The sequence below is a fragment of the Dryobates pubescens genome, chromosome 13, assembly GCF_014839835.1.
Source record: "Dryobates pubescens isolate bDryPub1 chromosome 13, bDryPub1.pri, whole genome shotgun sequence".
Classification (NCBI taxonomy): Eukaryota; Metazoa; Chordata; class Aves; order Piciformes; family Picidae; genus Dryobates; species Dryobates pubescens.
In genome coordinates, this window is record NC_071624.1 from 7,130,390 (window position 1) to 7,271,976 (window position 141,587).

The 141,587-nt window shown below is 40.0% G+C and overlaps 2 protein-coding genes across 9 annotated transcripts; both read right to left on the bottom strand.

Moving 5' to 3' along the window:
• Positions 1-894: 894 nt before the first annotated feature.
• On the bottom strand, positions 895-75,696 carry TRIP12 (thyroid hormone receptor interactor 12). 6 transcript variants are annotated; one of them, XM_054166897.1, is made up of 42 exons: positions 75,570-75,694; positions 49,949-50,095; positions 42,753-42,878; positions 40,981-41,801; positions 33,811-33,916; positions 31,988-32,124; positions 31,259-31,342; positions 29,818-29,913; positions 28,694-28,842; positions 28,326-28,361; positions 28,144-28,239; positions 27,687-27,779; positions 27,400-27,561; positions 24,369-24,437; positions 24,082-24,247; positions 23,323-23,440; positions 23,023-23,179; positions 22,573-22,726; positions 21,814-22,042; positions 21,023-21,141; positions 20,201-20,408; positions 19,031-19,131; positions 18,739-18,913; positions 18,213-18,354; positions 17,047-17,238; positions 16,193-16,344; positions 14,298-14,455; positions 13,983-14,056; positions 13,689-13,888; positions 12,747-12,874; positions 12,282-12,433; positions 11,786-11,928; positions 10,504-10,660; positions 9,221-9,319; positions 8,596-8,710; positions 8,137-8,291; positions 7,548-7,712; positions 6,246-6,410; positions 4,358-4,471; positions 4,031-4,125; positions 3,739-3,842; positions 895-3,316 (listed from the first exon to the last, which is right to left on the bottom strand). In XM_054166897.1, the coding sequence occupies exons 2-42, from the start codon at positions 50,044-50,046 to the stop codon at positions 3,120-3,122; spliced, it is 6,207 nt and encodes a 2,068-aa protein (XP_054022872.1). In that variant the 5' UTR covers positions 50,047-50,095; positions 75,570-75,694; the 3' UTR covers positions 895-3,119. The 6 variants fall into 6 exon arrangements, with proteins under 6 accessions (XP_054022872.1, XP_054022868.1, XP_054022867.1 ...); XM_054166893.1 differs by lacking the exons at positions 895-3,316; positions 3,739-3,842; positions 4,031-4,125; positions 4,358-4,471 and having other exon boundaries at positions 6,120-6,410; positions 75,570-75,696; XM_054166892.1 differs by lacking the exons at positions 895-3,316; positions 3,739-3,842; positions 4,031-4,125; positions 4,358-4,471 and having other exon boundaries at positions 6,120-6,410; positions 14,298-14,470; positions 75,570-75,696.
• A 22,166-nt stretch (positions 75,697-97,862) lies between these two features.
• SLC16A14 (solute carrier family 16 member 14) lies at positions 97,863-113,431 on the bottom strand. Of its 3 annotated transcripts, none has more exons than XM_054166521.1 (6): positions 113,104-113,430; positions 107,743-107,888; positions 107,189-107,465; positions 105,776-105,919; positions 100,358-101,350; positions 97,863-98,781 (listed from the first exon to the last, which is right to left on the bottom strand). In XM_054166521.1, the coding sequence occupies exons 3-6, from the start codon at positions 107,448-107,450 to the stop codon at positions 98,633-98,635; spliced, it is 1,548 nt and encodes a 515-aa protein (XP_054022496.1). In that variant the 5' UTR covers positions 107,451-107,465; positions 107,743-107,888; positions 113,104-113,430; the 3' UTR covers positions 97,863-98,632. The 3 variants fall into 3 exon arrangements, 2 of the variants coding, with proteins under 2 accessions (XP_054022496.1, XP_054022495.1); XR_008462518.1 differs by having other exon boundaries at positions 98,751-98,781; positions 99,804-101,350; positions 113,104-113,431; XM_054166520.1 differs by having other exon boundaries at positions 98,671-101,350; positions 113,104-113,431.
• Between the last annotated feature and the right edge of the window lie 28,156 nt (positions 113,432-141,587).

Here is a 141,587-nt window from a genome sequence, read left to right on the forward strand (position 1 = left end):
TGGAATTGCATGAGTCTCTGCCCCTGGAGACCACCTTCTTAGAGGGCAGCTCAGTAAGGGAAAAGAAGATACAAAACAAAGGTTGAAAGAAGAAAGAATCCAGGCAATTCAGTTAAGGAAGCAGTCTGCATGTGAAAATTGTGGAGTATCTGATGAAGTTCGGCAATGGGCATAGGGATTTTACACATACTTGGAATTAATTCTTGTACATCTTCTTACAGAGTATGAAGCAGCAGCACAGTTCAGTAATTCGTGTCAGATATGACACTAAATGCTCCCTACACAAACGAAGACTTCTGTATGAAGCAAACGTCTACCACCACCAAAATAAATCAATAACCCCCAAACCACTGCACAAGTTCAGCAGCAGCTGTCAAGGCCGGGATGCTCCTTTTTTCCACAAATAATTTTTTGCTGCTCCTGTTCATTTAAGACAAACCTCAACCAAAATAACAACTGATGGCTGGTGTTCTCAAAAAAAAAAAATCATTTGAGCTTATCATGTAAAAAAAAAACATCCTGTATTTTTCAAAAGTTAAACTTATTGTACCTATTATATTTTATAAAGATATGTAAAAGCAGTTCAGTACTAGGACAACTACACATTCTTCTGAGGGCTACACAGTCCTCAACATCTGCACAGACCTATGATTGATTTTAGTGAGCTTTTCCCTCAATCCAAAGTTCTTGAGAAGGAGGAATCCCTGACATCTTTTTCCCAGCCCTTTACTTGTCCTCAGCTGCTCTCAGATACATTTCTGTTTGTAGGAAAATACTGCACTCACGGGAACTTTGATTCTTCAGTTTATTCTTATAATTTCCTATCTTTACCTCTTAAGGCAGGCTGCTCTCTTCTAATACACTGCAAAGTGCCCTGGTAGGGAAAAAGTGTTACCCAAAAAGCTCATTTTTCAGGCCACCTACATCCTTCACCTGTGCTGAAGATAAACAGCCAGTACAATAAAAATTGTCACCACAGGTACTCATTTTCATCCCCTCGTTTTTAAAAAAGGCAACCAACAACTGATTTTCCCCACTGAAACAGTTACATAATAGCTGCAATATCAAATTTGAAAGCTCCTCAAAATTTCAAAGCCGAAAGCCAGATTCTAGAGGGAGACAACATGGGTAAAAAAAAAATATCAATACACGTTATTTTAATACAAAATATTAGCTTTTTTTTTTTTTTACAAGTCAGTTTTTTGAAAATATAGAACCTTAAAAAATGAACAAATTGCTATCCACACACTATAAACACTTTTTTTGTGCTGTTTGATCAAGTTATCAGAACAATTTAAACGCCAGTCCATAGTTTAAATACTGCCTCGAAGTTTTATGAAAACTATGCCGCACTGTGCACTACCATTATTGTATGTACAATGTGAAGCATCTTCTTTCAGTTCTAATACCGTAGTAGAAACTGTTCTGTTACCAAGTTCTTTGTGCAAGGATTTCACATTCTACTCATGCTCATGACAGATTTGCATTACATTCCAGTGGCACTGGTATGAGCAACCACATGTAATTCTGTGAATGTTCACTGGAAGAATGTCCATTACATATTCTGGAAGTACAAATTCTTCTGCTGGATAAAAGAAAACTTGTTAGTTGAGGGGAAATACTAGCCTGATTAGCCAGAATGTAACAATTTCTAAGCACTGAAATGAATTTTGATTTCTCAAAGTTGAATAAAAATAATGAACTATCGCATTTTCATAGAGATGAACTATATATCAGGAACATCTCAGGAGTATCTGTAATTGCCTGGTTTTTGAACCCATAGAAAGGACAAAAAAAAATTTCCCTCTGAGATGGAGGTCTTTAAAGGTCTTGTTTTGGTAGTAAATCATCCACAAGTTGCAGGCTGTTAGCCAAGTAGGTACAGGATGATTTACTTGCATTACAGATTTACACAATTGAACTTTATGCATACAGTACAAAACTATGAACAAAAAGGTGAAACAAAGTTTTTTATTTATATTCAGGTAAAAACATTAACCTGATGAAGTAAATTATTGCAGATTTGAGAAATCAGCACATGAAACAGTTGGACAGAGCATTGCTTACAGGTGCTTTTATCCGTGTCAAAAGACAAAGGGTGAACTGTTTTTTGTTGAAAGCTAGCACTAAGGGCAGGGAGGGAAGAAGAGAAAAACTACAAAAGTAACCAGGAACTGTTTACTTAAACAGGGAATGAAACAACTAATTTGTCTTTTAAAAAACTTTACATCGATTCAAAATGCTCTGGCCTTACCACAATACACAATGGCCAGCCCAAGCTGTTGGATTTAACTACATGAAAGAAAGAATTCTTCCTAGCCTCTAGCAAGAGGCTTTTTGCTGCCTGAATCACTGTGTAAACAGCTCTAGAGCGTCAACTGGTAGACTGTCGCCATTATATCCTATCACTACAGTAAAACTATGCTATAAGAAAGGTTCTATCTAGTTACAAAGGCTGAATTATATTGACAATATATATTTTATTTCAGTAAAATTTAAATTATCTTAATCAGATAAAGAGGCATGAAGCAGTTAAATGCCCATGCTAACCAAAACATAACAATTGTTGAATGTTGCACACAAAAAGAACCAAGTGAATTGCACATCAGACAATACATGAGGATGGGTAAAATTAGAGGCAGGTGAGAGTACACAGAACTAGTCTACTAAACTAGGTTTGTCAAATACATGGTGTATTTTAATTTCTGTACTTATGTACAAAAGTTGTCTTTGGAGGAAAAACTTCAGACTTAGCTAGATGGATACACACAGCCCAGTATTAAACTGCACAGCGACATTTATTGTTCCAGCCTGGAAAAACATCCCTTTTTAAATTTCACACAGCAAAGCAAGTTAAAAACTTCACTCATCAAATAAATGATAATTTAAACAAGAACTTGCTAAAGAAACCTTGTCACAACAACTTTTAGGGCCTGATCACTTTAAGTCCATAAGGGCCTTTAATGAATATCAACCAAGTGTCTTTGTTTATAATCTGCAAGCCATTTTTCTACAACAAGAAGGCGTAACACGTTTCCTTGACTCAGGTGATATATTTAGAAAAGAATCATGAGTTTCTCTTTTGCTGTAACAGGCAGACATTGCATTTTTCATTGTGATCAGGAAAGATGGAATGACTGCTGCCCTTCTCTTGCAGCTATCAAGAGTTTTTCACGCATTATCTCAATAGTTGAATAGTCCGGCAGTTTGAGATAGTTCACACAAGTCATGACTGAGGGTAAGAAATCGTCTGGGTTCTCTGTAGACTCAAATGTCTTGCGTACAATTGTCAGCGGAGGATTCAAACTTCGAAAGCCTGGCAGTGAAGAGTTAAAAAATATACAGAATAAGGTTGTTATCTTGAGAACCCAGTTAACACCTTAGACATCTAAGTGACAGAAGCATGTCTCCCAACTATCTCATCTTCATTTAAAAAAACCAACAACCAACCAACCACTTTAGAATATGACTGAGACCGTGTAGCAAGCCTACTTTTAATTCTGTGATCTGTACGTGTAAAAAAACCTATTCCACTGATAGTATTTTAAGAGTTTGTTGATTTCATACACAAGATACTCAGAAATTTTCTGACTGTCCCTAGCAAAGACAGCAAATTCCTCATTTTTCCTCACTGCATCTCCCCTAAAATCTTTTACTACATTAAAATAATTAATTTCTTCTGAAATGCATTAATAACATTGAACTCATATATAGCAATACGTAACAAACAAAACCTACCTCCTACAGGCAGTCTGGGGCTACCTGTCACAAACTGAAGAAACAGTCTTTGCTGCTCACTATCAAAGCTACTGAGGATCTCAAACAGATACTTCACCGCTCGACTAAGGAGGGAAAATAGAGGTTATTAGCATTTTCTTTCTAGTTAAAATAATTGCACCAGATTTGTATTCAGTGTAATGTATTTCCAGATAAATGTAATCTAATTCTTTTACCCCGAATAACAGTATATCAAAATATATATATTTTTCTAATGCTACCATTGCTATATTTTTAACAAGACCATCATTACCTGTCATGTGTATAACCGTGATCTGGCCTGCAACACTCCATTAAAGTCTTTGCATCCCAAGTGTCTGTTTTACTGCCACACAAGAGCTGCTCCAACTATAAAAGTGGAGGGGAAAAAAAAAAGGGGGGGGGGGCGGGAAGTTAGTTTTCCCTTTCAGCAATTGAGGCAGAACAAGTATTGCCCATGCTAGTGGCTATGACAGACTTCTGCTTGCTGGAATGCCTTGCTGCAGAACAACCTCAGCCACTCCAACAAATGCCCTCCACATTCACAAAGGACCATACAACATAAGGTCACAAAAGCATCAGCACAAACCCATTTACCAACCTCCTCAGGATAGAAGTACTGAAGATGACTGAGGGGGAACACTGATTCAAATCCATCTCTGAATGAGTCAAACTGTCTGGCAACACCTTCATTCAGTGCCCAGAAAATAACCAACTGCAAGAAAGAAAGAACAAAAGTCATGTGAACAAAAGGAAGCACAGAACGATCACTACCATACAAGAGACTACAGCTGCAGAAATAACCTTTCTAGAAGGCTAGCTGTGCACTTACTGTAGTTGTGTGTAGTTTTAATTGACTCACAGAGATGCTCTCTAGCCCTGCTTTAATTAATAAGCTCAGCCCACAGTACATAAGCGTAGTGCTGCTGCAATACAACAGAATTGGAATTCACTGTTCTTTTTCCTTAACTGCTTTCTCCTGTGGTCTGCTCAATGCATATTAGCAAAAGTAATCTGGAGTTCAAACAACCACAGATTTAGAACACCCTAAGTATAGAAACCATGCAGAATTTAAACAACTTACTTGCGCCCCCCCTTTATATTTAACCTTGTTCTCTTTAAAAAAAGAATTCAGAATATATGGTTAAAATAAACCTACTTAAAATATTTTTAAAACAAATCTTAGCTTCATTTCATGTCACTGAGACTTGGTCAAGAATTTTTGTGGGTAGGTCTTTTTTGGTTTTGTTTTGTTGTTGCTTTTTGTGGGGAGGGGGAGAGGATTGTTTCAGGGTTCTGCTTGTCTTTTCTTATTGTATTTTTGTGCGGTTTTGTTGGTTTGTTTTAATTTAATCTGCAAGTTTTCACCTTCCGAAGTGGAAAGCACACACCTGAAACAATCATCACTGTGGGGAGATGAAGGAGACATGACACAAATGACAAAAATTTCTTATACGTCTCCTGCAGCCATTATTTCTCCACTAAATTAAGAAATGTGTCATACATGGCAGACTGCCAAATTCAGCTGTAGTGTAGGATGAGGGAGAATGGATTGAAGCTGGAAGAGGGTAGATTAAAACTGGGTATTAGGGAGAAGTTCTTTACAGTAAGGTTGGTGAGACACTAGAACAGGTTGCCCTGGGAAGTTGTGGAACATACTCCCTGAAGCATTCAAGACCAGGCTGGACGAAGCCTTGAGCAACCCTGTGTAGTGGAAGGTGTCCCTGATCATGACAGAGGGGTTAGAACTAGATGAACTTTAAGGTCCCTTCCAGCCCAAACCACTCTATGAACTAAATCACTGAATCACCTCCCCATTGATAGTGCTGTATTCCTGAGGCAAATATTTAACCCTTTCCCAATAACCTGCTCTAGAAAGCTCTCAAAGTCTATTAGCATCTGCTGCTAAGCCTTCCTACAAGAGTCAGACACTGAACTTCAGGTAAGATACATACCCCTATACTTTCACACAACAGGTTGTAAAACTGAAAAAGGAAGCTATAGCAGCAGACATGCTTACTTAGAATTGTAACTCCAAAAAGTCACTGTTACTACAGCAGTCCAAAATTCACTGAAGTAGGGGAAGCAAGGGCCAAACCACTATTGCAAATAAATCCATTACTATCCCCAGGTATGGGAACTTAAGAGTCTGAAAGTCCACAGCTCAAATTACTCCTTTACATCTTCTATCCAAACCAACTCCAAAATACAAAACCAAAAAATCCCGCAAAGCACTTCTGAACTTCTGATGACTTCGTAACACATAAACCAAACTCTTTTGTACTATGAAAAATTTCCAGTCAGGTGTGCCGACTAGGATTCAAAGTTTTTCCTGGAGTAATACTAGTACATAAGAGAAGCAATCAGTAGGAAAATTATTGCTGTGCACCAGTTCACAGAAATGAAGCAAAATGTACACAGAAGCAAACTACTTGAGAACGAGGTGAGGAAGAAAAGATGCTTTTAGTCCTAACTTTGCTTTTACATACTCTGAGGTACTCCTCTAAGTTGTGGATGGTGACTGGTGTATCTTTTCCCCCTTTTTTCAGTTCTATATTAGGAAAACCAGGCAGTGTGAAGTCCAGCCCTAGATCTTCCACTGAGCAGCCATTCATAGTCAGAGCCTCCAATGCATACTGTAGACTTTCTTTGGTCTAAAAAAAATTGGAAGCAAAAACAATTCATTCACGTTAACTTGTCCAATAGTTACGACTTCTAAAGCAGTTTTGACCCAGAAAACATCTATAAGGATATTACTACTATTACAGTACTCCTTGCTTCCCTTCGTATTTTTCATACATAACAGTAAACCAAGACAAACCAAATTAACTTCTTGAAGGATAAACTTGCAAGACAGTAACAATGCACTACTTTTTTTTGTAGCAATTTTGGAATTACTTTTAACTTCTTGCATATTCAGAAAACACTACTGCAAGACAAGGAGATGCACATTACTCTAATACTCTTAGGCTACATTTTCCCTTAGAATACTTAATGGCATTGATATTTGCATGCATACTGACATTTTTCAGCTTTCATCCACCAGGTTTCACGTTTTTCAAACTCTTGTTGGAAAATTAAAAGCGGTGATCAAGAAGAGAGAGTGAGACAGTGAGGTGAAGAGGAACAAAGGTCCACAAGCTTGCAATAACTTGGCTAGTAACAAAGCAGATGTATTAAGAGTATAAATTAGGTTACTACCACCTACCATCTATTAACATTGGATGCTAGAAAGCATGCATGCCAAAGACCCTTTATCGCTACTCTGCAACAGCAAAGAGTAGACAGCCTTGAAAAGTTCAGACTTTTCTGTATCTCCTAAAGAACCTGTATGCTCAAATAAGAAGGCAGTTCATACCAGTTCTGCATACAGCTCATTAGTGCCCACTTAAGGCACTTCTATGAAAAACCTGAGTATTTGTTAAAACCAATTAGGTAAAAAGCAAAGTCCATCACATGTTCAGAAATCCAAGTCAGATTTCTTTTTCCTCTGATATTAAGCTTGATTAGTGTTTTCAAAGTGAACCAAAAAGAAAAGGCTAGTTCAGGCAAGCATCTGGCAGCTTTAGCCATCTTGTATTAAGTGTCTAAGACTAGAGTCTACACTACAAGACAATCATGTTATAATTACTAGCCACTGATTAAATAACTATTCCTTTTATTAGGATTAAGTCATCATTAAGTCATTACCATCCCTGTTAAGCATTATCAGACACACTCAATTACAGCTACTTCACAAAAATCCAACCGTGTGAAGATGCACTCTTCCGTTCTTAGGGTTACTTTCCCACCTGTGTTTTGTCCTGTTCAAGTCTTTTCTTTTGTCTTACAATATCTTCAAGGTGATATATTGATTTGGCTACTACTGGATCAATACTGAACAAGTCATGTGATGTCAAGGAAGTTTCCTGTCGTAGCATCCATTTATAAAAAGGAAGCCCAAGAGGAAGGTCCACCTGGAAATCAGAATGTTTAGTGTTAATTGTCTTCCAAAACTGTATCTTTTGCTATTTTAGCTCTTGATTAGATCTAGAATACTATTTACTAATTCATAGTTTTGGCACAAAGTACTGCATGTGACTGTTTTCACCCAAGAAATTCACCGCCAAGAACACATAACTGTCTATCTAATGCATATACATTGGAACGAGCAGCAGCTAGCAGATGGAATCATAGGTCCAAATTGATCTTGTGGAAAGACTGGACAGAGATTCCAACAGCTTTTCCTTTTTTCACTATGGTCTCAACAGCCACTGTAAAGATCTTCAATGTACACTCCCATGAAAAATTCTGCTGCTTTCTTCTCTCCCATCCTCACCCAAAAGCTAGAGCTGAAAATAATTCTGTGCAACTCAATCACATTTTCCAGTTTATTCTCACCAGTCTAAAATCCATGATTGCCTTGGCCATTAGTTTCCCCAGAAAGCGGAACTTCATTTTAACTTTTGCAATGTGAGCTGGCTTGGCTGTTCTACCAAAAGGAAGTGCAAAAAGGCCTTGAAGGTTATGGATGTACTTGGTACCTTCCTGGCTTCCTGTTGAAGAAAGGGAAAAAACACCACAAAAATAAAAATCGAAGCTCCATGTCCAACACACACACTGCTAATTTCACCACAGATGCAAGTTCATGCAAGGTTGAAAGCAGCTATCAGATAACTGTAACAAAGTTTCTTCTAACACTGGTAAACCCCATAAAGATAATTGCACGCTATCATGAGGCATATTACTTGCCCAAAGACTGAGGTGCTCTTTCAATCAAAGCCATTCATGTAATTCAAGTCAGCTTACATCGATTCAACAGGAGATCAATATTGACACTTTATGTAATAAAACATTTACCTTTTGGATTGGCTAAAGTCACTTCTTCTCCTCTCCAAAGGCCTAAGTCTGCTCTCTGTAGTTCCTGAGATACAAGTGCATAGAACTCTAGTGTGGGGCCTAGGCCTGTGCCAACCTTCAGGGGAAGGGAAAGTGTGGGGAGCGGAAAGGGAATGAGATAGATAAATAAATGAGTCCATTAGGTCTGTCCAAGTATCAACATTTTTACTTAGTCTGAGAAATACAGTATACTACAAAGACACATTGCAAAAAGCATCTAGAGAATCTAAATGCAACATTCAAAGCTGTCATGTAAAAGACCACACATTGAAGGGCATAATGGTGGAACAAAAGTATTAACCACCTAATGATATTATAGAGGAAATGCACAAAGCTGTTTGCTTGGACTTAGAAAAAAATGTGCTCTGCAAAACAAGACTGATTATGAAGTTTAGTAGACAGAAAGTTACTCCTAGAAACTAAACATCACAACCAAGTGGGTTAGGGATAATTAGTAGGCAAAATTTTGTGGTACCAGCAATGGGAAGGTCCAAGAGTCTGACAAGTCATTTTAGGAAATTCATAGCTTTCTTGTATTAATCTTCAGTAAAAAAGGGTTAAATTAGACTGCATTGTTATTACTTACTTCATTCTCATACTGGATTTCCAACATGGCTCTTGAACTGCCTAGATCCTGCATCACAGATTCTGCCTGTTTCAACAGCTCATCTCTGTTCACAGTGCGCTACACATTAGAGAAGTTTTAAGTAGTGAAATTATGTCTGTAAGTCCCAGCTCCCAAGGCAGTTACAACAGGAAAAAATAATAAGTTAAGCAAGTTTTTCCACCCCATGCTAGTAGTTCCACAGTTCAATAAATTGTAAAGTTTATACTTCAATAAAGCAATTCTTACCTCTATGTGAAAACTAACTAGCATTGAAGTGTTAGACATAAAATGAAAAAACAATGCCTTACTCTCAAAGCTTATACAATCAGAGTAACTAACAGGTACTACACTCTTGCCAAGAATACAGCAGAAGGACTATAACACAGCAAAGAAGTGTTGTCATGGGATGTTACATACCTTAAACTAACAGCAGAAGAAAACACAGAATAAAGATACCAAAATCCAGCAACCTAAAGGAATATTCTTAAACCCTGCCCCTGAGGATTCTCTGGCAGGGAAAGTTGCAGGTTTCAAAGAACAAAATAAATCAAACATGCAACCAAAAAACAAACCCAAGAAACAACACACCAAAAAAACCCCACAACAACACTGGGATTCCTGCACATTAGAAGCTATATTCTAGTTGAACTAGATTCTCTCATTTCTTCCCCACCCCGCTCCTTTCCCCAGAGGTGTTCAACACCTTACAATAGATTTACACTGTACAGCAAAACCTAATTAAAATAACAGCTCTACAATCTCAAGCCAGACACCTTAAAACAGTTGCATCTCATTTTTATCATGTTGTGAAAGGATGGTTAATACTTTCCCAAAACACAAGGACAACGTTTTTGTTCATCTGGGTAACGCTAAATCCTATTACTTGAATTCTTCTGAAATTCTACATAAAGAAAACTAGAAGTTTACAAGCTAATACATGGAAATATCACTAATGGAACTAAAACCAGAAGTTTATTCTGGAGTATTGTTTCAAAAATTATATAGAGATTCCAAAAATCAAGCAGGATTTGAGATAACAGTGGAGCATAACCTAGACCCGGCTGCCACCTACTGACAGACACCTAGAAGACAGTGCTTTTGACTCCAGGGCTTCTGAAGGAAAAAAAAATAAACCTCCCCTTCATAGGTATACTAGAAAAATCCTCAAGTTTTACAAATCAGTCTTGCTAACAGTAATATTCTTAAAGACAATATAAAGATTAAAAATGGAATAAACGATCCCTTAAACAAGATATACCTACTTTTTTCCTGTCCAGTCGTGGTGCCACTCTGCTATCCTGAGAATCTGACTGATTGATTTCTGGATTAGTATCCAGTAGTCTTTGCATGGCTCGATCACGATCAAAAGCAGTTACATAAAACAGCATTTGACGGGTATCAAACGGAAAGAAAAATGGGCTGTAAAGAGCATTGGATTAGTTAGCTGGGTTCCAATACTTCCCTTCTAGTTACTATACTTATGAGCAAGAGTCTGGAATTTAATGTAAGATGGAAACATAAAATTCCAGGAACTTCTAACATCTCTAGAAAAATGGCCTTGGCTATGCAAAGGCTATATCAGAAAATAGATTGAAGGTTTTAACAAGTAAAAGAATATTTAAGTTATATTTAGTAATGGTAACACAGGTGTGAAGACAGTGGCTCAGTACCATGTATTTGGGAGGCAAAAGAGAGCAGCTGCCCACAACAGCATCATCATTCCACCTTCCACTATTCTAAAACAAGTCTTTCACAGATTATTTAAAGCAATCAAAGAAAGTTCTTGCTCTCATTCATCAGCTCCACTATTCTGAAAAGCATATGGACAGTGACGGCGCAGTCCTCCTCCACTGGCATTTAAGCGAAAAGGCAAACTTGCAGAACAAATTCTGCTGCAGAGGCTTGTATAATATACATTCACACTCATCATTTGTTGCCTAGATGTTTACAAAGGAAATTTAAAGATCTTACTTTAAAAACCAAAACCCACAAATAGTTTTCCTAGAGTACCTATTTCAATTGCTTCCAATGTTGCTTCAATTAACATGCTTGAAAAAGAATATCAACTCTGACATCCTATTCTTTTAAGCATAACAGTTTTACAGCTTATACTCTGTAGCAAGATACTACAAAGTACTCTATATATAGCTATAAAAAATTGTAACATTTTTATAAATGAGAAAAGTATTTTCCTTTGTACCATACTGAATATGCCAAGATAAATGTAATGACAAAAATACCATTAAGCAGTTTAACAGGAGAAAAAATGACCTGAAAAAACACAAGTACTATTATTATTTCAATAAGAAAACTACATACATCAGTTTGACCTATTTGAATTGATCAAAGCTTTGCAGCCAGTCTGTTCCTCCATATCTTGTTTAAACTATGCAGAGGTATAAACACCTAAGTTTCACTAAACTAGCAAGACTTCTGTGATGACCTTTAACTCTCCACCAGCATTTCCAAATGCCTTCTAACATAGGATGCACCTGAGCTGCCTAGCCAAGCAATTAGAACAGCTATACAGTAAGTCATTCATACCATGTTTTTCCAAGTTCTGTCAACCAAGTTGGTATGTTTCCTGTCATAATCACCAAAGGATCCTGAAGCTGCCTGTTTGCTTTCGCTGTCAATTTACTGTTGATAAATTCCGAGGTTGGAATTATCTCCTTGCAGATTGCATTCTGTGTATTAAATAAAAACAATGGACTTCCAGTTAAAGAAATGCTGGAAGAAATACCAAGTCTTTGTTAAGGGAGCTTTTCTATGCTTCCAATTTGCCTACTGTAACAGGAAAACCCCCCAAACTTTCAGCATTTCTTTGGTCATACAGACTCTAAGCCATGAAGAAAGATCAAGAAGATTTTAACATTAATTTTCTTTTCAGGAATAGTATTTATCTTTGAATGTTAAGGGGAAGATGATAGTATTTGTATTTTTCTGTCTCAATGAGGGGTGGATGGGGGAAAAAAGGCTACTTTAAGGATAGAGTTGCCTGTATCAAGTATGAAAGTGACTTAAAAAGAGCACTACTTACATCATACAAGTAATACCAGTATCGACTGATAGCATGTAAAACCCTCAGAAGAAGAATAACATCTAATGAAGGATCTTCAAATGTTATGTTTTCAGGTGGAGTAGAGATGAGGTAAACTTCTAGAGGATTTAACACCGAAGGGCATACACCATCTAGTGGGGAAGTGGGGGGGGGAACAAAAAAAAAACAACCAAAAACACAACAGAGGAAGTTATCAAATGTAATTCCTCCCAAGAATTATTAGGAGCCTAGATAATATTAAGTTATAGCACTCACTTAACTACAACAGTTTAGACAATTCAGTAAGAAGCTTATTTTGAGTTTTAATACACACATTAACGTATGTTTACTTTTCTTATATATTGCTTGCTTTAAAAGAAACACTATGGTGTCTTTAAACACACTGTAAAATTTCTGAAAGGGTGGAGAGGCAAACATAACGTATTAGCAAGGAAACACACTCACCATGCCACAATTCATCATGCTTTTTAGAATTTCTAGGAGATGTTTTTGTAGGAGCAGTTTGTGCTCTTCCTCTTTTACCACCAACACAGTCCTTATTGCCATCTTCATCCTCTCTCACAGGTTTGTACCTAAAAAAGTAATTCAAAGTTAAAAACATGTTTGTGAAATACTAATTTACATGGAAACAAAAGTAGTTAATAGAATGGTCAGATTACCAGAATTTTACCAGAATAACTGTTTAAAGTAAAGAGAAGAAAAATGCATTTAGGTATGACCCAGCCTTTGATACTAGGCTATCAGAACCAAAATGTCATAGAAGGGAGAAAAAATGGGGACCCTCTGGCTCCATGAACTGGAAAAGAAGCAGAAGGTAAATAAACAAAAAACCTGAAGTGGTTTGAGGTTGTTTTTTATTTTGTTTGGGTTTTTCATATGGTTGGGTTTTGGGGTTTTTTTGCTTGAGTAACACACTTCAGCATTACAAAGAAAAAACACTGATGAATGTTAAAATATTTGATATAGTCATAGATCAATACTGCTCCTTGCAAAGTATGGCTAGAGAATACATACATCTGCACAGAAATTGTGGAAACCAGTATGAAGCTGACGATTATTTGTAGACTGCAGATACAATTCTATACTGTTTGTGGCTAGTTACCTAACAGTAAGAATCATTCCCCTCCTTTGAGCAGGCATCAAATATATAAGATTCCCCATTTCTTGTCCATCAGCTTCACTCATGAGCTAGAAAATGTCAGCAGCTAACAATGAATTCTTCTTAAGATGTACCTTCCTCAAGCAGATTTGGAAATGCAAAGCTTCACAGTTTTGGAGGAGAACAACACCCACAACCAGAGAAGAGCTGTTGTTGAATTTTCTTTATGCATACAGAACTAGAAAACTGGAAATACTGTCCTCCCCTGATTTCTCTAGCCAACTTACCAAATGGTATGTGTTTTTGTCCAAATCCCAGCTCTTCCTAGTGGGTTGCTTTCATCATCTGTAGATTCCCTCTCCTCCTCAGCTTGCAAACTGTACTGCCTAACTGCTTGATACACAGTCATATTGTATGGCAGCAAGTGATCTCCAATGTAAAATTGTAGTCTATGTCTCACATTCCCTGAATTTAAGAATTGAGCAGCCTGAACAACAACAAAAACACACCACCACACAAGTTAGGAAATTCGTTGCTTGCCCTTCTCTCTCCCTCCCCTTATATCCTGATCAAAAGCTTACCAAAGATTCATCTATTTCTTCATCTGACCCATCATCATCACTATCTTCATCATCTTCTCTAACTCTTCCATAGCCTGAGGCAAGAGAAAAGAAAGACACCCTCATTTGTTTTTACTCAAAACACAGCCACGCTTTTGTACTAACTTTTACAAACTCCGTTGTTTGAAATGGTTCCAAAATATATGTTATAAAAAGGTTCAGAAAAGGAAGGCTCTGCCCAGCCTCAGTCTCCTCCGCTGTGAACAAGACAATTTATAAGTACCTCCCATATGTCTTCAGTATAATCTTTACAAGTGACTATATATCTATACATACCTCTAACTACAAGGTATCTTTCAATGGCTTGTACCAAAGCCAGAGGATCAATCTTCACAGGACCACCTTTCCACTGCTTCACATTAGCGCAGTCTGGATGTCTTTGCAGCTGGCATTTCAACTGATGTGTATTGAAGAATTTTAATGCTTGGGATCCTCTGTTAAGAGAAAAACTCAAAATAATTTGTGAAAAAAGTTGCTACACAAAGAATCTAATATATGGTTACAATTAAAAAAAGGCATTTAAACAGGCCCATACACACATTTACAAATGCATGTGTTCTGAGTATCGTTTATCTGGAGGGAAAAAAAAGATACATAGATATAAAGGCTTGGATAAGATGTAAAATTTTATTTCACAAAAACATCAGAAACCAAGTTGGACAACATCTGCCTTCCAAGAGAAGTCTATTCTAAGGTCTGATTACAATATGTCCTATATTGACCATCTCTGAAGTCTGAAGTTCAAGGGCCAGTTGATGCCATGTGAGATTTAGAGCTGTGCTTACCTGCAGTGCATTAAGGATCAGAATCGGGGATGGAAAATACAAGTGTCCATTTGCTTATGCTTTATTAAAGACCTAAAGAGACAGCCTGAAAGCTGTTATTTTTTCCAGGCATAGTTTACACACATGCGCCATCTCACTATACTGTATTTTTATACACAAACTTGCTATACTGAGCTGCTTCAATTTCCAGTGCAAGACTATCAAATACTAATGCCTCAAAATCCTCACTGACAAAATCCACATTAAGATTAGCAGTCTGACTTCAATGTTCTGTTTTCTATCAAAAAGAATAGTACAATTTTGCTTCTATGATTAGCAGCTTTAGAACTTCTGTTATCTCACTTTTTACAGCTACAGCACATATGAGGAAGTGTTGTGAGATTACTGAGCATATACTATTTGCAAAAGCCAGTATCAAGACAATTAAGTCCTTCAAGTACTAGGAATCTGTGTTTGCATTCATTCCCGTGGATTTTAAGTTTCACAAAGTACTGAATTTCATCATAAGCTGGATTAATGCTATAGCGTAAGGCTCTAATACATCTACTGTAACAGATATTGTGTCACAATTAGTGACAAAAAAAATCCACACTATCTTACTACCTGAGAAACAGAAGACTTGGCATTTCAAACTTTAAAGAATAATTTTCAAAAATTTCTTTTCAGTGCCCCCCCCCCCCCCCGTCATGCCTACGTAGTCACAAGAATGTCTATAATCAAGTTGAACTTCTAGCGAGCACCACAAAATACTTCCAAAACCTATATGCAACTTATACTGAAACAGACTTAATAACTGCTGTATACCGAACAAAAAATGTTGATTTAAAGTACAGAAAAAATGTAGAAAGATATTCAGTCACTCATACTTGTTACTTACAGTAAGACAGATTACATTTGGAATCAAATTTATTAAGACAAAGACCAAGTCTACAGTTATTTTAAACTATGCTGATAGCCAACATATATCACTCAATCCATAACCATCCTAATGTACAGAACCCATCTGAAGAACAAAGTTAAGCACAGCAATACAAACTCTCAGCAGTTCAATTACCTTACTGAAAAAATAAAAATCAGTGTCTCAGCAATAATTATTTCTTCCCAGTGTTTACATAAGGATCCCAAATGAATTTTTTAAGCTTGGACTTCAGAGATTGCATTTCAAATTACATGTTCACCCTCAGCATAAGTGAGAGAAATTTCAAGATACTGAGCAAGTGTTTGGTTAAACAGTTGTATTTATTTATATACTGTTAAACTGTGTAGTTGCTTTTGTCTTTAATAGGGTCAAACGTTTCCATTACCTCCTGGAACCTTCAGCACTGAAAACATGTTTTGGAAAATAAAAACTTCCGATAAAATTGTTACCTGAGCATTAATCCTTACCTGCTCCCTGTTCCATTTCCACTAGGGAAGTCATGCACTTTGACAGGAAACTGTTCCATTTGACTGAGGCAATTGTTCATTTTATGGACTAATGCCAACAAAGGTGCATTTTCTAATGGCTCTAATCTTCCAAGTGGTTCTTCTCCAGGAAGCTGAAACACATTCCAGTCTATTAGTTACGTGTCTGAATGAATCCATTTTCTACAACTTATACCACAAGCTACTGTTTCTCGTTTGTTGAAACCAAAAACCAACACCACCACAACCCACAAAGTTTAAAGAAAAAGAAATTAAGCATCACTGCTCTTAGCAGTAATAGGATGACACACAGCAAGTTCACGAAAGGCTTCTCTCTACTGGTTTCAATTGAATAGCCCTACAGATTTTAAGAACTCATCCTTAAAAACAAGCAGTATGTATGTTTCATGGAAGATGCAACTATCTACCTTCCTCTCTTCCACTTGCAATTTCTTCCTTTAAGAACAGGACAGTCAAGTTTCTTGCAGTATTTCAGACTAAAGAGCAAGCGATAAATCTACTATCCAAACTCTTTCTACATCAACTTCTTAAAAGTCAGGAATAACTTTTAAGTCTCAAACAAATGGCCATTTTGGAATCTTTTTTCCATTGTTGTGTGGAATTTTCCACAATTATAGGACATTTTAAAGAATTTATGACCTGTGAAGATATAGAACAAAGCTAAAGGTGCAGTGTTATAGATCTTAGGCATAAAACCAACATTCCTTCCATACTCCACCTTTAAGTCAAGGTCACTGCTGAACCTGTCAGTCAAGTAAGTACAATCTGAGAGATATACAACTAAGAATGACAAAACAATAAACAAGAAAACTTACTGGAGAAGAAAAAAATACATGAAGAAATCTCTTCAATCTGATATCCCTGCTTACAGCATCTTTCTCACTTTTAGATGTCAAGTAAAGTAGCAGTTGTTTAACAAACCCACTATGCTGGATTTCAAATGACGAGACGTCAGACTCCGAGACAATGCTGCGGATTTCTACAAGGCACTCTGTTCCACCATCCACCTGAAAAATATGAAGGCTGTACTGTACTGTGCAGGTAATAAGGGTTTAAGAAATACTGGTTTTCCTCTCACTGCATGGAACAGCTCTAAAGAGGGAGGGGGTAGGCGCAAATAACCCAGAAAGCCTGGACTGTATAGTAACTCAATGCAAGCAATAACAGAGTGAATAATCTGAGGCTAAGAAATTTCTCTGTTCAAGGGGGAGGCATTACAGGCAACACCTATGTTTTCTCTGTTGTAAGAGAAATAGAAAGTTACACTTCTATTTCATGCAATGTAAAGATGAGCTCCAAAAGTAATATTTAGAATAAATACAAACCACCACACAAAAAATCCCACCCAACTCAGGTATCTATTTTGTGTGACATTCATGGGAAAGAAGAGAGAAAGTTTCATGTTTAATGATTGCTTAGATCAAAGCACAGAACAAAACTTGGTTCTCTAGCTACTTTTAAAATTTACAGCTTTAAACAATCTCTTAAGAATCCCAGCTGCCTTAGAAGCCAGTCTCAAGTTTTAAGATGCTGCAGATTTGTCCCATTCTGTAGTTCTTCTATTCTTTCAACAGAAGACTACTTCCCTCTTGTCCTCCCACCCTGAAAGCTCTTATTACAAACTGTATTCTTCTTTAGGTGTAAAGTCAACCCCTAACACTTAACTGTAGAATTCTTAAATTTTAAACAAAATGCTGCTAGTAATATGTTGCTAGGAATCAAAAATACCCTTGTTAATACTAGTCATTTATCATCAGCTGTGCCAGTTTACGTATAAATTCTTCAAAAACCCAAACCAAACAACACACCAAGCAAAGCACTGCAAGTTCAGAAACACTGTACCATCATTTGAGATAACAAAAACTGTGCTTTAAGTATTGGCCATGCTGTCTAAAATGTTCAGCTTTCCTCTAGCTTCCTTTTAAACACTTCTACTGCTTCCACTACCACCTAAGCCCCAAGAAAGCTTGCTATTTCAAACCTGGAGGTTGAGTTGTTCAGTTGCAGTGCAAAGTCTCTGTAATACATTTAGTGCTGGATTGCTTCCATCCATGTTTTCAGAACTAAAATAACGTTCTACAAATTTATGGGCTTGCTCCTTAATCCAGCCCTTAATTTTTTCTCTGTAAAGAAGCACACAAGACATTTGGCCATACTTAACATGTGCATACTCCAATATCACAAGTAAACACAGCCAGAGTATCATTTTCCCCTTACATAATAAGCAAAGACAAAACCCCTTCCCTCTTACTCCAACACTGCAAAGGTCTATTCTCTACAGATTTCCTGCATCTTTTTCCCCCCAATTCAGATTTTTCCCAAGCATGCTACTTTAAACTATTAAGAAGTTCTCTACCTTAATTTCCTGATTTTTCTTTTACAGTTATTTTAACAAGGGTTAAACTCCAACTGTTTTGATAGGTGCTACTGATGGCTTACCCTAAAAAGGCAGCTGCACCTCCATGTCATCACCATATTACAAGTATTTTGATTGTGTGTGTACGTACCTGTTATTGGAAATGGTATCCTTGGAAGCAGCCCTTGCAAGACCACTTACTCCTGCAGTTCGTGCTGGTTCAATGTTATTACTGTTGGACTGTGTGCTTAATCTTCCCCATGTTTTAGGATTTAAACTTGCCAAGAAAGAAGATTTAGGAGACTGAGTAGCTGTAGGGCTTTTAGCTGGTAGAAGTAATGACAAAATTAAGAGATCAGCAGGTTTATTTCAGCTAGCACTTCTCATTGATTATAAGCTTATTTTTAATAGGAGATGAGTATCATATTTTAAGAATTACTTACCTTGATTGTCTACTTTGTCATCATCTCTTGGAGGAGAGTACTTTGGTCTCCTTGGCCCTCGTTTTGGCAGTCTTTTTCTCTTTAGAACATCACTCAGTCGTCTGTCCAAATTTAAAAGCAACATGTTTCCATCTACCATATTCATATGCATACCCACCCCTCAGTTTAAGGTGCATCTGCCAGATACTTCCTTAAGAATTAAAACAGGTTTCATCCCCTGACGAGGTGGGCACAAAGGAAGAATTGTATTTTAATTGTAAAGACATGTGACTACTCCACCCAGAAAGAAGGGGTTTTCCTTGCTGACACCTTTGTAATATGGGCAAAGACAGCCAGAAGTGACACTGAATAAAGGTTTCTCATAATTTGCACTATTAAATTTGTGTAAACATCTGGTTATACTTTTATTTTAATACACTTAAAAGGAAAACAGAAACAACAAAAAAAGCCCAAAACAAATCCTAACTAAGTATCAAGAGGCACTGGATATTTGGACCTGCCTCCCCTATTAAGCCGCATAAAACACTTCTTCAGTAGTTCATGGAACTTCTACTCACCAAGCCCTGCACTTCAAGTTCACATTCCAGTTCTGGTTAAAATTAATTTCCTTACTAGGCCAATACATTAAACACATACATTTCACCTTTAAAATAAAGGCAAACTGCTTAAGCACTAAATTTATTCCTACGAGTGGTTTTAATTTTACAAGCATTAAAAATGGTTGTACTCCAACAAAATAACTTGACTTTTTCCCCCTCCAGGTCTTCAGCAGAAATGAACGATGCACCACAACTATTGTTTTGCTCAATCTCTGTCCTCAACAGCTACATGAGATGACAGCTGTTGCTCTTTGCATTCTCCAGTGTTCCCCCAAACAGCAGACTGTTTCATACTATTACATCATAACTATCAAGTCACTAGACTTCCATTTTAAATACTTAACATAAACCAAAACTACCCATTGGCAGCTTCAACACCACCCTCCATTTAGTACCCTTAGAGTGAAATACCACAGCAAAATACAGATGATGTGTAGCAGCCATATCAGCAAAGACTTTAGAAAATAACAAGCACCAAAACAACCCATGATACCAAAACCACACACAAAAAATTCACATGAAACAAAACCACCACCCTAACAGAAAGTTACACCACAGAAAGTGCACCTACCCCTGTGGGCTCAGATCCAAAGAATCCTCCCGGCTGTGCTGCAAGCTGGGAGAGCCCAAATCCGCAGCTGCGTTGCCAGCAGCAGTGGCAGTCCCAGTACTTATAGTTGTAGTGGTACCAAGCATTCCTGATCCATTAGTGCATACTTTTGGTGGGCTCGTCAGCAAAGCCTCAGACTCTGCTAAGTTCTTCACTTGGTGCATCACCCCTTTGCAAAAGAAGGAATCTTTTGTTTTGGTTGTGGGGAATTTTTGGTGGGAGCAGCAGGGACAAAGGCTTGAAAGTGTGTAATTTGAACCTCTGTTTTGATTACAGCAGTACTGGCTCATCCCACCCATCTATACTAAGTAAAAGTTCAATCTTTCTTCAAAGAAAGAATTAACCTACATAGTCGTTTGTTTTTAAAACTAATAAAAGGACAACAGCACTATCAGTACCTAAAGAAACCCCCAAAACCCCAGGGGATTAGAACAAACACTTTCTGCCAAAGGTTCACCAGTTTTGTCCAGTAAGACTACCCATGTGACTTCAGCAAGCAATCTTCAACCCAAATGTAAATTCACTAGCATCTAGCAAGCCTGTACAAACTTGTTTCATGTTCCAAATAAACAAATCTATCTCCTTCAGAGTGTGTCAGCTCTTCCTTAGTCATATGAAGATAGCTTGCATGGAATGGACTTTTTAGTATTCAAAAGCAATATTAACATTTTACAGCTTGGGGAAAGAAGGGGGGAGGAAATCAAACAGGGGGTAGAGGATATGCTTTTACAATACTAAGTATGGAGTTTGAGGGCAAAAAAAAAAGAAGGCAGCATGACTTACCTTCTCTTCTGAAGTAAACACTAAAAATGTCAGGCAATTTTTGCATTAAAATCTCTGCCATTTGCAGGGCTCCAACTACTATCTTAAGGTCTTGACTCGACAGCATGGAAGCAATATGACTAAAACAGAGAATGTATTGGAATTAGGTTTATCTTTCCATTTTTTGTATTAAAAATAAGCTAATTTATCTTGCACTCTTAAGTACTGGAGACAGAAAGAAAACTTATTTCAGTGTGCTTTTGTAAAATCTATAAATAAAAGGAATGGAAAAAAGACCTCTTCCCATTTAAATAACTTTTACAAAGTTTTAACAAATGACATAATCTTCCTCTGTATCACCATGTTCTTTAAAGGAACCAGATACTGCCTTTGAAAATGCAGTCAGTTTATACTGCAAACGCATCTTTTTCTCTAGATCCTAACTTTATGGTACAATAAGTGGGAGAGGTTTCACTAATAGAACTTACCACCTGAAGGTCATGCATCATTCACATTGTATTACCTCAAAAGTAATCTTGCCCTCAGAAAAGTTTACAGGCACATTTTAGAAATAAGGAAAACAGTAAGTGGCAATATTAGACATGACTAGCACGCAGTCACAGAGTTACACTCTCTAATATCTAAAATTGGCACTTAGTGCAAAAAAATTCCCAAGGAGATGACAGCCTCATCTTTTGAAAAATAAATTACTGAGAACTGAAAATTACAACTATCCCCTGAAAAAGAGGACTCAAAAATGTTTGAGTTGTAAGCTCAAAATGAGGCTCATTCATAAGGGTTAATGAACCCACCTTGAAACAGCATGGTTTTTCAGTACATCTTTCAGAAGTTCAGCATCAGCAAAATAAATTATCCTAAGAATTGCTCTAAGGCACTTGTGTCTAACTGCAGGTCCAGCTGAAGAACTATATACTTCATAAAGAACACCAAACAATGTTTTGATAAATGATTTTGCCAGTTCTGGGTCCTCTTTCATTAGTTGTGCTCGAGCATCATCCTTCTTCAATTCTGAATGTCCACCTGTGAGAAACATGCAACAAATCACTACACAGTACTTTGCATCTCTACTCTTCATTTAAGAAGCAGAAGTCAAACTGATGGCAAGAGTGTAGGCACAAATTCTCCTCAAGCAACAGAAGTTGGTTTCTTCAGTTTTCTTATATATTGCGGTAGAGTAACAAGTAGTCCTTACAGAGTCTTCATGAAATAAAGAGCTGTATTAACAAAACTCTTTCAGAAAATTCCAAGCCAGAAATGTTCCCATCTCGCTCACAATTTAATGCATTTTCTGTTCCCAGGAAAAAGAGTTCACGTATTAAAAACAACACACTTCAGCAGTTCGAGTTCTGTGGTAAAACTGTCTTCACTGACAGAAATCAGAATAGACAGATGCTCCACAGAAAACACACACAACAGAAAAAAAGAGAAAGGTAAGCTACAACTATTGCATAACCCAGAATTGGGTTGGAGTGGGCAACCTTGAAAAGGGCCCTTCCAACTCAAAATATTCTATGATACATCAGGCATAGCTGGAGCCAGCAGGTACTCACTAGTATTTGTATTGGCTAGAGGGTTTGGTTTTCGCTGAATGGCACGTGCTGTTCCAGTATCCTCATTGATTTGCTGCATAGAGTTAAAGTCTATAGTATAGACACGCCCAAGCGTAGACAGGCTGATCTCATCCTCACCAACCTGATGAGCTGCCTAGAAACAAGAGCAAGCCTGAAGTTAAATTCCCTAAAAACCAAGAAACTACATGAAAGGTGAGGAAAGGGGCAACAGTAGGAAAACCAAACAAGTGACAGACAGAAGAATAGTGTTTCGGCAGTTCACACCTAAGTGATACCAAAGTAGTGCAATACTACAGTAGGAGCATAGAGAAAACTCATGTGTTTTGCTCAGAAAGAGTAAGATTGATATCTTCAAAGCTGTAAAGCACTTGATTCCCTGTACAACCACATATATTTAAAGAACACCACACAAGGATGTGGCATTACTACCTCTATTATTCGACTGTCAATCCTGTTATAGGGATGCCAAAGACCCCTGTCATCTCGCCACTGCCATATTGCACCATCCGTGTTTTGTGCATTTCCTTTCTTCAGCATAGTATCAACAGCAAAGATTCCTTCTTTTGGCAGGCAAGGCATCAGTTCACTGTAAAGGACGTAAAACCACTATTTTACTACAAAATATAATATAGTCCCATCTAAACTGAAAACCATATGCCTTCATTCTACAGAAGTTAGGGATTTTAATATACCAAAACCAGACCTGTAACTTCAAGATGCATAACATACCAGATAAGAGAAGTAAGCTCATAAAGTTCTTGAGGACTCCGTGGAACGAGGTCAATTTGTTCCTGACAACTCCCATTTGAGGCTCCACAAAGGAGGAAATGAAGTGTTTCTGCAATGTCTATTAAAAAAACGTGAAATTGCCACTGTCAGACTATGGACTCCATTTTGTCTTGAATGCTGTGCAAGAAGATAGTTGTCCAAATCAAACAGACAGTAGACAGCAAGACAAAAGCCTTGTGGGTTTTTTTAATTTGGGGGTTTTTACCTGTAGGGGACATTCTATACAGGGCACAGCAGAACACAAGGGAGTATATAGGGCAGTTAAGATGAGAAGTCAAAATTAATTAAATGAAAAGAAGATGAGCAAGAACTAAGACAGCTGCACAGAAGTTACATTTCTTAAGGTCTTCTCTTAGAAAACCATGTTTCCCCCACCTGGCAAAGGCTACAAAAGAATTATTCAACTGGTGTTGGAATGAGAATAACTTGTGCCACTATGACAGACTCAAAATTAGGCAAGCACTCCAGTGACACCACCTACAGAAAGGACGGGGGGAAAATCCTCAGAAAAACAACCCCAAAATAACCCCCACACAACCAAAAGAACAGCAAAAAAACACACTAACTAAACTTTGTGTCCCAAAGGAAGCAATAGTAAGAAAGAAAAATTAACCCCACTATTTATAATCAAGTGCACAGAATTCCACACAGACCATAGGCACGAGTATGTCCCCCAGAACACGAAGAGTAAGAACTCACTTTGCTTCATTAGTTGGACTGCAAGAGTAGGGCAATTGGAGCACATTAAGGAAAACATGCGCACCACCATGATGAACATTCCTGAGCTCAGGATAGGAGGCGTCACTACCAAAAGTTGCTGGATATTTGTTAACAAGTCCTTAGAAGCGACCTGCTGAAGCAAGTTCTTCAGGAGGGAACAACAAAATTCAAAACATTAGTCTGACTTCAAAAGGTAAGCTCTTAGGAGAAACTGAAGGAGGGAAGAAGGAAACAAAAATTCACCCCCAAAAACCCCACACCCTTACCTCCTCATGCTGGAAGTTGTCTACTAGCCGTGCAAAACAGAGACAAGTGCTTTCAACAGACTTTTTGTCCTATTATAAAAAAACAATTTGTTTAAATTAAGGTATTTAAACTTGATTAGATTACCCTGTCATTTTGTACCTTTAGTAAAATTTCTCCAAAAAGGACAGTCAAATCACATTTTACAGATTATTACAGCTCTGAATGTTAAATGCATTGATACAGTCTAAACTGACCTCCTGATATGGCTGTGCTCCTGCATATTCCCTGGGAAACACCTCACACTTGCAACACAAATACCTCTATGGACTTTTAAAGGTGAATAAATGGATCTATAATATCCTTTTTGGATTCTACAAGGAGGAAACAAAAGGCAAGAGAGCTACAAAGCCAAAGCAACAGAAGATACAAATAATAAGCAGGAGTGAGGGCTACTGTTCTACAGACTACATTAAGTCTGATTTTTACTTTTTTTTTTAATATTATGCAGTGCAGCCAAGACAGCAAATCCAAAGACAACAAAACAGTAATGACTGTTCCAAAAACAGCTCCAGTTAAAAGTTCTTAGCAACACTTGATGTTCATCTAAATACAACACTGTCACAGTGGTTGAACACTAAAAGAGGTTGACCAGAGAGGTAAAGCGTTCATATGTGAAGATATAAAAAACACAAAACCCACCACATCACACACCGAAAACAAAACACACCACAATCACTACACAGAAGAGCCCAAATTACAATGAACCAGTTGGACATGATCCCAGACAATCTGCTCTAGCTGACCTTGCTTAAACTGTGGGTTAGGATTTACTTTTTTGCTACAAAAATTCAAAATTTCTTGAAATCTTACTTTTGTGAGCTTCTATTCAGAGTGCAGAAGTCAACATTTGTCCCTACTACTGCTGAGAATTGTGCTTCCTGTCTGAAAACCACCATCTAAGTAAGGCTGACATTTGACTTCTGTGAAGCTGCCTCAAAGATTCAAGTAGTCTCTCAGCAAGATGATGTTGGCAAAATTAACAATAGCTCAAGAATACACAGAAACATTACCTGGTAACTTTCGCTTAGTTGTGTTACAGAACAAATTTTCCCCCCCTTTTAACAGGCATCTGCCAACCAAGCAGTAAGTCAAAAAAATCACTTTCAGTGCAATAGTCATTGCAAGCACTCATTTATGACCATAGTAGCACCACAGGACAGGCAGATATTAGAAGCCCTACAATTTAAGTTTCATCACATTGAACAAGTGTGCAAGAGTAGAAATTCTCTTTTTAAAAAAAAAGTTGCAAGCCCTCCCAAAAAGTCAGATCAGGGGAAAAAAAGTCAATCATAAAAATTGAAGTTTTCTGACTTGAAGCAGGAAGAAACCTTGCAAAACATTCATCAGGAAAAAAGAACAGTAACGCTACCATATTTCCTCTTACTGATAGGCAACAAAGACTACAAAACCACTAACATGCATGCCTTAAACTTAAGGCCTTCAAGGAGGAAGTCCTAAAGCCTCAGGAACAGATTGTCTTCATGGGCCAAAAGTCAAGTTGATGGGGAAGAAGGGACCCAGCTGAACAGAGAGATCTTGTTGCTGCTTAGGGAGAAAAGGAGAGTTTGTGGTCCTTGGAAGAAGGGCTAGGCCATTCTAGAGGACTACACAGTTTCTATGAGACTGTACAGGGAGAAGGGCCAAAGCCCAACTGGAAACTAATTTGGCTTCAACTGTTCAAGAGAACTGGAAATGTTTCTACAAATAATCAGCAACTAAGGAGAATCTCCCAGGCAGCCAGTACCAGAACAAGAGGACACAGTCTCAGGCTGTGCCAGGGGAGGTTTAGGTTGGATGTTAGGAAGAAGTTCTATACAGAGAGAGTGATTGCCTATTGGAATGGGCGGCCCGGGGAGGTGGTGGAGTCACCATCATTGGAGGTGTTCGGGAGGAGACTTGATGGGGTACTTGGTGCCATGGTTTAGTTGATTAGGTGGGTTGGACGCGATGATCTTGAAGGTCTCTTCCAACCTGGTTTATTCTATGTATCTCTGTCCTTGGTTGGATGCAGAGGGAGCATGGTGGTCAGGATGAGGGAATTAGCACCTTCTTTGACAGAGTTTTTAACAGTCAGACCAGTTGTTTGCTGGATACCCAGCCCCCTGAGCTCAAAGGTAGGAATGGGGACCAAAATGAAGCTCCCACACTCCGAAAGATGATCGACACTTCCCTAGGTAAAAGAACTGACTGGATGGCCAAGCCCAAAGAACAGTGGTGAAATGAGTTATATCCAGCTGGTGACTATCACAAGTGGTGTTCCACAGGGGGCCATTTTTCTATAACATCTTTACCAATAATCTAGCTGCACAGATCTATGCACCCTCAGTAAGTCTGCAGATGGCACCAAAGTGGGTGGAAGTGTTGATCTGCTCAAGAATAGGAAGGCTCTACAGAGGGACCTGGACAGGCTCTTGAGAACAGGTCTTATGAGGAGCAGCTGAGGGAACAGAGGTTGTTTAGCCTGGAGTAAAGAAAAATAAGTGGAGACCTTATTGCTCTCTACAACTGCCTGAAAGGAGGTTGAAGTGAGGTGGGTGTTGGTATCTTCCCCCTAGTAAGAAATGATAGGACATGAGGAAATGGCATCCAGTTGCACCAGGGGAAGTTCACATTGGACATCAGAAGAAACTTATTCCCTGAAAAAGTTCTCTTAAGACTGGAATAGGCTGTCCAGGGTAGTGGTTGAATCCCCATCCCTGGAGATGTTCAAGAGACACAAAGATGTGGTGCTGCCAGTCATGGCTTAGCAAAGTTAGATAGTGGTTGGACTTGATGATCTTAAAAGGCTTTTTCCAACCAAAACCATTCAAAAAAATAAGACCATTACAAATCCTCAAGAATACTTACAAAACCTGAAAGCATAGAAACTTTAAGGCAATTATCACATGGCAAAGGCAAAAAAAAACATAGTAAGGAAATAGGTATCTGAAGGTATCTTTACACTACTTTCAGGCCAAAAATAAACCTTCTCATTTTATAATAGCTTCTTACCTGATGGGTCAACCTTTGTGTAAGCAGTGGCAAAGAGTCTGCCACAAAGTGAAACTCATCAGGTGTTATACTCTGGCAACAGTTGGCCGCAATAGCTAGCGCATTCCTCTGTGCATTTATACTGAAGAATTCCAGATACAGCAAGCAGTCTGCCAACCCACCCTATAATAAAAGAAACAAGTATTTTCGCACTCAAGCTCACTAAAATTCACAAACTTGTTCTCTTGTTTCACCGTGATGAAAGATCACAAAGATGTAGCACTGGCAGAGTGCCTTTATTCACTTACCGCTTGCAGAATGGCTTTACTATGCCTGCGTGATAACATTTCCAGGGCTGTAAGCGCCTGCTCTGCCACATCAATGCACTGAATAACTTGCAGCTACAAAAACACAAGAAAGCCTGCAGATAAATTTCTAAACCAATTTTTGAAAACAATCATCTTCATTAATACAGGCTAACTGTTCAAGTATTAAAACATGTGCCAATACAGCAGCACTGTAATGAAGCTAGGTCAGTGGCAGAGCTATCCCATTTTGTATAAATACACAGTATCTTCCCAACACCAGACAGCAAAGTTCCAGTGAATCAGACTTTTCAGGGTGAACAGGTGTAAATCTGATTTTAAAAGCTTCTCACACATTATGTATTATCTAGTAAGCTATGAAAGCAAGTCTATCTTCATGGCATAGCCTCAAGTTAAAATTTCCTCAGATTAGTTTAACATTGTTTTGATTCCATTTTACCTTTTCCAAGAAGACAGGAATTGCATCTACCACTACAGCAGATGATCTGGGAAGTGCTTCCATCATATATGTTAAAGCTCGACACGCATGGTTCATCTATAAAACCAAATATCTACTTATTTAAAGTTCAGAGGATACATTTATACTCTTTAAGAGAGATTTTAAATACAAAAATCACTTACAATGTCAAAGTTGTGCTCCATCTGCAGCAACGTTATCTGTTTTAAGAAAATAATTGTTAGTTTAGTAAAAAAAAAAAATCTAGGTATCAGCACTAAAGAGAACACATCAGTATGGTAGCTTTGACATGGGACTTTGAATTTTGGTAGAGGTTTCTGAAGAGCCACTACCTATCCCTAAGCTGTTCAAGATTTAACAAAACTATCAACATTTAGTAAAACATGCCCTCAAAAACAAATAGTGAGATGAACAAATACACATATGCACAGATGTAATTAAGAATATATCACTTGAATAAAGACTATTTAATTTAAGCAAGCTATTGGGTGAAATCATATCCTCCAATTGAAATACAAGATTTAATCTTTACCAAAGCTGGTACAACACTCTTGACTGGAAATCCTCCTAATGTTTCTTCATTTCCCATAACCAACAGCTGGCACATCTCTATCACTGCCTGCAGTTGCTGACTTTCATCAGTGGCTTGGAGACCTTGTAACAGCTGTTGGGCTTTAGAACCTAGATAACCAGAAAAAAAAAAAAATTAGGAAAGAAGGTATTAGAAAAGCTAAGTGTTAAAAGGAACAGTTATGCTATACTTCTGCCAGAGTGGAAGACCAGAGATAGCTTGTTTTCGTCTGCAATTGTAGTTTCACTTCCTTTCCCTGTCATAAAAAGGGGAGGATAGGAAAGGGAGACAAAGATCTCACTCGTGGCTACCTTTCCAGTGCACACTGGTCAGCACAGGGAATCCACCACACTGGTCGCCATAGCCTTCTTGCCAACCTACAGCAGGTGCCAAAGCCCACTCCACTCCGTCTTTATAAAGCAAGAGACTTTTCAACACACCCCAGATAGAGCACATGCAGTGTATCCATGAGACCCCATATCCTCCTCTTGGCAGACAGTGTAAGGGCTACCCTTGGCTCTCCTGGGAAGCCAAACAGACTCAGAATAGAAGGTACCCATCATGTTCAGCTGCATAATGCAGATGTGGTGAAACAAGACTAAGGACCCATGTTCTCACAGATACACTGTCTGAAGGAAATCTGTCTGAAATGTAAAATACCTTTGAAACTATAAAGAATATACCTTAGAACTAACATCTAATAGTTTTAAAGCTAGCTCAAGCATTTTTTAATGGTAGCAACAACCCCAAGGGAGAGGTCTTTTGTTAAGCAGCCCACCATGCAAAAGAAAAAGGAAGGGGTAAAAAGGCAAGAACCCTCCCTTCCCCATCTAGAAGGGAACATTAAGATACCCCCATAAAACAAAAAGGAAATATAGCTAAAGCAAATTTCTCTCCCATATAGGAAGGCAAGGAAATTAATATAGTTGACCAGTAGTCTTGCGCTACATGACGTACAAAGCTCCAACATGTAAAATAGTGTACTGAACTATGAAGCTAATACAAATAGTAGAATATACTAGTGGCTGAATTCTACTAGTCTGGAAGTGGAAAGAATTAAGTCAAATTAGACAAACTTTGCTTACTAGCTCCACTTCCAATTGTCCTGTGGAAGAGCTGCGACATCCGAGGACCAAGAGGGCCAAACAGGTGAGGAGGAAGACCCCTAGCCTCTAATAGAGCTAAAAGCAAACAGAGGATAACAGCCATTGTCAAAGCTTCTATGTATATTTTTAAAATCTTAAATTCCATGATGCTAAAAGTAAAGGCTACTAGAATTTCGATACTTTAAGAAAGAAGAGTTAAGATTAGATGACTGCAGCTACCTCAATTGTGGGGGAAAAAAACACCAAAAAAGCCCAAAAACCACACATGACCAAAACACCCAAATTACCCTAAGGGAACAAATTACTCATTTCTGTATGCATCAGAGCATTAAAACCCTTGGAAGTTCACCCACTAAGCTTCCAGAGTTATATTATACAGAAGAAATCCAGTCTACTAAGTTGTTTTAAACACAGATCCACAATAGCAGATACATCAGACTCTAATTTCAAATCTGAATTCAAACTATATAAAAATAGGTTAATCTTAACATTTATGGGAGCTGAATGTCACTGCCAAGCCAAAAAACGACACTGACCTTAATTTGCTGATGAGCAGAAGAGGGAAGAACTGTTAGATATTAGGATTCTTTTAGGCTTTGTTTTAAACACTTGATAGTAGTGTTACTTAAGCCAGACTAAGTGGGTGATTCTGATTTTTATGACAGCAACCATGACTACTGCTGATCAAAGCAGTAATGATTAACCGTAAAGCAATTTCTCAGCATTCTTAATGCTTATAGTAAGCTCAAGTATGCAGGTGAACTGGTAGTGACACGGTACTCATTCCCACAATAAATATCCACATTAACCAAAACCTATCATTTGCAGGGAAGACCCTGATCTCAGAACTGCTTGCAATGGAGTGGCAAAAACCATTAAAAAACAGTTGCAGGAGAGGCAAACAGTTTACAGCTGCCTGTACACTCAGAGACCTGAATCCCTCAGCCCAAGCACAAAAGCAAGCATTTTAAGAATATTCTACTTTCATTTGGTCAAAACTCACAGCAATGCGAGTATCAACAAGCAGCACGGAAAATAAAACGTTACCCAGAAGCAGGCAGAGTAACAGTAGACCTAACCTGGCCTATCAACTGAAGGCATTCTTGCAAAGACATTTTCATATTTGCACTTACAAAATTAATAGGACCAAGCTCTCAATTCTCACCCCCTCCTCCTGAAAAGTCAGTAGTACTTTATTATATACACCATGTAAATCAGTCCAGATGCTATGCCACCCCTCCAGACACTGCACCTTTAGCGCATTAAGGCCTGTAACTCCATACTTCAGAACTGAGCAAAGCAACACAGAGAAACAAAAGACAGCCTTCCCACTATGTATAATGTAGTATTCGGGTAAGGATGGCTATTTATATACTGGAAACAAACAAACAGAAGATGTAATTATTAACAACTTTTATACCTTGTAGTCTTCCCATCTCAGAGTCATCTGACTCACTTTCTCCAGAGGTTGTCATACCTACAGCCCCAGCAACAGAACTAGAAGCTAAAGAAATAAAAAGAGAGATTAACACAAATTACAATGCCTTTAAAGCCACAAAATTTCTATTGATTCCACTGTCGAGGAAAGTATTCACACTATCAGAAGAGTGCTCTAGATTTAACATTGCCACCATCATACTTCTGTGAAATTATAATCTTAGACTAGTCTACTTTCCAAAAGCTAAAGAGAGGCTGTATTAATACAAGATAATGAAAAAATACTTGAAAAAGCTAAATCAGCAAATTTCCTTTCAAATTTACCTGCACCCCCAGTAAATTTACACTTTTCTTTGAGTATTATGCTGCACTTAGTTTCTGTTAACTCTGACTTTCCAGGTGATATAATTAGCTTTAAGCAGAATGTCAAATGTTTAAGACCAGCACAATTGCTGGAAAGCTCCTTTGAACTCACTACTGATTAAGACCAGATGATAAAAATTTGCCTTTCAATAGGACTGTGCAAGTGAGAATATGTAACTTGCTTACAGATTTCTGCAGTACAAACAAATCTGCAATTTCAGAAAACTTGTCGAATTATTTATGAGCAGGTACAGAAGAGCTTTTAGACAGTAAATGCACGCCTTGTATATTCTGAGCAGTTTGGTATGTATACTAAAACCGCCTTGTTTGGAATTTCTTCTTACTTTACCTGCAGCTCCTTGGGGAGCCTCATCTGTACGTGCAGCTGAGGAGTTAACTCCATCCTGGTTGTTGTCAGGATCAGCCATCTTCTCCTGTCGGCGAGCTTCAGCTGCTCCTCTTTTGCCCAGGCCAGAGCCTCGCCGACTAAAGATGCAAAAACCAAAAGTGTCTTAGTTCATAAAGGTGAGTTTACTCACGAGACTACTCAAAACCACAACACATTTAAATAGATCACAGAATGGTCTAGGCCAGAAGGGACCTCCAATGGTCAACTAGTCTGACCTTCCCACAGTTGGACATCCTCAACTAGATCAGGTTGCCCAAGCTTTACCTTAAATATCTCCAGGGAAGGGGCCTCAACCACCTCTCTGGGCAACCTGTTCCAGGGTTCCACCACCCTCATAGTAAAAAGCTTGCTCCTGATATCCAATTTAAATCTGCCCTTCTCCAGTTTGAAGCCATTGCCCCTTGTCCTGTCACTACAGGCCTTTGTAGTCTCTCTCCATCCTTCCTGTAGACCTCCTTCAGGCTGCTATTAGGTGTCTCCAGAGCCTCCTCTTCTCCAGGCTGAACAACCACAGCTCCCCCAGCCTGTCCTTGTAGCATAGGTGCTCCAATCCCCAATCATTTCATGGCCTGCCTTTGGACCTGCTCCATCAGATTCATGTCCTTTCTATTTTGAGGGCTCAAGTCCTGTACACAGTCCTCCAGGTGAGGTCTCACTAGAGCAAAGCAGCGGAATCACCTCTCTGGATCTGCTGGCAATGCATCTTTTGATGCGGCCCAGGATGTGATTGGCCTTCTGGTCTGCAAGCACACACTGCCTGTTATGTCCAGCTTCCCATCCATCAGCACCCCCAGATCCTTTTCAACAGGGCTGCTTTCCTCATCCCCCACTCTGTATTGAGAGAAAGGACTGTTCTGGCCCTGGGTGCAGAACCTTGCACTTGCTCTCACTGAACCTCATGAGATTCACCTGGGCCCACCTCTGGGTCCCTCTGGATGACGTCCCCTCCCTCTAGTGTATCGACAATACCACACAGCTTGGTGTCATCTGCAAACTTGCTGATGGTGAACTCAATCGTGCTGTCTATGTCATTGAGAAAAATATTCAACAGTACAGGGTTCCAGGACAGACCCCTGTGGGACACCACTTGTCACTGCTCTCCATCTGGACTTTAACCCATTGAGCACCACCCCTCTGGATGCTACCATCCAGCCAGGTCCTTATCCATGGAACAGACTTAAAGCTTAAGTCTGGCTTCAGAATATAAGCAAGTACAAAAATTTTTTGCATCACAGGACATATTTACTCTTACCTCTCATTGAATCTAGCCACTGATTTCAATTACTAATTCAGTACTTCTCCCCTTCATCAGAAAGCATACCAAGTACTTAGATACTTGTGGTACTGCTCAGATGCAGATGATGGCCAGCTTCACAACTTACACTATTTAAACAGGCTCCTTTGGGGTTCCATGAAAGCTTATTTTTCAGAATAGTATTATAACAGATAGTAGTTTAGCATTCTCTTTGTGTTTAGTATCTTTTTAAATAACATCTCCTCTAAGAAAGGGATTACTTGAACTTGTGATGGTAAGCTTTGGATGTTCCTTTGCCCCCTCCACAGATGAGTGACTCAAAGATCTGATGGTTACAAACTATTTGCTATCCTTGATAACCATGCACAGAGTGACCCAGAAGGCCTGAAAAGTTACAGCTACTTCTACAATAGCAAACTAATAGATGGACATGGCCAGTTTTCATGCATGAAAATGATAGTAATATGAAGCCACTGCAGTAACTGTCTTTCATTATCTTACGTCTCACCTGGTGCTAGCACAGGAGCCCGTGGTCTTTTGCCGTGTGCTCCGCCGCAAACTGGGGAGCTCAGCAGGAGGTGATTCACTGCGCTTCTTTGTTGATTTTCTTAGACCTATGCAAAGAGTCAAGTGCAAATTAGTCTTTAAAGTTACACAGCAGCTCTACAAAGAAATGAAACCATGCACAGGAAACTTCCATCTAGAACAGCTTATACACAAAGATCACAATAATCCCACACCAACTTTTAGTTACCTGCTATGCCAGTAACAGAATAGTACAGGTATTTGCTTTTGAGTTAAGTAATACAAACCTCCGAGCTGTTACATAGACATCTTTTCCTAACCCACAAACTGTAGTTTTAGAAGCGTCTGCAAGTCTCTCATGCTAAACAGATATCACATTATGTGATACAGATTCATTATTTCCACATGTTGATGTCCAAAACACTTTCAAGAGAGAAAAATAAATTGTCTTTGGTGGGGAGGGCAGTGGTGATTTCCCCCCACATCTCAGTAAATCTGAGTGGCATGAATTTGACATTCTTCACTAGTTGAATCATTAATTCTTAGCCAATTTTATTCATATTACTATGGCTTAGGAATAACTGCCTTAAATCAAAACATGCAAGCACTGCCAGTGTCATGTGTATTATTAAACTTCCTATTTAGATCACTTTAACCCCTTTCACTGTCATTAAGGTCTTCCTTACAGCAAATAAGCAAGTATCTCTTCACAATTTTGGAACAGGACTTCAAGTTTTCAATTTAGAAGTGTTTATACTATTGATACTGATCCAAATGATATTCATTTGCTCTAGGTTACAAAGCCATTGTTCTGATGATACATCCCCCTGAGGAACCAGGTACATCTCAGACACAAAAGAACTCATCCAATACAACATTCTCAGATGACGATCAAGTTCACTATCCCAGGGTGAAGGATCTCATAACAGCTTCCAAACCCGAAGTCAGGTAATCCAAGTGTTGAAAGTTCAAAATACTTATGTGGCCCAGCTTTACACATTGGTACAGTCTGCCTGTACAATAAATACAGAACTCTAACATGCATCTCAAATATATTCTTACTAGAAGAAATGCGAACAATTTTGAGAAGATGAGAAAGTTAGATTACTACTCCCTCTTCTGGCAACAAAGCAGACATAAAACATGTTTAAGTGTGCTATGATTTTGAACACAGTACCTACCAAACTGGCATCTATCTCCTTAATGCCAAAACATCCCAGGAACACTGAATTAAGGTGCTAAGAGATTAAATTGTAACTATGCAGCTTCTAACTGTGTATTTAACAGAAAAACCAAAAATTATCTGGATCTGGGTGAACAGTCTGCTCTTTCAAGCACTGCATTTTATTAGACCCAGATACAATGCTGCATGCAGTTAAGTTCCATGTAGATGATGGTTAACCTGCATATTTACCACACACTTTGCTTACTAACTCAAGAAAACTTGGCAGCCTTAATAACGAGGTTCTTTAACAGCCACCAAGCACTGAACTGAAGCAGGCCAGCCATTTGAATTTTCAGATGGTCTATACATGTAGAACAAAAGTATTTGTTTTCTCAAATATTGAAAAACAGTGGCTTTTACTACATATGCTTTCAAACAAACAAAAATCTAAGTTGAAATTGCTAGAATTGAACTACACAATGACCTCCATCCTATTTACATGTCACTGGGGGGGTGGTGGTGTGGATGAGGAGAAGTGTGTTATACAGGTACAAGATAAAACTGGTTTAGAGTAGTTATAGCAGGACCCCATGCCATAGTTATCTAAGCTTCTCAAGTACTAGAAGTACACAGATGCAAAACTTCTCATAACTGCTTGTATTTTACAAGAGAAAATGCATGCTTTACCTGGCACTGTATTAATCCACAGATAAAATCTGTTTATCACTGTGAGTTCATATTACATATATGGAAAAGTAGGCTACTCAGTACCTCTAACAGTATGGTGACATTTTAAAGTGAGATGTCTTTCTGCTTTATATTTAGGAGAATAAATTTATCACCCTGTTACAGTAGAGTTCACTGGGGAAAATAAAGAATTGAAATGTGTATGTCAGCACACCACTTACTATTCCAAATTTATTTTCAAGTAGGTAGATCTAAGCATTAAGTAACTTTGTATCTGCTGAGTAAAGCAGCAACAAGCCATGACTGTTAAGTGAAGACTGACTTGCATCAAAGTATTTCTGCTAAGGGCATAGGTTACAGAAAAGAGCAGGACTAGCTTGACAGTTTACAGTTGTTTAACAGTATAGTACGCCCACTCATGTCTTGCTGTCCCCAAACCAATCCAAACACATACAGGGTGCATACCTTATACACACTCTTTTTCTGTTAGCATCCTGTCAGTTTGGAGAGTTGAGCTTACTAAACATGGGGTCAGATGGGCAGACACCATAAAGCAATAAGGTAATAAAGCTGTGAAATGGGTTGTCCTTTTCCATAAGGGGCATTAAATTAACTTAGCTATCTCTTTAAACTGAATTACCTCAGTAAGAGGATATTAGAGAATATGGAGTCACCCAGCTACTGCTCTGTAGATGAGCTGCATAACACATCATAGCCTGGGCACCCAGGACAGTTTAGCTCATTTTCTCCTGCCACTCAGCAAGAATACTCTACCTGTCAAATCTTTTTGCATGCTTCTCTTTTACCAAGTCTTTACTTTTCTACCTCTAATTTGTCTGCCAGGGCACATATGAGCTTCCACCTCCCTCTCATTTCAAAGACTAAAAAAGAAGCAAAGAAAAACTTCTCAGTGCTTGTTGCCTTCCTGCTGTTCAGTGTTACTTTCTGCCCTTAAAGTTTGCTCTTTAAGAAGACTTCTTAAGTCTATCTTATCACCACCTTTTGCAAATTCATTGAGCTTTCCAAATACCTTAAACTCAGGGCTGCTAATTTCTACAGCATAGGACTGAACCTTCTTCCTTTCATTCTCAGTGACACGAAAATGTGTTCCTCTCCCTTAACACACTGCCAGCACAGCCTCCTCAAAGCATTAGTTCTGTATCTGGAGGAGCTACAGGAAGCTAACAACCACAAGCCTTCACTGGTAAAGCAATCAGCATTCCACAAGATAGGATTAGTTGCCTTGTGACTGCCTGGTGAAGAAACACACCAGTCATATTGCTGCAGAGTGACTGGTTTGATCCTCATCTTGAGAAGTGTAACACACAGATCTATCATAAAGAGATCTCATTCAAATAGCTAACAGAAGTTACTAACAGAGATGACCTTTCAATAAACCAAAAGAAAAATTGGGTTTGAGCAGTTCATATTCAGTTCATAAACTTCAGTATTCAAGCAGAGGCACAGGTTTTCTTATAGCAAACATACATGCTCATGCTCTGACATCATCCTATTTACATGCTGAACACACATGTTAATGACTCAGAAGGACAATAAACCTAAACAGGCTAAACTTGAAACAGCACAGACTACCAGAAATTGGGGGGGGGGGGGGGGGGGGGACAGGAAAAACACACACACAAAAACAAACAAGAAGTCCTGCAAACAAACAAAAGAGAACACAAACACTTAAATTTGAAGACTAGTCAGCCTCTCTCTTTTAAAAGGCATTTTTTTTATTGTATGAAAGAAACATTCTGGATGTAGCTGTCTGGCATTCACTTACTTGAAGACTGTCTTAGCCATGTTGAAACAAAGCTAGTCAGACTTGTCCTTCATTTGCAGTACAGAAAGATAATCAGCAGAGAATTATTTGCTAGGACTGAAAGTTTAGACTTCAAGCTCGTCTCCTGTGTTGGGCTGCTCTCCATCTCATGCAATAAAGATAGGGTGAAAATAGCTGTGGCAGGGAAGGCAAAACAACCTCCTGTCATTCTAATACTCCCCCTCCCTCAGTACTAACCCAAGTAATTTCAGCTCTTGATTACAACCCCACCACCACAGTTAAACCCAGTATTTCCAAAGATACAGACAGTACTGTCACTCAATCCCAAATAAACTGAAGTCAGAGCCATTTTCAGGTTCTTTAGTCCCTCACCTCTCAAAACCACAAGTTAACACACCATTCAAGCTCTGTATTCACCTTTTATGGCTTTCCAGTATATCCTAATAATCTCTCCAGTCTCCAAAATCTTAAAAGCAATAGGTAGAGGCTTTTCAGCCAGGGACAGCTACCCTAGATGCCCTGTTGTTGGCACTGTCACAGCCAACACTGCCAGCGTCTTCCTACTTAAGGGCCATACAACATAAAAAGGGCAGTAGTGATTTTCAATAATAATGGAGACATAATTAAGCTTGCATTTATGTTGTTACATGATCAGTGAGACAATCTCCTTTGCAACATTTTAGAAATCCCTACAAAATATAGGGCTTGAAAGGGATACAAAAAAACAGTCAACAATACATTCACTTCCCCTCCCTGCTCCCAAAACAGAGCTACAAAAGTTGATCAAAAACTTTAGCCTAGCCTGGTTTTACTCTTCAAACAAATTCTCCTGCTGTTATTCTGTGATGTCACTGCTCAGTTACACAAACTTGTGTAGCTAAAGACTCTAAAAGTCATTTTGGTTTCAATTAGCACCTCTTAATTATTCAGTAAGGAATGGACAAGAAACCTTGGGGTATGGACCTCCAACATACGAAAAGCTTCTGCAAAGACTGTGACCATAGCTCTCCTCATTCTACTCCACTCTAAGAATGCCAGCTCAGCTTTTACGTTTTTTCCTTCTAGTACCCCGCAACTGCAGTACCCAGTAGCGAACAGCATTGCATTTATACAGACATGACTGACCATGTTAGCCAGCATAATTTACCCTCCCACTTTCTTCCTACAAACACTCCCAGGGCTGTTATTTCTGAAGTTTTGCAGCTCCTTACACAGTTATGTTTGCATGTTTCCTATTTATCTCCCATCAGTTCTACATGTGCTATTTCAAACTTCTAACATCTACTTCATATTACACCCTTATACAAGCCTACAGAGTTTTAGCTTTCTCTTTCTACACAAGATTACTGTAACTTCTAAGGAATGCTTCCAGGCTATGGTGTGTACATCTCCATACTTTAGATCACCATTTGCTTTACTGCTTCAGAAAGCATTAGAAAAGTCAGTATTTGTGTGGAAAATTGTCTGCTTCTGCTCCCGTATCCTCAAAGACTACTAGTGTGCAGCACACAAAATGTTCCCATTGTTCCTTAAAAACCTACCCTGACAGTTTCTTTCCTTAGTATTTTCTTGACACTTCTCAGCATTATCCAAAAATGTGTGTTTTATTAAAATATTTCAAGTTTTTCACAATATTTTCAAGTTAGCAAAGCTGTGACAGAAACTGCTGTTTTTAAAAAAAGGCTAAGCTACCAAGTTATTATTGATTACAAGTTCATTTCAATATGTTGTCCAAGAGCTCTAATGCTCTATTTGAGAGGCTGAGACTATTTGAAAATAATCACAGTTTAACACTTCAATATTGAGTTCTTGCTCTTAGTGACACTATATAATAAGCAATGGAGTAAGTTTTGCTGTAATGTACAGTAAATTAATAAGGCATTAGATGTTTAGACTTCTGAAATCACATATTAGTACTTGCTCCCCTCAAACTCAGATGTCATCTAGAAAAAGCAAGTGTAACTTCTATTAAGTATAGAAACATCTCTCATGCTGCTTTGTACCTCTTGCGAGTGACTTTATATATATATATATACACACGCCTATATTTCACACAACTTGGTTTTGTGACATGAACATCTTACATTGAACTAAGTTTCTCTTTTTGCAAAAGATGAATTTTTCAGATCATGGAAGAGCTAAAGCTAGTGAACCTGGCTTTCTCAGTACATTCTTTGTGGAGACAGTTTAGGTTCATTTTCTCAATGCTGTTTTTCAAACTACTCAATATATCCCTTATTGTGCTATCCCATTCTATCCTCATTCCTTACAGTTTTGCAACCTGGTATAAATTATTCTCTGCGTTCACATTCTCACTGTTCACTTGTGGAAGGTGGATTCTTTCTTCTTCTTGTTACTTTTCTTCATTGCTAAAAAGTTGCTGGTATTCAGGACAGACTTACCCAAGAACCCCTTGGCCAGTCCCATTTCTACCAGATTCCCATCCACTTCCCCTGGACTCCACACCTTGTGCAAATTCAGAGTTTTTACTCTGGAATTCATCACCCAGTAAGTTCTGAACCATACAGCAGGTAGGAAAAAAATGTTACTATAAAGAACATAACACCTCTTTACTTCCCCAATGCCACTCTTCATCCATTAAGTTCGGCCATTCCAGAATCAATATTCCAGTCATACAAGTTATCCAAAACAAGCCTGTTAAGTCAACTAAATCTATTTTGTTTACAAATTAAGACATCCCGTCCCTATTGTTTATTTCACACATCTCCTGCATTAGTATTAGTTACAGATATGTCCCAGTTGTGACAGACTACTCTGATCATGTCTAGATAAAGCAGTAACACTTAGCAAGCTTAGAAACCCAACTTCTAAATCAAGTTTCAGAGAGTACATTCTATAAGCAAATGACCGTACACAAAATCAGCATAGAGCTTTTCCAAAACATTTTGTTCAAGGCAACAAAGCTACAAGTATATCTGCACACTAGAAAGCAAGTGCTCTAATTGAAGACAGCCCACCTTTCTTAGTGACAATGTTCAAGGAACAGTACCTGCTATTCAAAAATCCAGCACCACAGAAAGAATTGGTTTTTTTAGGTACAGTTTAATAGAGAAGCAACTAACATCCTGGCTACTGAGTATACTAAGTTCAAAAGATTACTGTTCTCACAGTAAGGAAAAAAGTTAAAGTGAACTTTTTCAGTTTTCCAACATTTGTAATTCCTGCTTCAGGACAGAAAGGTTAAGAAAAATCTAACAGGAACAATATAATCAGGATAATTCTGTAGCACATACATCCCCATCACAACATTCAACTATTTCACACATTTTATTTTTTTAATTGATTTGCAAGACAGAGAAGCAACTTAAACTTCCAGAACACTGATTGTATCATTTGCTTTAGCTGTAGATAATTTCCACCAAAGCTTTACTTAAAAGCTCAGCAGAACACACTTAAAGCAATTTCTCTAAGCAGATCCCAAAAAGCTTGCAAACAATAGAAGTATTTGTTTAGAAGACCCAAAATGCTTATTTTTCCACAAAATAACAACTTACTTGCTAGCTTAGCCTGTAATCCTGAAGGTCCAGGTTTTGATGTCTCCGATTTGGAGGAGCCTGGCAGAGACAGTTTTGTTTTAGGGAGACTGACTTTTGGGCTGAATCGAGCAGCCCAGTCAAACTTCGAAGAGCCACCTGTTTTACTTGTTTCTTTGTCCCTGCTACTCCTCCTTGGACTGGGGCTGGATGCAGAACGGGAACGTCTAGCCTTATTCTGGTCCTTTCCCTGTTTCACTCTGGCACCCTGAGGAACAGCAGAAGAAGCAGAGGCAACAGCAGAAGAAGCAGAGGCAACAGCAGAAGATGAGGAAGATGTGGAAGCTGAAGAAGAAGAATCAGTGATGGTGCTACACCCAGCTTTGGCTGAGGTCACCGATTTTGAAGCCAGCTTGGAGAGTTTTGCTGACTTCTCTTCAGTGCCAGTTGATTCAACTACTGAACTACTCTTTATACAAGACAGATTCTCTGTCCTTTTCCTTTTCTGACTTCGGGAGCTACCAGCAGCTCCACCCTTTCTGGTGTGAGCCTTGCTTGTTGATGGCAACTGTGTAGACTTCGGCTGTTCTTGGTCTAAGTGTCTTCTTTTAGATTTAGTATGTGGCTTGTTAGTTTCCAAGGAAGTTTCAGTGTGTTGAAGTGCTTTGGGTTTTTTAGCAGAGCTAGGAGAATTGGTCCTCCTGTAATCTGGACTAGCACTGCGTTTAACTCCTCGGGAATTGTCTTTCTTAGGCACTTGCCCCGTTTTTTGCTTCTCTGAAGTACTGACTCTCTCTGGATCTTCTTGTTCTGGTATTGAAACAGCAGACGAACTACAGGCTCTGTAGAAGCAAGCAGAAACAGCATTAGTGTTGAACTCCGGAAATCTCACAGTTGCAACAGTTTTGGAAGATAAATGTTAGCATTGTCTGGAAAGGGCAGGTAGAAACACTGTTGACTAAGTTTATGTTAAGAGAGAAAAAAAAAAATAACATGCTTATATGAGAACAGTCACATCACAAATCTTTACCATGAAAAGTAAAATAAATTACAAAATTAAAGTTCAGTGCATTGCTTTGTGAGGAACAAGATATGAGGTAACTGGGATAGATTTTACTATCCCATTTCAGTAGACATGTCAAACTGTTTCAAAAAAATAAAAACTCAAGCCATGAATCTATTATTTGAATGTTTTAGATTATGAGTTCTACAAGAGTAAGGAGTGTTCAGTAATGCATAACTAGTCATAACTGGATTCTAGTTCAAGAAAGGCTCTTAATGAAAGGATAGTTTCTCATGAACCTTTTGAACAAAGTGAAGAATCACAAACATGGCAAAACTCTCTTCTACGTCATAGAAAACTGGTGTGTATATATAGCAGCAGTGTATGAAGAGCAGACATAACTCTGATGATTATTCTGAACAGGCATATTTTACATGTTTCTCTTAATATTGGATATTGCTCAGAACTGTTTGGGTAATGTTCTCCCAACACAAAGTGGAAGAAGGGAAGGACAACCTTGCAAGTATTCCAGGACTAGTTATGCAGAAATCATTTCCTCATCATCATTGATGGAATGTTCTTGATTGGTGAATTAGAAAAACAAAACACTATGCGAAACACTGAAATATATCCACTGAATGCAATGCCTGGATTAGAAAACAACAAAACAGAACAAACCCACACAACTCTAGACATGCATTCTTATAAGAACTCTATATAACTGGATATATTACACACAACTGTGAGCACAGATAACACCAGTTAATATATGGATATGAAGTGCCATTACCTTTTAGAAAAGTGTCCCTTGGACTGCTCAGAAGTAGTATTAGACTGCACTTTGGGTGTCTTTGAAATAGATTTTCTACTCTCAGGAGGGCTATGTGCCTTATGTTTTGCCTGCCCTAAATGTGACCTGTCAGCGAAAGTCAAAACAGAAAGCTATCAGGATTCCAAGATAAGGATATAGACCCGTAGGTGGAATTACTTTTATTTTTGGACCATTTACAGGTATTAGTTTACAGCTTCCAACTTCCCCATATCAACACACAACATTAGAGCATTCTTCAAAAGGACCACCTGTTGCAGCCACAAATCACTATCACTCTAACTTCTCTAAGGCATGCAAATACTTACTATATTTAATGAGTAACACATCATCTCACACCTGAGCTGTCCCAATGAATTCCTGTTTTTCTGCAGTGTGTGTGTGTCTGTGTTCACATAGATAAGACACAATAGGTCTTCCCAGCAGCTTTCAGATACACACAAGAAATGGGGATTTTTTTGAGCTCTGACTACAAGACAAAGATAATACTATAGATAAAATCTTAGAATCATAGAATTGTTTCAGTTGGAAAAGACATCTTGAGTCCAACACCACCATCGACAGAATATTTTATCTGTCTCTTCATCCTGATTGGGTGGTCTATAACACACTCCCACCCAGATGTCTGCCTTCTTGGCCCTCCCCCTGATTCTGACCTATAAAACTATCACCACCACCAGTAACCTCAATACAATCCAAATGCTCCTTGATATACCAGGCCACACCACACCACTACCGCTCCTTCCTTGCCTATACCTTCTAATGAGTTTGTAGCTGTTGACTGGGGCACTCAAGTCATACAAGATATTCCACCATATTTCTGTGCTAGCTACTACACCAGTTTTCCTGACACAAACTTTCAAATAACTCCTTCCAACCAAATGCCAGAAATCTCATACTAAAGGCAGAGCAAAGTCTGGTATTGACCAAAACATTTCACCAGACACTTCAGGATTTCAACAAAAACTTAAATATAAACCTTAGAAGAAATATGAAGTCTAATCACCTAAGTGATAACCACATGATAATTTGCTTACAGTCAGAATTGTAAAAGCAAGAAAAACGGTCGTACTACTGAGCTAACTTTCCTTTCTCCATATTCAAATTTAGTCACTCAAATAGACAAAAGCACTTAAGACATATTAAAAGTATCTTGTCTCATTTTGGAAGAGCACAGCAGGTTGAAAAGAATTTGACAGCATCTTCTCCATACTCCAATAATTTGATTTAATTTCTCATACTAGAAAAATTAAGTTCTACTATCAAAAGTAAGTAAAATGCAACTCTCTAGCTCACGATAGCAAACTTCATCAAGGTTAACTCAGGTTTGTTTTACCTAATCTTGAGTGTCTGGATTTTCCAAACAGATTAAGACATGACATATAATTTTCCCTTTGAAATGTTCTTATTATGGGAGTAACAGAAGTTATTACATAATGTATACTTGGCAGCAATCTCATTTATGTAAGCTAACTGATTAGGGTTCATTTATTTCAAAGTATATTTTAAAAAGTTGTTTCCCCTCTAATATTTTTGTTTTGCTTTCATTAGAACAGGATTCAACTTAGTGCTTTAGATATTCATAAAACACAAGTAATAAATCTTTTCAACTAAAATATGGCTGAAGCAATACATCACAACATCATCTACTTAAATCATGCACTCAAGCATTTTCACTTGCTCCAGGCTTCCTACCTTTCACCTTTAAACCCTTCAGGTTCTCAAGTTTAAAAGAACAATTTCTACCAATATCAAATTTATATGGACTAATACATCTAGAACTACATCCTGGGAATTGTGTATAGTGTATTATGCAGACTATTTATATTTGCTTTATTTTCTGTATTCATGAAATTATCAGTAGCAATAACACAGTGAGCAGAAAATTAACATTAGAAACAAACAAGGAGTCAAAACCAATGGGGATTTAACTTTTAAAGACCTACTGTGCTCTCACTTCTTATTGAGTTTAATCATTCTCCTTGCATGTGCTGCAAAGAGAAGGTACCTAAGACAATAGCAACTGTGCATGCAGTAGCATGTCAAAAAGGAGCATGACATTAACCCTCCTTCTCTAACTTACATGATGGCAAACAGACTGACAACGTGAGAGACTGCAGGATTGAGTTAAAAACTTTTAACCACACAACAACAAACACGAATTGTCCCAGTTCGTACGAGGTATGACAGTTTGCTTAAGGCCACAGTAAAAGTTAACTTACACACACAGACTAATAGAATAGACTGGTAAGCTAGAAGTGAATTGAGTGCTACAAAAGATACAAGGGCAGCTGGAAGATGCATTCTTATTCAAGGTTGTAAGCTATCTGGTACTTTTGGCCATGATTCAATGTTTTTAACTTGTAACTTGCCTAGTCACAAGCTCTTTATTGTATTTCATTAATGTATCATTCATTCAGAAGCTTCATTTTAAAAATATACTCTAAAAACAGGTATTTCTAGAGGCTAAGCTCCTCAACAATGAAAACCAATGAAGCTTAAGTATTTATGATCTTGTGTTTGTCCATTTCCATTCACAGGAGCAGATCTCAGAAAACAGCATTTGCTGCATCCTCAAGTGGGGTTGGGGGGGGGTTAATGTTTTGTGGAGTTTTCTTTTGTTTGGTGTTTTTTATTTAGTTGGTTGTTGGTGGTGATGACGATGAAAGGTTAAAATCTAACAACTTAAAAGCCGGTTTCATAACCCACTCCAAGGCTTCTCTCACTTGGCAAGGTTGTATGTTAACACATATTTAAATCTATAGCTTCAGTTTAGAGTAACACAAATAGAAGTGGACAAGTGGCCCACCATGTAGTTTACAGTATTTCTCAGAACAATCTCATGTACACTGCCAGCCCTTACACTTTCTTAGCAAAACCATAATAAAAAAAACAATTAAAACTTGTCCTCAAAGTTACACTATGCATATTTTAAAAATCCATATCTTTTTGTAGTTAATAAAAGAGTGTTTTGTCTAAATCATATAGCTCACTCAGCTGCTGAGGAATTAATCACTTCCAAACAAAGTTCACAAAACCAGACAGACTTTTTACTTCTGTCAAAAGTACAGAAGAATTGTGTAAATTAAAGGGGGGGGAGGGAAAGGAACATACACAACATCACACACAGACACCAGACAAGTTTCAGAAATGTTCTAAATATTCTACTTACTCAATTCTACACTAAACATAGTTTACAGGAATCTCAGGTAAGATGTTAACAGTTAATGTATTAACTGAATATATTAAACATGTGATTATTATTAATATTCAGGTGTTTAATAAAACAATTTTTAAAATTACAGTAATGTTAGTTTAATATTATTAAAATCAATAGCTAATATCACCAGATTATATAATATATAATGAGAATGCATCCTGTTCAGAACAAAAAGTAGTTTAACAACACTTAGGTTTTAGTATTCGGTAAAGGTCAGTCCAAAGGGTTTTCCCAATTGTGCTTGTACCAACATGCACCTAACAAAGATCTCTTATTTTTCACTTAGCCTTCAATGCCAAATGCTAATGTTAGAGTTAGAAAACTCACTTTTTTCTTCAATACCATGCTTTCATAAACAATTGCAACAGTAGTCATTTATATCAAAATGATACTGCTGTTCCTAAAGACTTCAGCAAAGGGACAACATGCAGATGATTGTGCACTACTGTCATGCCATGCCACTAGAAAAGAAAATTTTCCAGCAGTAGTAAATAGGTCTAGGGCCACTTCCATTACTCCACACTTATATGCTGAAACATTGCTCATAACTGAAAGAACTGTCAGCTGCACCTCTTTCAGAAAAGATCTTATTGTGTGCCTTCAGTATCACTTCCAAATTGCTCCCATTCCAAGCAAATAATACAGCACCACTGGGAGCTCAAGCCACAAGGACATGATTCTGCAACACTGATGGTAATGATATAGATACAGAGATAAAAAAGCAACAGTATCTTCCAACCCCTCCTGCCCCTATGAAAAGTGTGTTGTCATTAATACATCTGCTTCTCATTCCCCTTTGGTTCACTGCTGCAAAGGGAAGTTTTACATATTGTTGCTTCCTTACAAACCTGCAGAGTCAGCCTTCAATGGAAAAGTGATGGAAGAGATCAGACAGATTTACTTCCAAGATTGCCGCAACAATCTTTCCAGCTTTGAGCCTAGCATTAGTTTGTCTCTTTTTAACCAAAGGAAAAAAAAAGTAAATAAAACTTAAACAATCAAACTATCTATCAAGTTACTGTGAGTGCAAATTACGTAGTAAAACTCCAGCAGAACAGGCTCCCCTGGTCATTTTGACAAGTACTGATGGTTACTTAAGTGACATCAAACAAGCCCAGTTTAGAGGAAAATGGGTGGTTTGCATTGCTGCTTCCAGGTTAAGCCAAATCTGGCAGTATTAGATGTCATAGCAAGAGTCTGTGTTTGTTTTACATACTAGACCAGCAAGGCGTTGGGAATTTTCAAAGTCTTCATGCATGTGAACAGTAGAGGCTCACCAAATTAAGTGAAGGCTTAACAAAAGACTGTTAAGCTGCGAAGGGGTCAAAGACTATAGAAGGATGTTTATTAGCATTTCCTCCTGGATGTGGTATCATGCTCCAGCCCCTCTTTTCAACATCTTACTCAAGTGAAGCCTACAGTAGCATTCACTCCAATTAGAGTGTGAGACCAAGGCTATCACAGAGCTAGTACTACCAAAGGCTAGATGATCACTTGCTTACATTGGACTTCAAAAGCCTCATATTACAGGCTACAAAAACTCCAGAAGTTTAACTTAACTTTCACTTAATTTCTATTTTGAAAATGCAAGCACCCTGGCCACAAGAAAGTTTTAAGAATAAAGCTGTTGCATTTCTCTCATTCAGAAGGTATTTATAGAGAGCAGAAGCACAAGCACTCAAATTTTAACAGTATCAAAACTTGTTCTTGCTCAAAAAGTTATGATTGTATATCTATGACAAAAGTGAAGTAACCTTCTACAACAGTTAAGAAGGTGTGGTCCCTCAATTTGCTTACAAACTTCGTGGCTAAATTCAGCTGCAAATCCCCTACATACTCGCATTACTCCTTAAACTCCCTCGGCTGTTTGTGTACTGGCGCTGGTTTGTTTGAGTTCCTTTTAAAGAAACGTGCATCTAAAAGTGGCTCAAAAATCTCATACTGTCTGCAACAACTATCTCAAGTAGAGAAGATCAACAGAGGAAAAAAAAAAAAAAAAGGTGGGGAAAAAAAAAATCTCTAGACCAAGGCAGTTGAGGACCAACACCCATCATCTATGCCGTTCAATGATTTGTACTTCAAAGCAAATCAGATTACAACCGTAAGTGGCTTGGATGCATGAACTGCTCTTCTAGAGCACAACTTGAGTTGTTTCACCCAACAACAAAAAAATAAAATTCCAATTCTATTGCTCCAAGACCATTAGCAAAAGCACAGCAGGTGAGGACCACAAATGTACCTCAAAAGAACATTTCCAACTCCATATAAGATACTAACATACAACACACCCTAAGTTCAGGTATTTGTACAATGTGAGTGTTATTGAAACTGGTGTTTCCATAGTTTGTTCTATTGAAATGATTTTACAGCTGAAATTGAGGAGTTTGATTTTACAGACAAAAATGCAAAAGAGAGACTGGAAATAAATTAGTGTCTCAAGTGTCCCAAAAACACTCACGTCGGAAAAGGTTGTAAGCAATTAGTCTGCTTTTGTTTCCTATTTTGTTTAATTTCAGGGGTTTGTGTTGTTTGGGTTTTTTTCTATTGTAGCAGCCAAAGCAGCATGCATCACCACAGCATGGTATGGCATAACATAGAAGGTACATCAAGCTGTGAACTCTAGACCATCTTATGTACTGCTCAGCAGCAGAACTAGAGCATAATACCCCACTAGATGCATTGAAGGATGAGTCTTAAGACAGTCAAACAGAGAAAACATGAATTATCTGAGTCCCTGTCTCTATTTCACCTAACAAATTTTCAAGGACCTGGTAGATCTGTCTTACATCGTTCCTCTTCTCATTGATATTTCTGCCTAGCAGCTTACTGAAGACAAGATACAGGATACAAAAGGAAATACTGATTGTAAAGCTTATATTAACCAGGATGTTTCACCCAGACCTTTACGTATGCTTTGCCAGCTCAAAATGCTTATTCAGAGATAGAAAGGCAGGGCAGGTCTTGTTCCAAAGAGACCATGTTTTCAGATGCTGGTTAAGCTTCCATTAATTTTACTTAAGCAGAGACCTTTACTGTAACCAAAGCAAACATAGTTCAGGAGTGCAATAGACACTTGCTGCTCATGTAAGCAAGACTGACAGGTTTGGTGAGGGATAGAAGAACTCCTGTCAGTTAGGACAAGTTGCATTGTGAATCAGTGGGTGACAGCATAAGCAACGTAATTGCAATGCACCACAACACTGGACAAGTAACTTTCTTACAAGAAAATAGTGCTACCCCTAAAACTCTGACTCACTGTAGAGCTTCTTCCCAGCATTCTGCTGTAAAGCCTGAATAAGCAGCAGATTATCTGTAGAAGAATCCTCCACTCCGTGTCCTAACAGCTTGCCTATAATTCTTTATTCCAGGGACAGGGTTATTCACCCAGGTCAAGTTCAGTATAAAGGGAAAGAGCTGGTAGGGCAGTATCTAACTTCAACATCCATTCAGATAGAACACAGAATGGAAGAGTTCACCATGCACCAGTTAAAGAAGGAGTATTTTCCAAAATCAATTCCCATGGCAACATAACAGAGGTGCAAATTAACTCAAGCCTCTATAATGAGGAGATAGATTTTCCTGAGTTTCAAACATCAGTCTCCCTTATCACTGACACCTGCATTTTTTGTTATCAGGGAAGAAAGAGGGGAAGAAACCTGTTACACCCTGTGATTTCTGGAATATAACTGAATTACAATTACACTTCCCCCCCCCCCCCATAGATCTACTAGTGCTATTCCAGCTAAACATACATAATAGTAAATTGATCATTTTTTCATCCCATGCAGTAACAGTACAAATCACACTTCCGAAGCAAAAAAAATTATGCAGGTTTCAGTGCTGGAATTGCAGGGTAGAGAACTTTATTCTCTAATTGAATCACATCAGCTTTGCTTGCATACATTAAAAGACATTCATACATCTGTAACAGTCATACCTTCCTCCTACTGCGTCGTCTTGTGGCTGGGCCCCAGCAGTGTTCCTCTGTGAACGTCGCAGTGACCCCCCTGGATTGTTATTAGGCCGGTTGGACATTGGCACCTCTCTCCTGAAGGGACATACCCTTTCTAGACACTATCATTCACTGAAAGACAAAAGAGAGATAGTCATAAGACATTTGGCATGAAGACTCATAGCCATGCCTCAAGAAGCAAATGTGAAGTGCTAGTGTTTAAGCAAAAACTTGAGAAAAAAAACCTTTGCACAAATTTTAGTTAAAAGATACAGACCAGGATTCTTCAAGAACATTTAGATCCTGAACAGAAAGCAACCACTTTCAGTATATATAGCATACAGATGACCTATTGAACTACATGATCCCTCTCAGCTCTTAGCTATGATAGCACAGTTCTTTCCTGGGAGGCTTCTAAGATGTTAAGGAGACAGGACAAATGCAATTTAGGAGAATCTGTATTTGTCAACATCAAGGAAAAAAACACCCTAGTACAAGCCAGTACCTGAGAGGGAGCAAAAGCTTTTATGTATTTTAACTCTAATTGTGGGAGATAACAGTTTGAGGAATAAGCCACAGTATCTACAAGATTGCAGAAGAAGTGTAACTACTGTGCTGTCAAAACATCTTCTTTCTTCCTTCTCTCGTCTGATTTATACAACTTCAATTTGCATAAAAGAAGATACATAGTCAATCAGTAAAAAAGATCTAGCTATATAAGCAAGAAGTTCTTGCTCATGAAAACAGTGGACAAAAATTTGAGACAGAAAAATTAACATGTACACAATCATTAAAAAACCACACACAGAAGTAATGATGGATTTGTATTACTGCTTTTGGAGTTGCTTTGCGACTGTTAGTAGTTTACAAATATTCTTTTGGTAGTTACTTACAAGAGACTACCCATAACACCCAGCTGCAGTCCTGAGAAGCAAAGGTATTTCAAGAGCAAGTCTCACTTAGCTCCTCATTGAAGAGAAGTAACTTTTGTTTCCTGTGATGCACTGGTATTTCTATACAGAGAGCACAGCAACAGGACTGCAACCAGCAAATCCAGTTTCTCTGTTTCTGAGGGGAATTTGGTTTTAAAACAAAAACAAACCCACAAAACTATTTGCAGGTGAAAAAAAAATGCCACAAGAAAGAAAATAACCCAAGTTTAACAACACAATAGTCTGTATCTTGATTCAGTATCTATTGTATCTGTAGCACAGTACACATGAAGTATGCCAGGAAAAAAGTTTAAAGCTCAGTTAAAATTTGAATGCTTCCAATAAAGTAACTCTCAAGATATATGGTTGTCAGTAGAGCCAGACAATACTTGACTCTAAGTGTTTGTTACCATGAAGAGCCTAAAACACAAAGCGGGGGGAAACAACCAACGCAACACACCACACAGACACACAACATAACCAACCACAAACAATCACAAAACAAATCAGTCCTAAGTGATCCTGGTTTACTGCAGGCCTAAGAAACCAGGCTCATAAACTGATATTATGCAAACCACTCCCTTGCATGCCTAGTAAGACAAGGCTAAAATAAACATCTATATGATCAAGACACCTACACAGCACAAGAAATTAGTGATCAGGATTCTGCTACCAGAGATTTAGACCTTTGGCACTTTAATGTTACAACCTGGTACACCTTCCTGTTAGCATGCCAGAAATCTTTTAACTAAGTACCACCAATCAAGAATACAAGTTATGCAGAACACTTGCTCTCTATCCTAATCCCTGCATCAGAGGAGTCTGAAGCATCCTTTAGAAGTTTTTTGTTCTTCTCGCCTAGAGCTCCAAAACAGCAGCAGACAGCAAAAAGCAGAAAGTAGGCTTAAATAGTAAATCATTATTGTTACATGGTTTTACCTTATTCTTAGGAACTTGAAAAGATATAAAGAAAGCACAACATACACAATCACACAAAACACAATGAACCTTGTAGCTAGAAGTCTTGGTGACTGGGAAGTTGATGAAGCCATAAACATTACTCATCAGAAGCTGAGCATTCCCTCTTAATGGTTATTTCTCTTATCCTAACTCCTTAATCAGAGCAAATATTCCCACTAACAGAAAGGTTTAAAGGTTTCAAACAATACACACAACACCTTCAGTCTACAAATGCTTATACTTTAGAGCACAAAAGAAAGCAACCTACAATGCAACATAAAAAGCCTGCTTTAACTGGAAGTCGTGTCAGCTCACTGGTGCAGCTTATTAGTCAGATTGAGAAAAGCCTAAGTGGCAGCATTCTCTTCAGAGTACACTACACGGATGCAACACAAGTCTAGCACTGTCCAAAACCCAACTCTTCACCAACAACAGCAAGGAGGCACATTTTGTGCCTTTTCTGAAAGGAGGGTGTGGTGTCCCTGTCTCTACAGGGGTCAACTGAGGTTGAAACTGGTTACCAATCCCAAACTCTTGCCATACTATGAAATGGTTGCCACATATATTGTATGTCCTTCTAGTGACTGCGTGAAGGTGTATTCCAGTAGGTTTCATTCTGCAAGAAGCAGTGCTCACTCTAGAGCTCTGCTAGGCCAGTCATGTGCTTTTCCACCTAGGTCCCCCTCCACAAAACACCATAAGATTTAGCTGAATAAAACGTCACATATGCAATCCCAGTGTTCTCTAGCAAAACTGTAATATTCATTTCTCTGGGTCAGCCAGCCACTTCAAGTAGCTTGTGCTCAGAAGTTATGCAGCACAGTATGTTGTCATACATATATTTTCAGCTGTGTGGAAGAATGAAATGGCAGCTGTTTTACCCTGTAAGGTATCTGTCAAGTCAAAATAACATCCACAGCTACCTTCTATATTGAAACCTGTGAACTTAACTGTTTCTTATTATGTAGCGTGTTACCATACAACTCCCCGTTCTCCTTCAAATATAATGCTGCTTCATGATTCGTCTGACTGTCAACACCATTAACTTCAGTCTCACTGCAATTAACTGAAGACATGCATTACCATGTGCCCAGTTAGTTCAGTAGTGATCTTTCCAGAGGGTTGCAATTTTATCTTTCACATGCTAGAACAGAGCCCTGAGGTTTCTAAATCTGAACTCTTCTTATTCAGACTTGTCCCTTCACCTATTAGCCTCATTGCCAACACTTGGCTTCTTCCCCTTCTTTGGGTACCTCAAATTGAAGATGTGCAACCCAATAGATCAGTTGAATGTGCCAGGGCAGTCTTGTCATATTTTAAGACTTTTCTCAACTACACTGAACGTTCTCCACACCCACAATACAAAACAGCTACATCTGTACATCAGACCTCCACCCTTCAGTTGACAAGCTCTATAATTTGAGAATGTTAAGTTCAGGCCCTGTTCTACCAGAAAGTTCTCTGTAAACAAAGCATTTTAGCTAATGTTTCATGAGTCCATATTCCTAGCTTTAATGATGTAAAACCACTGGCCTGCAGATGCTTTCCTCACAAGCAGACTGAATTCTAAAAACCAGCATTTCAAATGAACCCACAATATATCTTCTGAAGTTATCTAACAGCATTAGCATCTAACTATTGGTCTCTTGCATGGTATTCTTGAGTTTTAGTGAATACTACTTCCATAGGCTCTAGGTCCACTAATAGTGTAGCAAACAGGTAATAACCCCTTTAAAAATGGCACCGAACCCTTTCTCAAGAAAAGTGCTTCCTTAATCTATTTGGATGAGCTCTAGAACTTGGCTGGTTGGTTTGGATTTTTTGTGGGTTTTTGCTTGTTTGGGGTTCAGTTTCTTTTTCTTTTTTTTAAGTTCTCGGCAAGAATCTTAGTACCAAAAGAATTTTTCAGGCTCTTGCATTCCAGTTTCCTGAATATTTAAGGATCTGCCTGGCACCTCTACCAATAATATCCTATTATAATAGTTCTTGCCTTCTTGAGGTTATTGTTTGGCATACTTTCTCTTCTGTACCTTGGCCCAAAAAAGGGTGCCTTACTCAATGCTGCTGCAGCAATTCAGTTTTTCAAAACTGCAAAGATATACTGCCCTGAAGTCAGTATTAGGGAAAAAGAGGAGGAGGAAGAGACTGGAGGATGTTTATATGCTTTGCAAGTTCAGAACATTTTCTTCCAGAAAGTTGCACATCTTGCCAGCCAGAACCCAGAGTTCAGCCTACTTATCAGAAAATGTTAAATCTTGTATTCTTTAAGGTAGAAGCAACAGTCTAAAAATAAAAGCATACAACACATCAAGGAATTGAGGTGTTAATTGCAACTAAAGTAGAGAACTTACTGCGCATGATTTAGTAACTGCTGAACTACATTACATGGTTTTAAACCCATCTCATAGTTGCACCTCATTTTTGCTCAAGGTACTCCTTGTTTACCTGCAAACACACACCTATTTTCTCACCTTACAAAGCAAGCACTCATTCCAGTACCTCTGCCTCACCAGCTGACTCTAAGATTTTTCAGTCTGGTTAGATGCTTTAAACTGAACTTTGTGCAGCTGATTTTGACACAGTATTTTTTTCCTCACTATACTCTCTAAAATCACTAGTAGTCCTCAATGACAAACAGTAATTTCATATCGAAGCCCCAAGCAGGCAGAAGGTTGAATTTTCAGTTTAGCAGCCTCTTGTCCCTTATGCTTGCAGAAGTAGTTCATAGAATAATTTAGGGAGTGGGAATAGCAACATACTGAACATTTCCTAGAATTCTTTCCTTTAACATCTCCCAAATAGCAAATTTCTATACAGAAACAAGGGAAAAAGATATTGCCCCACGAACTGCAAGATGCTGCAAGGGGCAGGGATCTTGGCTGCATTCGTGCGAACCCTGTGTTATGCAGCTACGTGAACGCATTGTGCCTTAAGGAATGGCAAGCTTTTCTTCTTACAGGGTAGGAAGAGTAAGCTATCACACATTTTCTCATCTGCATCCACTTGTATCTTCTCCCCATGAAGAGCCATAAACTAGCTATATGGTTGAAATATGCTAGCGTACACAAAGACTTACCTATTGCACTGCATGTAACAAAATCTACACAGTGACTTATCATATGAACTTATTTTGATATAGAAATTACACAAGGCTGTCCTGAATAGGGCTGGACTGTAATCTTCCTGTCTTCTACCCCTCCAATACTGAAGCGAAAAAGAAAAAGGGGGGGGGGGGGGAAATAACCACAAAACACAAACCACACACACTACCCCACACAAACAACCTAGGCACTCCAAAATAAATGCATGGAAGTTTCTTCTTAAAACAAGCAAATCAAGATGCACAGACTTTCTACAAACTTTGTTCCATCAATTTTGTCAGTTCTCCTGGAGACATTAGTAAGATATTGATGGGAAGACAAGTAGAGTTTAACAGCATACAGAGGCAGTCTCCTCTTCAGAACAGCTGCCTTTTTTGATGCAGAGTTCAAATGGAGTACAAGAGTTAAGTCAGAATCATTAAGAAAGTGTTGGCTGGAAAGGATGTCTTGAAATAATATGGTTCAACCTTCTGTTGAAAATAGGACCTTAGCTTACATTAGAAAATTCTCATTCTGCTGAGAGTTGACAATTTCCAACCATGATAAAATATATTCCGACTTTCCAGAAAGAGGCAAAAAGTGAATCATGAGAGATCCTGATCACAAATTAAGTAAGATATTAAAGTACTATGCCAATTATAAAGGCACAATGAGCAGACACTAACAGACTATCTGAAAATACTACTTTGAGCAAAAGCATATAATACAAAGGCATGCAACAGATGTCAGTTCAAGTAACTCAGTATCTCAGATCTGTGTAGATGTACAGGTGTGCAAGGACACATTCCCCATCCTTCCCAAGGGCCTCTCTGAGAGGTAAAGAAACAACTCTGGCTTTGTTCCTCACTGCAATTACATACAACTCAGTGTTCCCTTTCCTTCAGTTCCTCAAAAACACAATCCAGTAACCTGGACTAAGGTAAAGTAGTAAGCAAAATGGGCATGCAAGCCACAAGTATCAAAGCAGCCCAACCACTGAAGACTAGCCAGTGCTGGTTCACGTGTCCATTGTTACACTGGGTAACTTTAGACAACACTGTAGATTTTTTTTCCCAAACTTATGACAAAAAGAAAGCTTCAGTAAAAAACAAAAGCTTAATTAAACTATTCTGAAATCATTAGGATGGAAGCATTTCTTAAAACATATGAAAAATACTCTATATATTAAAAGATGTATTGCAGAAAACTTCTCAAATACCACTATGCCACAAATACATTCAATGCATGGACTCCAAAAGAGGTAAAAAAAAGGGAAGAAAAGAGTTATCCACGTCTCAACGACTTCACAATACAGTCAAAAGATTATGGAAACTTTTAGACTTTGCTACATTAGGAAAAAGTCAGCTTTCCCTAGTAGTCATTCAAGAGCTTAGACCCTGCTGAGCCTCCTAGCTGAGACAGTGGCAATGCAGAAGGCCACCTTCACAGTATCAGCAAAACTTGTTCTGAACTTTAAAAGATGTAACCAACTGTATCTAAGCAGTCATGTCTATAATGACCTATAGACAAAGGCCAGGAAGAGAAAGTCTTGGCATGGAAGAAGGGAAAAGAACTAAAAATATCTCAATTTGTGATCTCACAGTTTGGAATTAGGGGTAACTATACTGCTGTTTGGTGGTTAGAATATTCATTGCTTTAAATTGAAGGTTTAGAAGTTTCTGCAAGAGATAAGAATACTGAAAATACACTTCTGAAAGATACACAACACTGCTCACTAGAGCAATGCCCAGGCTGTTAGGACAGCGGGATCCATCCAAGCCAGTAAAGTAGCACCGTTACCTGCTGACTTAGGTCCAGTGAAAGGACTGGAAGCTATTTGTGCAAAAGATACCAAAAGCTTGAGAACAGAGTCTGAGGAAGTCAGAGGCCAATTATTGTTCAACAACAAACCAAAAAAAAAAAATAAGAAGGAGAGAGAAAGAGGAAAAAAAAAATAAACAAACACACACCAAACACCACAACCACCAAACTGAAAGTTTCTTCAGGGACCTTACAGAACAAGGTTTTAAGCCTCTTTTAAGATTACTGAGACCTGGCACATATCATTGGTTTGGAAATAATGGAATTGCCTGGTTGGAAAAGACCTTAAGGTCATCCAGTCCAAACATAAACCAACATCTGCCTGTATACAGGCCATGTTACTAAGCTCCCCATCCAAATGCCTCCAGGGTTGGTGACTTCACTTCCCTGGATAGCCTGTTTCAGTGCCCAGAGACCTTTTTGGTGAAGAAATTTTTTCCTAATATCCAACCTAAACCTCCCATGGTGCAACTTAAGGCCATTTCCTCTCATCTTCCAAGTAACAAGCAATAGGACAATGCTCACCTTACTATAACCTCCATTAAGGGAGTTATGGAGAATGAGGAGGTCTCCCCAAAGCCTCCTCTTCCCCTATACACCACAGCTAAAACCTTAGTAAAATCACTATGGACTGTGGAAAAGTCAAGCTGAAATAGCAAATGTGGTACTCTCGAAAACACCAAGAAGCACAGGTACTGCCAGCAGATGGCTTTATAACCAGTCAACAGTGCACTTGACTGTTCAAGAACTGAAATGGAACCAAGAGTAGGGGAGGGCCATGAATCAGCTAAAAAATAAGAAATTACACCTGCAGAAGTTCTAGTAGAATACTCTTGTTCACCTGACAACTCAAAAAGCTGCTCATGTTCTAGTCTGTATATGGCTGCACAGAATACAAAGGTGACCTCAGGTGTGTCAGGTCAGTGTCCCCAGTTAGTGGTACACAGAAATCCACAGGTTTATTTCACTACTGATGACAGAATCACCATACCAGCAAACTGGGAAATTAAACCAGGATTAAATCTCAACTGGATTCTTGTGAGCTCGTTAAGGGGTCTAGCTAATGTTAAGCCTGTAAATGCCTTTATCTTATATACTCCTTTCTTCTGTAATACCAGAAGCTGCAGTCTGAGGAGGAAAAGTAAAAGGAGTTGCACAGAATAAATGTAATGTTGTTCTGAGGGCATGCCTTTTCATTTCTGCCACCTCACTGTTTTGGGTCTCTTATACTGATCAAGGACAAGAGTATTACAAATTGTGTCACTCCTCTTTGGACTACATTTTGTGCCACAGAAGTACAAGATCATTCAAATCTTAGAACCTCATCCAAAAGAGGATTTAAGAAAAACAGAAAGCACTTCATTTTATTTTCTTGCTTCTCTACAGTCTAGCATTCTGCATCTCTGGAAATTAAAGAAGTGTTATCAACAGCAACTATACCCCTTGGTTTTAAGGGCATCAGCAATAGTTCATAACAGAAATCTCTTATGTACAAGAATAGATCATTACCTTAATTCAAAAAAATGCACCCTTGTAAAAACAAAAGTTAAAAATTCAAAATAATTAAGTTGTTCCCCAAATAAACCAAGTTTGTTACCTTTCTATGGCACCATTTATAGTAAGTCCAAAGTACTTCAATGTAAGTTTTCCAACAGTGAACTATTGGACTTTATTTCATTAATGAAGGAAGTGAATGCTCCATGGCAAAATGCCAGGACTCAACACTTCAAGAAAATATTTTCATGTTTACAACACCTCTAGTTTCTAGGTCTTCAGTGACCTATTTTGGCTTGTTTGGTTGGGTTTTTTTAACCAGCTAAAGTTCTGTGGTATAATTCAATCAATTCTGCAGCAGTTACATTTCTTTCTGCACACAAATTATCAGAAGCATAAGAACCCAGGCAGTTCTGATTAACCTGTATTTAGTGAAAAAAAAAAAAAGTCTCATCTAGACAGCTGCAAGTCAGCCACTGACAGCTCAGCTTAAGAAGCCCTAAGGAGATATTGACAAGTCTCAGTAACACAAAAGATCTGTTTTGCCACATGGAGAACAGAGATGTATAGAACAGGAAACCTTAGCTGCAGAATACTGAACCAGTTTTTGTCTCTTTGTTGACAGATCTTTCTCCCTCTTAGCAAAATAACAGGAAAGAAGGGTAAAGTGAGAAACAGGTGTGTTCAAAGTTTATTCTTCTGTACACTTATGTCATAGCAAAATTACTTTGCTGAATCAGATCTTGCAGTAGGAGCTTGACTTCTCCATTACACGAACTTGGAAATCACTGTTACTTACTGGCAAGCTACTAGACAGAGAACTTCATGCTACAGGAGTCTCAGTATGCAGTTTTGCTACCTGGTATCAATACAAGCAAAGCAAGTAAAATATTGTATCCTTCATTTTCAGGTTCTCTAAAAACCCTTGTGTAGTGTCATAATTCACTGTGCAGTAGCTCAAGCTTTCACTAATATTTAGAAAACAAAATAATAATAATAAAACACACACACTGCCTAGCAAGCCTGGAAGAGAACATTCTCTTCAGAAGAGAGGAACAAATTTGAAAGAGGAGCTTTTACCTTCTGTGAGACAACACAGACAAAAGCACAGAATCCTTCATGAAGTACACTGATCAGTAACACTGCCACACAAGGTAGAAGGCAAATGGTCAAGATCAGATCAAGCAAACAGGCATGGCACAGTTGGGAGAGTGGACATCTATTGCCAGTGAAGAATGAAGTCATTTGAGCAATTAATGCAATTTTCAATGTAGAAGCTTGATTTCAGCCTCTGTATTCTAACCCCATAGACCAGATGGTGCTTATTTACAGATTGACATTCACTTGCACCTGGCACATACCACCCTTCAGTAAAATCAAGTGCAACAGCACAAGACAAATGCTGATATGGTCCATATCCATGTCCTACCTGCAGAGCCTGTTAGACAATACATGTCCCAAGTTGCAGCACAGCAGGTTGCCTGAGCTCTGCCAAATTCATCACCAACTTCTGCCACATTGTCTTGAATTACAAAGACCTAGTGAGCTAAGTGGCTACTAAAACATGTCTTGGCCCCACAACACCTAAAACTACCATAATGTAATCACTGCAGTCTTTTGGGCAAGTAGAAGCAGGGAGGCAAGCAAAAAAAAAAAATAAACCAAACACAAACCCCCCTGAAATTTAGTCACTACAATAAAGAAAATCAGAGACTATGTTAACAGACTTTACTGCTGGAAGAAGTGACACAAAAACCAATTGACTTGTACCTGAGTATCAGACAAGAGCCATAGCTGCAGTAAAGATTACAGATCTAAGGGCATTACCTAGATCTGCCTTGAAAACACAGGAAAAATGGGAGGAGACTGTGTCTTCACTTTGATAATATTCAGCTTCATCTTGAAACTAGTTTACATATAGAAATGACAAAAGTTAAGAACCCTGCTCCCTTATACCAGCTTGTCTTAAAGAAAAGCACTTTACAGATCAAAACCAAACAAACCAACCACCAAGCAAACAAAAAAATTAAATCATCTGTCTCCAGAGAGAGAGGCAGTACTCTCATCTGTTTGCTAGTTCAAAATATCACTTAGAAAAGTTCTGGGAAAATCAGGAAGATCTCAGGAGTCTTCCTTTTGTTTGTTTAATCACTGATGCACTGACTCAAGCTGACAGGAGTGTTTCAGGCAGGTTACACTTCCTCCTGAACTAAGACATCTATCCAACTCCTACATATAAAAAGTCACAGGCCTAATGCAAGATTCCTATGCCACATGATACAATCTGGGTAATGGTTTAATTGTAGCTGTTGAGGAGGAAATCCAATTCAAACAGGTTAGGTTTCCTGCTTCCCCAGCACCAGACCTTTAGCTGTCACAAGGACACTGCAATAACAAAAGTATTCAAATACATTTAACATTTCTAAACTGGATAGTGCTTGACCCAGTGGCATCTTGGTATTACATGCCACAGGTGCATCTTCAAGGAAACCGATTTCCACATTGACAACGTAACTTGCAATGATGTACTTAAGAGCCAGCTCTAATACACAACAGATTACTGAGACCTTATTGAAGACCTTTACCTTGTACGAAATCATGAACCAACCCACCTACCAAATGTGTAGAGAGAAACAGAAGCTAAACAAGAAGTCACACAAAGAAACACCTATTAAACACCACAGATTAAGCTGTCTTTAAGCTGATCCTATCAATGATAGGATCGGGACTTTACAATGCTCAGAGCTATTCTTTCATTGGAAATACAAAGAAGATATGGTATTAGCTTCCATTTTAGGAACGCTCCAACCGGTACAGCCGTGGCAAAAGATGTCAAAAGCCAAAGTACCAAGCTTTATGGAAAAATTAAATAACTTCAGGGCACACTTTGACAAGACTGTCTACTCCACACACATACACTCAACAAATAAACAAGTTTGTCCAAACAAGGCATTGTACATGGGGACTAGGATGCTTTTCAGACTCAGTTTCAAGCTAGACAACTCGCCATCACCAAACTTGTATAGACAAAAAAAGTCTACTACAAATTCCTCACATCCTGTATGTGCTATTCTGCTTTACCTCTCCAATGATTTTTACCTTCTCTCTCCTAGGCTACCTGCACATTTTCCACGTACAAGCAACAAGTTAACTATGCTCGTATTTTGTAGTTCACTAGGTCAACAAGCTGACCTCAGGGTCACAGCACAGCAAGGTCTGCCAAAGCCCAAATTCCCCACCAATACCCATCACTTTAAAGTTGAAAGAAAAACTGCTCACTTCCAGGCAACGAGATGTTCCAATAGATGCTGATCAGTAGGTCTTGTGTTATGGTTTCAAATATCAAGGGCAGTACACATCAACAGCATATACTAATATGACAATATAAATTACATTAAACAAATGAAAAAGACCTGAAAGTTTCAGAGGTGCTTTTCCCATTTTCAAGAAAAGCATTTCAGATGTGGTACAGCAATGTGTATTTTATAATGGATACTCTAAATAACAGCATAAATACTCTGTACATATTCCTGTGCAACAGATATTGAGCCAAGCATCTTTTTTTATTGCTGCATTAAACTGAAGCTCTACCATTGTAATGCTTCCTTCTACTCTTCATACAACATTAAGCTTACTACAAAAGTCACAGAACAGACTAAGGGCAAAACCAACTAAAATTAGACTTTAGGGCCTTACAACTACCAGCCTGCACTATGCAGTTTCAGGTGAACTCTACTAGATCTTCCAAAGAATACACAACGCTGATGGAAGTTAAAAACCCAGCTACATTTCTTGGTAGTCATCTAAATAAATTCAAAGGGAATTTTTTTAATTAGAGGAACTAATTTAAGTAAATGTACTTGGTAGAAGGTAGTTTACAACTACTACATATATTTATCTAAAGTTCCTAACTTTGAGTACATCAATATTTCAAATCTTCAACTACAGATTTACAAAACCTTAAAGCTTACACAAATATCTCAGAAGATACAGGGGTAGAGTACAATTAGTAGTTTTACTCTAACGCTTTTCAAGACTGTTTTTGCATTGGAGTTCAGCACATGAAACTTCAGGATTTGGTCAAAAAGACAGATTGTTTCACCTGCACAGTTTATATAGACAATGTGAAACCTGGTACTTCAGACTATCACAAATTATCACCAGTAAGTTTTCAAATTGTGCTGAAGGAACCTTTGGCCAGGCCAAAACAGTGGTGGTAAACAGAGTTAAATCTGGCTGGCAGCCAGTCACTAGTGGTGCATCCCAGGGTTCAGTAGCAGAGCCTGTCCTCTTCAGTATCTTACATATATCAATGATCTGGATGAGGGGATTAAGTACACCCTCAGGAAGTTTGTAGACGACACCAAGCTGGGTGACTTACTGATCTGCTGCTTTACAGCTTAAGAGTTACAGGTAGGAGACTTGAGCATGTTCCCTACAAAGAGAGACTGAGAGACCTGGGGCTGTTTAAGTCTTGAGAAGACTGAGAGGGGAGCTCATCAATGTCTATAAATATCTGAGGGGTGAGTGTGAAGTGGCGTGGGCCAATCTCTTTTTCAGTGATGCACTGTAGTAAAACAAGAAACAATGAACACAAGCTTGAACACAGAAAGTTGCACCTCAATATAAGGAGAAACTTCTCTACAGTGGGGGTGATGGTGCACTGGAACAGGCTGCCCAGGGTGGTTGTGGAGTCTCCTTCTCTGGAGACTTTCAAAACCTGCCTAGATGCATTCCTGTGTGGCCTGTCCTAGGCAAGCTACAGACATGTAGATGTGTGGTTGGAAAGCTGCAAGTTGGGAGAGGGACCTGGGGGTATGAACACAAGTCAGCAGTATGCCCACATGGCCAAGAAAGCCTATGGCATCCTGGCTTGTATTAGAAATACTGTGGCAAACAGGAACAGGGGTGATCATCCCCCTGAACTCGGCACTGGTGAGGCCACACCTCAAGTATTGTGTTCATTTCTGGGCTTCTCACTATAGCAAGGATATCAAGGTGCTGGAGTGTATCCAGAGAAGGGCAAAGCAGCTCCTGAAGGGCCTGGAGCATCTGAGGGAGCTGGGGTTGTTCAGTCTGGAAATAGGAGACCAAGGGGAGACCTCATGACTCTCAACAACTACCTGAAGAGAGGTTAGGGTGAGGCAGGGACCAGCCTCTTCTCCTTGATGACAAGCCACAGGACTAGAGGAAATGGCCACAAACTGCATCAGGACAAGTGTAGGCTGGATATTAGGAAATAATTCCTCACTGAAAGGGTTATCAAACTGCCCAGGGCAGTGGTGGAGTCGCCATCCCCGGGGGTGTTCAAGCAGCACATGGACCTGGTGCTTAGGGACATGGTTTAGTGGTGACCCTTCAGTGTTGGGTCAGGTGTTAGATCTTTGAGGTCCCTTCCAACTAGATATATATTGTGTTATTCTACTTCAGCTTCTCCTCCACTCTTCCACCACAAGTGTTGCTTACATGATAGGCAGTCACATACACACGGTTTTAAATTAGTCCCATCTCAAAGCTGGTCCACCAACATTCCCAACCTCCAACGACACAGAAAACACATACCAAGAACAGATGGAACTTCAGTGTATCGCCATTACCTGGAATAGTATTAAATAGTAACAAATTAGCTTGAAATTAGATGCACCTTGATGTTAACTAAACTTAGGCATTTAAATCACTATATTCTACTATAAGCTGTTCTGCTTCTAGCTGCTACAGGTCTGGACTTGAACTAGGCAACTTCTATTTCAGTATTGTCAACAGAAACACCAAACCCTTCTGGAGTAGGCTGTAACAAGCTGGATAATATACACAGAGTAAAGATAAGGGTTCACAAGGCCTAATTCAGTTATGTTTCTCACAAGCTATGTACCAGAGGATACACAGTTGATACTTAGCAATGTCTGAGGCAACATTCATGAATAGTCAAAGGACATTCAGCTCTGGGTCTTTAACTCCTTGCCTCAGCTGTTGAAAGCTTAAGCATGGTGGGTTAACACCTTCAGAACATCCTTCCTTAATGCACCTAAACAGAGTTCCCTGTGGGAACAACAAGCTTTCAGGTTTATGACAATGCTGCTGGAGACAGTGGTATAAGCACTCAACACTTCTGCATACTTCTGTGCTTTAATTTTTCTCCTCCTGTTAGCCTTTAGCTAGCAACTAGATATTCTAGGCTAAAATTCAGGCATTTAAAGTATTCCAAGTTAATATAATCCAAAAACATAGTAAGGAAGAAATGTTTACTTCTTTTAAAAGACAAAACCAACTACTATTTATAAAGAGATCCCCTTAGTGTTGACAGTATTCCCAGGAATATGCTCACTCCTTTTCTAAAAAGATTTTAGACTGGTTCAGACTGTTACACTGCAGCTTTCCATTTCTGACAGTTTCAAAGCCATGTTACAATACACACACTAGAGAAATAATATTTTTGTCTAAAGTACTTCCATCTTTTAGACATACCCGAACTTAAAATACTCACAGTTACTGCAAATGTGCAGACTCCCAATGTTGATAAAACAGACAGAGGTATTTTCTGTAAGCTATGGATACTTAAATATTTATTTGTAACACTTGAGGGCAGGCAACAAAATCTTGAAATCCTTATTCAGCAATGACAGGCCATCAGTAGATTCCAGAAGTGAAAGGTTTTTTTGACAGAACTCAGGACAGGTGCTACCACTTCCATGCTTATAGAAAAGGTAATTCATTATTTCTGTTTTGTTAAATTCACAACTATTTAAACAACCAGCTGCTGGTAAGTAACATCCAAATAAAATACACCTTGTGAGTTTAGCAGAAACTACTTGAAATTATTAAAACACTGTTATGCATAGAAGAAAACTCAATAAAAGCCTTGTGCTGCAGCCTTGCTTACTTCAACAGAACTAGCCAGGTGATACAGTTATCTAAAGCCAGAGCTGCTCCCTCAAAGTCCCATTTTCTCCCAAAACTATCAAAACAAAGGTTCCCTTTCCTCTTCTCCTTCCCTCTACCAAAATAGTAAATATACATCAAAAATTTGAACACTAATTTATTCTAATGAGACACTTGCAATGCTACAAAGTACAATACCACCAAGCAGTGTGGACTATCCTGTACCTCAGTACTAAAACCAGGAAGTTTTGCTGTAAGACTTGTCAGGTCTTACAAGTATTAGTAAACTACATGTTCCAGTTACTCAGAGTGATACCAGAGGGGAAGGTGGGGTGTAGAAGAGGAACTAATGCTTAGGTATATATACAGAGACCATCACATAGCAATTGAAAAAATATCCAGTTTTTGTACAGAAAGTATTTATCTGGAATACTCTATGCCATCACAGTCGGCCTTCATCAAGAGAGATGAATTCCAGTTGAAAGAGAAGTGTTCCTACAAAAGGTGACTAATAAAGACTATTATTTAGCCTGGCAACAAGAAGGTTATAAATGCTTTCTCTAAGTACAAAGTGTAAAACACCATGAGAAGATAACTACTTAAAATGAGAGCATAACATCAACACAGATAGCAGGCAAAACTGTTATGAGAAACTTTCAGGATGGAAATTGGATGATCCTAAATGTCACGAAACAACATACTGAATCTCCCAGGAGAACTGAAGAATTAAAATAACAAAAATGAAAACAAAACCAACACATGCACTTGGGTGCATTTTAGATAGCTGCAAGTCAGAGATTAAAGTGACATACCAAAAGTGTTAGCAGATTATGCTTCCAACACTATGAGGTCTCTTACTAAGCTTACTCCCGAACAGTAGGATTTCACTGTCCTTAGACTACTGATAAGTAAGTTTTGTTGTTCTACAAGGCCAACTAGCAGAGAGATAAGATGCTCATGTTGCTCAAGGCTGACTGAGCCACTCAAGTACAAGAAGTACTTTCAAAGCTCAGTTCTTAGAAAAGACTAGTAGACCCACTTTGATCATTTTGCTAAGGGAGTAACTGGAAGACCATTCTTTTTATCATAACACGCATTATTTTTCAGAAGGTACAAAGTCCAAGGCACCTCAAACCTATATTATCTGAAGTTTCCTACCCCATGGGTACCTACCACTGAAACTCTGTTCTGACAAAAGAAAGCAAACTCATCCCCATACCTTCTCCTGGGAAGACGACAAAGCAGAAGACAGATCTCCACAAAGCAGTAAGCCAGAGTTTTAGGATTTAAAAATACAAGGGAAACCTCAAACCATACACTACACTTTGATAGGGTTATTCTATGCAGACAGAGGTTGTTTATCCAGCTGTGTCTACTGCTGTGTCACTCTGTGCCCATATGTTCACGTTTGATATCTCACGAACGGGGGGGAGAGGGTGGGGGGAGGGTAGGTATCTGCCAGAATGAATATATTCAGAAAAATCAAACCAGCTACTTTTTCCCTTTTTTTTTTTTTTTTCTTAAGATATCCATGAAGAACTAATTAAAAACACATTGAAACACTCTATTTTGTAACTCAGTTATTAACAGCAATCAAGACAACAGATAGCTCAGAATGTGTTACAGAAGATGACAGAAGACTCATTTAACACCGCTCTTGTATCAAAATGACCTGCTATCAAGTTTAGATTTGACAGCTTACTGATCTGACTTTGCAACTAGCCTATCACAACTTAGTTGAAGGAACACAATACTGAAAAATCTAAAAATCTGTGAGGAAGAAACAGTTAAGAGGAACAGCTTTTAGATGAAAACACATTAAGCAATTTTGCAATGTACAATGTATCTACTTGCCTTAACTGATTAACAAAGCATTTGTAATGCTCCAGCACCATTATAGATTGAAATTAAGTGCATTAATAGCACAAATGAGATCTAATAGGGTTTCCAGCAATTTCAAGTGGTTGCGAGACTGCAAGAACAAAACAGCTACTGCAGGCAGAAGCAATGCCAGTTTAGAACAGTCAGACGGTTAAGAACAGCTTGAAGGAGTTGAGAAAGTCTTTCTGGTGACACTACAGGTTTTGCCAGCAGGAAGTATAGTTAGAATTTAAGTGTAAGATATCCATCTGATAGAAACTCACATGCAGTCTTGAACAAAGTGCATCAAGTGTTTTGGAAACTAGATGATACAACTCTGTTACATTTATCCATTGACTTAAGTTACCTAAGAGGATTCTACTTTATTTAAAACTGCAAGAACAATTTTAACAGCTTTTGGCTAAGTTTTTGATGGAGGAAAAGCCTAATGCATCCACAGTATGCAAAGATAACCAGGAAATGTGTTCATAGCATTGTATTTTGAAAGTCATAGATTGAGATCACTTTGTTGCTTCAGTGGAGTCGCATTGTTAACTTTGCATTTGCCCTAAGTGTGCTCTCAAAAATTAACTCATTACATTTGCATTGACCTCAAGTTTCCACATACACACTTCTGAGGTTCTAGCTTACTTGAGTTTATATGCATAGACAGGTAAGAAAGAATCTTCAGTGCTCATTCTGCTGCAACTCCAGTTTAGTTTCAACAGTATGTTAAGAATCCCATAGCTATATATATTTTAAAAAAAAAAAATAACCAACCACAGACAACACCACACCAACCACCACCAACCAACATCCTCATAGTGCTTGGCATAGTGCTCAAGTGTTTAAATATTAATGGAAGGCATTTAAGCAGTACCATTCCATTCCACAGAATTCTTCTTTCCTCTTCAGTCAACCAGAAGAATGCTCAGTTTCCACTCTCTCCATAAAGTACTTTCATTTGCAGGTTGAAGTGCACAATAGCATTTATCTTAAAATTGCTTCTCCCAACTCTACTTACAAAATACTGGTAGAATTTTCAAGCTAGAGTCCTGCTGTCAAGAGTCTAGCATAAAACATGGCTCCTTTAAGCTGCAGTTCTACAAACACTTCAGGTAGATGACACATAGGATGTAAGCAGAACTGTATCAACTTAAAAGTTGTCCTACAAGAAATCAGAAAAAAGTGTATTTGCCATCTTATTTTTAGCAAAGAATTATGTTTATTATCCTGTAAAGCTTTTTGTACTTAGTATGGGAATGAAACTAACTCCTTTAATCCATAATCTTATGATATAATGCAGGTCTTCAATTTTATTACCAGTTTTGAATGTTATAAGGTGATATGCCAAGTAAATCAGGCAGAGTACTACCAGAGTAAGATATGGCAGCATGGACATGAGAAAACATTGTGGATCACAGTGTAGCAGATATTTAAAGCACAACTTTAACACTTGGAATCCTGGCTTAAAGTCTGCCAAAGTAATGCAGCTTCCATCACTTTCTTTAAATGAGATTCAGTTGAGATAGTGTTTTCTCCAGAAATCTTTTAATTAAATTCAAATCAAGTTGCATTTTCATGCACACCAATTGTATTCCTGCCTCTTCCATTACTTGAATACACTTATGTTGATTACTAGCATTAGTTAAAGGTCTGAAGCCAAACTACAACAAAACTGGTGAGGGGTTTGGAGCACAAGCCTTTTGAGGCGAGACTGAGGGAGCTAGGGTTGCTTAGCCTGGAGAAGAGGAGGCTCAGAGGAGACTTTATTGCTGCCTACAACTACCTGAAGGGAAGTTTTAGCCAGGTGGGGGCTGGTCTATTCTCTCAGGCAACCAGCACCAGAACAAGAGGACACAGTCTCAAGCTGCACCAGAGGAGGTTTAGGCTGAATGTTAGGGAGTTCATAGAAAGAGTGATTGGCCACTGGAATGGGCTGCCCAGAGAGGTGGTGGAGTTGCCATCACTGGAGATGTTTAGAAGGAGAATTGATGGGGTGCTTGGTGCAATGGTTTAGTTGATTAGATAGTGTTGGATGATAGGTTGGACTCGATCTCAAAGGTCTTTTCCAACCTGGTTAATTCTATTCTATTCAGGTATTTAGCTTCTCAGGTGCTATCAAGCCTGTCTCTGTGCCCCTCTTCACATTAGTGATTTCCCACCATCCTCTCATTCCTTTATGGTCAATGAATTCATCAAGTTATTATACCCAAAACAATTGCAAAAGTTAAAACAAGTTAAGTTTTAAAGATAAATAACAGTTCCCAGTCAGTAACTTAATTATTATTTTGAGGTTATACTCCATTAAGAGGAAGAGCAGATTCCTCTAAGAAATGTATGGTTCCATGTTTGTATTCAGCATACAGCCTCTTTAAATGCAAAGCCGTATCTCAACTGTGATCAGAAGGTTCAGTTACACTGCACACCTTCCAGGAAGGGACACTTTCTATACTGAATAAGCTAATTACGTAAGGGATTTGACATTAGGTACAGAACGTCATTAACATAGATAAGATGCCATCTTCTATCCCTGATGTTAACCACATCTTACAATACGTCTTGTCCAAAACTAGGCACCTACCACAAATTCTCATTACATAAATATATGATGTAAAAAATAGCTTCTCCTCACTAACTCCAGGAGCTGAAGTAAGCATCTAATCATTACACTGGCATCAAGGAACATTTAATGCAAGTCCCTTGATTGGGGGAGGTGGGAAAGGGAGAGGGTGTGGAGGCAAATTTGTGTATATTTTTTCATTTTCTTTCAGGTGGGGAGGCAGGTGTGCATGGGGATGCTGAAGTCTAGTATCATCATTGTTACTTAAGCATCTTACACATATTTTCTTTTTTGGTGTCTCAATGCCATTTATATTGCTCCTAGAAAAATTCACATTTTCATCTTAGAAAATACAACATAGAAGTGTATTTCTGATTTCCACATTTGTTTACCTGTACTTCTACCTTTAAAGCTTTGCAGCCTTGGACTAAGAAAAAGTACAGGACAGGCTTCAAGCACATAAAAGGCTACAGTATAGAGAGATCATTTCTCCCACATGAAGTGGATAAGACAAATCATAACAAGGCAAGTAAGACTGACGTTAGACAGAGAAAGATGAGGGAGAATGAAACAGCATGCAAACTGTCTGAAAGCAAAAATAGCGTAAGATAGGACATAGTTATGTTGGAGCACAAGTATCTACCAGATGACTTACAAAAGTTTGTCCCAGGCCTATTTTTCCATTGGTTTTACCTTTAGGAACTAATCCTAAAAATAACTCAGAAATCTTCAATACAGTTACTGTTTTGCATTAATAAAAACTGGTATTAACCACGTTTTAAATACATAAGAATAGTCAGCCACAAATATAAAGATGATGCACATTGCTAATAAGGAATCTAAAGCTAGTCTCAACTCAAGAGTCTTCTGAAAGTTTTAACACCTTTGTCTCCAAGTAACACACGCACACCAGAAAACAAAGAACATTCTTCTTTTATTTCCACCCTTACAAAACTCTATCAAGTAGTTGACTTTCTTTACACTAAGTTTACTTACTTGGGTGCTATGCAATAAAAAAGGAGCTGTAAGTAACCAGTTACTTTGAAAGCAGAATAAAGCATGAAATATACCTTGCCTTTCTCATCTTAAAAAGCCTTCCTGTTTCACAAGTACCAGACACTTCAGCTTCCATCTTGAAATACCAAATTGCTCCCTACAACTAAAGGTTCTCATTCTAAGAGATGACTCAGACCCTGTCATACTTTTTAAGGAGGTCAAATGTTTGCAGTTCAACACATACTTTATTGTGGACATTCATCACACAGCAGAACAATACATTCAGAAAACACAGAAGCTGGCATCTCCCCGCTATTCCATGAGACAGCCTTACACTGCTACAAAGTGTAGAAACCTTCTAGTTTCCTCTCTACACACACGTTCGTAGGTTTGTTCAATTTTCTTCCTACTTCCATCACTCAAGAAGATGAAGCTATTTTATCAGCAGTTATCAACGAGAAACTATAAACTATTTAAGAGCAGATAAAGGCAAGTGGTAGCAGGGCCAAGTGACCTCCAGAGGTCCTCTCCAAACTGGCTTACTCTATGAATCACGACATGGGATTCTTTTCTGGAACAACTGAGGGCAACCACAGCTTGAACATCACAACTAGTACTTCTCCTGTGTGTTTAGTACAGAAATCCAGTATTAGATCATTGTGATTAACAGATACACACCCAACTTTTCCAGTTTTTCCTATACATAAGTCTTAACTTCAAAAGCTATTGCTCTTATACAAGGCAGTTTTCTGCCATATTTGTATTGAGTATGTTCACGAGTCAAGTAAGACTGGCAACAGTCAGTACACTGCAAGACAAGCCTTATTATAGACAGTGAGAGTAAACAGATTGGTTATGTGCTCAAACTCTGGCTGTCAGACAGAATTGAAAGAGAATATGACTGCATATTTACAGTTAGATTTTACCAACTTGCAAAGAAAAATTATCACATGGCAGGATCAGGAGAACAACTGCTCCTCAAAACTAATCATCACTGGCATCTGAAAGCACACAGAAGAAAAGCTAGTTGACTTAGCACTATCTTTTGCACTGACTTGATACCATGTATAGGTTGTTGAGTTTTTTTACAGAGTATTGCTGAACTCATGTTGAAGTTGGTCATTTTGTTCAAAAACACATCCTGAATCTATACACCTGCATTTTGTCATGCTTGATCATGACAAAGTGAAAATAGTTTTGCTCCTTGAGAAACATTTCATGTAAATGGGGGGGGGGGGGGGGGAGGGGGAGGGAGGGGGAAGAAGAACAGGTTCACGTGGCTTTGTTTCTCAGTTACCAACCTCATGTCCCAAACTAAAACTAGGAATATATTCAACAAGAAGTTGGTTCATATCATGGCACAAATCTGCTATGACATTATATAGAGATTAAAATATTATGCTCAAATTTGAACCATTACTTCTTCAGAAAAAAACCCCCACTGACCCAAAGGTAATCTGTCAAAGAATTCAGATGTACTACTGCCTTCAGAGTCAGTACTGAACAAAGCAGTGACAGCGTGATGAAGTGCTTCCACTATGAAGAATATCACAGAGTACACAAAGTGCTTTACTAATTAGTCTTACTAATTTGACAGGTGAGGAACAGGATACAGACCATCCAACAGACCAATAGAAGATCTCAAACATCCCAGGTTAAGTGTTTGACAATGTGATAGTACACCATGTTGTGCAATTTAGAGATTTGATTATACTTCATCACAATAATTTAGTCTCCATGTGACAGAAGACAGACCTGAGATCAGATGTGTTGTATGTGATGCTCACTAATTAGTTCATTAGAAAATATAATACAGCCTATAAATACAAGATTAACACAAGATACTTCTGAGATACATGTACACTGTAAATTAAATACAAACACAGGTTAGTCAAAGAATAACTTTCCTATTCATACTTCAGCTTCATTGCTTAGAAACAAAAGGAATTTAGTCAGGTTATCTACCTGGACTGTGTCTCAAAGTAAATAACTGTACTCGTCAGTGACGTAAGAACCCACACAGAAGTTTTTCATGTCTTCATTCATGACATTAAAGTCAACTGCATTATGTTTTTGATAAACTGTTGCAGAAGGAATACAGCATCTTTGTGGCCTATAGCTTTGGGCCTCACATTCAGGAATGATGTTCTGAGAACAAATTTTCATTACTTTTTTTTTCCCCTACAACATTTTACATACTGGGTTTGAAGATGGTCAAAATGCAAAATAAAAAAGGAAAATTAAAAACAAACAAACAACAAACATAACTTGTGCATCATTTCTGATTGACAGTTCTGATTCTGGCATTTACTGAGAAGATACAGGTTGTTTCCCTAATGGTCACCTTGGCCTGAAGAACTTTTGCAAGACATCAAAAGACTCCATTTTCATAAGCCTCTTACTCAACAGGTTGGCACCCCTGCTGAAGCAGATCTGCTATATTAATGAACAGTAATGCCACACCGTGGATGACCTGCAATTTTTCTATTAACATCTAGTATCTGTTTAGGCTCCTGTCTATGGAAACATCTGGAGACACAAGAGCATTCAGACTAAGTTGTCAATTCAAGCTTACTACTACCCATTTTTTCCAAACAGACCCTAGGACTAGGGAGAGAGGGGCAGTATCAATTGCCTGCATTTCTAACAAAACAACAGGATACATGAAAAAAAAACAAAAATATTCTGTCCATTTTAAAATTAAAAATGCACATACAGAGCAGTCATTTACAATCACCTACATTTTACAAATATTGAAACTATTACAAGTTTTTACATGTCAGTTTCTGAAAACTTCAGCATTATTTACAGTATTTACTCACCAGACCACTGCTTTTAGACTTCTCAGCTCAAATATAATATTAATTGTTAAAAAATTAGTACTTCAATTTCTGTATCAATTTCATTCCTACATTTACTAAATAAGCTGCCAAGCAGTAAAAACGTATGCAGTTATTTTTCAAGCACTGCTTTCATGTTCACTATGAACATATTTATACATATATCAATTTAAAAACTTTTAGCATAAAGAAAAACTTCAAAATCTTACCGATTTGAGCAGAAATCAAGTACCAAAAAACACCCCTGTAAAGTGAGAAGTCTAGTCTTGGAAGTTGAAGAGAAAAGAGAGAGAACTGGAGAGAATATACCAGACAAATGTAAATAATCACACCAATACACCCATAGTGATATCTTTCCTAAGAAAAGCTTGTAAAATTAATTTAAATTTAAGTCATGAGAATTCCTCCTCTTTCTCATTATGAAAGATGTACTTCATATTTGTCAGGTGGTAACTACTCAACTCTTTCCCATAACCTTTAAAGTACCAGGAAGCCAAATATTCATAATACACACAATACATAAACTGTAGAAGCTATCCCTTTGTGAGTGAAGTTCTGTTACGATGTTAGAACCCTAGATCAATATTATTTCTGCTGAACAAAGCAGGAAGAAAAAGAAACCCTCAAGTCTTTTGGGGGGTTGGGGGAAAGATCCAGATTAAAAATATTTTCTGACCGCTACACATAATAAAGCCATCCTCAAAACAAACTGCACATACTCTAAAAATGCCCCCAAGTTGTATGCCAGACTTAAACAATAAATTTAGGCCAGTACCAAGCACTCATTTCTTCCCTGTGTATAAATGCGACACAATCAGGCCTCACATGCAGGCCTCTCTCTCCAATACAGGCAGGACCTTTGTTCCATACGTCGATGTTTTTCCCTTAAAGCCCTTGACATAACTTTCCATTCTTTCCCCTATTATTTTCCGGTTCACAGTCTAGACTTTCAGACTCCCGTTCTGTGAAAAACCCTGGCTGCCGAGAAAGCCAGTCCACTAGGAAGGGGGGGAAGGGGGAACAATAAAAAAGTTGAACAGCAGGAAGATGGGCCTGTAGGTCTGGCGAAAGCCCCGGTATCAGTTGGTTTCCCAGCCCCAGGACAAACAGAGCAGGGGCCAGAAGGCGACTGGCGTCAGTACTAGCAGCACCTCCGAACTTCTCCCACTCCCCAGCCCCCCCAGCCCGCCAGGGAAGGGGAAGGAGGAAGAGCCAGGCAGGAAAGGCAGAACCCAGCGTTTGATCAGCCTCCAAGAACGACGCATTATGCAAGCAAACGCGAGAACCAAGCAACTTGCTTCTCGACTGAAAGCAACAAAAACATCAGCTCTAAAACATTAACTGCAAAAATAACCCCTCTTTTGGGTAGTCGGCACTGAAACTCCGACCCTACAGGCGCCTCCATTCTCTTCCCACCTTCTTCCTCCCCCATCAAAAGCTTGTGAAATATGGACGTCGGCCGATTATTTAGCATTTCTATCGAGCCGGGCAGGGGGGGGAAGGAAAGAGTTGCTATTTTCCCCTTTAAGATATTCGATAGCTCCTTCAGAAAAAAGGGGGGGGAGGGGAAGGGAAGAAAAAATAAAGAGGGAGAAAAAAAGGAGGGGGGAGGGGGGCAACTATTAGGGAAAAGGGGGACAACGGGAGTGGGGGAGGGAGAAGACGGGGAAGGGCACACAAATCGGTACGGACGGCAGTGTCAACACTGACACTGCCTTTTTGTATCAGCAGCTACACAGGGTCCGGATAGGGGAGGCCGCGTTGCCCCCACACAGGGCAGCCCGGGCGAGGCAAGACGACGGGCAGCAGCCGTGCCCGGTGCCAGGAGGAGAGGGAATACTCCTAGAGCGGACTCCGGTGACTGCCTGGCCATTTTGTCAGCTCCGCTTCCACCCCTTCCCTCCTCAGCGAGGGCCCATTACACACCTCTGGGCCCACACACACACACACTCACCAACGCGTCGTCATGTCGTCCCCGTCTCCCCCCTTCATCTGCAACAATGCTCCGGGATGGCGCTGCTCCCCTCCCCTGGGCCGCCGGGAAGGGCAGCTCAGCTAAACGCCGGGGATGACACAACAGGCCCAGCCACCCGGCCCAGAAGCTGCTGAGGGGCCCAGCGCCACGCTGCCCCGCGCCCGCCTCCCCGGCGCCCCCTAAAAGAGCGGAGGGGCCCCGAGTACCTAGTTTGTCCCGATGCGGCCTCCGCAGACGCTCCGTATCTCCCCTCCTCCCAAGAGCAGCCTCCTCTCTTCCCTTCAATTATCAGCTGAAGCCGCAGCACCGAGCAGCGCCGCCTCCGCCGCCGAACCCCTTCCAGCGGCAAGGGGAGGAAGCTGGAGGACTACTTTCTGCCGGCGCCCGGGCTCCGCCGGGGCCTGCGCGCCCCCTGGGGCGACGGGCGGCCCCTGCCCCGGCTACCGCCCCCTACGCAGCCCCTGTCGCTGCCGTGTGCGCCCGCCGCTGCCTGCGCTCGGCGTCGTCGGCGCTCGGCGGCCAGTATCCCTCCGCCGGGGTCGTCACCCCTAGGTCCGTATGAGGGTCTCCCCCCGGCTGAGAGATGAACGGAGAGAGTGGGGTGCAGAAAGGAGCCGGAGCCACGGGACGAGGACGGGATTTCCGCAATAGCGGAGACGGAGACCCTGCCCGGCCACCGAGTTACTACTGGCCCTACTCCTTTAAGAGGGGGATGGGCTCCCGGTGACCCCGCTCTGTGTCCGCCTCTTCCTGGTTGCCATAGACACCGCCTTCTAGCGTCCCAAAATGGCGCTGCTGCTGTGGGAGGATGTGTTCGGAACCCGCGCCAGGCCCCAGCCCCTGCCGAGACCTCCTGCTGGCTGCCCGGCACTCGCGGGAGCGGTGTCTGTCCCTTCCTTCTCTTCCGCTCACCTCGTGGTCGCCGCTTCTTCCTCCGCCCGGGATGACAGAGCATTTGGGGCCTGCCCTGGCTGCTGAGGCAGCGGCGGCTTTAGTGCAGGCCTGTCATTGAAGAACGGCTGGTGAGGAGCGGAGGGGCTCGCAGCGCCATGGTGGGGAAGGTCGTGTCGCCTGTTAATGCCGCCAGGGTAGCGACCCGGGAGGCGTCACAGTTAGTGCTAGTGATGTGACATCTTGAGGGCTGGAAAGGGCTTACTGCAGCCTCGGGATGTGGTGTCGGTAAGTAGCCGAGGAGCCGGTAAGAGTTTGCTTCCAAAAAGGGTTACTTCCTAGCACAGGTGAGAGTCTGTTTCTGTGGGAAATTCTGTATGTCCAGCCTGTGGAAAGGAGATACGGGTGAGGGGGGGGGAAACTGGTGAGTTAGTTACCTTGCGAAGAAGTATGTACACCTCTGTGATTCTGTAATCTTAAAACAGATGTAAGCTTACTTCTAGAAATGCCTCACTGATAAACGAGATATTAACCCAGGGAGGTGGTAGGGGCCCTATCCCTGGAGATATTTAAAGTGATGTTTGACAGGGCACTGGGCAACCCGATTTAGTTGAGGATGCCCCTGCTTACTGCAGAGGGGGTTTGGCTAGATGACTTTCAGAGGTCCCTTCCAACCCAGACTATTCTATGATTCTGTGATTTAAATAACAAATCCTTAAGTCACCTCACAGTATTTCTCCTGAGGAAACACAAGTTTATCTGCACTCTGAGTAATTACAGAATCATAAAAATGTTTTGGTTGGAAGTGACCTTTAAGATCATCAAGCCCAACCATTAGCTAACAGTTTCATTATCTAAGAAGCTGGTCACAGTGGATTAACTTATTTCTTTGTGAGGGTATTGCTCAGCAAAGCATAAAGGAATTATTCAGCTGTAAAAATTAAATAAACAAATAAAGCACAGGATGAGTATCAGAAAGTTAGTGCCAGAGTACGGTTGAAGCCACAAAAATTAAGAACTTGTCACATGACAGTATTCCACAACACATTCACTCCCTCGGGGGCAGGTTCACTGAGTCATTTTAAGACTGTTAGATGTAGATCATGGAAATTTACTACAAGCCTTACATTCCTGTCACCATAACATCAAGAGGCACAAGAATGGACACAGATCCATGTCAAAATAATAATTGCAGATGCATGCATCACTGACAGGCCAAGTAATGTATCATGTCAAGTATACTTAGCTATCCTGTGTTAGAACCTAGAAGGCCTAATTGTTGGTTCATATTCCCAGTATGCAGTCTTCTTATAAGTAATAGTCATTGCCTGAAAGACCTTGCAGTGTAAGCCTCCAGCTTTGCACATATTTAACATGAATGCTGAAATCTGCTACTTTGAATAGCGCTGTTCTTCAAAGTCAGTCATTTCAAAACAATCCATTGTTTTCCTTTAAAAAAAGACAGGAGAGTTTGTGGCTGCATGGTGAATTTGTACAAAGGCTCCCGCATTTCTGTGAGAATTGCCCTACTTTAAATGGTCTACTTCGGCTTGACATGAGCAGTAAATTCAGGTCCTTCAGGATGAAGTTATTAATTCACCAGGCATGCCTTATACAGCTCCAAAGTATGTGTTCTTCTGGTCATGGCCGGGATTTCCAAGTATTAGCTGACTACCAAATCAAATCCTGTACAAATACAGATAGTCTTAAGAATGTGTTAGGGCAAGAAATTTAGTTAGAGAAGCAGGCCATAATGGGCTGGGAGGGAAAGCAAGTCCTCTGTGTTCAGGCAAGTCATGTGAAATGTCTGTGGATTTTGTTTAGAGACTTTCTTCGCTTTCTAGGGACCTGACATCATTTTTCCATCATGCAACATTATATGTTAGGGACGTTCTCCAGAAGGTATTTCTCAACTCTGCTACTGTCTCAAGACCAGTACAGTAGGCCCAAACTATTCTATATTGTATAGCTAAAAATGAATGAACTAGAATTGATGTAAATGAAAAGAAAGAACATTGCTGAGAGTAAGGGATATACCAGTACCCCCCGGTCCCTTTCTGCCTGGCCGCTCTCCAGTCACTCTGACCCCAGCCTGTAGCACTGCATGGGATTGTTGTGGCCAGTGTGTAGAACCCTGCACTTAAATGTGTTAAATCTCATGCCCTTGGATTCTGTCCATCTGTGCAGCCTGTCAAGGTCCCTCTGCAGAGCCCTTCTGCTCTCTAACAGATCAACACCTGCTCCCAACTTGGTGCCATCTGGAAATTTACTGATGATGGACTCAATGCTCTCATCCAGATCATCATGCAGTGTTCCACTGTCCTCATGGTAAAGAACTTGTTCCTAAGACCCAATCTAAATCTACTCTTCTTCAGTTTGAAGCTATTGCCCCTCATCCTATCACTACAGGCCTTTGTAAACAGTCCCTCTCCATCCTTCTTGGAGGCCCTCTTTGGGTACTGGAAGGCCAGTCACTGTTAGGTCTCCCCAGAGCCTTCTCCAGGCTGAGCAACCCCAGGTCCCTCAGCCTGTCCTTGTAGCAGAGGTGCTCCAAACCCTTGATCATTTTTATGGCCCTCCTCTGGACCCACTTCATCAAGTCCATGTCCTTCCTGTATTGAGGGCTCAAGACCTGGACACAGTACTCCAAGTGAGATCTCACCAGGACAGAATAAAGTGGCAGAATCACCTCACTTGATTTGCTGGCCACACTTCTCTTAGTGCAGCCCAGGATTCAATTTGCCTTCTGGGCTGCAAGCACACACTGTCTGCTCATGTCCAGCTTCTCATCCATCAGCATCCTCAAGTCCTTGGCCACAGGGCTGCTTTCTATCACCTCATTCCTTAGTCTGTACTGATAGTGAGGATTGTTCTGGCCCAGGTGCAGAACCCTGTACTTGCTCTTCTTGAGCCTCATGAGGTTCAGCTGGGCTCACCTCTCCATCTTGTCCTCTGGCATATCAACAAGGAGACCATGATGGCAACTTTTTGTGTTGCAGCAAGAAACAGCTTCCATCAGGGATAAAAGTTCAGTTTCAACTGTGTTTCAAAATTAGAACCATTGATCAAGACATTATAAACAAGGCTATTGACTACTCATTGGTGAGCATGCACTTCTATTGAGCATTAGGAAGGGAAAATTGCCAACTAGTTTTTGCGTAAGGTACTTCAAGGAGGAAGTGTAGGCAGCTGAGAGACGAAACTTCTTGCAAATAACTCTTCTAACAGTAGACTGTAAGAGGTGCAGGGTTGTAAGTGTGTATTTATGGAATACGGGTCAACCAGTTGGACTGTTTAGAATGAGAGACCTTCTGAACAACAGTGAAAACAAGCTTTTTCAAGCAGCCATTTTAAGGCTGCAGTCATAACTTTACAAACGCAGGGAAGCTATCCCACCTGTTTCCTCTCTGCGGACGTCTCCCTATTCCACTACAGAAATGGAAGACTGAGGAGACTTTGAGTCATCAAGTCTTAGTCCCTGCTCTTTCATCCAGCTACATAATAGAAGACAGGCTGATAATTAAAAAGATCAGGCTGGTAACAAAAGAAACGTAATAGGGAAATTATCCACTCAACGTGTAATTAATACTAGCATCTGTCACCATTTAATAAATGCTGCATTAATTTTGTCATGTTAGTAAAATGTTGAACTACTTGTAAAAGGCAGGCATCTCACATAAAACTAATGTTTTGTGCAGTATTATTCTACATCTGACCTGCTCATACAGCAGTGAGGATAACTGAATTTTATCAAATATATAGCTGCAGAATTGTATGCTTGGTCAGAGAGCAGCAGCTAGATTCTCTAGCATCTAGGTAAGCAAATAGTGTAAGCAACTATGCAAACTCTTCTGATGGCTGTTCTTGTACTTTAGCCATCTTTGCTCCTGTTGTTTAATGTTTATTTGTACATCTTCAGTCAGTTTCTGATTACATGAATATATTCTGAGCACAGACACTTAGAACTAGCGTATTTTCTGAAAATATTCTGTAATTAATTTTTTTCATTTACAAAATGAAGTTGTTTTCTGACCCGACCACAAAATCCCACACAAACAAACCAACCACACACACACAAAAGAAACCAAAACAAAAGCGAAACAAAACACAAAAATCCAATAACTTAGCATTTTCAATAAAATCTCAATTTCAGGATACATTACTAAGTGTCTGATTACTGGTTGTGAGCTGCTCATTTTCCAGTTGTGAGTACCTTCAGGCTCTATTGAAACCTGCAGGGATAGTTCCTCCATTTTGAAAATGGTGCTATGAAATTAACTAAATGTTGCCTTTGTATCTTGGCCTTGTTTTTACATCTTAATCATGACATTTGATATATATATATAGCCGATTTGATTGACAGAAGATGCCATTTGAAGTGCTTAAGACAGATGGATTGGGGTGGGGGGGGATTAACAGATGTTATGCCTGTAATTAAGCTGAAATTAATTTCATATTATACAAAAGATTTTTTTCCAAGATAATCTGATTTTAAGAAAAGATCTGTGGGAGGTGAACCCTTTTCAAAGTCATACTATTTTATTTGCATTTGAAACCTGATGGATCTGAAGGATGCAGTATCAGTTATTGACAAGCTGGACCAATTCTCTTGACATTTCAAATGGAGAGTTTGAGTTCTTAACAGAACAGTGAAGAAATAGATTTAAAAACTATAGTTCTGTGATGAGCTGTTTATATAGAGGACTTAAATTGCATAAGACTATAAACTTTCTATTGTTGCTGTCCTAAAGAAGAATTGTTTCAAGAATATTTTGATGACTTCAGAGAAGGAAGCCATTTTGTTCTAGGAAATGCTCTGTTGTGCCAAAATAATGTATTTCCAAAATAATTGAACATTTGATAATGGATCACACAGTCCTAAGAAATTATTAGGAGAACATTTGTTAAGCCTGACATACACAGGGAAGCTTTTTCTCAGTCTTTCTACCTGTCTCCTCTACATATCCTTCAAGAATCACCAGTATGTCCAATTAAACATAATTAAATTTTTTAAACTCTAAAACAGGAGAATGGAGATGAATCTAAAGCCACAATGTGTTATAAGAAGTCTTGCATTATTCTGTTTTTCATTGGCAAATGAACAAATCATTTAATCAGATATGAGTGAATGAGTGATAATCACTTTCAGGATAGTACTGGTGAAGTTGCATGATGTGGAGCCAATAGTTTAGTGCAAATAGTAATTTTTGCTTTGTGTTTATTTTAGCAGTAGTTTTGGAGCATTTTGTCTTCTATTAAGCTATTCATGCTTATGATCTTAAAGCCAAATTATAAAATTAAAGGCCTGTAGTGACAGGATAAAGGGCAATGGCTTTAAGCCGGAAGAAGGGAAATTTAGACTGGATGTTACGAAGAAATTCTTTACAGTGAGGGTGGGGAGACACTGGAACAGGTTGCCCTGGGAGGTTGTGGATGCCCCCTGGAGGTGTTCAAGGCCAGGATGGATGAGGCCAACATGGTCTAGTCAAAGGTATCCCTGTCCATGGCAGGGGGTTGGAACTGGATGATCTTGAAGTTTCCCTCCAACCCAAACCGTTCCGTGATTATATGATTCTGTTGTTGCTTAGAAGATAAAGACGGAAGATAGCCATCTTCAATGGCAGTGAGTGATTGTGACTGCAAAATCTTCAAAATAGGGCAGACTTAAAAACATATATTGAGGGTTTTGTTTTTCCTTTGTTTGTGTTTGTGATTCTTTTAAAAATCTCACTCTTAAATGGAATGAGGATGTTGGAAATAACTTCTTCTTGATGGATGGTAAATTTCATGTGAGTTCTTTTTACACTCTAGGTCAAGCTAAACACTGTGAGGTGATGATGGTGTACAGCAGACCACCCATCCTCATCCTCAGCTGGCTCTTCTCCATATTCTGATATTTACAAAGGATTGAAATACCCAGCTGAGCATTTACCTTATATCCATACATACTGTAGAAGCATAGTTGGGCAAAAGTATTTCTTTCGGATAAGTGTCCTCAGGTGATCATACTTGCCAAAAAGCTTCATAAAACATAATCACAAGGTTCTGAAAAATCAAGTTGTCCACAAAAGAGGAACTTCAGTGTTCACAGATTGAGTTGCTGATGGAATTTCATAAAACTGGTAAGAGATATCTGAGTGCAGGGCTTGGGTCCTGCTGTAAAACAAACCGTACTGCTTTCAGCAAAGAGCTGCTTAATTTTTGCAACAATTTTTGTGTAGCTATTGTTAACTAACTTGCATGTGAAAGTGACTGACATTTTATTTTGTGCGCTATAGAGGCTCCATAGTGCTCTATAGAGGCTCTATAGATGATAGAGAGTGAAAGAATTACTAGGGAAAAAAATGTGTGCAACTGCCAAGATTGTGGTATGAATATTTGATAGTATTTGTTCACTATCTCTGTAACTATTGATTTCTTTAACTGTTTCACAATATCCTGTGAGATACCTGTATGTTGCTTGTTATACTGTGTAGTGGGTTGAAACTACCCTGCCAACTAATTTGGAAAACTACCCCCAAAACAAATTGCCAGACTTAGTTCAGTTTGGGATGGAAGCAAATGAAGCTATAATTACAAACAAACTACAATCTAAAAATATGAAATGCAATGAGTATATACAAAACATTGTATTATTTATAAACAACACAGAAACTCCTCAGACCCCTATGGAAGGATCCAGGGGACCCATTCACCTCCTCCCCAACTCCCTCCTTCCTTTCCGTTACCTCACGCAGTAGTCAAAACAGAGATACTCCTGGCAAGGCCACAGAAGAGAGAGAGAGAGAGAGAGAGAGAAGTTGCAAGCACAAGTGACAGAAGATGAGAAAAAGAACTGTTTATGTCCCTACTCTATATCCCCATTAGCAAAACAATGAATTAATAGACCTTATCATTATTTTGTATCCAGTGGTAATTATTGTTTTACTTTCAGTCTTTGCAGTCAGGGACTAGGCTAAAGTTCCCCCTTCATACTGTAACATACTGCATGAAGTGGGAGTATTTATTTAAACAAGGGATATCTTTTCATTGCCAAGAATCTAACTGGTTTTGAGGCAGGAGTCCTCAGTCCCACAAGATCTGCATGCTTGCTTGTAAGTTAATCACGATATGCTGTTAGTAGCCTTGTATGAAACAATTGCCTCTGTGTGTTACCGTTCTTCAACAGATTATCCCACAGGGATGAAAATAGCATTTCCTTTAACTGAATCAGTGTCAATGCATAAGGAGCGCCTCTCTCTTTATAAAGTTATGGATCTTTTAAAAATTCTTTTTCAAAAACCAGTGCATTGTTGGTGCTACTTGGTTCCATAGTTCAGGTATAATACTTAATTACTTTTTCAGGGTGAAAAGGGAATTAAATTGTAAAGTACCTATTTTGCATTTTGTAAATACCCAGAAGCCTAAACTTCATTCACTTGTAAAATGAGCATAGCTGTGTTTAAACCTAAAGATTTCTATTGTCTTATTCAGTTTGTCCTTTATTAGTTATGTGCTCAAACCTGTAGTATAAATATATCTGCAATTTCATGGAAAACTTTACAGTACTGTAGTTTCAGCTTTTCAGATGCAGCACTTTTAGTTAAAGTAAGAATAGAAAAAGCTGTGACAGGAGGAGTGCCTTTTCACAAGTAGCATTGCATCCACTGTCAGGGACCAGAAAGGTGGATGAAGCAGGTAAACTGGTAGCTTTTACTATGCTAATTAATTTCAGAATTTTTAAAATATGTATACCTAGTGAAGGTCTTTTACTTCATGTCTTGGAAATCAGGTTTACAAACTTAGGCAACTGACTAGCTGATACTGGCTTCAAGCAATCAATTAACTGAATACCTCCTCGAAGATGTTTCAGTAATGTTAGCATTTATTCCACTTTTATTTTGTCAAGATTTATGTCAAGGTGAAATGGATGATTTCCATACTAAAGTGCATGAAATTTGACTGCTTTTAAAATTACAGATTTGTTTGAAATTGTAGCAGAAGTACAATAATATTTTGCAAGAGAAAATGAGGTGAAATAAGGGACAGAAGCATTTGAATACTCCAATTTTGAAGTCAAATAGTAAGGCAACATAAACTCTTAGAGTCTTCTCCAATCCACAAAACCCAGCCAAGAGCAGAAATTGTTTTGTTTTGTTTGTTGTTTTTTTTTTATTTTTTATTTTTTATTTTTTAATCTGTAGAAATAGAGTATGGGATAAAACAGGATGAGAGAAGGGATTTAGTAAAGATACTAACTGAGAATGTGACTGCTTTTTCCAGTAGAAGACACAATGGCTCCTTCACTGCACAGGGGAATGAGTGTTTGGACTGCAGTGACAAATCCAAGGCCAAAAAGAAAGACTGGGGATTTAGGCCATTCACCTGGGACAGAAGAAAATATTTGAATGTAGGTCTCCTAAATCTCAGCAAGCACAATTTTCTAGATTCTGGAGTCACCTTCCTTCTCCAATGAATGTTTAACTATTTACAGTTGAAGATTTTAAAGGAAAAATAGGTAAAAATAATCTCCAAATAACCTGCGATCTGAGAAAGTATGTTTTGAGTTACTAGTTTAAGCAAAACAGTTGAATCTGGAGAAGTCTGTAACCCTAAAAATGTACCCTGGAGAAGGAAACGTGCCTTTCTAAGAGAGCTTCACAAGTCACACCAACTTTCTTCAGTTTCACCCAGAGGTTTCTCATTATGCAGTATGAATCTGTCATGCAAGCCTTGTCTCTTACGAACTTATGAAATGGATTAAGGGAAGCTTGAGCCAGCATCCTTAAAAGATGGCTCACAATATGACAAAATTTAGATACTTTCTCATACAAAGTCAACAGTACTATCCCTGTGGCAATTTATAGTCCTGATTATTTTTGACAGTAGATAATGCCTAAATAGTTTTTGTTGCTAATTTTCACTCAAATATTTTAGTTGTTTTATTTGGTTAAAAATATGTATGACTTTTTATCTGAAGCCTTGGCTGATTGCTGCTGTTTAGATTTGGTTCTACTCATACTTTTTTCACAAAGAAATGCTAGTGGAATAAGCAAGGTGAAACACCTTAATAATTGCACCTCCAAATAACATCAAGAATTGCACGTGTCCAAGGTAACCAGGATGCACTTGCAATACTTTCTATTCTTCATCGGCTTAATTTATGCAAAAAGTATAGGTATTACAAAATCTATGCAGTATTTTCCATTGAAAAAAAACATGCTCTAGCAAATTACCAAGGTAACTGTAATTTGTCCTGGGTATTTTATGCATAAGGAAGTTTTTAAATGGAATAGTACTATTGACAGTTTATTCCGCTGTAAATCAAAGAAAATACGCAGTGGTGTTTAAGATAAGGACTTGAATATTTTACTTTGCTTGTGCCTCTGCATGTTGGCCTGCTCTTCCCATTCTGACAGATAGTTCTGTTGCAGCATGCTTCTTCATATAACAATTCAGAACAGGAGAGTTCAAGGAAATATGAATTTTTGGGTTTTATCAAGTCAGTATTTTTTAAAATGCTGTGGAATTTGTAACTGTACAACAGCCCTGCAAGAAAATAAAATTTCATAACCATATTAAAACAGCTTCTGTAATTGCTTTAAAAAGAAGATAGAGGTATTTAATTTGCAGAGTGTTGACTTAATGCTGTGTTTTAGGGTTGGTTGGATTGTATAAAGATAAAATTTTCATACAATTAAGTCTGTACACTTGTATGTCTGTGTATACCTAAACTTACATTACAGATAAATGCACTTATACCCACAAAATACTAAACAAAAAATATAAAGAATGCTTAATTGAAAAGTTTGTCTTGCATATAGCAGTGCAGAATTTAGGCAAGCATCTGCTATCTGTATACTCTTAATTTTCCTGTACTATATGTCCCAGGCAAAAAGTGTTTATTAATGTATTTGATCACAAGTCATAACACAATGTAGTCTGTTGTGCAGCAGAGTTCTGCTTTTTTCAGAAGTAGACTTCTAAATGTGTGTATAGGTATATACATAAGGTTTTCCAGAAAATTAATCTTAAGAATTTTTTCAGGTATTAACATTCAAAAATTGAGAAGTAATAATTTTTTGGTGAGTGGTTTTGGGGGCAGGTGACTGTTTTCTTCTTCAGTTACACTTGGCACTTCCACGCCAAGAATTTGTTGTTGTTGTTGTTGCTGGGTTGGATTTTGTAAGGAATGTCACTTCCAGCAGTAACATGAGAAGGCCAAGAGAAAGCATATTAACCAGGTTTCTTTTTCCCTCTAACAATGATTTTTTTCTAATAACATGCTGGATTCTTCCATACCATTTTGAAGGCTGTGCAAGCTGTATGAACATCTAGTAAGATGTCTTTTCTTCTCCATTTGTGTATCAGCTTTGTTCTGACCTTATTCTCACCTCACCTTTTACAAATGGGAATGGAAGTAGCCTTATGTGCTAATTCTCCCTACATTGCTAGAGATAAAAAGAGCTTTTAGAAATACAGCACAGCATTCACTGTCCCAGTGGTGGGCTACAAACTTACTCATTCTAAAGCCTTCTCAGGTAGTGAGATCATCATGAAATGAAATGAGAAGTGGTTTGTAATCTCTTTTGCACTGACTCCTCATATTACCACTAGTATACTAAATGCATTATTTATCAATGTGGTGGTCTATACTGTGTATGTACCTTAAGAAGAATGTGGCCAACAGGTTGGAGGAGGTTCTCCTACCCCTCTACTCTGCCTTGGTGAGGTCTCATTTGAAATACTGCATTCAACTCTGGGCTCCCCAGTTCAAGAAGGACAAGGAACAACTGGAGAGAGTCCAGTGGAGAGCCACTAAGATGGATACAGGACTGGAACATCTACTTTACAAGGAAAGACACAGAGAGATGGGGCTGATTAACCTGGAGATGAGCAGACTGAGGGGGGATCTCAATAATGCTGATTAGTATCTAAAGGAATTTGTAATAGTGATTGTTCCTTAGTCACTCGATGGGAGCAGTCTTCTGTAGCTCAATGAGAGCTAACTCAAAGCTTGCTTTTAATTTTCGTCTTCTACATGCCAGTATAAAAACATAAGACCCTATCGAGTGTATTCTTGTATGCATCTGCGTTTATAACCTTGCCTACAACAGCACCTGACTCCTGCTTTTGGCTTGAAGTGTGATCTTTGCTAACAACTTGCATGAAGAAAGGGATATGATTCATTATGCCTTTCCTCTCTTGTAGTCTTAGTTGGGAGAGCAACAAAGCAAAAGTCAGTATAAAAGCTAAGACACTGTTAAAGCACAAATGTAATGTTTAAAGAGAATTCTGGGAATATTGCTGATAGCCAGGGCCACTTGTTCCCTTTTATTGTATAGCTACATGATTAACTACTCATATTCATCTTTTCTCCCAGTTGCATGCTTCCTAATGCAGACTTTCTTCTCCTGATTGAAAATGTGAGTTGAATGTGTACTTCTGGAGAGCTTCCTCCGGAGTTTTCAAAATGCTGAGCTTTGAACAAAACTGTTAAAATGAGAGTTTAACTTCTCATAGTGTCACTTTTGGATACTTGAGCACATTTAACCACATACTTAATGCCTGATGAACTGTGTTTCTGCACCTAAATGAAAACCAAAAAGAGAATGTTTATCATTTGTAAGTTGAGAGGTTATTACAAATGTTTTACTTTCTAAGAAAAATTTGCACACATGAGTTGGAAACATTTTCTTTGTATGTTAAAACATTTCACACTTGTCTAGGTGCATTATGGGATGTTTATTGTCCTTTGAAGCATGTTGTAGGGCCTCTGGTGATGTAACTATGGTCTGATCTCTTAAAATAACTTTGTTTTGGGAATGTAATATTTACACAACTAGAGTCCAGAATATTAGCAGCGTGTTTATCTCATGGTACTCTGTATTAATTTCTTCTTCCTTTATCTTTTTTTTTTCCTTCTCCTTTTTACTTCTTTTTTTCTTTTTCTTTTTCTTTTCTTCTCCCTTTTTTTTTTTTTTTCTTCCATTGTTGTAGATAATTTTCAGATGATGGAAAATCTCACCTAGTTATGAATTGCATTAATCAAGACCCAGAGAAATTAAAGAATCTCAGGAGGATTTTTTGTAAGATGACAATAATGATTGCAAATGTACTATGGTATGTAACTGAATTAATCTAGCAATATTGATCTGTAATAAATTCCATGAAAGATGCAATTGCTTTGGCTAATAAACTTTTAAAAATTATTTTATTAATATGAATTAATGTATGAATACTGGAAAACCAAAAAGCCATGAGAGTAAATGTAAATACAGGATAAATCCCAGTAACAGTGATAGCTTCAGCATAAGATAATGACAGAGATATTAGCTACAAAAATAGGCCAGAAAGCTATATTTTTATTGCAAATAACTCAGACCTTAAAACACTCTGTGCCAGGATATGTTTTTATGGCCATGTTATGAGCCATCTTTCCAATCATAGTATAGGTGACAGAACAAGAAGAAATGGCCTGAAATTGTGCCAGGGGAGGTTTAGGTTGGCTATTAGGAAAAAATTCTTTCCTGCAAGAGTGGTCAGGCATTGGAACAGGCTGCCTAGGGAGATGGTGGAGCCACTGTCCCTGGAGGTGTTCAAGAAATGTGTGGACATGGCACTTTGGGACATTGTTTAATGGCCATGGTGGTATTAGGTATTAGGCTGGACTCAATGATTTTAGAGGTCTTTTCCAGTCAGTACAATTATGATTCTATATGACTCTCCGGTAGTAGGGTGTAATGGGTTGGGGCAGACCCCCTCCCCACCACGCGCAGAAATAACGACTCAGACAAACAGATTGCAAAAGTGGTGGAGAGTTTGAATACAGAACAGTGAGTATGTACAAAAAAGAAACATAGTGACAAGAAAGAGACCAAGATAGACCCAGAATGATCCCAACCCCACCTGAGGGTGCACCCGAAAGCCCCAGGGCTCCTCCTTCCCCCCCCCCCCGCTACTGCTAGGCTGGTCTCAGCTGGCCCAATCTGAGACTGCCCATCCCTCCATGGCCTTGGGCCTAATCAGGTTCATGGCCTGGAGATCTCTCCCTCAGTTACCAAGTCTTGGAGAGGAAAGGAAAGAGGAAATGCCAGACCCCGCCACCAAATTTATAGTGGTGCAAGGGATTATGGTAGAAATACATAATTTCCTGTGCCCACCCACTGGGCTGGCCTTCTGGACACAGGAAACACCCCTGTAGCAGAGGGCACCCAGCCCAAACTACGACATAGGGGAGAGGGTAAACCTTTCCTCAAGAGAACATACCTGTTTTCAAGAATAACCTTGAATGTATCTTCACTTAGGGTCTGATGTAAAACCAACACATTTTCTGTTCTCTGCTTTTAAAAAATCTAACACTTCCTACAGCACAATCAAGATATGTTTAGCTCTGGAGAGTTAATGTGGTCTGCATTTCTATGCTTAAGCTTGTGTTTCTGACCCCCATTGTCATTTTTGCAAATGCTCAATTTCAAGTGAATTTGTCTGAAATAACTCTCCCTTAGGCAGTTGGGCAGGAAGATTGCAAGTGCCTGCTCTTGGTGCTTCATTGACAGAAAGATTGCACATTCTGAGCTCAAGTGGTTGAATATGGGGACAAACAAGGTCACATTATTAAACTGAAGGAATAGCAAATACTCATAGAATCATAGAAAACATTGGATTGGAAGGGACACTCAAAGGTCATCTAGTCCAAACCCCCTGCAGTAAGCAGAGCCATCCTCCACTACATCAGGTTGCTCAGAACCCTGTCAAGCCTCCAATATCTCTGGGGACAGGGCCTCTACAACCTCTCTGGGAAACCTGTTCCACTACTCTGATAGTAAAGAACTTCCTTCTTCATGTCCAACCCAAATCTACCCTACTCTAGTTTCAAACCATTGGCCCTTGTACCATTGCTACACAGCCTTGTAAAAAATCCATCCCCTCCCTTACTGTAGGTCCCCTTCAGGTACTGGAAGGCTCCTACAAGGTCTTCCCAGAGCCTTCTCCAGGCTGAACAGCCCCAACTCTTTCAGCCTGTATTCATAGGAGAGGGCCTCTGGCCCTCTGATCATTTTTGTAGCCCTGCTCTACACCCTCTACATCAGGTCCATGTTCTTCCTTTGTTAAGGGCCCCACAGCTGGACAAAGTACTCCAGGTGAAGTCTCACCAGAGCAGGGTGTCAGAATCCCCTCTCTTGACCTGCTGGCCACACATCTTTTGGTGCAGGATGCAATTTGCCCTCTGAGATGCAAGTGCACATTGCTGGCTCATATCCAGCTTCTTGTCTACTGGTACCCCCAAGTCCTTTTCTGTTCTTAATCTCATCATCTCTTAGCCTGTATTGCTAATGAGAATTCTCCTGACCTAGGTTTAGAACTTTGCACTTGGCCTTGTTGAATTTCATGAGATTCACCAGGGCCCACTTCTCCAGCTTGTCCAAGTCCCTCTGGATGACATCCTGTCCCTCTGTCATATCATCTGCACCACTCAATTTAGTGTCATTTGCAAGCTTGCTGATGGTGCATTCAGTCTGACTGTCTACATTATTGATGAAGATAGTAAACAGCACTGGTGCCACTACAGACCCCTGAGGGACCCCACTTGTCACCCATCACCATCTGGATATCGAGGCATTGACCAATACCCTCTGGATGGAACCATCCAGGTAATTTCTTATCCACTGAACAGTCCACCCATCAAATCTATATCTCTCCAACATGGGGAGAAGGATGTTGTGGGTGACAGTGTCAAAGGCCTTGCAGAAGTCCAAACATATGACATCCATTGCCCTTCCCTTCTCCACTGATGTAGTCATGCAGTACCCTGCTTAATCATCCAGTATCAGACAGGAGCTTGGTACAAACACTATCACCACTCCTAGTAAGCAAAGATTTGAATCAGTCTTACATATCAGCCTGAGTTAGATCAGCCAGACAATTTTTAGCTGTGTAGATAATTTTTGTACTTGCATAAGGAATTACCAACTACATAGAACTGAGATGCTTGGAAAGCAAGAAAGCAAATAAGAACCAACAGCAAACTATTTGCTCTTGCCGTAGGATATACCAACAGACTACTACAAGCCCTTCTAAACAGTCCTTCCTTAGTTTTCCTGTAGATCCCCTCCAGATATTGAAATACAGTTACAAGGTCTCCCCTGAGCTGCCTTTTCTCCAGGCTGAACAGACCCAATTCTTTCAGCCTGTCTTCACAGGAGAGCCCTCTGATCCTCTTTGGGGCCCTAATGTCAGAGATGCCATTATTTTCCCCAAAGCATAAAACTGAAGTACCTTTCCCAGTTGTTTTACTGACTCTACTCTTGAGTAAACAGCACATTCTTTACATAAATGAATATCTGTGTGTAGACTAAATGGATATGGACAAGTTTTGCTTCAGCATTGCTGCTGTCTCAGTGTTCCTCAGCTGAGATAAGAGGTTGCTGCATGCTAGATAATGTACAGGGTTTTAACTAAAGCCTTGTTTTACTGGGCTGGCTTGCAACTAGCAACTCTTAAGACTAGTAATTTGTAGTATTTCAGCTAATGTTCAATATAAGTTATGTTATTTTCTCTAGAAACATCAAAAAAAATGAGCTGACTTTTGTAATTGATTTCTTTTTTAGGATGTATCTGAATAATGTGGGATTGTTGGGAAGAAATTTCAGACTTTAACAAATCTCTTGTCTCTCAGTTTTGGGTCATTGGAGTTTTTCATCATAATTCAGATTGCTCTAGTGTTTGGTGCCAAAGTTGTGGAACATGTACTCAGTCTCTGCCAATGTAACTGATTTCCTGGAACAGTTTCCTGTCCTGTTGCTCCTGTACATCATTTCCTTTCTGGAACTTGAAGATATTGCTAGGCTTTCTCAAGTTTTATGCAGATTTGAAATAGTAAATAAATAAACAGAAATTATTTTTACATGATTAGATTTGCTGTGCATCAATTTTTTGATTCATATCCTGTTTAATATAATCATCAATCCCTATGCTTTGCTTAAAGTTTGAGACAATAAATTAATCATCTGAAGCCAAACAACTGAATAGGTGCAATAAAAAATTAGATCTTAGAAAGTCTGTTACAGAGGCTGTGCTTATCCTGCAAACTTTTCTTGCATATAATAAACACAATGATGCAGATAATTCCATTGTAACCACGGTTGGGTGTTACATACTCCTTCCAGGGTTAAGTATTTGAAATCTAAACTCTCTGCTTTGCATTATGATTTACATTATTGGAATGTCTAGAAACTTCAACCATGGGCCAGGATCCCCTTATGCTACGCTCATTAACAAACCGAATAAATCATTGCGACCATAAGGCTTGGGCAAGAGACAAGAGCACAAGGAAAGAGATATTTTTTTTTTTTCAAGGTTTTTGTAGACCTCACAGCAAGGAACTGTAAGAAACACAGGAGAGAGCATGTTTGTTTGCTGGGAAGCTCTTTCCATCTATCAGGAGAGCATAGGAAACAGCATGAACACGTTGAATTGAAACTTTAAAGAGTGAATAACAGAAGTTGCCCGTATTGACTGATGAGAGCTAAGGAGAACCTCTCAGAGATTAATTAATAAAATAATAAATTAAGGAAGGAGAGCCTGAAAGTCCTGGAATATTGAGGGCAAATCTGTTGGTGCAAAAAGATAAAAGTCACAGGATAACTTAGGCAGTGTTGGAAAGACTTTTGAGAGGTCATCTTTTCCAACTTTCCTGGTCAGTGTAGGGTCAGGTAATTGGAGGGATGGAAAGATAACATGTTCAGAGCTGTGATCTAGGAAGCTTATTTTTGTGGGTCTGGATTCCCTAAAAGTATATTTTCTGTCCTGGTCAGAGCCTGAGAAAAGGCTGCTGCAGTAACTCAGAGGAAGAAAAGGGATTTAGACTATAGAAAAACAAAACAAAAACAAAAAAAGGAAGAGAAACATATTGCAGAGAAAATAATTTGATTCTTATCCCATAGGGGTGCCATAGGAGCCTAGAATGAGGCCTGTGAAGTTGTACAGTTACTGAAAACAGAAGTAATAGTGAGACCTGAGGAGGAAGATGAAAACAGATGTAACTCATCTGGTGTAATAGCTAGATATTCTCTGAAAGACCTCAAAGAGATGGAGTAACCTTGTCGTTGAGAGAACAGGACAGAGTACATCTCCAGATTGTAACAGGATGAGACTTCTCACAGGGTCTATATTATGTTGAGGCTATACATAGAATACATACATAGAATAAACCAGGTTGGAAGAGACCTTCAAGATCATCGCGTCCAACCCATCAACCAATCCAACACCACCTAAACAACTAACCCATGGCACCAAGCACCCCATCAAGTCTTCTCCTGAAAACCTCCAATGATGGCGACTCCACCACCTCCCCAGGCAGCCCATTCCAATGGGCAATCACTCTCTCTGTATAGAACTTTTTCCTAACATCCAACCTAAACCTCTCCTGGTGCAGCCTGAGACTGTGTCCTCTTGTTCTGGTACTGGCTGCCTGGGAGAAGAGACCAACATCCGTCTGTCTACAACCTCCCTTCAGGTAGTTGTAGACAGCAATAAGGTCACCCCTGAGTCTCCTCTTCTCCAGGCTAAGCAACCCCAGCTCCCTCAGCCTCTCCTCGTAGGGCTTGTGTTCCAAACCCCTCACCAACTTCATTGCTCTTCTCTGGACACATTCCAGCAAGTCAACATCCTTCCTAAACTGAGGGGCCCAGAACTGGACACAGTACTCGAGGTGCAGCCTAACCAGTGCAGTGTACAGGGGCAGAATGACCTCCCTGCTCCTGCTGGCCACACAGTTCCTGATGTAGGCCAGGATGCCATTGGCCCTCTTGGCTGCCCAAGATTTCAAGAAAAGTTCTGTAGAAAATTGCTGACAGTTCAAGAGCCTATGGCTGTACTGCTGTTCTTATGGTGTGGGTACAAAGGCCTTAATGAGAATGAATTCAAGTGAGCACAGGAGATTGGCGGTGGTGGTGTGGGATAACTGCCCAGCTTACTGTGAGGCAGGATTGTGAGTTAGTGTGCTTCAGGAGCAAGGTCGAAGTGCTGACAAACCAGAGATGTTCCTGTTACTTCTGGCAATGAAGATCTGTGAAGCTGGCCTGCCAAACAGCTGAAGGAAAGAGCCTTGTGAAGATGCCAGCCCTGTTTTGGCTAAAACTAGTGAAGCAAGGCTAAAACAGCAAAACACATGGCTTCAAAACAGATTTTGAAGGCTGTGATGCCCGAGCGAAAACCTTTGCCTAATTAACTGCAGTTTTAGTGTTAAAGTTGGCACTGCTCGGTGTGAGGAGCCAAACACAGCACATGCTGAACAAGTATCACTGTGTTACTCAATTCTCCACCCAAATCATGCTAAATGTCATCTATATGGCAGGGACAGCTGGGGTTATGGTAATTTAAAAAAACCACAAGAGGAACATCTCTCTGGGCGAAAAGACTACCAGAACCCACACTTACACAACCATTGATTGAAACCAAAGTCACAAGTGAGGGGGATGGTAGCACTCATGTTACAGTGCACTCTCTTCTGTGGTCACCAGCTGAGTGAGCACAGTTACAGGCACAGCATTCCAGGTGCCTGAAGGAATCAGAGATGGAATACATGTGTTGAATTTCCCTTGATGGAAAGTGAATCCTATTAAGTGAGAAGGAAACAGGAGGCTGTTGGGGTCTTGGAGTACTTCTAACCACTGATCCAGGCTGTCATACTGCTCATTAACTGCATAGGGTGTCCACTGGGGTGGCAGCACAGACCCGAGGGAAGTGGAGATCCTCATGTTAGTAAAGCTGCCAATTTCTCAGATTTTGCAGTGTCTGTGCAAAAAGCCTGCACCAAATGAGATATGAGAGGGATGCATTATCTTGTACAAAGTCTACGCTAAGCTGTATATTGACCCACCAGCTGCATGTAACAGCTGATTGGACAGGTGGTTTATAGACATATAAAATACTTAATATCACTTGTGATATATTATATAATTAAATGTGGATGCAATATATGAAACCTGTCTTCTATTTTAAATTTCTGAACCTCTTTTAGTGCAAGCTGTAATTGGGGACTGGAAAAAGGGCAAATATTCATTTTGTCAAACAGTTCCAGTAAGAGTCCTGGGGCTCTGAGGCACATCACGGTGTGAAGAAAGCACAGGAGAAAGTAGTGATTTAGCAAAATAGAGCATGTCATTAATTTAGAGATGCAGGGCACACAGAAGTGCATAAGCTTGCTGACTTCAGGGCTTTATTTCACTTTGAAGATAAAATGGATGATACAGTGACTGGGAAACAACCAGTAGAGGATGACAGAATAGAAACAACTGAAAGAGAGGAAGAAAATGGGTAGAAAGGAGGGCGGGAAATTGTTTCTTTATATATTTGTAATCTATCTGTCATTTGCAAAGTGTGTGTGAAGTAGGAGAAGGTACTATGGGAGGGCAGTAAACTTTTTGTTAGTTTAACACAAAGCCTTGGATATTCTGGAATTTAAGGAAATCCTAGAAATATAATTAAATTGCATAGTAATATAGATAAGATTTTGACACAATGAAATAATTTACCACAAATAGGAAAGCTTTCATTTCAGCAGTATTTTTAAGGAACTAAATATTTATCCCAATAGTGTGGGTTTTCATTTCCAGACTAATTTATGTATGATCTGGAATGCTGTTTTGTGTGGAATTATAGAATAGCCTTTCCAGATTTTCAAACGGGAAAAAAAAAATTAGTTTCTCCAGTCAGGACTGAATAGTGGAACCTGAAAGGCTCTGTACTTCCATCCTGTGCAACATATCCTCTCAGGCTGAACTAAACAGGTGTCTTTGTTACCTAAACCACAGCATTCCTCTGTGTAGTTTTGAGCACAAATATTCAGATGCTTTCAGTACACATTTCAAAGCATTTTAGGTTTTCATTAGGTACCATTTTTAAGTATTGCAAAAGAAGCTCAATCTCAAAAGAGACCATATACAGTCTTATGAGGAAAGGCTGTTTAGTCTGGAAAAGTGAAGACTGAGAGATCTTATTAATGTTTATAAATATTTGAAGGGTGGGTGTCAAGAAGAAGGGGACAATCTCTTTTCGGTGTCCTGTGATAGAACAAGTGGCAATGGGTACAAATCAGAACTCAGAAAGTTCCACCTCAACAAAAGGAGAAAATTCTTTACTGTGAAGGTGCAAGAGTGTGAAGGACCAGAGTGCCCAGAGATATTGTGGAGTCTCCTCTGGAGACCCATCTGGATGCACTCCTCTGTGAGCTGCTCTAGGTGATCCTCCTTTGGCAAGGGGGTTGAACTTAATGATTCCTTCCAACCCATAGCATTCTATGATTCTATGATTCTGTGATAATGAAGTCCTCATGCGGACACCACCCTTCAAGCATTCTGTGAGTTTTCCAAATATTTTTTCAGCAAAGTGCTGTATTTTAGTTTATTTTGTACTAGTTCTTTAGAGAATCAAAACAGGCAAAAACTAAAGTGCAAAAAGAAAAATCTCTTTCAGTGAGCTCAAAGACGCTGTTCCCACCAGAGGGAGCCAGGTTCCCAATGCAAGACTGGAGGAGTTCTGCATTGGCACCATTCTGACTTACAGAAGAGATCTAATTGTTATTATAAATTTCAGAAGCCATTGGAAGAAAACTCCAACAATTATTATCGGGTTTTTTCCCTGTGTTTTTCTAAATACATGACATTAAAACCCAGGCTCTGCTATTTTTAACTTAGTGGTGTACTTTTTTCATCAGATCACCAGAATGATGCGAGACAGAAAGCAAGCAGAAATTTAAAGAAAAAGTTTAAATATGGGCATATAGTGGAAGGTGTCCCTGCCCGTGGTGGAGAGTTTGGAACTAGATGATATTTAAGTTTACATGAACATTTTCTCCAGCAAAAAGGCTTATTTTAAGAAATTACTAACTGTGTGTCCATGCCACATGTTGCAGTTCACTGTTACTTCAGTCGTTTTAAAGGCCATACATAACTATCCTATATGAATGAACCAGGGGGATGTCTTACAGGTTCTTTTTCTAGCTTAGCTCATTTCCATGACCTATTTTAAAACATATCCCCGTTGTAGAGACGAAAAACTAAGAAGCTAGTGAATTGCAATACAAAATATGAATTGTGGTTCAGAACAGTTTCTTAACCATCCAAAATGCCTGTATAATGGTAATGTTTTGTACTGAACTATTTCCTATTTTTGTTCAATGTAATTGAATAATATCAATTACTTTTAAAGAATTCCAACAGCAGGTATCAGTATTAAATTAAGAAATTGATTTGTCATGGATTCATAAAGCTAGCAGCGACTTTTATTTGGTAGGAAAATGAACAGCTCACCTCTCGAAGCTGAAAAAAGTATGTCCTTTCCCACTGTACAAAACATTCTGCATTGATTACCAGGTATTTAATGATGTTTAAGAAAATAAATTTGAATATTTTAAATGCTCTATAGCTCCTCCATGCTCTGCATTATCTGCTTTTCTGGTGAAAACAAACATGACCCATCTTAGTTCATGGTGTGGATTATAAGGAGCAACACAACTGCTCATAATGCAATAGTTTAACAGGCTTTGTTATTAAACTTGGTGTTCTGTTCTTTATAAGAATGTGTCTGGCAAGTTTTGCCCAACTTAGTTTCTTTAGTGCTGTTTACTAGGCAAACAAGCCAATGTAGGAGTCAATGGCAATGTTATGAAGTTCTGCAGTACTTCTAACTAGGTAAAGCAACCATAAACTTCAGACTATTTCTGGAAACATTTTCCAAGTTTGTGAAAAACAATAATATTGTCCACACGTTGCCTGGTTTTGCTTTTATGTTTGTTTTACTTCAGGTGCATTAAGTGTTACAGCATTTATAATGCCATCTGCCAAAATTGAGAACTTTTCTTCAGTTCTGCATCACTGAAATAGTAATTTTAATACAACGAATTAACTGAGTTATTGTACTAGCATTTCAACAGTAATTGACTGGCCAAGTATGAAACAGCATCACTTCCTCATAGTCAATAACTTATCTTTTATTAGACAGAATATACAGTAGGAAACACTTATGAATCATTCATATCCAGATCAAATTGTCTTGTAGGACTAGTGTAAAATAGGAGTAACTGTACTGCAGTCAATGGAGTTGCAGTAATGGGTAGCAGTGAAACGAGAAGTAAGGGTAAAGGCTCCTAGCATCATTCCAGTTTAAAAAGACTAGCTGGGTGCTTTTGATCGTTGTATTTGCTAGCTCTAAAGTAAAAGATCTTAACTCAATTTAAAACCACACTTCTAGCAATTTATTGGCATTTTGGAGCACATCTGCTTTTCACTTAAGTACAGCTTAATGCGGGTGGTTCCATAAGAAAAACAGCTTCATACTGCTATACAATAGAAACGTGAAACAAAAACATTCTGTAAAAAGACTTCTGGAATTTGTTCTATACTTCTGCTCCTTCTGCAGGCTTTTCTCTTGTTTGTTTCTTTTGAATGCAAGGTTGTATAAGTAAAAATATTATTCCCACCATGTATAGCAAGCCAGATATGTAAAAAGAAAAATCGTATTTATGTGTGATGTCATAGATCCAACCTGAAAAACAAAGACAAGACACGTTGGTAACAAAGCTTGACAACGGGAAAAACACTGCACGTTTATCTCATGACATTTCAGACAAACCCATAAATGTATTATGGGAAAAAAGGGTGGTGACTGTCTCATCCTCTAGATGCTACAACTGGAAATGTATTAACAAAATCTCTTGTTCATTCACCAGAACCCCTCATTTAAGCACCACAGAGGTCTTAAAATAGAACTCCAGCTATGTGTCATCCAAACAAGACAAGCAATCTTCACTCTAAAACTGCACATTTTTCAAACAAGTTATCGCAAGTCTGCCTTTAAAAGAGACATTTTGGAATTCAAAACCAATTAATTCTTCCGTCCTGCAACTAACTTTGTAAAACGTCTGATATTGCAGGCTAGCTCAAATGCTGTGCCTTCTGCAAGCAAACACATTTCCAATAGCTTTCTCAAAGACTCACATAACAATAAAAGACTTTTCAAGTCAGTACTCAGTACTGCAATGACTCTTGTTCCTATCTTAACTCATTTACAAAAATACATTAAAGTTGCCTCAGAAAGGTTTCAGAACCCAAAATAGCAAAGTTCCCGCATTGCATTGCTATGTAACCTCAAGATCAGAAGCTTTGTTACTGATAACCAAATGCAAAGACATGTTCAGCACAGACTGAGGTGCTGAAAGAATTAAAACACCCCTGCACTGGATGAGCTTTCTTCTACATTATGTTGGCTCACTCAGTGATGGGGAGAGAAGGTGAGAGCATTCTCACTTTTCTGGGTTGTTTGTGCTGCTAAAAGCTTCAGCCACGTGTCATCCATGGCTGATGATGGCTGCTACAAGGTTTCTTGCTGCTTTCTTCTGATGTGTGTCTCTGTAGATGACAGCTGTATTCTGGCTACAGCACTGACAATCAGCACCTATATCTCTTTTATACTCCTACACTTCTTTATACTTTATACTTCTATGAAAAAATGTATGAATGTTTGTATAAACCTAAGTAACTGTAGTGATAACATACATACACTTCTACCTTCTGCTGTGGATGGCAGTAAAGAGATTATGAACAGTGCAGTCCCCAGAGTCGGTATTTCTGGCTGAAGGAAGGCAAAACTAGGTTAGTTAAATCAACACATCCATTGGCAGCTCAGAGTGGTGACATCCAAACACACTTTAGAGTTCTTGGAAGCAGTACTGTACTAATAACACCTGCCTACCCTGAAAACTATTCATTTGTTCATCTAGAGGCATGAGTAAATATAGTGCATATATTACACAAAATACATAAATATAGGTTAAACTTTTCTCATTTTAAAAAAGTATGTGATAACATTTTAAGGAAACATACCACTGAAAGGATAGACTGTGATGCATTTGGGGTTATTTGCAAGGATTGCAATTTGTAGTGTGTGAATAGTGGACTGGAATCCAGTGGAGGTGATCTGTGAATTTGTACACATGTCCATTCTGGAGCAGCTGTAATTTTGTTAATTACACATGCTGATAGCACATAAGAAAGTTTAATAATATAACAAGTCACAAGGTTATTATACAAACATCTGTTGGTTAGCAATTTGAGCATTTTACCTGCAAAGGGTGGTCCAAACAATGCAGATATTCCATTGGCACAAATGATGATGCCATAGGCATTTGCAAGGTGTTTAGTTCCAACTAAATCTTCGGTCACAACAGGCATTAGTGAAAAATAGCCACTAGAAAATCCAATCAGAGCACAAACCACAGCCAAGCTAACATATGTTTGCATTAGTGGCAAAGTAAGAATGCAAGTGACCAGAGTAAAATTAGCCATAAGGAAGACATTCCACGTACTGATGCACGGGAGATCAGAGACTATTCCAAGAATCACTTTACCAAAAATATGAACAATGGCTATAATGGATGTCAAAGGAAATATATTATTCTGACTAGGTAGGTTGTACTGCTTGACTATTTCTGGAAGATGAATAAAGGGGATGACAAAGCTGCTATAGGCAAACAAAGCCCAAATTATAAAGGCCACGAATACTCTATTGGTAAACAGTGATGCAGCTCCGAAGTAGCTGGAGTACCATATGGCAAAGCCCTTCCTGACTGTAACCATCATTTGGCTCACTGTCTTAAGAATGCGCAGTCCATACATACTCCTTTGACTTTGAGATTTACTTCCGATCTCTATTTGCTGAACACTGTCAAGCACTTCTTCATTTGCTGTTTCTTTTTTTTCCAGTTCTTCACTAAGGACTCTGCTAGATTTTATAGTCTCTGCAGAACGGGACAAAGCTTTTGCATGATTACCTTCACTATTTCTTCTCAAAACATATTTTTCGCTAACAATCTCTTTGGGAGAGAGTGGTCTCATAAGTGCCCCGCAAACACAAAGATTCAAAGAGATGGCACCCTGGATGAACATGGCGTTTCTCCACCCAAATTCAATACAGAGGTACTTCATTAAGGCAGTCATTAAGAAAGCTCCAAACCCAGTTCCTGTGGTGCTGAGTCCTTGTGCAAGTGCTTTTCTCTTCTGAAAATACTGCCCCACCATGACCACCGCAGGCAGATAAACCATGCCACTTCCAATGCCTATGAAAATAAAAGCCAAAATCAATCTGAACTTTTTCCCAATGAGATATAAAGTGCTTGTGCAATGAGTAGTAAAACGAAGAATAAATACTCCATTCCCATTTTAGATTTCATTTCTGTCCTGTAGGATTTTCCCAAATTTGCACTGTTCATTCCAGTGAGAATACAATACTACTACTGAACTGCTGGAGAAACTGAAACACATGGAAAACAAATCCTTTACATCAGCTAGGCATGACACTGCTGCAAACTCCCAAACATCCCACAATGAAACAGCAACACTTAATGTGGGGGACAAACATCAACAAACACTGTTTTGAAATATCTGCATTTGTTATACTTGCATCTGATTGTATTAGCAACCAGAAATGGCTTAATGGGCACAGCTTGTTGCTCTTGCCTAAGTTCACCAGCAGTGATGATCCAGGCTCAGTTTCTGTCCTTGCCTTGTAACTGTGGAGACACAACGACCATGAGATATGTTTCAAGAGTGAGCATGGGGGCTTAGCCTGGTGGTGGGACCTTGGATGGCTACCGGGTTTTGATTTGGGAAGTCCAGTGGAGGACCACGGAGTAGCTGCACAGGTATATTCTTAAAAGGTAGATCTGCAACTTTGTGCAAAATCTCTCACTTCTAATTGTAAGCCAGGGTATTAATGGTACCTTGTTCAATCAGAAAGTGTTGAGGGCTGTGCAAACACACCACTGAAGTTAACAGTTGCCCAGTTTTTCCTCACAGCAAATTCCTGACAGCAAGGATTTGGACAGGAAGAGGTATATGCTGCATATGCTTCCAAATTCACTACGATCATAATTTAGAAGACCGTTCTGGGCTTAAAAGTTCTCTTGAATGGTAGATAATGTAGCTGCATGCAGCTACAGTGTGATCCAGCCATAAGTGAACTGGAGAAAGGGTGTTATTCCAGCAAAGCCTTAACAATCATGGCAGTGTACTGTGGTCAGAGCTGAACCATTTTGCATGTTAGAAGTATCTATATTTATTTGCTATGCAAATATATGATTAGGTTTTTGTACTGCAAAAGGTCTCCCTCCCTACACCCAGCCAGGAAGTCTCTCTGCCTGCCTGCTCGGCCCAACCTCTCCTTCACTGCTGTGAGCAAACAGCACAGCCTCAGTTACTGCACTTCCCCTCTGCATCCTCAGAAAGGGCATTTTATTTCTTGAATTGCTTTATCTTTTGATTCTGTGAGCCGCACAGCAGAACACAGTCTAATCCCATCGAAAGGCGTGCTACCTCCTCGGGTCAGCCCAAGGCCACAGGCCTCTCCACACCTTTCCCTCACAGATTTCTCATCCTAGGCTCGACCCAGCGGCAGGGCCGGCTCTGCTCCCGCCTCGCCGCAGGCACGGCCCAGGCTTGCCCTGGCCCCCACCCACAGGGCCTCTGCCGCCAACAGCTCCAGGCACACATCCCGGGGCCCCTCAGGATGGGTGAGGGGGGACAAGGCTCCTCTGTCCCCACAGGGAGAACTCAGGGAGCTGCGATGACGCTGTCAACCAGGTTAGGGGACACGGCTGTGAGGAGCTGAGGGAGGGGAACCACATTGACAGAAGAGGCACTTTGAGACTGGAAGTGAGGCAGCAGGATCATAGGGATGCACCATCTGAGGGCACCTGGCACAGCAGGTCACCAGTGTGGAGAACAGGAGCCACCCAGAAGTGCTCAAAGCTGGAGCCAGCCATGGTAAGTGAACAGCAAGGGAATGGGAGTAAAGTGAAGGGGGTTTGAGGTGATGAGTGACTGAGATCCTGAGTGCAGGGCCTGGAAGTGGGGAGATGGAGAAGGGACCATGAGTGAGGGGAGAGTGAGTTGGTGGTGAGTGAGGGGATGGCAAGTGAGGTGAAAAGGGCATCTCTGCAATTGGATGAAACATCTTAGGCATGTACACATTATTTTTCCAGCCAGCATTACTCCTGCAACAGCATCTCACTGCTCTGCCTCATGTAAATATTTGCCTCATATTTTGTCTGAAAATATGGTTTTCGCCCTTCTTTAAATTCTCAGTCTCTGCTTTTTTGTCTGACAGCTTGTGTATGCTCCTTCTGAAAAGCAACAAGGTTTGAGAAAAACTGTAGATTACTGTCTGCTTGATTATATTAAATACAAATGGAAACAGACATTCCAAAAAGGGCACAATCTTGCCTGTAATTATTGTTCTTTGTTCAGAAATGTATGACATTACAGAAATCTATGGTATGGTGGTATAACAAATCAACACAGTGATCCTTGATAGTTTCCATTTTATCCCATCCACAGAGCTAGAAGAAAAACTTATGTCTAGAAATTCTGCAGATTTTTATGACATTCTGTGAAAGGGTAGGTTGAAGGAATAGAGGGTACTGAAGCTATTACTAGTATTGTGCACAATTAATTTTTTTTCACATCACTTCTCTCTGTAACATATAACACAGATAACACGCTTCATCTACAAACATAACTGGCCACGTTATTCGTGGAGTGAGTGATATTTTGAAGCCACCTGTATTGCTCTGTGTTACTCAGACAATAATTAAAGACCAAATTTTGAATTTCTTACTTGGATCACTTTAACATTTTTGTTTCATATTTATTAACAGTATCTCTTTTCAGAAATGAGCCGTGAATAAAATGGAGTAGTGCTTTAAGTAGATAATACTGGATTAACAGAACCACAGAATCCCACAACAGGGGTTGGAAAGGGCCTCCAGAGATCATCTAGCCCAACCACTCTGCTAGAGCAGGATCACCTAGATCAGGTTGCACAATAATGTGTCCAGGTGGGTTTTAAAAGTCTCCAGAGAAGGAGACTTCACACCCTCTCTGGCAGCCTGCTCCAGTGCTCTGGCACCCTCAAAGTGAAGAAGCTTATCCTTATGTTTATGTGGAATCTCCTGTAGTCTAGTTTGTACCTGTTGCCCATTTTCATTTCACTGGGCACCACTGCAAAAAGCCCATCTCCATTCTCATGACCTGTCACCTTTGGATATTTACGTGGACTGAGAATATTCCCCCTGAGACTTTTCCTTTCCAGGCTAAAGAGCCCCAGACTTCTCAGCCTCTCCTCGTCATAGATCTGCTCCAGTCACCTAACATCTGCATGGCACTCCATTGGACTCTTTCCTGTCTTCTACCTAACTTTCTTAAAGTAACTGATTTTTTTTCACAAGAGCCAACATTTTGCTAGAAACTGAGCATTTAAGCACTATGGATCTGTTGATTTCAAGAAAGATGCCTAAACATGCTTTTGAAATTTTGATTGGGCTCTTATACATCAAAAGGTATTCTGGAGACCTAATTCCAATAAAAAAATTACAAAATACTACTTCTTTCAATGATTTTGATTGCAAAAAAAGGCAGCAAGGATAGTTGCTATTAATTAGTGGCTATTGATGTAATCTGAATGTCTTTTATAAGAAAATGTGTATGAAATGTGGCCCCATGCGTTGTTCTAACTGAGGCTGGGACAGCGTTCATTTTATTCATAGTATTTCATGTGGTGCCATGTTTTAAATTTGTGACCCAAGCACTGCTGATAACACAAGCATGTTTTAGTATCAAGCCTTTTTCTGTTCCTTGTGCAACCCTGCCAGTGAATGTGCTGAGTGTGCACAAGAAGCTGGGCGGTAACACGGTGGAACAGATGACCCCAGCTGACCAAAGGGACATACCATACCATATGATGTCATGCTCATCAATAGAACTGGGGGAAAAGAAGGAGGAAGGGAAGACCTTGGGAGCTGTGGTGTTTGCCTTCCCAAGTAATGGTTACATGTGATGAAACCCTTCTTTACTGGAAATGGCTGAACACCTGCCTGTCCATGAAAAGTAGTAAAAGAATTCCTTAATTTGCTTTGCTTCTGCATGCAGTTTTAGTTTTACCTATTAAACTGTTTTTATCTCACATCCACCTTTCTAATTCTTTCCCCATCCCTCTCCAAAAGAGCAAGTGAGCAGTTGTGTGAGGTTCAGCTGCCTACCAGCAGTAACACACCACACTCTTTTAAAATGGATTTTAAAGCATTACTTAGTTATCATAACACGGTCTTTTATTAACATAGAGAAACTCCCGTAGAAAACATTTGCTGTTTATTCCTGTGACAAAGAGAGGAGTTAGTTAGATATGTAATTTAACAGTGGCTTAATATCTTTATATGCCACTTGTTAGAGTTTGGGTTACATAATTATTCTAGTTAAAAATGTCCTCTAATAAATACAGCTGGGAGAAACCATCTTCACACAGTCGATTTACATGTCAACAGAAGCCATTGGGCCCAGTCCACTGAGTAAGTTTTCTGCAAACATAACAGATTGTAAAGTGTGAAAGAAAAGATGGAGTAACTTCACAGTCTCTTTCCTCATCCAGATCACCTTCAAAGGAATCAAAAATAATAGGAAGAATTTCCAAGTGTCAGTAGAGTTCTTACCAGCTGTTACTCCAAATGTAAGGAAGAGGCAGTGCACATCTGAGGCATAGGCACTCAATATCCACCCTAGGGCATTCAACAGCCCTCCCATTATTGCAGTCTTGCGGCACCCACACATGCCAATGAATAAACCAATGAAAGGACCTGTTCAAAAAAAGAAATGGAAAAATGTTACCTTATTTAGTTAATTCTCTGCCCTTTATAGCAATTTTTCACATGAAGTTTCTCAATGTTTTAAAGAAATTGCTTAACATCAGACTACTCATGCAATTTGGAAAGAAAAATTAAACCAACTGACCAAATACTTAGCAAATTCCCACAGGACTTAAAATCAAAGGAGCCACCTGAAGAAAGGACAGTTCAACCTGAGGAAGAATCATAGCTCATAGAATAACAGCTTAGGGACACTGGAGACCATCTACTCCGATCTCCCTGCCATGGCCAGGGAAGCCTCTCAACTAGATTTGGTTACTCAAGGACTCATCCAGCCTAGCCTTGAACACCTCCAGGGAGGGGGCATCCACAACTCCTCTGGGCAACCTATCCCAGAGTTTCACCACCCTCACACTGAAGAACTTCTTCCTAAGATCCAGTCTAAACCTACCCTCCCTCAGCTTAAAACCAGTCCCTTTAGAACTGTTGCTAAACAACCTCATGAAAAGTCCCTCTCCAACCTTCTGGTAGGTGACCTTCAGGTATTGGAAGGCAGCTATAAGGTCTGTCCCTGGGGTCTTTTCTTCTCCAGTCTGAACAATCTCAGCTCCCTCAGCCTATTCTCATAGGAGTGGTGCTCCAGCCCTTGGATCACCTTTGTGGTCCTCCTCTAGATTCACTCCAACAGTTCTATGTCCTTTTTGTGATGGGGACACTAGAACTGGTACCTTTCTCAACATCTGGCTAGAAAGTAAAGATTTTATTTCATTTCCAGTGGAATGAAACACAAGTTTTTCAATATTCAGTTAGGGATATAGAAGTGTCTACATACATATGTACACAAATGTATCCCTCCAGGTATATTTTTGGGTTGAACTAACAACTTAAAAAGTAAGTTTAAGTTCAGCTGCCAAACTGAGATATAAGCTGTTGAAATTCAACATTTTCTCCTCCCAGATAGAATACAGGGAGGACCACAAACTTCACATATCGTGTGTTTTCTTAATTTTAGTGAGACCTTGAAGTCACAAGCATCCTTTCCTGCTGATGCTGTCTCCTGGAGTTACTGTCATCTTTGCTGTGGTTCCCTTTCTCCCTCTAACTTGCGAAATTTATCCTGTTGAATTTAAAAAGGCAGCTCAGGAGAACTCGGGCAGCTCTGTTAAGAAAGTGGAAAAACTACAAAAATAATTGGGGGATGAGTGGCAAACATATTGTGATAATCTACATAGTTTTCAAATAAATTATGCAGGAACATACCTACAATAAGTGTAATGCCCATGCTGAGGGAGCTAACCCACGCTGTTAAGCCACGACTTTGATTAAACTCTTCAAGCCACTCTATGTTGAGTATTCCAAGGGCCATTTGGGATCCCATGATAAGTATGTGCACAAGGAAAGAGGAAAATACAATCATCCAAGCCCATCCTCCATCAATGTTTGGATTAGGCTTAACTGGTTTACTTCCAACTTTTGAGTCATCTCCAAAATCATATCCAATATCCTCTCGACTAGCATACATCTTCTCCACAGTATTCTGAAATAAAGTAAATGCCAGTACATACCTTCAGAATAGGTACAAAAAGATAAGGTAGTGCAGTGTGGTTACAGTAAATAGCATACATCATACATCACTACCGCATTTCACCGCTGTGCTTTAGTGCCACTGTAAAGTTTCTATTGCTCAGCCATAAAATGCTTAGAAAATTCTCTAGTAAATGCTTTTATGTAGCTTGTTTTCATGGTTTTCTGTGCAGGAATATTTACAAGTTAACACAGTAGACTGCATAATTTCCACTATATACTTCACTTACTTGTAGATGGCTTCAAGCACTCACTCTTCATGGGTTGACTGTGGTCACAAAAATAGTCTGGTCACTCTCAATGTGTTCTTTCGCTGTATCACCTTCTAGTGTCTGTCCCGGTAAGATTGTGTGCTTTTGTGTTCAAGCTGATAAAACTTGGGATATAAAAAGGAAACCTGTAAGAGGTATGTAGATGAAGTTACTACATCTTTTCAGAGGAAACCAGTTTTGAGATGCCAAAAATAAGTGATCCATGGGACAGCAATGTACCCTTATGGCTAAGAGGGCAGATGGTTTCCTGGGGTGCATCCAGTGTGTCCAACAGGTCCAGAAAGGTTTTCCTACCCCTCCACTCTTCCCTGGTGAGACCACAACTGGAATACTGTGTCCAGTCTTGGGCTCCCCAGTTCAAGAGAGAAAGGGATCTACTGGAGAGAGTCCAATGGAAAGCTATGAGGGTGATTGCAGGACTTGAACATCTCTCTTATGAAGAAATACTGAGAGATCTGGTTAGTCTGGAGAAGAGAAGGCTGAGAGAGGATCTAATCTATTCTAATTAATGTCCATAAATACCTGAGAGGGGAGTGTCAGGTGAAGTTAGTATCCTGTAACAAGACAAGAAACAATGGATACAAGCTGGAACACAGAAGGTTCATTCTCAATATGAGGAGAAACTTCATTATGGTGAGGAGCAGGCTTCCCAGAGAGGTTGTGGAGTCTCCTTCTCTGGAGACCTTCAAAACCCATCTGGATGTGTCCCTGTGTGTCCTGCCCTAGGTGATCCTGCTGTGGCAGGGGGGCTGGACCCAACAATCTCTAGAGGTCTGTTCCAACCCCCAACATTCTATGATTCTATGAATCTTAGCAGCAGAAAAACAAGAGCAAAGACAGAAAAAGATAAAGATTTAAGGTTCTTACTTTGCTTACATAAATTACAACAAGGAGATTGTATATACCTCTCTGGAAAGCTTTTTATTAGTCAAATTGACTGTTTGCTATTATGCTTTTGGTTTCCATAGTATTAATCCATGTAATAGTGCTAAAACATAAATGAATGTTACTCTAAGTGAATATGAAAATAATTTCAACTTCCTTTTTAACTGATTAACAGGCAAGGCGCAGAATCTCCCTCTGATTTTTGCTGCAGCATATTGAAACGTTAGCCAACTGTGAAGCACCACATAGGTTTCCATGGAGACTAGAAATTTAATGATACAAATTCCCAGAAAGAGTAACTTTTTCTTTTTTTTCCTTCTCTTGAGAAATAAAAAGAGCCATCAGCTACACAACAGTCAAAAGAGAGAAGAAAGTTATCAACAATTGTTTTGAAAAGCTCCTTACATATTCTTCAAGCTTTCAGAAGACGTGCCTCAGTTGGCCTCTCCCTACTGGAAACTGCCAGTGAGTAACTCAGATTCTGTACTAACTGAAAATTTGATCTCCTGTCTTTAAACTTGTCTTTACACATGGGTATATTTTGCTTATCAAATTACTACCTTTCCAAACTATTATACTTTTTTCTTACAGCTAGATAAACATACAGAGGCCTTGAGATATTTCACACCAATATGTAATGAGAGCTGACCAGTTAAAGCTACTTTCTGCTCCTTGCACAGACACCAGTGAAAATCTGCCAATACATATAACATCTCCTGACTGCCTGGTCACTCATTTACCTTTGCAGTTCAGTGCCACATATCCCTTACTTGCAGTGCTGGGAATTATGTGTAACTAAGAGCAGCTTTAATAGCAGGTTCCTCCAAGAGCACACTGATTTGTCTCACACAGTCAATTGGAGCTAAAATTCCTAGTATCAAACATTTCATAGATGGATACTTCTTTATGGACTACATTGTCATTACTCCTAACTTGGCCATGGAAGGTATTTGCCACACAGTAAAGAAGAACAAGAGTTGGGCACATTTAACACCTGCCAGAGCAGCAGAGAAGCTGGAACCAACTGACAAGTCCACACCTGGGTGACAGTGGAAACATTTACTGAAATTAATTTCTGGATTTTTCTTTCTAAATCAAGAGGCAGAGATAATGAACAGGTCTTTCTAGAGGTCCTGCAGAGTGTTTGAGGCAGGAAGGGTAGCAAACAGGAAGTCAGAGTTTTGCAGTGATAGAGTCTTTTTCTTAATGTAAGAGGACAGCCTGGGATAGTCTTAACTAAAATCACATGTCATCATTTCTCTGCCAAGGGTAGGTCTTAAAGATGACATCTCAGATTTTTGCTGTTAACATACTTGAAGCTAGGTACCCTGTAATGTAGTTTATGTGACTACCTATGGAGGATTCAGCCCACATACAAAAGAAATACTAATTGCATAAAGGTAATAAAGATTCTGAATAATCATGCTAATAGGAAATAACAAAAAGCAGCAGAATGAGGAAGAAGTAGCAGAGGAAGAATAATTGCAAGCTGTTAAACATGCCCAGTTCAAAATTAATGAAAACATATACTGGATATTACAGTGTATCTTAGATAATGGAATATAAAGTTATGTAACTGAAGATTCAGCATTAGGATTAAAAGTGGAGCCTTACCTTTCTATTTCATGCTTTTGACTGGTTTTGTATACATCTGAATACTGGTACTAGATACAAAAATTTTCTTCTTTGGACAGGGAATAGATCTATCTCTTATTCTGCTATTTAAAGCAAAAATCATTGAGATGCAAAGATATGACACTGATCTTTGCAGTCGTATTGACAAAATGGGCTTAGATTAAGTAGATGCAAGTTAATGTCATAAATGCATCAACCTCCACAAATCTTCAGAAAATGCATATATTTTTCTCTTTGGACCAGATTCTTGCTTATTATCAATTTTAGACTATGAACTTCCCACTAAGGTCACAAGTTCAGAGTGAATATAGTTGAAAACAGTGCAGGTCTTCTCCAGTAGTTGCACAAACTCTCAGGCTCTGGATAAATGAAGCACTGGATCTCTGGATCCTCTCTCCAGTACTGACTCATCACATCTATCACACCAGAAGAAATGCACTTACCTGCTCTCAACCTTCTTCCCTCACCAAGGGGAACTGCCATGAACACAGTACTACAGAAGGTAGAGAAGCCCAAGAGGCTCTTTGCAATTGTGCAATCCTTGCAGAGAAACTGCAAGGAAAAGGACAGCAGCTGGTTTGTAAAGCAAGCCATACCTTCCCAATGAATGAGGTAGTGACAACTCATTCACAGCACCAGTGGTTCAATACAGCCCCTCACAAGGGATCACATTTAATAAAGGAGAAGCTGGACTCTTCTATAGTCAGCTGGGGAAGACCTAGATTTTTTTATTAAAAAAAAAATAAAAATAAGGCTCTTTTTTTATTGTATGCATACATAGTATGCAGGGCTTTTAGAAAAACTGGCCCAAACATTAGTGCCCACAAACATGCTGAGCTGTTTTGAAAATCTGACTCGTGGGCTATTTTAGAGACGAATGCAGGTGCTGTATAATAAGACGAAAGCTAGCAGCAAAACACTCACATTCACTGCACCATCAGTGGAGCTATGGTTTTCTAGCTTGTCATTCAACTGGATCATCAGAAAAAAATCTGACCTCGCTATAAAAGGTCTGTATGATGAATAATTTATGAATATTTGAGTAACCTTGTCCAGTATCTGACTTGCCTCAGCATTAAAAAGTATAGAACAAAACCATAAAGGCACTTCCAATGGATAACTCGTAAAAAATGATTTCTGCTTCACAGTATTCACAGTAGGCATGCTACATGTGTTATTATTTGTCTTTTGAAGACACACAGAAAAAGACATTGTTAAAACAACATTATTTTGGGCACCAGAAGTTTTGGAAGTATAACCTCAGCTTGCTAATACATTTAGCACTCTAGTTGTTGATGACTTCACTGGAGATGTAGACACCAACCACTTCTGCAGACCAGCGCCATGATGCAAAACTGCACACCCAGCAAGGAAAACCAAACCGAGTACATGCTTAAAGGACTGTGCTATTTGCCAGTCACCAGTTTGCATGAGGTCAGGAGCAGTTCAATTTCCAGACCTGGGTTGCTGCTTTCTGCTTCTCAGTGTTGTTTCCCAAATTTTGCTTACAAAACTTTTCCAGGAGACACCTTGGTGCTGTTCTGCCTCAGTGTGAGTGTGAGTCCTATGTCCACAGGGACAGCAGAAAGATGCTCAGATAGCAAACATTCTTATCACCTTGGTGCCAAGCATGGCTTGTATCAGGTGATGTACCTTTATTTTTGTAAATAGTTACAGGCTGTTACAGGACCACCCGGAGGCACAAGGGTGGTGCACCCTCAAGATAGTAACTTCTGGAGCTTGGCATATCATGCCTTCCTCAGCATTCAAGCTAAGCTCTCCTATGTAAAGCACTGCTCAGATGGTATCCTGGGATGCATTAAGAAGAGTGTGGCCAGCAGGTTCAGAGAGGTATTCCTCCCATTCCACTCCGCACTGCTGAGGCTGCACCTTAAGTACTGCGTTCATTTCTCAGTTCCCCAGGTCGACACAAGGAACTACTGAGAGAGTCTAACAGAGGGCCAAGCAGATGCTTAAAGGACTGGAGCGCCTCCCTGACAAGGACAGGCTGAGAGACCTGGGGCTCTTCAGTCTGAAAAGAGTGGACTGAGAGGGGATTTTCACAACGCTAATCAGTTTCTGAAGGGTGGGAGTCAAGAGTATGGGGCTGGGCTCTTTTCAGTGGTGCCTAGTGACAGGACGAGGGGCAGTGGGTTTAAACTAAAGCAGGTGAGGTTCCACATAAATATATGGAAGTAAACATTTCTTTACTGTGAGAGTGCTGGAGCCCTGGAGCGAGCTGCCCAGAGAAGTTGTGGCGTCTCCTCTGGCGACTTTTAAAACCCGCCTGGACATTGTGATCGTGGGCAACCTGCTCTAGGAAAACGTGCTTTATCAGGATGGTTGGACTAGATGACTCCTGGAGGCCCCGTCCAACCCCCACCGTACTGGATTTCTGGGATTCCATGGGCAGGGTTGCTACTCCCCGAGCCCCAGGTTGCCCCAGGGCCAGCGCTTGTGACCGAGCCCGCTGTGTAGGCGCGCGGTCCGGCGCCGCCTGCAAGGGCTGCAGGGGCGGCGGGGCCGGGCGGCGCGCGGGAGCTGCGCGCAGCTGCGGGCGCCGCCCGCCCGTGGACAAAGGATGGCCCCTGGTCACCCCGCGCGGCACGGCGGGACCGCCGCCGCCGCCCCCCGGGCAGCCAAGCGCCTACCGGCATCGCGCCGGGCCAGCCCAGCCCGCCTCTGCCGCAGGCGATGCAGCTGTCGCGATGCAGCTGTCGCGTTGCCCTGAGCACGCCCATGCCGATGCCGCCGCTGCTGCCGCTGCCGGTGCCGTGCGGCTTCTTCCGAGGTACTCACCGCGCCGGACCCCGCCAGGGCTGCCAGCCAAAGCGGCGGAGCCGCTACGCGTACCAGGTGCAGCTGCGGGCTCCGCTGTCCACCTGCGCCCCTCTCCCTCTCCCTCGCCCCGCTCAGCCCCGGCCCTGCTCGCTGCCGCGGAACTTATTTTCTGTTGCAGTCTGGCATCGGTCTTGAGCCTCTCCCAAGCGAGGCAGCTCGTCTTCGGCACCGCCTTGTCTCCATTCCCCGCGATTTCAGTTCTCCACGCTCCCTCATTCCTCCGATACCGGCTGATTCTGGTTTGGCAGAGCTTTGCAGCCCTCTCACAGGCACACTCTGCTGGCTGAACGGAGTTCCTTGCCGCACAGGTTATCGCCCACATGTAGAGCTGAGAGTTAAAGGAGATCATCCTATAAAAACATCTGGTAGCAAGATTTCGGTGGCAGTTGGACTGTGTTTACTTCAGAGGGGCTGGTTGAATCTTTGCAGCCAAACTACCCTGAGAATGAAGCTTGAAAGCTTCATTGTGTTATCCAGCTGAAACTAGGTATGCTGTCTGAGCATTGAATACACTGTGCTGGTCTTTTGAGGACCACTGATCAGGGCTGTATGGTGTAAAAGTGATCACTTTGTCTAACCAATGCATGCCTTACTAGGGACTAATCCCTGCAAAAGGGCCAAAAGATTGATGGGAGCTCCCATCAAAATAAAACAAAAGGCTTAAGAAAACATCTAGGATATCAAGAATAGCTCTTAATTGGAAAAGACTTCTTGGGTTTGTATATGGTGGAGAACATCTTGAGATAATCAGTTGGTATTCTGGCAGGAGAAGTAAGATTAGCAGGACCCTTTCTGTGAACTACCCTCATTATAATGTTTAAAATCGCACCTAGCTAGAAAGTCCCTTCCCCAAATAAACTGGGTTGCTGGCTTTGTGGGAACACCTGTCCAACATTCAAACTTGTGCAACTTTGTAGTAAATCCATAGCTACTCTCAGTGTGTGAGATTGGCTCATTGCACATCGGGGAAAGAACACAATTTTTGGACAACAATACCATAATACCTTGTTTGTGCAAGAAATAAACTTCACAAATAATTCCTTTGGGGAGGAAACAAGCAGCAGAAACATACTCCTACTTTTTCAAAGCAGTTTCTGGACCTCAGTTGTACCTTCCTGAATGACCTGACATTAATGAAGTATACATTCTGCAATTAATTGCTTTGCAGTGTATTTACCCAGGCTGCCACTGTACAACACTTTCATCATCAGAGGGTCCTGGTGTCCCACAGCACTGCACTGAGTAGCATAAGTAAATACTGTTCAAGAAGGTATAAGAAGTAGCTTGAGAGAGAATAGCTTGGAACACAAATACAGGCTGAGCGAAGAGTGGCTCAAGAGCAGTATTGAGGAGAAGGACATGGGGGTGTCAGTTGATGAAAAACTCAACATGAGCTGACAATGTGTGCTTGCAGACCAGAAGGCCAGCTAGTCACAAAAATATTTGTTTGATTTGCTATTAACCCATGTTCCCTCTAGTACCCAAGATGCCATTTGCATGCTTAAATCCTTGTACTAGCAGATGTTCTCTTTTTACAGCTTGATCTGGTACGGAATTCATTTGGCTGTGTCATAGTGCCTCAGCAGTTTTGGTTCATATGTCATTGTGGTTCTAGATTTATGTTGTCCCTTGGGAAGATCAGTATCTATGGATCTACTTGAATTTTAACCATTAAATTGCACAGGTCTAGCACCAAGGGTACAAAGGATGTGCAGTAGGGGAAAAAGTCCATTTTGTAAGAATGGGAAGGACAATTCTATAGTATTAGAATAAGTTTTCAGTTTTAATAAAGATTTGTAAGGTGCCTGATCCAGTAAAATTAGGTGTCAATAAAGTCTGTCAGACCCTGGTGCCTTAGAAATCATAACTGTATAAAATGGTTAGATGGCAAGCCAAGCAACCCCAGAAGAAAAGGAAGGACTTTTTACTAGTCCCTTAAACATGGTAATTATATGTCATAATGTAACATAAAGGAAGACAGGAGCAGAGGAAGACCTGGAGGAAGAAAGGCAGGAGTAGGAGGAATTGGTAACAATTTTCTTTGCTATCTGGGGGACACTACAGTTACTTAGACCTTTACATTCATAGAAGTGGTGGTTGGAAGAGATCTCTGGGGACCCACCCAGTTCAGCCTTTCACTGGAAACAGGACTGTGACCTGTGGTATTTCAGGTTAGCCATGGCTTTGCCTAATCCACTCTCGAGAGCCTTCAATAATAGAGACTTGAGAGCCTTTCCAGGCAGTATGTTCCTGTGCAGCACCACCCTTGCCCAATCACAGCTCCAGTGACTCAGCTTGTGGCCTTTGCTTCTTGTTTCACCATTTGCTACTATTAAGACTTCAGTTCAGTGATCTTTGCCACTCTCTTTCAGGTAGTTTTAGACCGTTATCAGATGTCCCCTTATTGTCTTCTTTGCCAGGCTAACCAAGCTCAGCTTCTTTCAACATCTCTTCACAAGTCATATGGTGTAGGCTATTTACCATCTCATCAGCATTCTGCATGCCCTTCCCTTATTTCTTGACAGCAGGACACATTATCCCAGGTGTGTACTCACTAGCACTGAACAAGCAGGGCTAATAATTTCTATTCATTTGCTGTCCATGCTTTCTTCCTAATGTAACTCAGTCTATGGTTCACTTTATTCACAATGAAAACATCCTGTTGGTTCATATTCAACTAATAGTTCACTGACAGCCACATGGTTTTCAGCTGGGCTGCTGCTCAGGTAGCCTGCACTGGTGCCTGGCACTATTCAACCCCATATGCACAACTTTGCATTCCTTGATAAACTTTATGAGATTTCTCATGAAGTTTATCCTATTTTTTAAGTTTCTCAAAGTACTCTCAGCTGAAAGCCCTACTGTTTGGTTTGAAAACAACCCCTTCTACATTAGTATTATCTGAAAATCTGCCACAGGTGCATCCTGTGTCATCAGCCAAGTTACAATGAAAACAATAATACTGGCTTCAGTACTAAACCTAGAGTGTTCTGCTTGCTTCTTGCCACCACCAACTAAACATCAACTCATTGATTACTACCCTTCAAACCCAGCAACCCATCCAAATTCAACCCATCTAGCAGTTCATTCATCCAGAACCCAGTCCTTAATTTTTTCTTCACTTTGCACTTTTATGACTTGCCCAATCCCTGTTGCTCAAAATGGCAGCTGCACTAAAGAGCTTACTGACTGGTCAGCCCTCTGAAAATTTGTATTGATGAAAACATAAAGTGCTGATTTAGCTTCTCAGTGCTTTTCCCCCTGTTACCTCAGGGAAGATTATGGAGCAGTTCATCTTGGGTGCGCTCACACAGCAAGTACAGGACGACCAAGGCATCGGGCCCAGTCAGCATGGGTTCATGAAGGGCAGGTCCTGTTTGACCAACCTGAACTCCTTCTATCACCAGGTGACCTGCCTAGCAGGGTAAGGCTGTACATACCTGGACTTCAGCAAAGCATTTGACACTGTCTCCCACAGCACTCTGCTGAGGATGGCTGAGCCCAGCGAGCCGTGGTGAATGGAGTTAAATCCAGCTGGTGACCAGTCACAAGTGATGTTCCTCAGGGCTCAGGCCAGTCCTGTCAGAAATCTTTATCAATGATTTCAATGAGGTGATTGAGTGCCCCATCAGTAAGTTTGCAGATGACATGAAATTAAGCAGGCATGTTGATCTCCACGAGGGTAAGAAGGCCCTACAGAGGGATCTAGATAGGTTGGATCAATGGGCAAAGATTAATTGCAATAAGGCCAAGTGCTGGGTCCTGCACTTTTGTCACAACAACCCCATGAAGGCTCCTTGCTTGGGGCAGAGTGGCTGGAAAGCTGCCTGGCAGAAAAAGACCTGCAGGTGTAGGTTGACAGCCAGCTGAACATGAGCCAATATGTGCCCAGGTGGCCAGGAAAGCCAACAGTCTCCTGGCCTGGATAAAGAATAATGTGACCAACAAGGAGTAGGGAAGTGATCATGCCCCTGTACTTGGCACCATACTGTACTCAAATACCAGGTTCAGTTTTGGGGACTGAAGTGTAACAAAGACATTGAGTGTTGGAGAGTATCCAGAGAGGGGCAACAAAGCTGGTGAGGGGTTTTGAGAGCATTTCTTATGAGAATTGGATGAGGTAACTGGGAGTGTTTAGCCTGCAAAAATGATTCTATGATACTATTGCTGCGGTGCTGATTATTGTCTTCCCTAAAGCGTTCGTTAAGTTGGCACCCTACTTCCCAGATTTCTGTGGTTTCTCTTCATTTTGGCAATTCCACACTACCAAACAGAAGTAATTAGTATTTTGTTGGTTTTCCCACTGCCTTTTTGAAGAGAATCCTTGGTGTCTTTGATGGAATTACCACAAAACAATACCCTCAAAGAATACCCCAAGCAAATATTAACATTCTCAGCAACAGCCTCACTTCCTCCCATGATAGCTGCAGAGTCTTTTGCAAATGGGAAAGAACGAACTAGCTTACTATCTTCATATTCACTGAAGACTGAAGATAGACTGTGGGAATGGAATTCCAAAATGGAAGAAAAAGCAACATTTTTATCATTGCTGGCACAGAGACTTTCATCTTGACAATAACTACTTGTCTTTTCTCTTTGTCTCCTCTCCAAGACCTGACCTACTATTGCAGCTACAGATATGTGAGGGATCAGGAGATAGAGTCCAATTTTCTTAATCTGGGGGCACCATGTCTAAAAAACTACTACATGTATCCTGTGAGAGAAATTAAACTTTCCTGGAGCGTATTAAAAGGATGAAAGTATCATCCTCAGCAGATAGGGATGTTGAAGACATTAATAATCCTGCCTCAAGGGTGGCATGGCTATTTCATCAGTGCCTTGCCAAGATTCACATTAGCCTCCCTCAGCAAAATGCAGTACTACTATTCCATATATGAGGAGTTTGGGCCAGGTCCTTCCACAAGAATTGCAGTAAGAATAAAGAGGGAAAGTGAGTGGGAAAAGGACACTGAGCTGGAGAAGCCTAGAGAGCTGGCAGGATTCATTGGACGGGTAGAAGCATGTATTTCAGCATGTGCTGCTTCTGAACTGTACTGTTTCTACTCACGTAAAGTCATTCAGGGGCAGCAGACATGGATTTCCAGGTTGCAGATGAAGAAGCCAACAGAAAAATGAATGTCCTGTTGGTTCTTCGCCGTTATTTCACCGCTTCTGAAAGTCTCAGCACAGGAAAAATAGCACTTGCTCACAAAACAAAGGAAGATGTGATTAAAAAAACACTCTCTCCGCATCCCCCCACCCCCAGTGCTATTTAATCTCAACCTTGTACACTAGCAATCCCAGTTGATACTGAGAAGGTAAAACAAACTATCTTATCAGAAAACCACTATTATTTGTAAGTGCTATTGTAACACTTCCATGCTTTGCAGATGGCAATATCTGGCTTTTCTGGTTTAAAACCTGTGAGCGTTAAGGGTGGGGTTGCAGCTGCTTAAACATCAGCAGCACAGTGCTAGGAGAGAGAAATCAGGGTCCTTCCAGTAGGACTCACAGCTGCACTGCCAGACACTTCCTCCTCTTGCTCAAACTTGTAATCTCAGAGCATTCAGTCAGAGGTAGATGACTTGGTCATGGGTTGCACCTGTTGCAAATAAAAGAAATTAACAGCAAATTCCAGGCAAATTAGCACTGAACTAGTTAATATAAATTAAAACATTGATTTAGTGTTTAGTCCTTCAGCCTGTGGCGTTCAAATCACAGCATTAACTGGCGTGCTGTAGCTTTCTAAATTTTCACTCTTGAAATACTTCACTCCAGCAAGTACAAAGTAAATCATAGAACAGAAACATAGTATCATGGAATCAATGTTTTACATATGTCTTGTCTAAACCAATAAACAGCGGTTTAAATCTATTGGTAGCTTTGTTCTGTAATTTGCTTTCTGCTTTTCTTGACAGTCCCTTAGATCAAAAGAATCTCCTGATCAATAAGCATTTTGCAAATATTCAATCACATATTTGTGCTTGTAACCTCTGAGTACATCTAAGATGGATTTGAACTGTGTGATGTTCTTTTCTGCTCCTCTTTTCTCTGTAGCAGTACTGCCAAATATTGCATTCTGTAGATGAATGAATCAAAAAATAGTGTGGGTTTTATGAAATATTAACATCAACATTTTAGTAATTTGATGTGTACAAAATCCCAAAGAAATATCTTTTTTAAAAAGAACTGCAATAATATTTTGATTCATGAGAACAGAGCAAGTAAACAGTGATTAGAAAGGAGGAGAGAAATCTGCTGCTGTCCACTGTAATAAGAGATGTAAATATTTTAGCCAGGTTACAGCAGGCAACTTACTCAGTTCACAGTTGAACTGTATTGTGTGACTCAAATCTCATAAGATCATCTCCATCAGTACTTCAACCAGACATTTTCAGGTTGCAGGAAGCTGCCAGGGTGTTCTCACAGCTCCTGGAACTTTGCTGCTGTCTCACTCTCCAAAGTTTTACAGGCCATTTTGGAGGGCCAGAATATAACTGATCTGCATTAGGATCTGCAGAGATCCTCCAACAAAGATTGCTGTGAGAATTCAGCCACAACTCTTTGTACAAATCCTGATATTGCTTGTCCAAGGTAGAGTAATTCTTTTCCAGTAATTGTTCCTGTGTCACTTGTTTTTTTTAGTTAGGTTTTTCTCAGTCTCTAGCACTCAGATTTTCAATGGCCACAGTTTTGCCTAAACAGAGAACTCAAGTTCTTTAGAAAATTTAAATAAATACAAACAGGAGTACAGAAAATAAATATATTTTATGTTCTATTTATGAGAATTTTGTAAACTTTGAAATTAAATTCAGACATCTATACTAAGGCCTGGGTTACATTTCCCGGCTAAGCTTTTGTTCTTGAGCAGTAAACAGAGGGCTTCCTTTGAAATAAGTAAAAGCACAAACCAAAGAATTGTTGCCTTGTGCTTAGTTTGTCTGTATCTCAGCATATAAAGAAATCATGGAATCATAGAATGGTTTGGTTTGGAAGAAACCTTCAAGGTCATCTGATTCCAACCCCTCTGCAATGGGCAGGGACACCTTTCACTAACAAGGTTGCTCAAGGCCTCATCCAACCTGGCACTGAACACTTTCAGGGAGGGGGTATCCACAGCTTCCCTGGGCAACCTGTTCCAGTGTCTCTCTTCCTAATAGCCAGTTCTAAATCTGCCTTCTTCCAGGTCAAAACCATTGCCCCTCATCCTATCATTACCAGTCCTTGTAAAAAGTCCCTCCCCAGCTTTCTTGTAGGTCCCCTTCAGGTACTGGAAGGCCGCTATAAGGTCTCCTTGGAGTCTTCTCCAGATCTCAGACTCTCATAGTTGGTCCTCACAGGGGAGGTGCTCCAGCCCTCTGATCATCTTCATTGCAACTTTTCATGGTCACCTAAACTTTCAGTGTTACATTCTTATCACTAAGCCAGTCTACATATGAACTCCTCCCACATCATGTCTTCTTTTCCTCCTTGCAGTACATTTCTCCAGTGAGCTCTAAGTGAACACGAAATGCTTCATTTTTGGTAATATAATGGACTGAATCAATCTCTTTGTTTTCTCCCCACTCTCTCCCCCCTGCCAATTTTACTGTTACTGCTTTAAATGAGGTAGAATGAAATTGTTTCAAAATCTGCCTAGCAACCAAAGATGCTCTCCCTCCCTCTGGTGGAGAAAAAAAATAGTTGTTTTTTTCCATTTCTGCATGTGTAAACCCTCAAATACTATCAGAGGTAGAAAGCTTTTTTGAACAAGAATATATAATCATCTGCTCAGCAAGTTTGCTGGTGACACCAAATTGGGAGGCTTGGCTGATGCAGCTGAAGGCTGTGTGGCCATCCAACAAGACTGGGACAGACTGGAGAGCTGGGCAGAGAGGAACCAAATGAGGTTCAACAATAAACTGCACCAGTACAGGTTAGGAGGTGATCTGCTGGAGAACAGCCTTGTGGAGAGAGACCTGAGAGTCCTGGTGGATAACAAGTTATCTATGGGATAGCAATGTGCCCTGGTGGCCAAGAAGACCAATGGGATTCTGGGGTGTATTAAGAAGAGTGTGTCCAGCAGATAGAGGGAGGTTCTCCTCTCCCTCTACTCTGCCTTGGTGAGACCTCATCTCATCATTCAGTTTTGGGCTCCCCAGTTTAAGAGGGACAGGGATCTGCTGGAGAGGGTCCAGAGGAGGGCAGCAAGGATGATTAGGGGACTGGAGCATGTGCCTTACAAGGAGAGGCTGAGGCACCTGGGGCGTTTTAGTCTGGAGAAGAGAAGACTTAGAGGGGATTTAATAAATGTTTGTAAATATCTGAGGTCTGGGTGTCAGGAGAGAGGGCACAGGCTCTTCTCACTTGCTGCCTGTGATAGGACAAGGAGCAATGGATATAAGCTGCAGCACAGGAGGTTCCGCCTCAACACAAGGGGGAGCTTCTTTACTGTAAGGGTCACAGACCATTGGAACAGGCTGCCCAGAGAGCTTATGGAGTCTCCTTCTCTGGAGATTTTCAAGGCCCATCTGGATGCATTCCTCTGTGACCTGAGCTAGACTGTATGGTCCTGCTCTGGCAGGGGGGGTTGGCCTTGATGATCTCTTTGGGTACCTTCCAACCCCTGACATCCTGTGATCATCTGTGTATAACATGTAATGTAAATATTATATGAGTAGCAGTTTAAGAAGATATATTTTCATATCAGTGGGTTTTTTTCTGCAAGTACACAGCTTTTAAAGTGATCCTTAATTATATGAACTGTAAAATATTTACCTGTAAATATTTACATATATCTAGACACATTTTAAAATAATGCTAAAGGTCCATCAGCTAAGATTAAAACCAACTCCTAATCTCCAAAGTAAAATACAGCATGCTTAATGCTGAACACAGGAGCAGCCTGCATGTTGGTACTTGCCAGATTGAACCTCAGTTTGAAAAGCATGTGCCTATATGAAAGCCTTTTTATTTCAATCCAAATTGAAAATCTGAATCCAAACCTTTTTATTTCAACCCAAACTGACTGTTCACAAGGACTTATAGTGATAGAACAAGGGAAATGGCTTTGAACTGGAAGACAGTAGGTTTAGACTGGATATTAGGAAGAAATTCTTTAGAGTGAGGGTGGTGAGACATTGGAACAGGTTGCCCAGGGAGGTTGTGGATGCCCCCTCCCTGGAGGCGTTCAAGGTGAGGTTGGATGGGGCCTTGAGCAACCTGGTCTAGTGGAAGGTATTCCTGCCCACGATGGGGGCGTTGGATGTACATGACCTTTAAAGTCCTTTCTGGCCCAAACCATTCTACAGTTCCATGATACGTTTTCAGCATTTGTAGTGCTCACACTAAGAGGAGAAGGAGACTGCCACAGTGCCTGGGTGCAATGTGTATTTACCCCTTCCTCAAAACTGGCTGATAAAATCTACTGTTTTGTTTCAGTCCCCTCATTTTTAAAGAGCAGCATAAACACCTTCCACACACTTACTGCTCATTAGAAGTGTGAACTGCTTATGTCAGGGCTAAGTCCACAATTAGGGGAGTAAAAAATGCTCCTTGCGTATTACTAATTAAAAAAGATATGTCTATAATTACTTCACTTCTAATTTCTGAATTTTAACAAGGCCATTGTTTCTTGGATAGATTCCAGTTTTGTTTTCAGTGGAAAGTTTTTCTTATTCTGCTGCTGCATATTTTTCTATTTGGTGTTTTTATTATCTCACTTTATTGGCATTTTTCTTTTCCTTCCTTGTTGCCATACAAAATTTCACACAGGTAAGTGGAGAAGCCATTGGCTGACGGGAATTTGCAAGATGATTGCACATGCTGTTACTCTTACAGGATTCCTCTTTTAGGGAGAGGGGCTTTCTCCACCTGCCTTGCACTGAGTGTGTCACTGTGAGCATTTTAGTTCAAATTAATTTGAGTTCATGTGTTTGTTGTTCTTAGTCCTTACTAAATGGTAACACATAAAGTGTTAGGTGACAGTTCTGGATTGCCACTGTCTCGCTCAAATACCAGCAGAAAGTAGATTTCTTAGCAAGGAGGAAAAGCTTTTATTTTCTTGTACAGGAAGTGACTCCAAGGACTGTGGTGCAATGAGTCACTCAAGTTGTAACTGCTATCAGTAAAACAGAAATGTAAAGAGTGGGTAGAAACTGCACTAAGAGGTGATAGAGAAGAGGTGGTGGAAGGCTCTTCAGAAATGGCAGTGTGGCCTCTGGACTGTCTGTATTTGAAAAAACTCCTCCAGCATGAAGAGAGGTAATATAAGGTAATAAGAAGGATATAAGAGAGTGCTGCTGTGGCTGCTACAGCAGCTCTGTGCTTCCCTCCCAGAAGAGGCTGGTGAAAATGCATTCCATGCTCTGGAATTTGACAGACGGTTGATGACTCAGTTTGTGCAGTGTTCTAGTGTGGCTGACAGAGAATAAATAGCAGAGAAGCTAAGTGTGAAAGAAATACTTGTCCACTCACTGTTTGTATTATCAAATGGAAAGGAAGGAGGTGAAGGGTCTGGAGAATAACTCTTGTGAGGAGTGGCTGAGTCAACTGGGATTTATTCTGAAGAAGAGGAGACAATGGGGAGACCTTATTGCTCTCTACAATTCCCTTGAAAGGAGGTTGGAGTGAGGTGGGAGTCAGTCTCTTCTCCCTAGAGTCAGGTGACAGAACAAGAGGAAATGGCCTGGAATTGTGCCAGCAGAGTTTTAGGTTGGACATGAGGAACACTTTCTTTCCTGAAAGAGTGGTCAGGCATTGGAACAGACTGCCCAAGGAGGTGGTGGAGTCACTGTCCCTGGAGATGTTCAAGAATGTGTGGACATTGTTTAATGGCCATGGCGGTGTTGAATTGATGTCTGGATTCAATATTCTTAGAGGACTTTTGCAAACAGAACAATTCTGTGGTTCTGTCATTGCTGACCAGGTGTGAGAGACTAAACCTTGTCCCTCCTTGTGTGACTCAACAAAGATAAAATCACTTGCTGCTTGCCCAGACAATATGTTGTTGGGCAGAGCCACTGGAAAGAATGTGCAAAGATCATGTCTACCAATCCTGGATGCAAATCACCTTGTGATTGCATCGTGATAACACTGGACTGCAGCTGGCCTACAACACTGGCCCAAGGACCCAGCCATCACGCCTTCAGGACAAGATCATTTCCAGCTATCAGATACCCCCAAGAAGGGAGGATGGCGAGACAATGGACTCACCACCTGTTTCCTGATGTGTAATGAGTGTGTGGGCAGGTAGATGGAGAAGGGAAAGGTGCAGCCCCCCCCCCCCCCTCCCCCCCCCCGCCTCCATCTAGACCCCTGCCCAAACACACAGAAAGGCACAGAAAGATTTCCTGGGGAACGATACCTGGATATGTACCTAAGGAGGATTTCCTGGCCCCTGAATTCCTGAGGGACAATGCTTGGACACATACCTAAGGACTAAAAACTGTATAAAAGACTTGAGGCACTACTGGCTTGGTAGAAGAAAAAACGCAGAAGGACCATGCCACTGAGAAGGAAGGAAAAGCCTGGGACAATGCTGCTCCAGAGAAAAAGAGGCCATGGAGCCTGGGAGAAGCAGACTGAACCCTCTCTCTGTGTCCTAAGTCCTGCCTGCTGCAACTCATGGAGCTGAAGAAGCTGCCCAGAGGACCACATCTTTTCTCCAGCCAAAGCCTCAGCACCCTTTCTCTACAGACCCAGGCTGCCCAGAGGACCACATCTTTTCTCCAGCCAAAGCCTCAGCACCCTTTCTCTACAGACCCAGGCTGCCCAGAGGACCACATCTCTTCTCCAGCCAAAGCCTCAGCACCGTTTCTCTACAAACCCAGCATCTCCTGCAGCACTTTTCCTCCAGACTCAAACTGTCTTGGGGGGGTGAGGGGTGTGGTAATATAATTCCTTTCCTCTTCTCTCTCTCTTCTCTCTCTCCCTCTCTATTTTCTCCCTCTCCCCTTCTTATTTCCATTTTATTTATGTAATAAGTAGTCTAGCTGTTGATATTTTGGCCTCGTTTGTGCCTCTAATTTCACAACATGGGAATATTCAAAAGAACTGAGTCTCTTCCCTCTCCGGACCAAGACACCAGGATAAGGCAGTAATGCTTGGATTTGTTGATGCTATTTTCCCAAATGCTATGCTCATTTCCCTTTAGTGTAATAAAACTGTAATGAAGATTATTATTTGAAAGACAGTATTGGCTCCTGGGGCATTTGGACTTAGTCGTTAACTTCTCCCTGGTTTCAAAATGGAGTCTTGAGCTCTCATGGTCAGTAGTTGCAAAGGACATCACAGATGATTGGAGATGCCCTTTCCACTGTTGTGATGGCTACAGCTGAAGTAGCACCAAATACAGAAAAGTAACAAGAAAAAAAAATTTTTTTTCAATTTAAATCAGTTGATCTTCTGTGAAGTTGCTTTAATAGGGAATGCAAATACTATTTTAATACTTTTTTGTGTGTATGTATTAGGAAATTATTGTTAACCTTTATAAGATTGCTTTTGGAGCATTTTTTGTTCATTTTCAGTTTTTCAAACCAATTAGTGTATTCCTAGCTTTGAGACGATTATTTCAGCCTCATAGTATTTTCAGGTGCACTGGCTTTGCAAGATTAAGGAGTGCAGACTCATTTCTCAAGATTTTCTTTAAAAAGGCACATGTTTTATTCAGGTCATTACTGAGCTGACAGTTCCCTGAGTTGGTAATTTTTAATTTCTTTTTTAACAGGAATGTAATGAGACTGTAATGAGAAGCTACAGTTATTATTAATGAGGCTTCCCAGAATGAACAGTTACCACATCATTTTACCATTCCTAAAAATAATGTTTCTGTGCCTCTAGTTGCTCCTTTCCCCCCCAGTAACCATGTGGAGATACTGCTCCCTGAAGGGCTGGAGGCAGATGCTTCTTCTCACTGTAGCTACACTGAGAGATGGCTTCTCTGCTGCTTCCAGCCATTGAGGAGCCCTCCAAACCCAACACCTCACAGAGAAGAACATGTCTGTAGCCAGTCCAGCCTTGTAAGCCTCTGTGGAAAACTCAAAAGGCCCTGCTGCACCAAGCAGACACCAGCCTGAACCACATTGAGCTCATTCTGCAGTCTTTTAATTTGAGGATTTTCCATTCACAGGTGCTTGCTTTATTTTGTAGAAGCTAGAATTTGGTATACCTTTAACCTTATTTTGTCACACACAGAAGTAGCAGCTCAGTAAGGTACATTACATGCAAACAGAATCATAGAATCATTAGGGTGGGAAAAGGCCTCTAAGATCATTCAGTCCAGCTGTGAGTCAACACCACCATGCCCACTAAACAATGTCCCAAAGTGCCATGCCTACACATTTTTTGAACACTTCCAGGGATGGTGACCCTACCACCTTGCTGGGCAGCCTGTTTCAATGCTTGACCAGATATGAACATCAGACCGTTTGGTGAGGTGCGAATAGGAGTAATGCCAATTAAATCAGTGAAGTGACAGCAAGTCACACTGGCAGCAGACACATGATGCTTTTTGAAAACACTGATTTGGTAAGGATACACTATTTTGAAATATTTATTTTAATCAAAATCCATCTGAATGTGTACTTCAGATGTATCAAATTAGATTTTAAATAATTTTTTATTCCTGTATTAATTTTACGTTGTTGCCAACTTACTGACATTTTGATAGGTGTTTTGAGTAAGGCCATTATAAAAAAAAAGAGGAGGTTTATTGTTCAAAAAATACTTGGTCAATATCTCTGGAATTTTATAAAAGTTTGTTGCACTAAATAACAGCTTTTAATTCTGGTTCAGTATCTTTAGCATACAGAATTCATAAACATTCTACACATCATTCTAAACATTATATTCTTTCACAAACAATGCCATTTGTGTCACAGAGAAGCCAAGCCACACTTGGAGCAGATTGCTAAGAAGACACAAGATAATATCTTCATCCTCTGCCCAGTTTGATGGCTCTTTGACCCCAAAGGCAGGTAGTGCTTGATAGGTGGGTAAGGCTGATAATTCTGGGCCTCTAAGAAGGTTGTAAATTACATGAAGTAACCTTTGGAATTTCTAGTGTTCACACCAGGCTCAACAAACTAGCCAGAGTTTCAATACCTATTGAAATACCCCTGACATCTGATAGATAAGGAGGGCTCCTTGCTGTCAGATGCAGTATTCCTAGAGTATGGAATATAGTACAGAAGGTATATGTCTGACCTTTGTCTCAAAGTTCAGTTACCCTGATCTCTGTCCTTATAGTTTTTCTGGGGAGGTGAGGAAGCTTCTGGGTCTCACCAGTTCCCTTATATTCAGTTTTCAAGGGGAATTTTAAAAAAAGAGAAAAAGTGTAGACTATCTGGTAAGACTACTAAATGATGAGGTCTTCATTTCCTTTCCAGCTTTACGGAACCAAATCTAGTCTTACTCTGTCAACAGCCAACTGCAAACCTTTATTTCCTTTTGTGGAGTTAGTATCACGTGCCTGGGCTTGGTTCTGCTAGAGAGCTCCAGGCAGCTTGGGATAATTGTTCTCAAATATCATTTGTCAGACCAAGGTTTTAACTTGCATAAGATCAGAAGAGAGAGCAGTCATCATCTGATTGTCAGGTCATGACTTCAGTGGGAGAGCACAGGGAAAGAAAACTGTTCAAATGTTAAATTATCTGAACTAATTTCACCCTCCATTTCATTCATCACACATCAAAAGTTCATTTCTAAGCAAAAGAAAAAACATTCCTAGCCACTGCTAAAAATGTTTTCTGAAATACTTCATTTAGAAAGTGTTTCTCGAAATACTTTGTTTATGATAAGTAAAATTGAAAAGAAGCCTGGATCTGTAAATGTGTACACTGACTGTGAAAATTGCCAGCGAGACTCACAATATATAGAGTCTCACAAAGGGCTCATTTTTCATTACTGCCTATTACACAAGGACCAAGTCCATTACAAATTAAGATGTTTGACACTAATCCTGCAGTAGGCACATTTGGGGACTAAATGATAAAGAATGTTTTTCTGGTTTCTTTTTCCCTTATGTTTAGAGATCTGGATTTACATTTCAAATTGATGCCTATTTTGAGTCTCTTGGTTTGTGCAGTTATTAGGTTTCTAAAATATTATAATAACTTGACTTTATAAATTACAATTAAAAATTACATTTATTTTAGTATTTAGAAGTCTGCTTAGTTACTTTTAAACTTCTGGCCTCTTTAAGATGTTTCAAATCTGAGGTTTAAAACTGAGATGCTAGTGACTTCAGAGAATAACAGAATGCATCAGGTTGGAAGGGACCCTCAAAGAGCATCTTGTCCAACCACCCTGCAGTGAGCAGGGGCATCTCCAGTTAGATCAGATTGCTCAGGGCTCCATCAAGTTTGACCTTGAATATCTCCAGGGATGGGGCCTCAACCACGTCTCTGGGCAACCTGTTCAGTGTTCCACCACTCTCATTGTAAAGAACTTCTTCCTAATGTCTAACCTAAATCTACCCTGCTCCAGTTTAAATCCATTGCCCCTTGTCCTATTGCTGCATGGCCTTATTAACTGTCCCTCCCAAGCCTTCCTGTAGGTCCCCTTCAGATATTGAAATGCTGCTATAAGGTCTCCCCAGAGTCTTCTCTCTCCAGGCTGAACAGCCCCAGTTCTCTCAGCTTGTCCTTGTAGGAGAGGTGCTCCTGCCCTCTGGTCATCTTCGTAGCCTTCCTCTGAACCTGCTTCAGCAGATCTGTGTCCATCTTACCTTGGGGGCTCCAGAGCTGGACACAGTATTCCAGGTGAGTTCTCACCAGAGCAGAATAGAGGGCCAAAATCACCTCTTTTGACCAGCTGGCCGTGCTTCTTTTGATGCAGCCCAGGATGTGATTGCCATCTGGTGCTTGATTGCAGTAGAGTGTGTTGTGCTGTTAGATATATCCTGATTTCTGTGTTTCCTACTCCAGTTACTAATTTCTTTGCTTACAGTTAGCTGGAGTGGCCTGCACTGTGGAGTTGCTCCACTGAAGAATTTGGGTGGGTTTTAGCTTTGACAACAGTGTGAGCCTGCCTGTGCTCCAACCCAGAGGCTGTGCAGATGGCTTTTACCACACGTAGCTAGCTATGATAACATCCTATTAGTCAGAACAATGAGGAGGTAGAAGCAAAGCTAAAATTTAAGCTTATGGATCTGAATAATTCCATTTCTGGTACAGGGAGGTGCAAATTGTATTTCCTGAGTTTGCAGCACACATAGCAAATGCCAGTTATAGCACACACACCACACACACCCGAAATGCACTGTGCTATGCAAAGGCCTGCTCACTGCCTCAGCACATCCCTATCTAACGTGCATGGTGTTGCTTCTCATGGCTAACACAGTGCTGGTAGCTGCTTCTTGTAGAATGTTAGCTGAAAGAAGGTTTTGTGTTGCAGTTCTCCTTACTGCCTTTGCAGTCTTTTATCACTGTCACCCAGACAGGACAGCTTATATTAACAATATCCTGATAATCTTCAGCTGGACAATAAATTGAGGCATACAGGGTTCCCATCCTCTCTGCCCTGATTTTTTGCATTGACAGGTGCAGTACTGGTAATTGCAGTACCACTCATGGTAGTATTAAGCAGTATATTGCCTAGTGAGTTGGGTTTGGTTTTGTTTTCTCTCAGAAATAGCAATAACCTGCTTCCAAGATGTGTTGTTCCAACAAGAACAATCTTATGACTCCAATTTCATATAATTATATTTCAAAAAAAGCCCAAAGCTGCCAAGTGTGTTCATGTCTTGCTGAAAGATTGTAGCTTCCCTTTCAGACCACAACCCTGCCTGAGAAATGCCAACAAAATGTAGTGCATTATGTTGTCACAGCAGACTGATCATGGACTCCAATATGATAATTGGAGACATTTATTATAGCATCTGAGGGTCCTTTTATACCTGACCGAAAATGGGTGATGTGACACATAAAAGATACAAAGCCCAGAGCTGTACCAATTAGCTCATTCTAATACAACTGGCATAATATATGGGTAAAGATAACAAGTCTTACAGTTACACTAAAATAACAAGCATAAATTCTTTCCACTTATCTTACAAGGTCAAGACACAAACAGGACAGTTGCCTCTTTCAGACAGACACCAGAAAGGTTACATCCCACAGTTCTGAACTTATAAACACAACACTTCTTTGTTACCTGCCTGGTCTCTTAAAAGGGACTTAGATCTTGCTAGTTCTAATTCCCACATTTATGGCAATGTCAGTCAGATGCAGCATAGACCATGCATGAGAGAGAGCCATAAGGTATGCTCAGCATGAGAAACCCACAAAAGGAAATTCTGTTTGCAAAGCTGTGGTGGCTAGAGCAAAGGAGGAGCTTTTGAGAGGGGGTCAGAGAAGATGATTGACATGTTTTACCCAGTGCTCTTGTCATTACACAAATTATGCTGGTGCGAATAACCCTGCTTGCCACTGTTTTCTACACAAGATTAGCTTGCAGCTGGTAGTGAATCTGAACAAAGTCAGGCATGCTCCAGCTAACTTTTTAGGACTTTCATGGATTTGGGGGGAAAGATTGTTGTCATTCTAGGGCTTGGAACCAAAGTCCAGATCAAAAAAATAAGAGGTTTTGTGGTTGTTTCACTCATATTTTCCAGGCCACTTATGTTTTTCTTCCACATTTAAAATTCACTGCATACACTTGAGATTATCAAAAACGGTGAAGTGAAATTCTAGGAAGGAATTTCCACTGAAGATGAGTTAATTTTTCAGTGATACTGTTATTTATTTGTTTCTACAGTACTTGGAAGGTGCTCTTGTGAACCTCCTTGGCAAAATGGAAGGCCATAGTACTCCCTAAAACCAGCAATGATTCAATCTCCAGTACAGAACTGAATAATAAGCAGTGAGGATATGTAGTGCTTGTGTAGAAGGAGGCACATTTGCTCAGTCACACTGTTCATCTTGCTTATCTAAACTTACCTTATTGAGTGCCATGACCTTGTAAGAGTTACCCAACCTGTTGCCCATAGGCCCCATGACTGTTATAAGAGCTGTGAAAATTTTTAAATTGAAATTGTACAATATGCCTGCATCCTCATCTAAATAAATACACAGATCTAAACTGAAGATAGGGCCCTTAAACTAGTTTCCTTTTGCCCATACATAGGAAATGACTAACTGATAGATGAATGACTAAGCAAAGCATTAGTTATTTATGCACATATAAAGTCAACTTCCTAGGGCCCCTGACAACCAAGGAGACAGTTGTCTGTATATCTTAGCAAAAACAGTAGCAGGTTTCTGCTTATTTAGTGAACAGTTCTGATGAGTTCATCCCACTACAACAAATGTAAGACAGAATGCCAACTACATACATACATACATATATTTACTTATGGTTGAAGAAGCTAAATGCTTCCCTTGCTAGATCACACTAGGCTGATTTGTGCCAATGCAGTGCATTTTAAAAATAGCTCCAGATGCCAGTATTGACATTGTGGAAGCTGTATGACTGCACAAAGCCCGATTAAAGCCAGAAGCTGGCCTGTGTGGAGTAGTTTGAAGCATTGGAGCCATAGCTCTGAAGTGGTGTGTTAGTGTTAACAGGTTGGCAGGAACAGATGAAGCTGCTTCAGGGTCTAAAAAAGTATCATCTGTATCATGAGTATTCTCTCTGTGTCTGCAAATCAAATGGTGATAGGTTTTTGGTGATGCATCTTGTTTTCTGTATTTGCAAGCACAGTGAGAAGTGTTGTCTCTGGCAGTGAAGCAGTGTGCTTCTCAGTGCATTGCTCATTGATGACAGAGATCCTCAAAATCAAGTTATGCCCTTACTGGTAGATGTTCAGCGTGGCTTCCTAGGCCTAGAGCTTTACTAGCACTTATAGCAGGATCATACTGACTTCACAGAATTTGTAGTGATGTAACAGATCAAAATTCAGCTTGAGAAAGGAGCTGAGTAAAGAGAAATTTAATTTATGTGTCACTCTCCAAAACACATCCTCTCACAGAGTTAGCTGTTTCCAACTGGTTAGCACATTGCCGGCAAAAGACTTTGTGAGCATGTTTTGCTTGGATTGTTCTGCTTTGTCAGTGTGGTTTGGAACACAAAAGCTATTGTTTAAAAAAATATGAATGTTAATTTGCATACCATTGCTGGGTTTTTACACAGGGTGTGGAAAGAAAAAGCAAGCTTTGATTTAAAAAACAAACCCCAACATTGTTTCCTTTTCCCTTTCTTCTTCCTTGTGCCTGGTTCTCTTTCATTTTGAGGTTTCTTCTCCCGACCATGCTCCTCGAAAGAATGAGTGTCCTCTAGAACTTTTAGGCAAATGTAAGTACATCCACAGCTGTGTCTGTATAATACAATAGGAGAGAAAAGAATAGGAATAGAACAGAACTGTTTCAGTTGGAAGGGATATGTAACAGTCTTTTAGTCCAGCTGCCCAGAGATCATCTAGCAGAGCTACATAAATTTTAAGACAAACTTAACTTACAGAATCAATTCTATAATGATGTCTGTGGGACAAAAAGAGACTAGACTACAAGGTTCAAATTTATTTGAGGTTTGCTTACAGGTTTAACTGCAAGGCCCAAGCAAACAACTAAGCTGAGCTTCACTTCTGGGTTTAACAGCAGCACTGCCCTGTTTGGTCTATGGTTTATGGGTGACTTATTGTATTTCAACTGCCCATAGGTCATCTCGGCATAGATAGGGCATCAAGGCAGTCCAAGTCTGGGTCACTTTTACAACCCTTCCATGAGTAACTTGTGTGCACTAGACATCAAATACTTGTTCAGAACTATGAGCCAGATAATCCATACAGTCTGTGAACAATGACACCTGAAGTTAGGAGGTAACTGCAGTATGAAAATCCGTATCCATCCTATGCCAGAAGACTCTGGTGTAGCTTCAGAAGTGGCATAGATGCTCCACAGACCACACTGCCACCATCCATTGATTCTCAACCCTGAGTCATGTGCTCCAGCTGCCTCCACAGCTCTGGTTCTAATGTTCATGTAAACAGTGTGCTGAGTTCACTAAAACAATAAAAAATAACCCTACCAAAAGGGGCTTAATTTTCAGCTGAACTAGTGAGCTGGTTTGACTCAACATGCAGCCTCACAAATACTAAGGCTAACATAAGAAGGGTGGAAGGAACAGGACATTGGGAGCTGTCAGGGCCCTGAATCCACAAATAAGACCCCATCTGGGGCTTCCCTCCACACCCATGGGCCCAGAGGCTCTATTTAAGTTCAGGTGTACAAATATCTATGGTGGTTATTTTTGCAGGGCCTGTTGATCTGGATTGTTGTGCACTGTCTTGACCCAGACTTATAGACTGACTTCGCAGCCTGACCTTGGCTCTCTTCTGTCTTATAGACCTGCCTGATCATCAAGAGGCTGGGTCTCATCCTGACTTATAGAGTGGCTTCCTGATTTGACCTCAGCTCTGGCACTGTGAACCTGCCTTGGTAATCACAGGGTTGGGTCTGATCCTAACCTGCAGACTGACTTCTTAGCTTGACCTTAGACTTGCATTATTGCCATGAACTTGTCTGATGATCTAGTTTGACCCCAGGTACTACTCATGTCCTAAAATAAGGGAACAGAGCAGGGTAATAAGGTGGTGTCTGGTGAGGCTTCTGCTCTTCCTGCAGTGATATAACTCCCTGTTCCCTGAGGAGCAGCCAGCCCTCATTGCTCCCTGACAGGGACCCCCTACTGGTAGCAGTGTGGTCTTTGACTGGCTCCTACCAGTCTAAACTAATTACAAGACTGTTCAGAGGTGGCAATAGCAAGGAAGATGCTTACTGAAAGAAGCAGCCCTGACTATTCCCCAACCATAGGTGCCCACTCCTCTTCTTTGTGCCAGCACAAGTGTTTGTGCAGCAAGGCTGTGAAGCAGAACAAACTGAAGTTATAGAGTTGGTTCTGGAAGAAAACATGGCATGGATTTACCTAGGGCACAAGGAAGCAGCTAGTTTTGAGAACAGTGGCTGACAGTTTCAGCCTCAAGTGTTTGTGGAAGTCTGGCTGAAAGAGCACCAAGAATGAGGAGAGGTCAAAACCTATATGTTCTGTTCTGGTCTCTGCCAGCTTAGTTGTGTAAGGCTCAGCCCATTTAGTAAGGATTGGTTGGTTTAGGTTTTTTGACTGCCTGGTATTTCTATTTTTCTTCTCAAATACCATCCATGGTCAGAATCAGCATGGAAGTAATGTCATGACTGGTGTGTATCTGGGAAAACAGTGTTCAGAAGTTTTGAACTTTGGAAATCTTTAACTTAAGTGAAATCCCCAAGAAAAAGCTCTCACCAATGACCATACTTGTAGCAGGGAAGATAGCGATTAATTGGAAATGGAGACTATGCAAATGAAAGGCATCTTCAACTTTGGCAGGTGAGAAACGTTTAAGGTGATTAATGAATAGAGAAAACGGAAATCAAGACTTATTCCTTATTGCTGGCTGTTCATAAGACAGCATTTGCTTTCTTCTGCCATTAATATTGAGGAATCTGTTACAGACTTCATTGAAGTTACTTGTTTTGGAACTATCAAGAAGCATTTACATAAATATTGTTATTCTACAAAAGTATGAAGTATCAGAATTTACCAAATATCATGGAGGTATTAGGAATAATTGAAAAGGCACTCCAAAGGGTAATGAAGCCAAGCAGGCATGTGAAACAAACTGCCAGTGTAAGTAAAGCACAAGTGATTAATAGCATCAAGGGCAGAAGATAAACGAAGGTTTATTTTGTCTGGAATAGAGTCCCTGATGCTTGGTAAAGACGAAACTGTTGTACATCTTGTTGTGAGCTACATTAAATCAGTTTAAGATTAATGAGTATCAGACTAAGCATGTTTCAGGAGCTGAAAGTGTTGAAAGAGATTGATATGGAACTTGGAGAGAAATTTTACTATTTATATTATTTTGCTGTTCTTTCTATATCTATCTTGATGCTTTAAAGAAAAAAAAATAATAATATAGTCATGCTGTCCTCTTCTTTGAAGTGATAAATTATGTGAATAAAGCAGCTGATGATTCAGGCCTGATGGCCATTACTTAGAATACCCTCCACTTCTAGATTTGCACCTGAGTAAACCAACATAGGCAGTAAGAAATTCTTGGTGCTTATGAATGACCCTGCAAAGGTCCAGTTTGAATTATAAAATTAAAGAATAAATAAGGAACTTCCCTGCTGTTAGTCCACAGCATGCTATTTTCTTGTCTGTTGAGCACTTCCTCTGAGTAATTATATCATGGTTTTGGAAGCCTTTTATAATGTATCTAACATCCCACATCCATTTGTCTCACAACAGTTCTTGGTTGGGATAAGCCACATGTGCACGTGGTTCTGGGTGCTGTTCCTGGGTGAATCACTTAGCCCCTCTGTCTTTTTCTATTTCCATCCATAAAATTAGCATAATAATGCTAATTTATCACAGGCTATAGTTAGACTCAGTGTTTATGATGATCTCTGAGACTGTTGTATAAAACATGCTGTAAAAGTGTATTATTATTGTTAATGAAGCCTTTTGTACAACTGCATTCTAACAAAGCACTATGAGTGCTCACTAGCTTTAGTCTGAAAATTTTACTGAAATTCCTAAGGATTTCAGGGACTCACAGAATGGTAGGGGTTGGAAGGGACCTCTGAAGAGCATTGAGTGCAACCCCCGCTACCAGAGCAGGATCACCTAAAGTAATGGGATACAATTTTCTGTAAGTGTGCCCATTTCTCTTCTTCACTTATTCATACCATCAGAAGCACAGTTTCAGTTCTAAAACACAGAAGAGCTGCAAACTATGCATGGAGAGAAACTATGTCATTTCATAACTGATCTAGGACTGAAAGCTTTTTAACCCAGGGCCTCATTTACACTAACCTTACTTCCAGCACAACTACTTCAAACTTCAGAGAGCTGCGATTTATAGTATAGCCCTCTTAAAATGAGGTACCTGTCTAGTTGGGAGTATAAATACTCTTTAACCATGGAAATGACAGCAGTGTAAGAGAGTTCCTCCACCAGTGGAGGAAAAAGTCTGGCATTCAAAGTTTATTCTGGATAAAGAGGAGGCTCAGGGGAGACTTCAATGCTCTCTATAACTACCTAAAAGGAGGTTGTAGTGAGGTGGGGGTGGACCTCTTCTCCCTAGTAACAAGCAATAGGACAAGATTAAATGGCCTGAAAATGTGCCAGGGGAGGTTTAAGTAGGATATTAGGAAATTTTTTTCTTCCTGCAAGAATGGTCAGGCATTGGAACAGGCTGTCTGGGGAAGTGGTGGATTCACTGTCCCTGAAGGTGTTCAAAAACAGTGTAGGCATGGCATTTTGGGACATTGTTCAGTGGGCAGGGTGGTGTTGGTTTGATGGTTGGACATGATGATCTTTGAGATAATTTTCAACCCTAATGATTCTGTGTGATTCTGTGATACATTTGTTAGATTGTTAGGAGTTACGAGACCGTCACTTACACACATGAACTTTAGGAAGCAAGATTTCTCTTTTGGTTTTACCAAAAGCTAAACAGTTTTATTGGATTTCTGAAACATTTTCTCTTCTGATGACATACTGCAGCTTCCTACCCCTGCTTGTTCTGGTACTTACACTATTTAAAAATTATTTCTTACTATTATTAATAATGAAAAATGTGTGTTATCCTCCTCCTGTCTCTTCTTCAAAACAGTTCTTACTCAAACTTTACCAAAAAAAAAAAAAGATTAAAAATGCTGATAAATCAATCTGATCCTGTTTAAAGTCATATATATATCAAAAGTAACTTTAGTCAGCAGTTTATAAAAGGAAAATTTTTGCTCACGTGAAGATGTAAAAATGCTGAACTTTCTTTTGCAAATGACAGATTTTGTGTTGACTGCTCTGAGAAAATTGCTTTTTTTCAACCTAATCCTTATTTCCCTTGTCTACTGTCTAGTAGAAGGATGTGGCTAAAATATCTCTCTCCAGGATTTTATGTGACTAAGTGAAGAAGTTTGTTCATTCATTTATATATTATTCAGCATAGCTCCCACATCCAGGGCATCTACTATAGCTAGAGGGACACTATATTCTCTTGAACCAGCTTGGGCCCATGTTGAATAAAGCTGGAAGTGACTTGATCCATATAAAACTGAATGTTTTTGTCACTGAATGTGTTTGTAATTTTTTTTCTCAAAGTCTGCTGATCTTCTTCCAGCTATTTACTGCTAGAAGGCAGTAAATTCTTCAGAACTTAGCAGAGTTCTCAGCTTACCAGACTGCCCTTGTGTATTTTCTTCTTAGAATGACAAGGTGTGGTAGTATTTTCTGACAAAAATCAGCTCAGTTTTAGGAACTCTGTGTGAGTCTTTCTTTCCACACACTATCTCCTTTTGCTTCTGCTCCCAAATGATCAATCTGGAAGACTAGGACTTTTCAGCTAAGAAACCATATACTAGAATGTGGAGGCTGCAATACAAAGTGATGTTAGACCCCTCCTCATTCCTCACCAGTTTTGATAAGATACAGTATGTGAAGAGAGATTAGATGTTGTTGCCCTCAAGTGGTGATAAATAGAGGAAGAAGAAGCATGTTTCACAGTATCACAGTATAACTAAGGTTGGAAGAGACCCCAAAGATCATCGAGTCCAACCTGTCTCGGTAGACCTCACGACTAGACCATGGCACCAAGTGCCACGTCCAATCTCCTCTTGAACACCTCCAGGGACGGCGACTCCACCACCTCCCCGGGCAGCCCATTCCAATGACAAATGACTCGCTCAGTGAAGAACTTTCTCCTCACTTCAAGTCTAAACCTCACCTGGCACAGCTTGAGACTGTGTCCCCTTGTTCTGGTGCTGGTTGCCTGGGAGAAGAGACCAACCCCTTCCTGGCTACAACCACCTTTCAGGTAGTGGTAGAGGGCAATGAGGTCACCCCTGATCCTTCTCTTCTCCAGGCTAATTTAAAATTAGGAAGCTTGAAAGCAGGAGAGAGCAAATGGCTTGTGAGATGCAGAGAGGATACTTGAAAGAGCCTCATTTTAAGCTGATTGAGTGACTGACACAAGCTCACAGAAAGAGCTGAGATAGTCCTGACCCAGCAAAGTGTAATAGGTTGGGGTAGGTCCCCTCCCCACCACAGGCAGAAATAACGACTCAGGCAAACGGATTGCAAAAGTGATGGAAGGTTTAAATAGGAAAACAACAATAAACAACAATGAAAGTTTTACAGAGACCCACAAGCACCATGATAAAGAGAGAGATCCCAGAACATACCCAAGAACATCCCGTCCCCACCTGGGGGTACACCCAAACCCCCCTCAGGGCTCTTTCCCCCCCCCCCCCCCCCCCCCAACCCAGCCTTGGGCCTGGGCAGGCCCAAGGGAGGCAGCTCATGCCATTTTACCTAGGCAGCAGCAGGGGATGAAAGAGGAAGTGAAGACCCCGCATGGACTTTTTTATAGGGGAGCAGGGCATTATGGGAATGGAATACCTGGTCCCTGTGACCACCCCCTGGGCTGGGCCCACCCCTTGGGACCTCCCAGGTGTGGCCTGCGCAGTGCCATCTGGGCCAGCACCCAGCCTAAAACACCACACAAAGGCAGGAAATTTTGAAGTCAAGGACAAAAAAGTCAGCACTTTGGGACTGCACAGTTACAAACAAGATTTTTCTACTGAGAAACAGCATACAATATGAATATATCTCTACCTTGAAAACTTGGGCCTACTTTGTGCAACCTACAAGTGCAATTTTTAAAATTTATTTTACTGTGTCCAGTTCTAGGCCTCTCAATTTAAGAAGGACATTGAGACTTTTGAACGTGTCCAGAGAAGGGCAATGAGGCTGGTGGGGGGCCTCAAGCACAAGCCCTAAGAGGAGAGGCTGAGGGAGCTGGGATTGTTTAGCCTGGAGAAGAGGAGGCTCAGGGGAAACCTTATTGCTCTCTACGACTACGTGAAGGGAAGCTGTAGCCAGGTGGGGGTTGGTCTCTTCTCCCAGGCAACCAGCACCAGAACAAGAGGACACAGTCTCAAACTGCACCAGGGGGTGTTCAAAAAGGGATTGGACGTGGCACTTGGTGCTATGGTTTAGCAGTCATGAGGTATTGGGTGACAGGCTGGACTTGATGATCTTTGAGGTCTTTTCCAACCTTATTGATTCTATGATTGTATATTGTGCCATGCATCATGCAGCTGTAGAAGGGCCTAGAATCTGAATTCTGAATTGTAATTATACTGAGTCTGATGCAAAAAATTGCAATTCCAAGCCTGGAAAATTATTATTGCTAAGCACTGAAAATGGCCTGTTTAAGCAAGAGGTACACATAAACATCTGAACAAGCTCACTGCTGTTCACTGTGAGGTGTTTATTCTTCTGCTGCATTCACTGCCAGCAGGCCTTTAGTATTTCCTACATCACAAAACCCAGAACACCCTTCTATCCCAGAACAGTACTCCTCTGGGAAAGTGAGACTCCTGACCTCAAGAATACAGGACTAGATATATTTGTTGTGAGACTACATTAAAACCTGTCTTTTCCTGAAAATCTTTCTTTAAACAAACCCATCACTTGGTTTCAAAACTGTAGAATCATTAGAATTGCCTGAGATCATCAAGTTCATCCATATCCTGACATCTCCCTGTAGGGACCATGTCCCCAAGCTCCTCATCCAAATGTCTTTTAAATACCTCTGGGCATGGTGACCCCACAACTTCTCTGGGCAGCTGAATGACCCTTTCAGTGAAGAAAATTTTCCTAATATCCAAACTAAACCTCCTCTTGTGTAGCTTCAGTCAATTTCCTCTTGTCCTATCACTTGCTGACTGAGAGGCCAGTCCCCACCTCACTTGATACTCCTTTCAGGGAGTTGTAGAGAGCAACAAGGTCTCCCCTCAGCCTCCTCTTCTCCAGGCTGAACAACCCTAGCTCCCTCAGCTGCTCCTCACAGGACTTGTGATCAAGGCCCCTCACCAGCTTTGTTGCCCTTCTGTGGACACACTCCAGCACCTTAATATCTTTGTTGTAGTGAGGAGGCCAAAACTGAACCCAGACCTCAAGGTGTGCCTCACCAGGGCACAATCACTTCCCTTTCCTGCTGGCCATACTATTGCTGATTCAAGCAAGGATGGTATTGGCCTTCTTGGCCACCTGAGCACACTTCTCTACCAGTACCCCCACATCCCTCTCTGCCAAGCAACTTTCTAGCTACTCTGCTCCAAGCCTGTAGCATTGCATGGGGGTTTCATGACCCAAGTGCAGAACCTGGCACTTGGCCTTGTTGAACCTCATACAGTTGGCCTCATCCCATTGATCCAGCCTGGCCAGGTCCATCTGCAGAGCCCTCTTCAGCTTAGGTGTACCTTCTTGTAAAAGTAACAGCCTGCTAAATAAGGCCCAAATCTTCTGTCCTTGAAATCTATCAGAGATTTGCCATAATTTTAAACAGGGCATGATTAGTTTGATAGTCTGTATTTGACTGAGAGGAACATTAAAAAAAAAAAAAAAAAGACTCTATAGCATTCTTAATTTAAAGTTGATACATAGTGGCATGTATATAATCAGGTCATAGTTATAAAAGCTCAAAACAAATAAACAAAAAATCCAAATAAAGGGTTGCTAAAATTCTAACTCATTTTGTAATCATGTATTGGAATAGCTGATGGTTTTGCTGCTCTGGTCTGCCTTTCTGCTGGCTGGGTTCCCTTTCTGTGTGACAGATGTGCTATTTATAGAAAGGGATTCTGAATATTTTAAAGCACTGACTGTTAGGATCATCTCATTCCCAGCTTTTAAAATGAAAGAGAACAAAGTGCCAAATAACTTCGCAAAGAAAAACCTCCTAATTAAATTGATACCTATTTAATCACTAAAAAAAAAGGACAATGGAAAAAAAGCTAAATCAGATTGTCTGGTTTTAACAGGAAGTGAATATGTACATGCAGCAGTCTAGTTGCTGCTGTGCAACATTTTCTGATTTAACACAATACTTGCTATTAGTTTTCATTTTCAAAAACAAGTGCTCTTAAAAAAAATAATTACAATATTCACAGGTTCCTAGAGCAAGAATATGTGGCTGCAAATTTGTCTGCTTTCTTTCTCAGCTGTACTTGCAAGTCGTGTAAAAGATAACACCTCACAAATATCGCCTCACAAGCATCTGTTTAATTCAGCAGTTAACTGGGAACCATTTATATTCACTTACATATAGCTATGATAGACAATACCTAAAGAAGTCTTTCAGTGAAGCATTTTCAGAGCTACCACATTAATTTTCAGAATGCTGTTCATGTGCTGTCTGTCAGCTGGTGGTATTTGCAGGTAGAGAGACAGGAAACTGTGCACAATCACTAAAATAGTGCATGGGGGGGATCTGCTCTCATAAATAAGTAGATCTCACAGTTTGTTTTGCCTCATCTGATAGTTTAGCCTTCTGGGAAGGAAATTTAGATTGCAGTAAACTGTGGCATGCTCTTCTCACCTGCCTTTTGGAGACAGGGATAATGAAAATAAAACCAGGT

Bases quoted from the DNA above. Each gene is read 5' to 3' on its own strand.
- TRIP12 (XM_054166897.1), bottom strand. From the start codon at position 50,046: ATGTCCAACCGGCCTAATAACAATCCAGGGGGGTCACTGCGACGTTCA. The intron at 27,562-27,686 runs GTAAGTGAATAA...CTTTTATTATAG, and splicing joins GTAAAGCCATTCTGCAAGCG to GGTGGGTTGGCAGACTGCTT. The intron at 6,411-7,547 runs GTGGGAAAGTAA...AATTTTTTTTAG, and splicing joins TTGAACAGGACAAAACACAG to ACCAAAGAAAGTCTACAGTA.
- SLC16A14 (XM_054166520.1), bottom strand. From the start codon at position 107,450: ATGTATGCTAGTCGAGAGGATATTGGATATGATTTTGGAGATGACTCA. The intron at 105,920-107,188 runs GTATGTTCCTGC...TTTTTTGAACAG, and splicing joins GGGCATTACACTTATTGTAG to GTCCTTTCATTGGTTTATTC. The intron at 101,351-105,775 runs GTAAGAACTCTA...TTATTTTCATAG, and splicing joins TACATTTGGAGTAACAGCTG to GCATTGGAAGTGGCATGGTT.